Consider the following 136,248-nt stretch of genomic DNA (forward strand, 5'->3'; position numbering starts at 1 on the left):
ATAAAACTTGCGAAAAAATGTACATAACTTTTGGTCGTTGCCATCATGTGGCATGCACAAACACCCACCAAAAAAAGGGAGTGAGGCACTCAAGGAAGTCAGCATAAACTTGCAAGAATAACCCTTTTGCGGAGACCAATGAGTTGGTAAAGTCAGCAGGGGCGACAAAGAAGTGGAGATTCGTCAGCGCCAGTAGATGAAATATTCAAATCAAGCTCATCGGGAGGCGGCAATGACTGCCACGCCCACTCGTCACATGGGAACTGAAAAGTTGTTGAATTTAATAGTCATTTTACTCAGCTATTGGTAATGCCAGCGCGAAACTTTATATTTTTTTTTGGCTTATCGATAGATAATACGGAATAAACGTGGCAATTTTCTTTTTTGGAAATCGATAGAAATTTACAAGACTAATAAAATTATGAAAAAGTATCGAAAAATGGTTCAAATGTGAGTGTGAGTGTTGCGCTGCGTCTTTGTCTCTAGAATCTGTATGCTGAATCTTAACCTTCCAGCTCTTATAGTTCCTGAGACATGGCTAGATCGACTCGACAATTGATCCTGATCAAGAATGTATATACTTTATATGGTCGTTAAAGGCTTCCTCCTGCCTGTTATATACTTTTCATCGAATCTAGTATACCCTTTTCGTCTACGAGTAACGGGTATAATACAAACTAGAGTTACACGTGATGAAGACTATTAATTTTGCAGAGTGTGCAATTAGTGTGTGGTAATATTCTTTAATCTAAATCGAACTGGACTATTTTCAGTGTTATTTCTGCTACTTTGGGTTTGGCTTTTATTTCAGAAATTGTTTATGAATTGGAAAATTAAAGTCTTCACAGTTTCCCAGCCCTTTTTCCACCCCGCGTCCCTTTTTAACGGTGTTGTGAGGGGGGAGCCCGAAGTTTATTTGCACACAGAAAGTTCAATTCAAATTGCATGCTCCGCCGCACACACATAGAACATAAGCGAGGACTCGCCACACCCCCAATTCTTCGGCCACAAATTCTCAATTTCCTTGGCAACTTCATTGCCAGCATTGACTTTTCTTCTGTCTCCAAACAACCAGTAGAGTTGCTTCTTATTGAAATGGATACGTTCTCGTATTTTGGAACGTCGATAAAGAACTTTTAATTTTGGATGCAAACAGAAATACTGTTCCTTTCACGGAAATACCTATATGAAGGACATCAGGACTCACGATACCCAGACCCTTTGCTTTGTAGTCCCATTTATATTCACTTCTATGTACATATATACATCGGTGAGATGAGTAGGGGTGGACATGATATCAATTACATAAAAGCATTTGGACAATGTTTCCCTTAAAGTCTTTCAAGGTTTTTTTTTAACAAGTCAAAAAAGTTCCGCAACATTACCACTTGAACTTACTCCAGGATGTGCTATAAATACTTATAATATTATTTATTTATAATAAATATTTATATACATATATGTGTGTTTTCACCGAGACCTTTGGACGGTATAAAATGACCGCAATCACATTTCAATTCTTGCGCTCGCTAGAAATCTGTCTGTCCGTTTGGATTTGGATTAGAAAGATTTGGAGCTGGAAAGCTCACAGTTGGACACGCCCACACTAGAGCCCACCATTCGCAGGCACCGGAAAAAATGTAAAAATTCAAAAAGTTTAGCTTGTTTGTCATTGTTATTTGGAACTTTAAAATCGAAACCTTTACAATAACCGTGTAGATGAACAGTTAACTAATTCCCGATCCGTATTGACCAAAAACTGACAAACAACACGAAGCGGCAAACGACCAATTCGCAGTTAACAAGCGAAGCAAATGAGTTTTGATTCATTTAGCGTAGAATGAAACCCAAAACGGGACGGAAAAGCGAGGGAAAACGGCGGGAAAGCTAGGGAAGAGCGGGCAACGTTGTCGAGCCATTCAGCTGTCATTTCATTATTTATACTGCTGATTAAATTTCCGCTTATACTCATTAAGTTCCATTGTCAAACCACTTCCGCTGAGGAGTAATGGAGAAGGGAAGGGACCAAGGACCAGGGACCAAGAACTAGACGAGACATCGACGTAGAAACACAACCACATGGATGGTGCAAAGGGGGCGGCGGGATAACAAACTAATTAAGTCGACGGCAAACTGCAAAGGTGGCCCAACTTGGTTGCCACTCCTTTGACAGCAAGAAGAGGCGCCCCAAAGCGGGATAGATTCTCTTGCTCTGGAGAACTTCAAACTTGACTTGCACGGTTTCCCGGGCACACCAGCTCGAGGTGCGAAAACTTCAGCGAAGACCCACTTCAGAATTGCAATCGGAGCCGGAGCACAATTAACAAGATAACGCGGCCAGAAAAGGTGCAAGGCATAAGGCATAGGGTAAATCGGCAGACAAAGCTGTATTGCCAACCACTTGCCACCTGCAAAAAGACAATCTAACTTTCGCCATGATTGCGTTTCGGATAATAATGGTTAGTCATTAAAACCGAAATCACGCTTCACAAATTAATTAAACAAGATGGCATCAAGTGCAGTTCGACTTTGCGACAAAGAATTAGAAAACTTTAGGGATTTACGAAAACTAAGTTCTCTTACCTTTGGATCCTAAAAACTGCCTTATTACGATGCACAGACGAAGATTTCCCAAAGATTATTGTACGTATTCATTGCAAGAAAACATAAATTTCCACACGGTATTGAACATTAGAAACTACTGACCATAAAAATTAAAATATACATTTCCATCTAAAGATTAAAAAAAAGAACCCGTTTCAAAGAAAAATGTTTTCCAATTTTGAGATTCTGTTTCTCCGTATCCTCGCTTCTAAAAATAACGTTTCATTCTTTACACAGTGTATATAATTATTTTTTATCGTATAATCTCATGAAATCGATATCGTTTTTTTTGTGTATTCCAAAAATAGAGACCCTCATGAAAGTTTACTAAAGAAAATGCTAAAAGAATGTAGTTGATACGCCATTTTCTGATGTATACAACTATTTCGAACTATGTATATCCTTGGTCCTTACACGCTTTTTTTACTAAATACTCATTGAAAGTTAAAGCCGCCATTTTTGAACAGATAATATTAATTAAGATTTCCTTGAACACTTGCCAAAGTCATTGCGAAGTCTTTCAACTTATGCACCAAATGTTTACAAGCAAATTGTTATTTTCATTGATCTTTAAATGTTTGTAGAACCACTTTTCCCTGCCATTTCAAGTTTTGGACGACAATTATCAAGCCGAAAATAATGGAGCATTCCTTGAACATTTGTCTATGGACTGAAGGATCTTATCAGAGTTATCGCATCGCAATGACAACTCCAACTTCCTCGCACACACACACACACACACACTCGTACAATGGCACCCAGCCATAGGTTAGTTGCCAACTAACGGTAAATGCGCGCCAAGTGTCATTATCCTTTTGGCTGGCCCTCTGTATCTCTGGATGTGTGAGTGTGTGTGTGTGTGTATGCGTGAGCTTGTGGCATATTAACGCTCGCAACCTGGCCTCACACACACACACACACAGCTATGCACAGTCGGGCACACACAAACACACACAAGGACGCATGCAAACACTCATGAAGTGCACGTGGCCATTGCCAAAAAGACACAGGCGCTCAACTATATATGTATGTGTGTGTGCGAGAACGTCTACGTGTGTTTGTAGTATATCACCCGCCTCCTTCAAGCCGCCCTTTTTTTTTGGGAAAGCCCTTGGGAGGCTAAGCCAAGTTTTAACCGCCAGCATCGTCATCGTCTTGCTCCTTTTTGGTCCTTTACGGGATAGCAAATGAACGTTGGCCTTCCTGGACACTCCATGCGCGTTTTGCGACTGCAAGTCTGCTTAGTAAAACTGGATGAGGAAACATACTGATAAAATGTGAAAAGTTCAAAATATTACTCATACGCCACGTGATAGTAACATTTTCCATGCTGTCAATTTCGGGAACATGTTTACTTTAAAAATCTACTAAAATCTTTTCTAAAAACTATATATATATGTATATATATTTATATATTTTCCATGCGTAAGCACTGTATTTTTGTGCTTCATACCAAGCTCGCTATTTGGAAAAAGAATCACTCATACGCACTGTTGACATAAATAAGACATTTTTACCATTTTCTACTATTGCATCTGCCATGCATCATAGTGCAATATTTTTGATTTTATTTATATGTTTTAAATAAATCCGAAAAGTTGTGGATTTGGCGTTGTCAGGTATTCCCCGACAGTTCCTCCATTTCCTTAGCCACCAATTCTTCGTATTCTTCCTCTTGTGCCCCTGGTGACATTAGCCAAAAAGGTGCAACGATGTCGTCGTCGTCGTCTCCTAATTTCTGTGTTTGTGCTGCTTCATTGCATTCCCAGGGAAGACCCCCGCCCCCCTTATAGCCCATCCCTATCAGCCACCCTTCCCCCCGCTCCATTCCCCTCCCTTGGCCACCCTCCTTTCGTCTGTCGTCGATTTATTTTTCATTTAGTTTTGTTTTGATTTGCCGCCTTATTCATTGCGACAGCATTGCAGTAGTCCTAGTATTGCAATCCCCCCTGCGCCGCTGCTGCTCTCCTTCTTTCTCTCTCTGTCTCTCTCTTTAGAATCGTGTCCTTTGACCCCCTCTTCTATCCCCCTAGTTTCCTGCCCTGGCGACCCCTCTGCAAACACCGCTCGCTGCGCTGCTTACGTAATTTCCAGGATAAGCTGCAAAGTTACAACATTTTCAACCTGCAGCAACAACAGAAGAGGAAGAAATAGCAGCAGTAGAAGAAGCAGAACAAGCACAGCCAAAAATGCAGCATAATTCACATGAAGTATAAAAGCAAAATGATTTGTAGGCAATCAGTTCTTCAGAATAACAGTACTTTTAATCCTCAGTTTCAGTATCTATTTTACAGGCTAATTAAAAGAACAATTAATCGGTCTAAGAAATAAAGCATCAGCAGTTTACGACTTTAAAAACATTTTCGATATAGTTTCTCCCAGTGCATGGCAGCAGCAACAGCAGCATAGTTGCAGCTGCAGCAGCACTTGCTGCAACAACCGGAAGCGAATGTGCAGCAACAGCATCCAGGGAAGTTGAGCTTTTCCCCGACTTAGAGAAAGAGAGAGCAAGAGAGAGAGCGGGAAAATGCAGATGAGAGCTACTTCTGTTTGCGGAAAGCTTTCTCTGCCGCTGGCGCTGCCTCGGCCGACGTCAACGGCTCTGCCCGCGGCGACAGCGACGCCTCTGTTAAGTTTGCAGATTTTAGTTTGCCGGTTTTGCGGCATGTTGCAAGCCGAGGTGTTTCCCCAAAATCAAACAGGATTTGCACGCAACCCACCACCCATTTCCCGGCCATTTTCCACCCATTAAAACGGTAAAAACGGTCGGCATTTGATTGAAAAAAGTACAAGATCGGAATAACAGATGAAAATCGTATTAAATCAACTTAAATGGGATTGGTGAGATTATTATTCATTTATATCTAAATTAGTTAGATAATAAATATACAAAATGGATAAAAAAAACAAAAAAAAAGTTTGTTTGCATTTCGTAATAGGTATATAGTATTGATTTTAAAGCACTACAATCTATATTGACAATTATGAAAATCAAATTTAAATTGAATGTATTGTAATTTTCCTTTTATATTTATATTTAATTTAAAATAATTGTTGCCAGAATTTCATTCTTTTAATTTTTCATATATATTTGTATACTTCCTTCTTAATTATCGTGTTTTTTTAATAACAAATAAAACATTGTGGAATACGCATTTGTTTTATGCAGGGCATACATGCATTTTAGTTCTTCAAATAAGCTCATAAAATTTTTAAACTCATAAAATCTCAGCAAATACTGCCGAATCACTCAATTCCATTTTTTAAAAGACTATCATAGAAATATGATGTTACGGGAGTCGTAGGCAAAAAGTGTAAATAGGTGGCGCTCGTGTTCAATTTGTTCAATTTGGAAAATGTCGCTATCTTAGCTGAGTAACGAGTATTTGAGTAAAGGGTATCGTATAGTTTGCCTATAAAAATGCATAAGAACAAATTGGAAAGTAATTCGAGTTCTTTCCTTTCTGAACATAATTATTCAAATACGGGAGGCTCTAACATGTTTTTACGCTCGGTTGTGGTGTGAGATTGGTTTTTACATTGTTTAGAAATTTGAAAACCTTAGTATCTAGATCCTATTTCCAGCACATTCGATATATTTTTGAGCCGTGACCTAGCTTAAATCCTTCCTTTCCCGGGGCATCGAAGCTTCCTCCGCCAGTACCCTCGAATTATCCCGCTGCCTTTGGCTTAATGGGGTTTTGATGTTTTCGGTCAAGTGTCAAGCATTTGTCGTCCCGGTTTGCCCGGCGGACAGGCGAATCAACGAATCCTGCTGCAGGTAAGACCCAACACTCCAAGCAGCCATCAATCCCAGCCATGTTTAAATTTGAGGAGGAAGCGTCGTCTTTAAGGGTTAAACAAAGTGTCTCGAGCGTGTGTGTGGCCATTGTTTGCCCTTCAATTGGGATCGGATTGTGCATGTATGCAAATTGTGTCTAGCAATTTGCTCGACTCAATAAATATGGCCATAGCCCCACTGGCAGCCTCAGCAGGACACCAACGCACTAAAAATTTACAAAGAATAAAATAAAAAAAAGAGAACACACGACCTGGTAAAGAATATTGAGCAACTCCAGCCCCAAAAACTATAAAAGTGATTTATTTGATGTCACAGAAAAGCAGTCATGCATAAATATTTAGCATAACCCTCAGACTCCGTACAAACTCCGGATAGCGGACAACACGGACAGCGGACAAAAACGGACACCGATGCCGTCTGCGACTCCGACGAGATATTTAAATCAGGCGAACAGACCAAGGAGTAGATATATGCTTTATAACTGTGTGCCAGCCGTAAGCAGGCGCAATCTGAATCCGAATGTGTATGGTATGTGGTATGTGGTGAGTGGTGTGTGGTGTGTGGTGTGTGTTGCGGCCCTTTTTTTATTGGCAGAGGACGGAGTCGGGAGACAAGGACATTATGGACAGACTCGGACACACGCCTACTTCAATATGCTGGCTCAATGCTCAAGGATGCGGCAGCCCAAGTCGACGGAGCACCAGCACCCCAAACAAGGCACATAAAAACCCATAAGCATCCTGCAGCCGGGAGTGGAGTGGCCAGAAGTGGAACGAAGTGGCCGTGACGCCGGCCGAAAACTCTTTCCCTTCATACACTCACAAAAGGAGCCTTCCAATTCGAACCAAAGGCTTGTCCTGCTTGTTAAGCATGTGATTTACTCTAAAGTAGTTGCAGCTGAGTTTCTAGTTTAAATTGCGGTTGCTTCAAGGGAAAACAAATCAGTTAAAAGTCAACTCAAATAAAGTTCTATTACAACCAAATGCGAGGTACAAGTGCTTAAAGCTGAAACCATAAGCTGGCTAAGGTAGCTTGGAATTCAAGACTTAATAATTTATGAAAAGACAGCATGAAAGATATCCATAGCCGAACAGATAGAAACACTCTAAAGGGCATTCCACAATTCCTACACTTTCATGAGCATTTTTTCTATTGGACGAAATCACATATGCGCAAATAAATAAAAATGAAAATTCAAGAAGAGCTGAAAAAAAGGAATTTCTTCTTTAACTGTTGATGCCGATAAGCATTAGCGTGGGGTATATGGGGGATATGGGGAATATGGGGTAGATGGTTTCTCAAGGTAAACTGGTGGGCAAAAGAAAACACTTTGCGGCATTTTTATAGTTGTTTGATATATTCATTGAAATTGGTTGCCATGTTTCCGTTCAGTTCGATGTGTATTGAAATATTTATGAATCAATAACAAAAACGTATTCCCCTCCACCGCAACATTCACAATAGCATCGCATCCACACCCACATCGGCCATAATCCAAGGATTGGCTGTGGGCTTGCCCCTTCCCCCGGATCCTGTGTGCTCGTGTGTGTGGCATCTGTCCAGGCCGAATAAGTGAGTGTTTGGTTAAGCAATTGTTTATGTGAAGTTGAAGTTGTCGCACTGGCTATAAAGACAGACGCCTTCGCATAGATCAAGCCCCGACATCTATCTGACAGACCAGGATATGGTTGGGGGGCTTCCCTGTTCGATTCACGGCATAATTGGCTGGGAGACGTTGCAAGTGTAAGTCCTTGAGCTAAGTCCTCTCCGCTCGGATTGTTGGCAGAGCTTAGAATGGGCTAATCTGTAAAGGAGCCAGTTTTTTCTATTTATTCTTCGTGATTCGGAGCCAGTAAAACGGTTACATTTGTAAATGTGGTACACGATTCAGAGATTTGGGTTAGGATCCACATATTGTGCTAATTAATTTACCTTTCTTATAGGATTCCATTTGCACACATTCTTATTAAGGCTTATTAAAACAAAGTAGGTAGTATTACTAATTAATAACATTAACATAACATTAATTAATTTTCAAGTTCACTTGCATCGGAAGACGCAGTTAGAAACTTGACGTCATATTTTTCCTGAATGCATTATCTTCTTTTAAAAACTTAACCGGCAACCTTTGGTATTTGAGGTCTTTTGTCAATGAAGAAAATGAGGCGTCAACGTTGCTTCCATCCCTTGCTTCGCTTCCCCGTGTTGCATGCAAGGAGTTTCTCTGCCACATTGCTCCACTTTGAATTAGGCCCAACAATTTCTCCTGCTTATTTTGTGGCAACCTCAGCCGCGCTTTCCCTTCCCTTCTTCTCCTCCCCGAATCGCTAGCTGCACAAATTTGAATCATTTACGAAATATGCAGCACAGAAGAAAACGGAAGTCAAAGAGTGAAATAATACAACGACAACAACAGCGATATCTTCATGAGAGTGTGCCAGTGGTTTGGGTTCTATAATATGCAGCACAAAACGACTAGAAGAAACGACTAAGAGACACCCTGTTCTATAACCTAGTGTTAAAAATGATTATTTAAAACAATCCAGGATAATATGGTGCTCTTGATTCTAAGACTGAATCTACATCTGGGAAGAAATGTAAACGATTAACTTAATGACGATCAACCGTTCTCAAGCATTCCTAGACTATTTGGACTTTGTTAGTAATATAGCTGCCGTGATGGTTAAATCTGTGCAGACCAATCAAAACGCATCTGCATCCCAAAAAGTTCAGTTCTGTGACTGGTAGTTCCCTAGATCAGTGGGACCTTTGGATGAAAAAGGGCATGGCTGAGGTATGCACATCGCACAGCGCACATCGTTAGTTGCTGGCTAGGGTCTCGACTATTCTGTATCTCTCTTTCTCTTTATCTCGCTCTCACTCTCTCTCTCTCTCTGTCGCTCTTCTGGTCTCCCGCCATCTCGATTGCTCCTTCTCCAGAGTCCTGGGCGATGGCTGCTCCTTGGCTTTCCCGACTGTGACTGTCATGTGCCACAAACCCACTAAACTAATGAAAAATGTGAAGCGACGGCACAAAAGGAAGCACAATTTCCCCACACTCACTCACACACACTCACACCTCAGGATATGCAAAAAAAAGGAAAAAAAAGGGGAAAGTAAAAGGGAAGAATGGGGCAACACAAAGAAATGTTAATTCCGTAATACTTTAAATGCGGCAGGCATCGAATGACATTTGCACTTTTGCTGCCACTGTGCCCGCACAGTGGGGCGAACTTTTGGATCCGTTCCCGGTTGTTGTGTTTGCCGTACGTGATGGCCAAGTGAAAGCGCTGGAATCTCGGCCCTAATATGTATTTGCCGCTTGCAGATGGTAAAAATAGATATGTATGTACAATATATATACAACAAAAGGTGCAAAAACGAGCACAAGAATTGCAGGGGCCACAAGGTGTGGGGCAGGTGGCAGAGTGGGCGGAAGACTGGGGTGCCATGCTGACCGCACTGGCCAAAACAACAAGCAACCAAACCGGGCAGAGCAGGACTCGCAAAAAAAGGACACCGAACACGAACAAACATCAGAAGCAGGCCTGGCATAGAGATGAACTCGTGTCACGCGGAGGACTGCAAAGTGGGAAGTAATCCGTATTTAATGTATTCATTATTATAAGGCATTCTGAATCTCAGTTAGTTATATATATATTTATATATTTAAAAATATCATGCTCCAAAATTTTGGCAATTTTTCCAACTTCCAAAATAAAGATTTGTATTTCGTCGATCTGAAAGATACAAATGATCACTTCTCGTATTCTTCAATTTTGCTTAATAATTCTTGAATAAGTGCAAAGATACTTTTTAAACCATGTTGTATTGTAGTGCATTCTCATTCAAATGACGTCTGCAATTCGAAGGGCTTTTTCACGTGGACATCGCTGAGCCCAAAACGGGGGTTCCCCGAAAGAGATGGGCATACATGGAGCGATAGAGATGGGAAAACCTCGGCCTGGGTCAGCTCGCACGTTCATTTGCGCGCTCGTTTGCTCTTTAACAAATGTGCGCTGCTTTTCATTACGTATGACAGCAAATAGTACAATGGAATATGGAATATGACATGCAGGCGATAAAGTTATGCCGGAGACACACCAAAAGAGCGAAAATGGGTGGGGTTTCGGCTGTGAAAGGTGAGGCTGAAAGGTGAGCAAATGGGTGTTAGTGTGCCACTTTGCCAGTAAGCTAACACACACACACACACACACGAATGTTCAAAGAGAAAGGACCAAGGAGAAAGGGGGCAACACGTCCTGGAGAAAGGTGGAGCAGCAGGCCACAAATGCTACTGCGGTAGTTGTGCTAATTTGTTTGTTTGTCGTTATCATTTTCCTTCGCCCGCCACCCACCACCCACCACCCATCGCCCACAGCCCATATCCTTTGTCCCAGACAGCCGCACAAAGGCACAAAAGCAAAACGACAACCAGAGGAAGAGGTCAGCGAAAACAGAGAAAGCCAGTGTCAGAGGAAGTCGAGCAGAAGGACACAGAGCCGGAGAAAGGTGAGCTAAAATGGTTAATAGCCGGGATTAAAGTCTGCCCCAATCCCCATTCCCCAATCCACCACCAACCACACATACATATTGGCCCAACTTGCTTATAATTCCCGACATCGGCTTTTGTTGAATCGGAACTCCACAAAGTTTTTGTTCTAATTTACACTTTTTATTAGGGATTGGTAGCTTTCGATTTTATTCATAAAGTTTCAAGTCAATCAATTGCATTCAAATTTATGCGGTATGAAAAAAAATCATAAGGCTTACAACTTAATTGTTTGGCTAGAAACCCGAGTAGATAAGCCACGAAGCGTTTAATTTTCAAAGGATCAGCATCCTTCCATTCCACCGCTGCATCTGGTTCTATAAGCCAATCCCCATAGATTGACATCCAGGACTTCATCGGCCATGTAAACTTATACAGACAGTTGCCCCCGCACTTTCACCAATGGCACGCACTTTTTCACCGATTTTTCCGCCCCCGAAAAGGCCAGAGCAGTGCAATGCCAAATATGCGGAAAAGCTGGGAAAAGTCTGTGCTTGCCAACTGGTCATAAGATCTGATGGAGTGAGACAGAACGGGCAAAGGAAAAGGAGAGGCGGGTGTCAAAGTCTGGGCATTGTGTTTCCCATTTTCCGGTTCCCGTTACTTCGTCTTTAGCTTTGGCTGCGTGTCAAACGGTAAATTTGTGCAGCGCTCTCTCCCTCCCTCTCCTTCCCTTGCCATTAACAGTACTCATCCGGTAAATGAAACGCTCTTGCAACAATTACATATCTTATATTTAAAAGGTGGTTAAAAGCCTAATAAATATTTTAATAAATATATAATAATATATTTAATACATCATATATAATACTATATATTATCAAAAATATATAATACTATATATGTTATATACTATAACAATATATTTAAGATTGTTATCTACTGCCAAGTCGATCTAGCCATGTCCGTCCACTTGTCTGTCCGTCTTCCTGTCCGTACAATTAATACTTTCTAACACCACAAGAACACACATGGCCTAAAGAAGTAAAAGAAGTTTATAACATAAAAGTTAAAATGGTACTTAGGTTTGTTTATAGGTATCCATCTACTTTCCCATTTGTTAAGCTTATAGTGTACCAGTTATAGTTAATGTAGCAGGCGCTAGGTGGAGCACGTGTGCACTATCGGAAGCATACGATATCTATGTATCATTTTCCCAGGCAGTGATTTCAAATAAGGGATACTGAAATTAATCGACTAAGGCGTTTCGTGTTTTTAAACTCGGTGCGGATTATTGGTGAATTCTTCAAATGTTCAATGCTGCTGTACACTTTAGCGAGGTATCCCTGTGCCGTGCATTTCGTGTTTTGTCGCGCATATTAATCAAAAAGCGGACACGCGTCGCTTTACGCACGTCTGCTGGCTGCGGATGCGGACGCGGATGCGGATGCGGAAGACAAGAGACTCTAGCAAGTAACCCGACACTCCCCACCATCGCCCCATCTTAAGTACTGTCCGCGTATTAGATTTAAGCGCGTTATAAATGAGCCAGGCCAATACACAAACACACATAATTTCTGGCTCCTCTTTTACTTTGGCTTTCGTCTGCTCATAAATCAAAATTGTTCGTTTTTGGCATTTTTAAAGGCCATAGAACTAACGTTGGTTGGAGTTGGTTTTTGGGCAGCCCGGCTTTTATCGGGGGGGGTTTTCGGTGACTTTCCGAAGGGGCTGGGCGGAGGAATGGGCAGCCCTTTGCTGCCTTTACTGTCCATGACGGATGATTGGATTTTATGTTGATTACGAAAATGTCTGCGACTGTATTTGTGTGTGCAAGTCGAATTTTTGGCTTGCCTTTCACAGATATCTCTTATTTCCCCCTGAAAAAATTAGGCAAAAGTATTGGGTAGTAAGGGTAGCTAAATGGGGCATTTAAGGCATATGAGAAATTTCACAAAAATCTACTTAATCGGGAATTACATATGTATGTGCACTAGGTAATCAAAATGTTAGGACTTTGTTATTTCATAAATCATAAAGGTGTCCAAAAGTATGCTATGAAAGAAGTACTTGCCTTGATACTCAAAAGTGTCATTCCTCTCCAGTAAGTTTTAGTAACTCCAGTATGAAATTTCAAAATTCTTCATAAGATCAAAACGTCTAATGATATTGAATTTGAAAACCGAATGCTTTCTCTTAAAATATTTAGAATTTTGTGTATTTTGTTAGCAAACTTCGATTTACTGAGTATCAAACAGTTGCGATCCCTATGCGTGATGGCTCTTTCTTAGTTTTACCTCCAACTCCGGACCCGGACCCGGACCCGGACTCCCTGCTCGTATTACCCATTTTAGTCCAGCCCGGACTGCGGCATTATGTTCGAGGGTTGGCTGGAGTCGGGGGCAGTGGGATATATCACATGGATATTTCGGTTATTATTGGCCATATTTTAATGCTCTCGCTGCTCCGTCTCTGTTTTGGGCCAACCGAGATTTGTCGTAGTCCATTTTTGATTTATTTATGTGTTTATTTGCCTTGTTTTTGGCTTTGCGTCTGTGATTACTCATGGCTCCATGGCTCCCTGTTCGCCCGTTGCCGGGGTGGTTCGGATTCGATTTGCATATTATTTTATTTGCATTTTACATAATAATTTAATTTTATTAGTTTTGCTGCATCATCGACATGCTGGTGCGGCTCAAGTTTGCCAACTCTAATGGCTCTAATGGCACCTTGGTGGCCTTTCTACCACATCGAATGTGTACGCTTTGAGGTCATCGGCCGACATTTCATCGCCGTTGAATTTTATTTTTATTTTGCTTTTTTCCCTCATTTTTAGTATTATTTTTATTTCCCGTTTTCGCTCCTTTTATTTTGCTCTATTGGGGACACTTAATGCGAGCAACGCCTACTCGCCATTCGCCGGCTGCACGGGTATACTCGTACTATAATTTCTAGTTGCATTTTTGGGCATTTATTTTCATGGTTTACTTGTAGCATATTTTGCCGGCCACCGACACATTCATTTAACTTTGCGGTGCAGGGTGTTAAGACAGGGGGGGCGGTTGGGGATTGGGGATTGGGGGCCGGCGGGTTGCTGCAGGGATTGGCCGACAATTGCCGCAGTCTTTGGAGAGTCTTCCCAGCGCGACGGGCAGTCGTAAATTAGTTGCGAATGGCAGCAGTAACACCATCAACAACAACACCACAACAATCACACCAACACCAACACCAACGCCAACAACTGCAGCTAAAAAGTTCCAGCGTGCAGAGGGAGAAAAGTTGAAAAAGTCGAGAAAGGAAAAGTTCGGGAAAAGTGTGAGGTGAAATTATTATTAAGTGCTCGCCACGAAATTTGCGGTAGCCTTAAATTGGTGCACCTGTTTGAGTTCAGGCGAGAGTGGTCTAATTTAAAATATCCACATGGAAGAATAGTTTCCAAGACCAATTATTCCCATTTTAGAGCTAGCTGCCCACCTACTTACAGCGACTCCCAAAGCAGTTTTAACCAATTAACTTACAGGCCGATTAGGCCAATAAAATATTCAGTGGAATACAGCAACAGCAGAAATTTCAAGCACACTATATCTATGTTATCATATGTATATATGTGCATATATACTACAGTTTGTCTAACTTAGATACATAATAATATCAAAACATCGAATCCATATGTAGATCCTATTGTGCTCCCAGTTACGATGTTTATACGGACGGACAAATATACGGACAGACGGAAAAGTCAAGACTAACTAACTCTTGATAAGCATTTAAAATCTTTATTGATTACATACTTTGTTAGGAATCTAATACACATTAAACATTAATATACTATAACAAAGCACAACAACAAACAAATGCGAACTAAAATGGTAGAGTAAACTTAAAAAAAAGTCAGGAATATATATAGCAAAGAAAAAGAAATGATGTAAAGTAGTTTTATAATCTTTTTTTGGGAATTAGAATCTAGAAAAATTACAGAAATATGAAGATACCTACATACATATATGGGTCACACAATTATTACTCCAACACATCGACATCGTAACGAACAGGGTGTCTAATAGTATGCAACGGTTAGATTGGAACTCGTTGGTAGTCACATAGTTTCCATTCAAAAGAGGACCTACAACGACAGGTACAGGCGTCAAAATTGCAATAAAATCATTTTGTTGCATTAAGCAAAAAAGCAGACCACAGCTACAACTCAAGTGGCTTAAACTGCCAAACAAAAGTCATCGCTGCAATCAATGCAATATTGTATGCACCTCCAAAGCCATTTTCCACACATTAAGCAGTGGGTGGGGAAAAACCAACGACTGCTGCCCAAAAAGAATATAAATACTCGCTACTCGTCAGTGCAGAATTCCGAGTGACTTGCAGGCAAGCCCGAAAATCTGGCTCAGAAGCCTTAACGTTCGATGCAATTTGGCCGGCTTTTGGTGGCGCTGCCATTACCAATTATTTGCGCTGTTATCGCGACCTTCTTCTGCTGACCCCAATTTGGCCAATAAGGTTTCCTTGTCTGCAAAAAATTAAAAAAGTAAATACAAAGGCGAAGGGAGCCGCAAGCCACGAGTTTCGAGCTTGTTGATTGCCTTCGCGTCTTGGCGATGGCAGCTGATTGAAGTGCAAGGTGAGGCGGATGGCGAATGGCGAATGGCGAATGTGGTGGGGCTGGGGAAGAGGACGCCTCTGGCAATTTCTCTCAGTGTCTGCGGGGAAAAGCGATGGCGGTGGGCAGGGGGAGCGCGGAGCGGGCAGGTTCTATGGGTCCTTGGGCAGGTTTCTCTTTCACTTTTAATGGCAACTGGCATAATGAGCTGCTATGTGTGCCATGTGCCACCAGGCCAAACTCGAACTTGCTGCATTTGTTTTGGCCACTTGGGAACTGCCTGAAAATGCCCCCTGTTGTCGGTCATACCCCCATCCCCCCCTTTTTACACCGCCTTTTGGCCAGCATTGACACAATAAAATATTTGTTGTCGTTGCATTTATAGACGCATTTGCTCTTTTGCATATTTTGAATGTTTCCATACTCTTAAAAAAGGCATGCCACTTGAATTCGAAACTAATTTCGTTAGAAGCCTTAAATAAAATAGTTGCATTATTGCGATCTACTCTGTTTACTGGGAGAACACTGGGAGTAAAACGCCAACGACATCAATGAAACTTTTTACCCTAAGATCCCAGTCCAAAGCAAAAGGTGCCAAAAAGCATGCTACAATGACTTTTGAGACAAATTGCAGTTAGATTTCACCTAAATATTCCAAATGTATAAAGAAGTACACCAATCATCAATCCAATTTCACCAACGATTGATTTTCCAATAAAACACCAACTTATAATTAAGAATAAAACTAATTTATTATTAGGCAATTGAAGAAACACTGTATCTTCTGATCCCTAACTTTCTATGACCCCTTTCCCTTAAGAGGTGTATTAGTATGTACAGGTATTATTATAAAAGTGTGAAGTATTGTAATTAAATTTCACCAACGAATAGCACTCCAATAATAAAGACTTTGAAGAAACAGATTATCTTCTACTCCCCAACTTCGTATGCCATCTTTTCGGTAAGAAGTACATTAAGATGTACAGATATTATTGTAAGAGTTTGAAGTATTGTAGTTAAATTTCACCAACGAATGGTACTCTCCACTATGCAAATGCAAGAGTATCTGCTATTTTTGAACTTCGTATCCCCCTTTTCCATACGCCTTTTGCCTTTTGTTGTTTGTTGTTGGCCATCCGCGACATGCGACAAAATAAAATGTAATTTCTCTTTCAGGCCCAGTTCTAGTTCCAGTTTGCAGTTTGCAGTTTGCAGTTCCCAACCCTGGCCAACATGCGACAATTCAATGCTGACAACAACGACGAAAAATGGCAAAAATAACAACGATGGTAGCAACAAAATATGCAAATCGTAGTTTCTAGTTGGGCGAGGTCAGTCGTGCGGTAGAGGGGCGTGGTGGGGGGTATTGGCCAAATTGGATTCAAGTGCAATCGCATACCCGCCCCATCGAACATAAATAATTTAAGAGTGTGAAAACAAATTTTTTATGCCAGGACCGTCCGGAATTTTGTTTAGATTGTATTTCGTTTGACCAAAAATAAGTGCAGCCGAAAAAAGAAACGTCTTTTTGTTATTGTTATAATCTCGTTGAAATGCGATATGGTGATTTTTAATTGTTATGCCTTTTTAAATGATTTTATTTTGATGTTAGTTTTGTATCTCATTGCCATTGATTTCGTTGGCCCATTTAATAGTTTTTACAATCCCTGCACTTTGTTAACTTTATTCATGCCGTTCATTTGTATTCAAATATGGGGCAGTGACATTTTAATTTCGGATTATTTTCATGCCAAAGGGTATCGCTGTTCGATTTTAAGTCACACATTCTCGAAGGTCATTACTAAATTGAATGTATCATCGGTAAACATTTATATAGTCCCACAAATAGTGTCATTGGAATAACAGCTCAATTCAGCACATATGAACGTTTAAGTTTAGATATATTTATAGGATTTTGTTTTTTCTTCAGTGCATTTGTACGATTTAGTTACATTACATGCAAGGGCATACTTTTAATGCTACAAACACCTGGCTCTGAACTTTTACTTTAACGATTTTCTGGTAGGAACTCGATTTGCTTTAGCGGATAGCCACACAATCCGCACACAATACACTTGGCCACCAAAGGCAACGGTTCGAATAGAAGGCACTGCCATGAGCACTGCCTTCCATCCAATCCGCCGACTTAGGCGGCCAAATGGCCATACTCGTCCTTCTTGTATTCCGAGAAGTTGGGCGAACAGTTGGGTGAGCTGAGGAAACTGGACCTGTTGGAGATCTTGGTGCGCAGCCGCTTGGTGGTCACCAGTTGGGACATCTTGCGCAGCGTGATGTAGTCCTTGTTGAGCATGCGGCACAGTTCGATGAAGGTGCACAGTTGGGGCGACTTGAGCTGGGCGGCCAGTTCGTAGGCGGAGTTGAGCACCTCCGTTTGGCGCTCGTACTTGTGGAGCACCGCGTGTGACTTGGCCATCAGCATGGTGCTGAGGAACTCCCAGATGAGGCTATTGCATACCCTGGCCTCCTCGATGGCCTTCTGGGCGTAGGACAGGCTCTGCACAAAGTGGTTCTGCTGCATATGCCGATCGGCCAGCTCGTGGAGCAAGTAGCTCCTTTCGATCGGCAGGCGGGCGAAGAGCAGTCGTTTCTCCAGGTACTCGATATGGTTTCTGTTGGCGAAATGAAATTGCCAATTAATCAGGTTTAAAATATTAGTTTATAAATTTATAAATATAAGCCAATGTTAAATTTCTTAAATTGTACATTGCGTTCAAGCACGTTTCCCACTGCTTTCAAACGTTTGTAGATTATAGATCGACTATTAGATACCCGCTAAATTTCCAAAATATGTATGCCATCAGATATAGATGGCGCTAGCTGATTGCTACTCATATATGGCATAAATTGGAGCATACTTCTAAACGCTATACTTCGAAATAACTGAAACTCACTGGTCTGCCAATCGATCCGTGCTCTGTTTGTCGGCGCCGGCATAGGAGTAGGTGGATCGATCCCCGAAGATGAGCTCCGTGTGCTCCAGGGGCTTGGCCACCGGAATGTTGAGCAGCTGGCACATGGCGCCCTTGTCGTAGGGCGTGACCCGCGTGGCCGGCAGGCGGTATCCCTCGCACAAACTGAGGGCCAGATTGTTGTACACCTCGTTCATGAACTCCGCCTTCCAGGGCATCAGTCGGTTCGTCTTGATGACCACGTAGCTGCCCATCACTTCCTCCACAAACTTGCGCAGGCGCTATAATTAATGTGGTTAGTTATTTTAAATTAGCTGGTATCGCATAGGTGGTGTAACCCACCAGCCGTAGCTCACCTTGATGTCATTCCGCCCCCTCAGCACCTTAATGGTCCGCAGGATGCTCAGCATGTTTCGCCTGGTTTGGTACTGGATCCGGAACAAGTTCGCATCCCGCATGCGAGCCTCTATCCGGGGATTCCGATGGTAGTACTCCTTGTACATGGGTCTCCTTGCCTGGAGCATCCGCGTGAAGGTCTTAAGGCGCTGGAACGCATACTCCAGATACTTGGTGCGGTCCGGCGAGGAGCCGAAATGATTGTCCAGGAGACAGTTGGGTTGCCGGCGAAGTGTTTTCAGAAAGAAGAAATCGGTCCAGCCGCGACCCAGATAGTTCTGATAAAAGATCTTGGTCTTGCGACGCCTGCGCTCTCTTTCCAGTGGGGAGAGCATCACCTCCTTGCGATCGATCGTGCTCTGGACGTCACACTCCTTTCGCTCCTTGAGGATTTTCCACAGCGGCCGCGTGTCGGCCCTCCGTAGCTCCTCCTGCTGATGGGCATAGAAGCCGGGCAGCTGCGAGGAGTGCTCCATGAAGAAGTTGGCCAAGCTGAAGCCCGTGCAATCCTTGAGATTCTCATCGACCAGCAGGAGGCGATTCTCGAAGCTCTTCAGAGCGGTGCCCGCGTGCCGACGGACATTGTCGTGCAGCAGGCTCTTGTTCTCCTCAAACCGATTCAAATCGTAGAGGGCATCTCCGAGCTCCATGGACACATTCGCGTCCCACGCCTGCCTTACCTCCATGGCCCTCAAACTATCCTCCAATGCCTCCTGCGTCAGGGCCACCGATCTCTTGAACTTGCTGCGCAGATAAAGAGCCTTGTGATCCGTGCTCTCATTCTCTGTGATGCATTTGTCGAAGTACTTCTGGGCAAAGGTGTTCTTCCGCATCCGGGCAAAGTACTGGCCCCAACTGCGGTAGATCCAACGCTGCTGCTCCGTCGGCCAGTCGAACGTTTCCCAAGACTTCAGATTTGCCACCAAAAGGCCCGCCGGCGCCGATTGACTCGAGTCCTTCATTCTGCACCAACGTCTCTGTGTCGCTCAAGTAAAAAAAATAAAAATAAATGCAGGAAACTCCCTAAAAAATAAATGCTACAAAAACGGAATCGAAACCAATTTGTCTCTTCTAAAACTGAAATGAAAATGAAGGAAAAATCCAGAGCACCTGCTAGGATCATAAAAATAACCTGATAAAACATATGTTCCAAATCAAGAATACATATACTTGAAATCCTTTTCCCTAGTAAGGACCAAATAAGCAGATTTAGGACGGTCTGATTGTTTAGTCGAATTAAAAACCATGTTTCGTCACAATGGCTGATATCAGATGTTTTTTTTTATGTTAAATGTGCGATCCTCACAAGCTTTTTACCTCGTTAAGAGGTGTTTTTGATTGATTCATTACTAGATAAGCTAAAATAGTTCTTATATCAAGAAAAATAAATCCCATACGCACGCTTAATTTTATCGACAGTTTATGTAATAAAATATATGTATGTTGGTAAACAAGAACGAGCGCAGGTGATGTTTTACAATGTTTTAAAATGTATAATATCTCCGTTGAAGACAGCCATTAACCATTAGAGCAATACAAAATCCAAATACAAAAGGTGCTGTGTACAAATATCAGTGCTCAAGGATCGCTGGGAAAGTCACTTCGGTTGGAAGGGATCCTTTTCGATGTACCTGTCCAGTCGCTTATCGCCATCGGACTCCACCTGAGATAGCTGCCCGAAGCCCTCCTCGTCGACAAAGCAGATCTCATGACCATCGGGGTCGGCGAGAATCACCACCGAAACGGTGGCCTTTCCGGGCGTATCCAGGGTAATCAGGGGTGTTAGAATGGCCCCGTCAGCTGCTTTAACCGCGTCTTGGAGAGGCGACTGCTGGGCCGCCGGAATGGCAAAGGCAATTCGTCCATAAGCCTTAGCTCTATTGATTGGCTCTGAGATCTGAGTGATCTCCAGTGAAGCCTTCTGTTCATCGTAAGTCAAACGCACGCTTGCTTCGCTCTCCTCGAGAACTTTCAGTTGGAGCAAATCGTGCCAGTATTTGCGCGAGTTCTGAAGATTGCTCACATTAAGCTCCACCGATTGGACGGGATCGGAGCTGGCAGAGGCCTGATCGATCACATAGAACTTGTAGCCATCGGGGGAAGTCAGCAGACTACCGGCTTTTCCAGCAACCTGAGTCACAGGATACGAGTGCTCAGCGGCGCGGGAAAGGATATCCTTGGAGTGTATGGTCACGCCCCCAAAATCATTGCCTGAATCGAAAAGAATAGGTATCGATTAACAGGATTTATATATTAACTGGGGAATTAATTCAAAGGGAGACATTGAGTATATTTCAATTATTGTAATGGTTTTTTAAATATATTGGTATTTATCATTCAGCTCACAGACTATCGTTTTTAGTTCATTTTGTGATAAACAGAAATCCTCATCGCGGTTTTAAATACAATGACTGTTAGATTTCGACCTACTTATAGATAACTATTTGCGTATTCATAAAGCACAAGATTAATAACCTACTATCTTTACGTACTTATGCCAAGTCACTTATCGAACAGCTATTATTAGTTTTTTTTTTTTTTTTTGGATATATTAATTTAAAACTGTCCTTCGCGGACAATCATTAAATTTGATGACTAAACTTAACGGTAGAGAATTAATTGATTACATAAATTGTTGCGAAACTATACAATAACTGTCGATATTGTATGTATGATGTATATATTAATGTATGTATATAATTTAATTTAATTTGCGTGTCTAATCCCAGAGAGGTCCAAAGGGTGTGATCGGTGCAGCCTCCTGGTGCGTTGACTGGTGTCCAGCAGGTCTTGTGCCAGGTTGTTTGGGTGGTCTTGAAGCCTCTGCATGTACTGCCTGCTGCTTTTCTTAATCTCATCCTTCACCCAGGGGAAGCTGAGGACCTCGTGTATAGTGGCATTATCGTGGAAAGGGTGAGCGTTTGTGACTGTGCGGAGCGTTTTGTTTTCGAATGTCTGGATTATGTTGATGTTACTTTTCGATGCAGTGCCCCACAGTTGAATGCCATACGTCCAGATTGGCCTTATGATCGCTTTGTAGATAAGGAGCTTAGTGGAAGTCGGTAGCTTAGATTGTCTGCCCATCAGCCAGTAGAATTCACGGACTCGGTTCTCCGCCTGTTTCCGCTTCTTTAGCAGGTGTGGTCTCCATGTAAGTCTCCTGTCCAGTGTAAAGCCAAGATAATTTGGATTGGCTACCTCTGGGATTGGGAACCCGTTGAAACTGACTGGTGGGCAAGTGCCGCGTCTAGTTGCGAAGGTGGTAGCGGTTGACTTGTCGCTGTTTACCGATATATTCCATCTCGTGTGCCACGTGTTCAGTAGATCTAGTTGCTCCTGCATAGTCTGGGAGGCCTCTGCTGGGGTATCTGCTGTTGTTAGGAACGCAGTATCATCGGCGTAAGTGGCTGCCATAATGTACTGGCTCGGTATCACCGGCAGGTCAGCCGTATACGCGTTGTAGAGGAGCGGACCGAGAACGCTTCCTTGGGGAACTCCTGCACGGGCTTCTTTGACGTCTGAGCGCGCTTCTCCACACCTGACGGCGAATCTTCTGCCCTCCAGGAACGATTTTAAGAACTTGAAATATGGCTGGGGCAGGCCGTTTTTGAGCTTTAGGAGGAGACCGGGGTGCCAAACACGATCAAAGGCTTGCTTAATGTCCAGCATTACTGCTAGGCAGTATTTCTTATTCTCAAAGGCGTCCAGGATATATTGCGCTACTCGGTGGCCTTGCTCTGGTGTCCCGTGGCGGCGCCTAAAGCCAAACTGGTGATCAGGGATCAGACCAGCCTCCTCAATCACCGGCAATACTCTGGTCAAAAATACTCTTTCGAGTATCTTGGAGAGTACTGGTAGTAGGCTGATCGGGCGGTAGGAGGCGGGATTGGCTTCGTGTTTACCAGGCTTCAGGATCATAACTACTTCGGCGCGTTTCCATGATGAAGGGAAGTGCCCCAATTGCAAGCACTTATTTATTATGGTCGTGATTAGTGACTTGCTAATAGGGGGGAGGAGCTTTAAAGCAATGGCATTGATGGCATCATCGCCTGGAGCCTTGTGGTTACCCATTGCCGCTATTAAATTGCTGATTTCCTCTTCCGTGGCCTGGGGTATCGACTCGGAGTCAAAGAGAGGTTCTGACAGGAGCCTGGCTGTTTCGGCTGCTTCATTTGGGGAACATCGATTGGCTGGTGTGAAGACTTCCTCCAAGTGCTCGGCGAATGCGTTGGCTCTTTCGGTCTCAGTTCTGCACCATGAGTTGTCTTGTCTTCTGATGGGCGGGATCCTCTTCAGTGGCCTCTTGATGCGCTTGGTAACATTCCACAGGTTGTGGTGGGGATCACCCGGCGCGAGATTACCAACAAAGCTGTCGAGGGCCTCCTTCCTTAGCCTGACCAGAGTTTCCTTCAGCTCCTTGGTGGCTCTGTTGAGAGCTGTTTTGTCTCTAGGGTTCCTGGAGAGGAACCAAACCCGTCGGAGACGCCTTTTCTCTGACTTGAGCTCATTAACCCGAGGATTCCAAAAGTGGACGTCTCTACTTCTGTCCCTCGTTTGGTTAGAGAACCTTGGAGCAGCATAAGTTGCTGCCTCCTGAATTTGCGAGGTGAGGTTCACAACGGCCGCATCTATAAGTTCAGGGGTATCCAATGGTGGATTAGTGACTGTCGAGTTGTTCAGCCAGTGGTGGTATTTGCTGATGTCGGACGTTTTGAAGATTAACTTTTTACCCGCGGATCTCAACATGGCTGAGGCGTAGACCGAAACGGCAATGGCACTATGGTCCGAGAGAAGGTCTTCCACCTCCCTGGTCTGGATTCTTGCCGGGTCCAGGCCGCCAGAGATCGCAAAGTCCAAGATGTCTGGAGTTTTTGCAGGGTCAGTGGGCCAGTATGTTGGCGTCCCAGTTCCGTGGCAATTGAGGTTGCGGGAGAGAACCTGCCTGCATAGCGCGCGTCCTTTTGGATTGCATACTCTGGAACCCCACCAAGTGTGCTTGGCGTTAAAGTCACCTCCTATGACGAATTTGGGGCCGAGGCTGTCCAAAAGCGAAGAGAAGCAATCGTCCGTGGCTCTAAATCTGGGTGGGCAGTAGGCAGCAGCTAAGGTAATGTCTCCGTGGGTGGTGCTTACCGATATTCGGGCGCATTGCACCCAATCCTCTTGAATTGGTGGTTGGGTGTCGAATTTGATGCTGCTGCGAATAAGGATGGCGGCGCCGCCGCGTGCTGAACCATTAGGGTGGATGGCTGACACGAGGTCATACCCCCTTAAGGTGAAGTAGGACCTGTCTGAAAAATGGGTTTCGGATATGAGAAGAATATCTGCTTGGTTGGTCTTGCAATAAAGCTCGACCTCTGGCCTGTTGTTGATCAGGCCGTTTGCGTTCCAGATGGTTATGTCTAGTGCTGATTGCATAGGGACTTACAGACGGTTGCCATCATCTGATTCATTTGACTCATTACCTTCTCCATCATCTGATTCGTTTGACTCATCGCCTTCTCCATCATTTTTTCAAACATGGCTTCCATTCTGCCCATTATTGTTTCCATCAGGTTGTCAAAATTGGCCTGAGTATGAGGGATGGCATGTGTCTCATCAGTTGCCTGTTTGACAGCGTTGGCAAAACTAACGTTAGGAGTAACCTTGCTGCTGCTCACAGTGTAATGGGCGCGTGGGGCTGAAGCCAGCTTTGGAGCGAGCATGCTTTTGGCCTTCTTATATGCGGGACAACCTTTATATGAGGCTGCATGCGGTCCTTCGCAGTGCAAGCAATGGGCCGGCTTATTATTATTTTTACACTCAACGGTTGGGTGGCTGTCTCCGCACTTGACACACCTGTGTTCTAGGTGGCAGTACCGTTGGGTATGTCCAAATGCCTGACAGCGATAGCATTGCGGCACGTCATTAAACTTTATCGGTGGCTCGATTGTCACCACTGATCTGCAAAGTCGCGTAACTTTATAGGCCTCCTTGTTGTTCTTGGCCGGCTCGAGATTGGCGAAAAATATGTTAAGTGGCTTTTTGGTACTTCTTTGGGTGGGGTTGTAGAGGTCTCTGACCTTGTGTCCGTGACGGTTTAGCCCATCCCGAATTTCCTCTGGGTCCGTTGAGTAGTGAAGACCTTTGATGACTACTCTATAGGCACGTTCGTCTCGGGGCTGGAAGGTTTGAAACCTTTTATTGGACTTGGCCAAGAAGTCCTTCAGGGCGGAGAAGCTTTCCTTGTCCGGGGTCATCACGCGAACGTTGTTGTTGCTTGCCATTTTCAGTGTGAACTCCACATCATTGCCAAGTACTCCAGCAATGCTATTAGTGAAAGCCTTGATATTGGTCACATCCGGTATGAAGATTGGTGGTGGCTTGAAAGTCCTGAGAGTAGTCTTGGGTTTGCCCGGGGTTTTGGTGGCAGCAGGTCCAGGTTCTCCGTCTTGGATGCCTTGTTCGTCGTCGTCATTGCCGTCCTCTTCGTTCGAGAGAATGGCAAATCTGTTTGCCAGCCTTCGACGATAGGCTGCGCTGATGTTGGGCGTGGGTTTGCTCACAGGTTTGCGCTTGCCAGGCTCCGAATGCGAGGTGCTGGAGTCGCTGCTTGGGCTGGATTCCCTTACTCTGCGGGCCTTCTTGCAGGGGGTTGATTTCCCTGGCTTGTGGGCGCAGGGGGTGGCCTGCCAATCCATGATGAGGGGGGATGGATCGTGGGGGGGGGAGGGGGGGGGACGGTGTCTGGGTACAGCTGGTCGGTGTACCAACCACTGCACGTGGGTGCTGCTGTGTTAAATTGCTAAAATGCGGGCTCTATGTGAACAACACAGATAACTCGCGGCCCGCAGGCACGTCTGCACTCGTTGAGTGTTCGATCGCGACGATATGCTATGGTGAACACAAAATTAACTTCGTAAAAAAAAAAAAAAAAAAAAAAAAAAAAAAAAAAAAAAAAAAAAAAAAAAAAGTAAAGTACGACAGTAGACGCAAATACGGATCAAAGATGATCACTACACGTGAAACACTTAATTATAAAGTTGTCGAAGATAGAATAACCCATTTGTACTTTAAGATAAGCCATCCCAATTTTACTTGTGTGTTAGATTGAATATTTTGGGATATAACGCGGTCATCATTTTTAGGGTTGTAAACTTTTTCAAATTTCAGAAATAAATATGCGAAATAGTCCACTATATCTGATGTTTCAAACCTTTTCAACTTCCAATTCTTATTAAAAACGCTAAAATGCCTGATAAAATAAATAAGTATTTTAGGATGATATTACTTAGCCCGTGTAAGGGTTAAGACGTTACCGCTAGTTCGCTTGCACTCAGAACTTTTAACCCTCATGTGAGCCTAACATTTTCATCCGGTATGTGTCTCACCCAGTTCGTAGCTGCTCACTCCATAGTTATACGTGAGTTCGATGACGAAATGCGAACTTTCGGGTCCATAACCCACCATCGTTTTGCTCCACCGGTTGTCGTAGGGCCTGTGAAGGATTAACGATTACCGGTTAGTCCTGTCGCAACACTCCGACACACAAGCGCGTAGTGGTCTCCCTCGCACTCACCCGTTGCAAGCTGCGTCGCATCCCTCCTTGAACTCCTCATGCCGCAGCACCTGTTGCCGTGCGAACGAGCGGGATGGCGATAGAAGGGCGCAACAATGATGAGAGAAAAAAGAAATTTTAACACAGTCATTATATGACATTATCGGGCATCTGGGCTTTTTAATTAGCAGCCGCGCGTCGTTGACACGTTGTTCAGATAAAACTACAGCCAGACACAACAACCTGCGATAAGGAAGTCTGCCGATTTCTGGCGATATCCCCCACCACTCCCAGCTCACCGTCATTCCCAAGATTTGGCGAAAGAAGAAGGCGTTTTTCGCCCGATCTCCGATTTTGAACACATAGTGCAGGGCGCGTCCCGAAATGGCCGACATCTTTGCGTTTATCAGCTGGCGTTTATTTAGCAAGTGTTTTCCGATCGAATTTCGGGCTTGTTTATGTACATTCCGTTGCAGTGTGACCGTGCGCAGAGCGCCAAATATTCCCAGCGACGGGAGCTTTTGCAAGTATCGATATTTTATAGTTTAGATAACTTATAATAATAAATTTAAAATTATTAAATGCGCTTTTTTGCTGATTAACATCTACGAGGAAAAACTAATGACCTTCAATAAACAAATGTCGGAGTTCACCTTTTGTAGCAAAAAAGATTGATGAAATGACTGAATACACCTAAAAAAAAGTATATCCGAAATTTATTCACAAAAGTCGATTGAAAAACCATTATTGTAAACAATTTTATTATAAAAACGTATAAAATATGAAGCAAGCGAGCATATTAAACTATTTTGGTGGTTAGATGGGAAGGTATACGAGGGTGGTAAACAATATGCCACTCAAGAGGAATCGATCAGCGGAATAAAACTCGGTTGATCTACGATTACTTTGGATTACCTTCATAAAAATATAAGATTCACTACCCAGACGAATGTGTAAAGTCCTTAATTTGATTAAAAAATATTCTAATATATTTAAGTCAATCATCCCATTTTTTTCGAAATAAATCGAACAAACTTAAATTATCGTATCCCGATGACCCAATTGTGATTTACCCATTTATGGAATGTTTTTCTTTTTTATTTATATAAAAATGTATAAACAACAAACTGCATCCCATATAAACCTTTCATTTATAGAATTATTCAACGTTTGAATGAAAAATAAAAATGTTCAAAACTCTAGCTTGAGCAGTTTTCAAAATATCTCAAATCAAAGATTTCTGCTCAAGTGGCGCCAACTTGATGATGCGCAGTGTATATAGATATATAGATGGTTATAGTTGATCATTAGGCTTCCGAAGGGCTAAGTTTGTAGTCATGGAAATGCTCCGAGTCTTGCGATTCTGCGTCCTGCTCTATTTTGTGCTGCCATTCCGGATCGAGTGCATCCTCCTGCTCTAGCTTGCACTGGCTTCCCTCCAGCGGATCCGGTTCCGGATCGTGGGACTCTTGACCTTGTTGACACTCATTTGGCCACTGGTTCGCCTGCGTGGTCGCCTCATTTCGGTGGCTTTCCCTGGAGAGATCTCTCTGCCGTAGCTTCTTCCTCTTGCGAAGCTGCTCCTGTTGAGCTTCCCGAGCGTCCTGATGCTGATCGCGGCCGTGCTCCTGCTCCTGCTCCTGACTCTCCCGACTCTGCTCCCTCCGCTTTCTGTGCGTCTTTCTCGCGCGGTGCCTTCGTAGGTGCAACTCAAGGGTTTGTCGCGAGACGCAGGGCTTCTGGCAGTGAATACAGGCAAAGGGCCATTCCTCGGCTGCCTCTCCCGAGCCCGTGGATTCCGTGTGCAGTCGCTCGTGCCGCACCTGCGAGGCATGCGTGCCAAACTTTTTCTCGCAATGACCGCACTGGAACCGCCGCTGGCCCTCGTGGACCACCCGAACATGCCGGCTAATGGCGCTCTTGTGGCGAAAGAGTTGCGGACACTGCTCGCACTTGAAGCGCTCCCAGGTGGGATTGTGGGTGCGCAGGTGGGTCAGTAGCTCCGTTCGGGTCACCTTGGCCACTCCGCAGTGCTCGCACACGTGCTCCTTGCGCTGGGCATGACGCTTTAAATGCTCGCCCAAGGCATTCTTCGTGCTGTACTGCCGGTTGCACAGCTCGCAGATGAGGTCGCGCAGCTCCTGCTGCAGTTGCTCCAGCTGTGGATGGGCGTTGCGCATGTGGGAGCGCAGCTGCTCGTAGCGAGTGAAGCACTTGTCGCAGCTGCGGCACAAGAAGGGTTTCGAGTAGCCCTGATGGACGCTGCGGATGTGGGCCTCCAAGTACGGTAGCTTGTACACCTGCTTGCCGCACTGATCGCAAGCCAGGCCAGCGCGTCGTTTGCTGCCAGAGCCTTGGCTAAGCTGTTGCTGGCTGTTCTCGTACTCATCTGGATACTCCTCGTTCTCCCGGTCGTCAAGAATCTCCTTCTGATCCTCCTGCTTCTCCGACAGATCTACCTGCTGCCCATCCGCCCGCTTTTCATGCTTTTCATGCTCTTCCTGCAGTTCCTGCTGATCTTCCTCTTGGTTTTCCCCGAGTCCTTCGTACGGTGGCTCCTCCTTCACCTATGATAGAACTAAGAAAGTATTAATCCAGGTTTAACAAGCCGAAAAGGACATATATATCCACCCTGTCGATCGCGATGTCCACTGGCTGCCATTCGATAAGCTTCTGGCTGGATTCCCTTGCCACCTGACGCAGCTCCTCAAAGTAGACCACCGCGTTGTGGCACAGGTTGCAGATCTCAGTGGGAAATCCCTGCGGCTGCTGCAGAATGTCGATGTCCAGCAACTTCTGCAGAATCGCGATGATTCGCGGATCGGGACACTGGGTGTCGCGGTCGCGCAGATGGCGCAGGCAAATCCTGCACAGGCGCGCGAGGTCCGTAAATGTGGTGAACATCGCCACGAATCGTGCGCGTCAAATGCAACGATCTTCGTGGAAAACCAATTCTGTTCTTCGCCTCCCAAATTTTCCTGCTGCGATGCATACGCACTGCCAGTATGACCAGAGGGGCGAACCCTGCGGCGCTGCCGTTGATCGCTCACTCTTATCGATATCGTTACCAATCCAGCTGATAAAGCTAATAACCTTTAAAAAATGCTTTAAGCTTGTATATCGAAAATATTAGTATTATTAATATTATAATAATATTATTACAAATCGCAATGCATATTTAATCTTAGATATAATTTTGTTCCAATATGAAGAATACATCTAGTAAGATGTTTTCGGTATTACCAGGAAAATAATATATGAAAAACAAATAATTGTTTGTTGAGTGACTCCGGATTGATTAAAATGATCGAGGTAAGTTAAAGAAATATAAGTTTTAAATTTTAGCGCCAAGATTAGCGATAGCTGTTAACGGCTGTTACAAGCAAATGCGGCGGTCGAAACCTCACGGAATAGCCATGAATTGTTCTGGAGTCAAGGGAGCTTGCCCTGGAAGACTCCTATGACTCCACCCCTCGATAATGACTCCAACTGCAACAAATTTACTTAATAATATCTTACAAATATTTCAAATTCCAATTTCGATGTGGTTATTGGCGCATCGTGCTGTAGCCCTGGGTATCGTAATCGATAGTTGCGAAATAGCAGGCTGTGATAGTGTTTGACAAAGTCGACGACGTTTCACCCCTAACAAAAAGTTGTGATCTGAGCGAAGTCGGTTGATTTCATTTGGTTTTTTTTTTAAATTATTCGTCTCGCCGTGATCGGATCGGATTCCCCAATAATCTCTGAGCGTACCGCCTATCATTCAAGTGAAATGTCGTTGAATCCGCAGTACGAGGAAATCGGCAAGGGATTTGTGCAGCAGTACTATGCTATATTTGATGACCCGGCGAACCGGGCGAACGTGGTTAATTTCTATAGCGTAAGTGTTGTTGCTTCCCGCTTCTGCTCGTCGCCTTTCATCTCTCCTTTATCCGCGTCTCCGCCGTCGCCTGCACATTTGTCTCTTGCCATCCCCATCGCACGCACAGGTGACGCGCGGCGCGCCCTTGAAAAATTCCGCCTCCTTTCAGCAGAAAATGAATAGGGAAACTGTTGCAATGCGAAAAAGAGCGCGAAAAAGCAGCTGGAGATTTACGGTCGGCGTATCGTGGTATCGTGGGAATAGGATGAATGTTGATAGGGACGGGGGCAGCGTTCGATTCTCGAAGTTTCGGGTGACACATTACGCCCATGCTCGCATAAATAAATACACACATACGAAATATATGGCCAACATACAACAGCGGTCAGCACGATAGGGCCCAATATATAATATAAAATCGTGAAAAAGTAGGGCATCATTGTGTTTCATTAGTTCCAATCTATTCAGTTTTTCTGTCACATAAAAGATCAAAAAAAAAAAGATTAAAAATTTCTATAAAGATAAAATATTGAAAATAAGACAATAAATAAATAAGACAATAAATATTAACAGTTTTATAACTAATTTAGTTTTTAATAATGTTAAATATCATTACCGAATAATACTAAACATCATCATAACACATATCATTATATTAATGCTCTTGCTTCGATTAAATATCTCAATACAAATTTTCTACTTCCAGGCTACTGACTCATTCATGACCTTCGAAGGCCACCAAATACAGGGAGCACCCAAGATTTTGGAAAAAGTTCAGGTAAGTTCTGATTATATACAGTCAATGGCATATGTTTAATAATAATTTTGCTTACTTCCTGCAGAGTCTGAGCTTTCAGAAGATTACCAGAGTGATAACCACAGTGGACTCGCAGCCCACTTTCGATGGCGGAGTTCTGATCAACGTCCTTGGACGACTGCAGGTAAAACCAGAATTCTCAACAAGAAAACTGTCCTAAACTCGCTGTGGGGGGGAAATTCAATGACTGCCTGCGGCGGCGGTTAGAATATTAGCACTGCCGTCCAATCGCTTTTCTTTTCAAGTTTCGTATTTTGTTTTCGGTCTTTTCAACACGTTAATGCTTGAAAATCATTTTTGCAACATATAGAACGTTTTGTTTTGACTTTCACATAAGAAAATTATTTATTTTGCACTGTTTCCCATTTATTTGTTATCATGTATGAGCTTAATTAAGCCTGCCACTTCTTTATTTCATTAAGTGTTCTTCATTCTATATTCTATACGTATGCATACTTACTAGTAGAGTTAAAGGGTATACTATATTCGTTGAAAAGTAGATCTGATCTGGCCCTGTCCATATGAACGTCGAGATCTCAGGATCTATAAAAGCTAGAAGGTTGATATTAAGCAGACAGATTCTAGAGACATAGACGCAGCGCAAGTTTGTTGATCCATGTTGCCACGCCCACTCTAACGTTCAATAATCTCACTTCCAGTCGGAAAAGTCGACCACAGCATTCTCTCTTGTTTTAACTATAATGTCCATTGAATTATTAATGCAATTATAGTAGGTAGATAAATGAAATGAATTTTAAAAGGAGTAACTGCGTCAATGTATTTTACGATACCTTTATTGTTCAAAGTAGATATATTTTGAGAACTACAAGCAAATTTCAATCGCCCATCGCTTAAGATATTAACTCATTCATCATTCTTCCGCAAAATCGTTAGGGCAGTGCTATTTGCCGACCGCCGCTGCATCTATTATTCCATGTAAGCCACCTGAAACTGAATCGAATATCTCAACTCTGGTTATTACAAATCGAAATACAAATGCCAAAACCAATGCAGACCGACGAGGATCAGCCGCACGCCTACATTCAGACCTTCGTACTGAAGCCGGTGGGCGGCAGTTTCTTTGTGCAGCACGATATATTCCGACTCTCGCTGCACGATGTGTAGCACCAGCGAGCCCGATCTGCCACGCCCAGTCCACAACAGACTCCAGCGCCCGGCTATATGTGTGTCAATCGAGATCGAGATCAGCAGCCAAACGATCAGCCAGCAGACTCGAGACGAGAGCCAGTTAAAAAACGAAAGAAAGCAATATCTAAGCGATAGGATAGTTCTGCTGCTTGTCGACCTTATGCCGCCCAGCCATGCCCACTCCGCCCACACATACAAAAATATTTATCCTTGGCGTCTCGTCCGTCGTCGTCCAATTTCTTCTAATTATCCTCACAGTACGTGAATGCCCAACGAAAATTAACCAAATCAAAATGTTGCGCATTTCATTTCGTGCATGGTTTTCGTTGATTTTGAGTTGGATTTGCTCTTTCTTTCGGTTGGGGAACTGGAACCTCCTAATATTGCAATTTTAATGTAACACAAACAATTTCTGTAAGCTCTACATACACGATTTAACTATTAACAAAACGGTTTTATTAATATTTTCAGATGCTTTAAAATTCATTGATATTGCTCTAATTAGAATTCTGTTTTTCATTTGTTACAAAACACAATACCATCTAACTAGCCTCAACTTGCATATTGTTTGGTTCATTAGCTCGAAGAAGAGAACTGTAAATATTCAAAATTGTTAATAGCACCCTAATATGCCTTAAGAAACTTTCAAATGTTATTCGATTTTTAATGGAATTGAGAAAAAGTTTGAGAAGTTGTATCGCTGAGAAGCGTGAATAATATTTTGCTAGCACATTTAGTATCAAGTTTATTCTGCTCATGATAATGTTTTGGAGGTCTGTTCCATTTATCGAGCGACCCCTGTACAGTGAACCCTTTCAAACTGTGTGTACTCCTTTTGATGTCTAACTCAAAACGTTGAAATTGGTTTTTCGCACGCTTGTTATTGACCTTAAATCTCACTGTTTGCCTGGCACTTGCTAACGTATTTATGATTCCATTCTTTTGCAGTGCGATGACGATCCACCACATGCCTTCTCGCAGGTCTTTTTCCTGAAGGCCAACGCAGGCACCTTCTTCGTGGCCCACGACATCTTCCGTCTCAACATCCACAACTCTGCCTAGGAGCAACCCACACCCCCACGCACGCACACCACTCAGCACCACACATAATCGAAATCCAAAGATGCCCAGCGCCTAATGATAACAACAAGCTCGGCAGTGGAACTCAGAAACAAGTATAACAAAGCCAGCCAGCGTTCTCACGATTATCAGCAAACACAAAAGTTACAAAAAGAAACGAAAAAAAAACAATAAAAACATAAGAAATTAAACGCTAACTACTATTACGATGTCAACAAAATGGGCCGCCAGCTCAGCTTCATTTGTGTCCCATTGTGGCCGGTACTCTCGCTTTACGATCCACGGACCACGAACACCTGGATCTCGCGATCTAATTTAGCTAGGGCTATCGAATTTGGTAGGTGCCGTGCTACGAAGAGCTCGTGTTTCGAGTTCCCCTGAAACGAGCAGGAGCAGCTGGCCGGCCTCACCGCCTACCTACATAAGTTTACAGTGATTTTCTAGACCGTTTATATTTCCAATTGAATTATTTGTACTTTAATTATGAGGATTATTTTAGATAGCCGTATATTGCAAATGTATTGTGTCGAGTGTCCCGCTCTGTAAACAATTACCAGATTACCGGGACTACCGCACAGTCGCAAGTGTCGACTCTTGCTTTCTTGTATGACTAATTGAGCGATGGCGAATTACTTTTTATTGAGAAAAAAAAAACACTTAAATATAAAGATAAACGTTAACAGTTTGGTTGTTTGTATGATTGGCGGCATGGCCAGTTGAACCGGAAAGAAATGTATACCCTTACAAGCTATTAAATGCATACGAAAGAAGCTCCAGCGGATCTGGCCAGTGGCTGCCGTCGGAAACTGAACGATTCACTTGTCGCGGAATGTGAACACCGCATCGAATCCGAATAGCACCCCATTGACGATGGACAGCGAGGCCTTGATGAGCGCGAGATCCCGAGTCCGGGTGCGGAAGGAGAACTCCCAGGCCTCGATGATGAACACGCCGCTGGCCACGAACAGGGTGCAGCCCAGGACGCTGAAGAATATGTCGATGCGCTTGTGTATGGGCGCCCGCATCAGAACACCTGCAATTTCAAGGTATCTTAAGTAGGTTTGCGTGCACAAGTGCCTTTTTGGTTAACTTCTCTTGGTATTTTAAAAGGAGTGAGACTCTTAGGGATTGGCATGCTAAGCCGTACCTGCAAAGACCCCGATGACCACTATGATGTAGCCCGTGAAGGTGCCAGTGGCCAGGAACGAAGTCATTATATCGCGATCGTTGAAGCTGTAGAAGTGGAGCACCAGACACGCTACCGCAAAGCCCTGGAAAAATGAGGGGATTTTCATTTGTGATGCTTCTTGGTGTTTTTATAATTTCCGAGTCTGTCTGCTATTTCGCGTCTTTGCTTGTAATTCCCAAGTCGTTTTTTAGGAACAAACCATTGTTTAGTAAGCATGTGCTTCCTTTAGCTATCACGTGGAATCACTTGAAAAAAAATCCTTTACCAGTTCGAGAAACTTGACCACATTGAGGCGGCCTTTCCGCTCGCCATGAGACATTTTGTGAAACTGCTGCCGCTGACAGTCCTCGAAAATGTGGTCCAGCTTGAAAGTGTGCGTGTCGCAACTCAAGAAAGTCCCAAATTCTTCCGATTGGCCTCTTTGGAGCGTGCTCGCGACGGCAGAGCGCTGGACAAACTGATTCTGATTCGGAAATGGATGACGGATGGCAGGCAAATGCGGCTGCAGTTTGCAGTTGGGCGCAGTCGGGCCCAGCCAGCGAAATTAATTAATTACACTTAGGAAATAGGCTTTTCATTCTTGTTCCCATCCCTGTGTACCCGCCCACGTCCGCCCGACCTCTCGGTTCCACCGCTGAAGTGGACACCGTCTGCGTTCTCCGCTGCCAGCTGCACTCGAGCCCCATCCCTTCCAGCTTGATTGAGTGGAGCATAATGACTGTATCTGCATGCATGCTCTGTGCCGGTGGGTGGCCAATGGCCAGTGGCCAGTGGGCAGTGGGCAGCCGCCCAATGGACTCGGACTCATTGTGCTCGCATGGCCATTACCCCAAATTTGCTGCCTAACCTTCGGGGCCCAAGATCGGAGCTAATTCGCGGAATCGGGGCCAACGGGTCGCCAATTTTCCGATGGCAACCAAGTGGATAATGGAAAACATATATTTTGAGGAAAAGTTCTCCGGGGAAGTCACTTCCTCAAATCATGATTAATATTGTGGACTTTATGGGAAGTTCAGAGTGGAATATTAGGTTGTAAGGTTGATGGAATTGTAATACATAAAATATATTTTTCTAAAAATATTAGAAGTTGGTTCCTGTTACTGAACTTTTTAAGTGCAATTAAAAGCTTAGAGCAACATAAAAAACAAGCCGAATTTTATATACCCTTCAATTAAAAAGGCTTAGATTAAGTGTAGTGGTAGCTAAGTCGTCCGGGTTTAATAAAATTTATTAAGTAACGTTGCAGATCATTAAAGCTATATTTTCCCCGTATTTTTAACGATCGTTAAGCTGTAAAAATAATCGGCTATTCCATTCCGATCGCTCCTAGTTTAGCTAAATAATATAGTTTATCAAATTAGATTAGTAATTACAATTCCGAACCGGCCTTATCTACTACCTGCAATAGGTTTAATAGTTTAAATAAATACGATTACGTGGAAATAAACAGACACGGTAAGATTGAGTTGGATGTTAATTCTGACCAACAATATATATCTGAGTAATATATACTTTGTTTCCTTTGACTAAATTTGGTACCAATTTGAAAACAAGATAAGTTGTTATTAAACAGCTGAGGAAATATATTTATAACCTGTTATGATTTTTAAATTAGTTCTCTGTAGAGTATTTATGCCACATATTGAACCTGTTTAGTGCCCTGTTAATTTCAAAACCTAGCCATTAAAATATATGTTTTTAGAATAATTTCTTACTAGTAGCAACCAGAAGTACATACATATACGATTATTTGTTATCACAATCCCAGCTTATCAGTTGGAAAGCAATTTGTGATATGATTCAACGCATACAGGTGCGCTTCGAAACTATATTTAGACCTTCTTATCGCTACAATGTTTTGATTAATCCGTATTTCTGTTTCAATTTTGAAAATGCATTTTTCGAGAATTTACTACCAGAACGAAATCTAATTGAGCTTTGGCAAGCTTTTTGTCTCAGCAATTTTACGGTAATTAGCGGCAATTCCCATGCTATTGTAGTTCTATTAAAAGTTAATCGCCAGCACTTTACAGTGACAGCAAAACTAGTTATACGTAGTTGCGAACTATGATCGAAAAAGATACACCACCGAGCTACGGAGTTACAAATTTTTCAGAGCTCCGAAAATAATGCTTTTTGTTGGAAAAAAACGCGGATGGTGTAAGAAAATACGATAAATATTATTCAGCATGTTGATAGATTCAAAATAAATAGAAGAAAACATTTTCCGAACTAGCTAGTCTATATAATCAAGCACAAAACCCGAAAACAAATTCGGAATTTTTTAGAACAAGATTCACTCAAATCGATATACCCAATCTACAAGGTATCAACTGCTTCTGTTTTGAAACGCAACCCGATTATAACCGATGTCAGTATGCAAGTGCACCTGCAGCTATCGAAATGCTTAACCCCGAACTCATATCGCTGGAGAACCAGGTGTTCCGATGCTACCTGGGATGGTCGGCTATATTGATTCTGAAGATCTTCGCCGCTGGTATTTACACGGGTCTCATGCGCTTCTTTACTGCCGTAAGTATCCTGCATCTACATGGTATCTACATGAAAATGGGTTGATATTGGCGTTTCTACATTCACACTCGCGGTCAGTTCAAGGTGACTTTTATATGTATACTTGATTTTAGAGATTGGAAAGTTGGATCGCATGTGTGAAGGCGAAACATATTTATATAATAATTTTATTTGTTATTATATTGTTAGCTTAACCTATTCTCGTTTATTAACGCACAATTTAGGGTATGTTGTTTTTGCTGCTTTACCATTGTGGCCTCTGCTGTATTCTTCGGGCATTTTTTGCTTGAAAAACACTCGCTTCTCTTTATAAGCAAGCACTCTCTTCTCTTCGCCGCAAAATGCGCCAGTTCGCCTCCGCCCCAAAATTCGCCTATTCGCTTACGCCGCAGAGAGAGAGCTTTTATTTGCCGGTATAAAAAAAGGCGCACGCGAGTATCGCTCATTTAATATTTCAGCGACGGCCGAGCAAGTTGTTGAATTCAGACCAGGCATTTTAAGCAATATAAAGATAATAAAGTTATAGTTAAATCACATACAATGGCCAGCCCCGTGGAACTGCTCAGCCTCTCCAATCCCGTCTTCAAGAGTTTCACCTTTTGGGTCGGAGTTTTGGTGATCAAAATGCTGCTGATGAGCCTTCTGACAGCCATCCAGCGGTTCAAGACGAAGGTGGGTGAGGGGTAAGGGCGGGGCGGGGTGCGGGTCGCACAGTGGGGTCAAAGTCTCTGCGCCAGTGAAAGTTTAAATGGATCTAACGAAATAGATTAGTGAATTTATTAAGGTTGAAAGTTATTAGAATTCAACTAGCAACGGTGATAATTAATAATGTAACTTAATCTATTAGTATACAAAATATGTGGAAATAACGAGTGAAATTTTAAGAGAAATTAACTAATTAAAAATGCAAACTTTATATTAAAAACATTTAACAATTGCAAAAATTAAAAAAATTAAAATAAAAAATAATGTGACGAATTACAAATAAGTATTACTATTATAATAACATTTTTAGTTTACCATGTTTTATTGTTAATATTGGCTTATCACGCGGATTCTAGAAACTGATATGCCACAACTTTAAAATAATATTAATAATAATAATATTCAAATAATATATTTATAAATACATTAACATTAGCTTACGCGAAGTATTAGCTGCTATTATTGCTTGGTGATACGTTATTAATTATTTTCATTTAAATAATGGTAATTCAGATAATATAAAATGCTTTATACCTTTTGACAATTTAGGATGACACAGATAATAAGATAAGGTGTGGATCGAATTGAACACGTAGCTATAAAGACTTGGACTTTGGGAGGGTTGTACAAAATGATACGAAATTCAAATGCACATCCCTAAGTTCTTGTATTAAGATTCTCTAATCGGTATCTTCATTTTCAGACCTTCGCCAACCCCGAGGACCTGATGTCCCCCAAGCTGAAGGTCAAGTTCGACGATCCGAACGTGGAGCGTGTGCGCCGTGCCCACCGCAACGACCTGGAGAACATCCTGCCCTTCTTCGCCATCGGTCTGCTCTACGTCCTGACTGATCCGGCCGCCTTCCTGGCCATCAACCTGTTCCGCGCCGTGGGCATCGCCCGCATCGTCCACACACTGGTCTACGCCGTGGTCGTGGTGCCCCAGCCTTCCCGAGCCCTCGCCTTCTTCGTGGCCCTGGGCGCCACCATCTACATGGCCCTGCAGGTCATCGCCTCGGCCGCCTTCTGAGCACATAGGTCTAGTCCTTCTTGTTTGTTTTTAAAGCATTTTGAAATAATTTCATAAATATAGAGTTACGCCTACCTCGGCTTTGGTGCTGTTGGATCACAATCTAAGTGTTTTCTTCTTGGGGAAATTCAATATGCCAAAAATTCACTTGAACTTCTTTTCAATTTTAGAGAAATGTATCTCTACATCTCAATCTCTATATCTCAATACATCCATATGTATTATGATATAATACATATGCATATACAGATGGCAGTTATCAATTTACCATACCATAACTGAAATAAGTTGTCTTCTGAATACTAAGTACCTCGTTTTGTGAATAGATCACTTTGTCGACATACATATGTATGTAGGTGAGAGCTTAAAAAAATAAAAGTGCTGTATAATGCTTGCTATAGGATTATATAGTGTAGCATACGTTATAACACTACAAAATGTTTAACATGCAGCTTTTCCAATACATGTATATGTAGCTGTAAAAGCACAGTTGGAGATAACTTACAGCTTTAAAGTTTTTGATGAATTGGTTCTTAATTATAGTTTGGTATTTTAAAAGCGTAGGAAACTGATTCGGACTTCAGCATTACGTTTAAAATTAAAACAAACCAATTTTAAGTGGAAACGTATCTGGTACTACTGCTGAATCTTATTAGTTAGATTACGCATTTATTTTCAGTGCAGGAAATAGCAGATCAAGCCATGCTGTGTATGAAGGAGAGCGAAACCGGTTATCACTATTTGTTTCAATCTCACCTTAACAATGGGATAATTACTCTAAAAAAATCGTAATAATTTTGGACCACAATGTATATTATTTATCAAAAATAAAAAACAAATCCACAATTCCAATGAGATCCAATGAAAAATCAAATAAAATACAAGGCAAATTAAATATATTCTTATCTAAGTAACAGTTAAATATGGATAATGCATACAAGCTTTTCTGATTATTTATTTTGTATCCGAACATTATATTAGATCTTTCCAGACTGACTAGAAAAAACGGGGAAATTGTTTGTACCGCTAGAGGAAAAAAACAGTCATGTTAAATCAAAAATTTTTATATTAATATATTACATTTTTATTTAAATGAAAATAACTCTAAAACAATGGCATTTCAAGTATTTTTTTTAAGTATGAAAAAATATATGATATGAATATTTGTCACACTGTTGTTTTATGTTGTGTTGAGCATACGCACCACTGTGCGCTGCCGCCGTCTCTGCCGGCGTCGCAGTCGACCGTTAGCCGCAAGTTCAGTGCGTTGGTTAGATTCCGATTCCGTTCAATTGCCTTCGTTGGCAGCATCGTAGCGGTCGCTTTTCGCAGTTCGCGCTAGTTAGTCGCTCCTGGGTCACTAATCACCAGCACTGGTAAGTAAAACTTAAGCTGACAACTGTGCAAAGTGCATTCGTCCTGATCCTTTTCCTTCGAAGTTCCTTGTGCTGCCTCTTTCTCGCACATTTCCAACCGGCGAATTATAAATTTGTAGAAGTACAAAGAATACGAGAGAGAAACATGTGCTTGCTATTTTGTATGTTGTTTTTTCTTCTCACATATTCGCCGTTCGTTTTTGTTTTTGTTTTTCTATTTTGAAGCCGCGTGCTTGTGAAACAAATGTACATATATGTATATGGAAAAATGTGTGTGTGTGCATGTCAGCGGCGGGGGAGATAAACAAGAAAGAGCAGTAAAAAGGAAAACCGGGAAAGTTGAGAGTTTACACAGAAAAAAAGAAACAAATTAATATTAAAATCAAGTAATTTTGAAATGCGATATTTTGATTCGAAATTCACATAAATAATATTTTAGTCGTCTGATAATGTTTCTTAATTTTAATGCTCACCCTTGCATTCAAATTGTTTGATTTATATTTTATATGCTATATTTATATTATTAAAGTTTAATACATAAAGTATCTCAATACCACTTTATACAGCTTACATTTAAATTAAAAACATGACGTATAATTTAATGAATAGATTCAACGAGTCGTGTAATAAATAGTATGTAGCTCTTAAAATTACTTTTAAATGCAATTCATTAATTATAAATATTAGGAAGTTTATATAAACACTTAGGTAGCATTTTAGAAAGACTTTGCGCTCCATTCAATTATTAAGTTAATTTAATACATGCTGATACTACTGATTCCGACCTACCCTATCATTAGTCCTGGGTTCACAAGATACCCTCACAACGTTGGTACCGTTTTTTTTTTCATATAATAAATGTTCCCTTATTTGAGTTTACGTTGTAGGTAATAGATAGGTTTCGAGTGGCGTGTCCGTATACAGCGCAAGCAATCAGTGCCACCTGGAAAGCTTATCTATAAAATGGAAACCCACTTGAACGACAGTAGCCCTTATTTATTTACCAAGTTAAAGGGCTTCGAACTGGGAACTGAACGTCTAAGATAGACTGAAGGATCAATGAACGGGAAATCCGTAGAACACATTCCACAAAGAATCGAATAGAATCCATAGAATCGAACGACCTCGCGTATTTTGAAATTTTGTTGGGATAAGGAAAGCCTTGAGCTTGAGCTAAGAGTTTTAGTTTTGTATCCTTTAAATAATTACAGCTAGAAAAAATGCCGTATCAATGAACGTGAAATCCGTAGAACACATTCCACAAAGAATCGAATAGAATCCATAGAATCGAACGACCTCGCGTATTTTGAAATTTCGTTGGGATAAGGAAAGCCTTGAGCTTGAGCTAAGAGTCTTAGTTTTGTATCCTTTAAATAATTACAGCTAGAAAAATGCCGTATCAATGAACGGGAAATCCGTAGAACACATTCCACAAAGAATCGAATAGAATCCATAAAATGGAACGACCTCGCGTATTTTGAAATTTCGTTGGGATAAGGAAAGCCTTGAGCTTGAGCTAAGAGTCTTAGTTTTGTATCCTTTTAAAAATTACATCTAGAAAAATGCCGTATCAATGAACGGGTAATCCGTAGAACACATTCCACAAAGAATCGAATAGAATCCATAGAATCGAACAGCCTCGCGTATTTTGAAATTTCGTTGTGATAAGGAAAGCCTTGAGCTTGAGCTAAGAGTCTTAGTTTTGTATCCTTTTAATAATTACAGCTAGAAAAACTCGTATGCAAATGTGAAGTTTCTCAGGAGAATTCGAATTCGGGATCTGGCAAATTGAAACAAACAAGCTGCACTTCCTGTTTCCAACTGATTTGCATATCCTTAAGTTTTGGCACGTCATCGCTTTTGGGCCCGACCTTTTCGCTTTCGATTGAATAGTAATCTCACGCAATTTCGCAACCTCGTCGCAATGAGACAACAGAAAATATATTTTGATTGAGATTTTTCCCCCATTTATTTGCACACCGGAATCTGGGGTGATAAGGTACGGGTCATCGGGGGTCCACCGGCACCATCTGGCGTTTGTACGATCGCGAATCAAGCGAATCTATTCAAATTCAGGAGCAGATAAGCTTTTTCAAGTCATACTATTATCACTAAACACAATTCGAATTTTAATTAATAAATCGTATTTTAGTTGGTATCTAGTGTGATATTATAAGATACTTTCTTGGTACGCGCCTACAAAAGAATTCCCATATTCCGGGACATACAAGGATCCCTTATCCCTTCATCTGTAGATGAAAAAGAAGGTTACACTTTTATATTGCTTCTAGAAATATATTAAAACAAGCAAGTAATTTATTTACTTTACACTTATTGTACTAACCTTTCCTGTAGATAATTAAGCTAGCAGGCGAAATCGTTTCAACTGATTGCTATATTTTGAGAATCATGTTCCATCCGCTATAGAGATTCCCAAACACATTTTAATAACAATTTCTTCCTCCTTTCAGAGATGCCACAACCGAAGCCATACGAGAGGCCCGCGGACTTCATCGATCCCGGCAAGCCGTCCAAGTGCAAATGGCATCTGGGAACAGCCGAGAAGTCGCCCCACATCCATCGGGGCATCGCCCACCGCCAGCAGATTACGCCCAACATCCTCGAGGTGATCGGATGCACTCCACTGGTCAAGTTGAACAACATTCCCGCCAGCGAGGGCATCGAATGCGAGATGTGTAAGTTTATAGCCTGAAAATCCACCGAAGAATTCCACTGACTCAGTCATAAAATCTCATTTCCTAACCCACAATTTGGTCTCCGAGTAACAAAACGAACAGATAGAATCTAAGATCATTTAATTGCCTCTTTCCTCTCTACAGATGCCAAGTGCGAGTTCCTTAATCCGGGAGGATCCGTGAAGGACCGCATTGGCTACCGCATGGTGCAGGACGCCGAGGAGCAGGGCCTGCTCAAGCCAGGCTACACCATCATCGAACCAACGTCTGGAAACACGGGCATTGGACTGGCAATGGCCTGTGCCGTTAAGGGATACAAGTGCATTATCGTGATGCCGGAGAAGATGTCCAACGAGAAGGTGTCCGCGCTGCGAACCCTCGGCGCCAAAATCATACGTACTCCCACGGAGGCAGCCTACGATTCGCCGGAGGGACTGATCTACGTTGCGCAGCAGCTGCAGCGGGAAACGCCCAACTCGATTGTCCTGGATCAGTATCGCAACGCTGGCAATCCGCTGGCTCACTACGATGGCACTGCCGCCGAGATCCTGTGGCAGCTGGACAACAAGGTCGATATGATAGTGGTATCCGCGGGAACGGCGGGAACTATCAGTGGTATTGGGCGTAAGATCAAGGAGCAGGCTCCCAGTTGCCAGATAGTCGGCGTGGATCCCTATGGCTCGATCCTGGCCCGCCCTGCTGAGCTCAACAAGACCGATGTGCAATTCTACGAGGTGGAGGGCATTGGCTATGACTTCCCGCCCACCGTGTTCGATGACACCGTCGTGGATGTGTGGACGAAAATCGGCGACTCGGACTGTTTCCCCATGAGCAGACGCCTGAACGCGGAGGAGGGTCTGCTGTGCGGCGGCTCCAGTGGCGGAGCGATGCACGCTGCCCTCCAGCATGCCCGCAAACTGAAGAAGGGCCAGCGGTGCGTGGTCATTCTGCCCGATGGCATACGCAACTACATGACCAAGTTCGTGTCGGACAACTGGATGGAGGCGCGCAACTTCAAGGAGCCGGTAAACGAGCACGGTCACTGGTGGTGGAGCCTGGCCATCGCCGAGTTGAAGCTACCCGCTCCCCCGGCCATTCTCAAGTCGGATGCAACGGTTGGTGAGGCTATTGCCCTGATGAAGAAACACCGCGTGGACCAGCTGCCCGTCGTGGATAAGGATGATGGGTACGATCACCGCAATCCCTTCCTTTCGCTCCACCGTTATAACCTCTTGTTTTTTCCCCACTTAGTTCTGTCTTGGGCGTCGTGGGTCAGGAGACGCTGATCACCCAGATCGTGAGCATGAACCGCCAGCAGTCCGATCTCGCAATCAAGGCGCTCAACAAGCGAGTAATCCGACTGAACGAATCCGAGATTGTGGGCAAGTTGGCCCGCGTCCTCGAAGTGGACCCCAGCGTGCTCATCCTGGGCAAGAACCCGGCCGGCAAGGTGGAGCTCAAAGCTCTGGCCACCAAGCTGGACGTGACCACTTTCATTGCCGCCGGCAAGCAGAAGCCCAAGGCCAATGGCACCACCAACGGCGGCAGCCACTAAACTGGAGCGTTCCCAACTCCTGATCTGTGTCCTAGAAATCCAACCACCTACAGACTATGTTACGCATTTTTAACTTATACCCGCATGCATTTTGATTATTTCAAATAAAGTTTTATCCTAAAGTATCAAAGTATATATCAAAAATGGTATAATATTAATTTATCCAATTTGCGCCATTCTCTCCTGGAATATTATACTGTGTAAGATATTTACTCTTTTAGAAGCTGTTTATATTCCACGTTTATAAAGAAAAAATCTTCAGTGGATATATTGTTTGGTTATCCTCAGGAGAAATCTTATGAAAGAATTTTCTATTAGTTTATAAATACAAGTATACAGTTGCACATGTGCTGTGGTAAGTATTAGCAACTTTAATAGGCAGAAATTTAACATAAAAATGCCAGGAACAGTTTGAAATTAACTAATATTCCAAATCACTAGCTCTCGAGATGATTCTTTTAAGCCAATGGCAACGCAATAAGTTTCTTTTAATTTCCATAATTAATAATCAATAATACAATTACTTGTATCAGATTTATTTTAAACGTTTTGTACGAGTAGATACCATGAGAAGAATTCGTTACTACGTGAACTGTGCTCCCCACTTGCAACAGTGAAACTTCAATGATTACGATAGTTTTCCACATATATATATTTCGTTCGATTCGCTTACATGCTCTTTTCTTGCTTAAGAAGCCACACGCATCTGGTACCCATTTGTAAAAATATGTAAAAAAAAAATACTTGGTTTTTGTGGTTTAGTGCCAGTGTAGAACTAAATGCATGACGGGTAAAGCAGGAAAACGCAGCAATTGGTGCTCCTAGAGCGAGAGAGATTGCCAAATATTCGAGATAGAGGGAGACGGGCAGAGTTAACTAATGTACAGAACACAGAATAGAGCGGAATGACTGCGACTTCCTTCTCAGACGCCGCGATTCGGCAGATCCTTGACCTTGTAGATGCGCACCAGCCAGTGCTCCGTGGTGTACGCCTCCTCCAGGACATCCAGTTCGAAGTCCTTGTTGCCGATCTCGGCCGCCCGAACTCGATCGTAGCCCTGGGCTTTGCCACCTTCCGTGTACATTTGCCCGAAGCGATAGTAGCACATCTTGTACATCAAACAGTTGAGCAGAGTGGGCGAGCCCTCCTTGTCCACTCGGAACTCCCCGTTGGCCGCGTAGTAGTCCTTTTCGCGGATGTGCGCACCACGGTCCGTGCTGCCGCCAATGCGCACCATCCACAGGAACTTGTTGATATCGTCCGATGAGTAGCCAGTGAGTCCTCCGAAAATCACGAGAACGTAGTCCACATCCAGTTCCCTCATTATCTCGTAGGCTTTCTCCTCCGAAGAGGCCATCGCCTGGCCAACGCGCGATATATGTGTGTTGTTCCAAGTGTTGTTATCCACCAATATCGTCCGATTGGCCATGGCCGTTATCTGGTAGCCGTAGTCCCACCAGGACATTATGCGAGCGTCCTGAAAAGTACATTACGAAACGGTCAGTACGAGCGCTATACAAAAGTTGGCAAACTAAAAGGGATATTGTGTTTTGTCAGCTTGGTTGTTTTAGTACTCATTATGTTTCATACTCTTCCTATCAAGAATTTACAATGTAGTCATCATGAAGATGCGAAATCTCGTGTTGCCGACTTAGCCAGATGAAAATTGGATCGTAAGAGCCATTAAATTATTGCATTACGCCAATCTTTTGACTATGATCTATGGCTAACTCGGCAGAGCACTCGACAAATGGGCAATCAAAACTGCATATTCACCTCCGGAGTGTTCATCTGCAGCCAGTAGTAGGCCTCGCGGAAGTCATCGAAAATGATGCGGCCGCCATCGTGCGACCTGGCACTCAACACAATGCTGGGCGAGGAGTAGGCCTCCGAGGTGACCCAGGTGCAGTGCAGCGTGTACACTATGAGCATCAGTGTGATGACACCCACGAATCCAATGGCCACCTCGCTCTTCACGCCACCCGTCTGCTGTTCCAGCTTCTTGTGCTGTCGCTTGCTTTCCACTCCCTGCTTCGACGAGCTTCCGGCATCAACGCTCTTGATATACTTGGCCAGCAGATGCGAAATGGCAATTCCGGATAGCACACACATCACGGGCGCCAGGACCAGCATCAGACGCACCATCACTCCGGCGAAATAAATACTGGTGACGCCATACAAAATAATAAAGATGTTCGAGTCCGTCAGCTTGGAAAAGCAGAAATAAAGGCCAGCGGGAAAGAGGAACACCAGGATCTGCAAGAGAAATTTAAAAGAAAGCCAATGAATTAACTATATATTGGATGGTTAAGTGAAAAGGGGTCACGTTTATGTCATGTTTATTTAACTGCCTCAGCGATCAAAGTGCAAGGTAATCACTCAATACATTAAGGCGCATATCATTCGCATCGTGGTTAAGTTCTCATCTTCGGCAGAAAATTTGTAATTGGATAGGGTTGAAATAAACCGGATTTTGTTGTAGTAAGGAGTTATTAAACAAAAATAGATACGATAAGCGCACTGCTAAGTTGAGAGTTTCCTACGAAGCTAGTGGTTTACCTACCTGCAGGTCAAAATAGAAAGACGACCAGGATGTAGGCTGGTGCTCCGATACGGAGGCGATGATTGGAATGTGATTCTTGGCATAGGATGGATCCAGTAGCGAGTAAAACCTGCCGGTCCAGGGGGAGACTTTCCCGGTAAGCGTGAGCAGGGTGCCCACGACGAACACCACAGTCAAAACACTGGAAACCAACGTCTTGAAGAGCAGGTCGAAGTGATCCTTGGGAATGCGCGAGCGCAAGTAGTCGACGAAAGCGTGAATCTGGCACAGGCCAAAGGTTCCCAGTGCCTGCAAGAGAAAAATACGATTAACACTCCTTTCTTTTCCACATAGCGAGTAATTCAAATTAGAGTTCTTTTGGTGACCAATTCAGCTAGGTTTTTGGTACTCATTATGTGTCATACTCTTCCTATCAAGAATTTAAAATGTATTCATCACAACAGATCACACTCATCGCTATACTGCACAGCATTACACAAAGTAGTTACACTCACCAGCATGTGCTCGGAGCTCTGGATGGGTTGGAATCCCACAAACGAGATCTGCATCGACAGAATGGTGCCCACGCAGTATAGCGTGCTGTATGCTATGTAGATCCTGTGCGAGAAACGTCCGGTGATCATCAGCGCCAGCACGTGCAGCGGGATTAGGTTAATCAGGAAGACATAGCCACCCCACGAGGAGACCATATAGAAGTAGGCCAATGCCGACATAGCCGACCAAAAGATCGTGCCCGTCTTCACCGCCTTGATCCACAAATAGTAGGTGAAGAGCATGCAGAAAATGGCGATGCCTTCATTGTCGTACGATCCCGCCACGGATCGAGAGATGTACCCTGGAACAATGGATATCAAAGCGGCGGCCACCAGGCCAGCTCCAGTGCTCTAAAAAGGGGGAAATGATCATAAGAACCACGTGCGAATTTGAACATCGAAAAAATATCGCGGTGGGACGGTGGCTTACGTGTATCTCCTTCGTGAGGGCGTAGGTCACCAGCGTGGTCAGCGAGGAGAAGAAGGGCGCCAGGAAGACGCACACGTTCCGTATGTCGATGGTCACGTTGAGCAGCCACATCAGGCGGTACAGGGCCGCCGAGGTGAGCATCAGCCCGGGATAGATGGTGCCGCCGATGATGCGGCCCAGTGGATACCAGGCGCGGTCATCGAACCAGTTGTGGAACTTGTAGAAGCCCTGCTCCGCCAGGAACCGCGTGGTGCGGTAGTTGAAGTACGGATCGAACTCATGGATTACGCTCTCGAATCGCAGCACAGAGAACAAGCGTGTGGCGAATGCTGTCCAGAAATGCAAGAGGAAAAGGAAGTTCAGTCGGCGGTGGTAAGAAGAAGCAACCAGCTAGTGATGGCACATGCCAGCGTGTATCAAGCTATCGATATTCTAGCAGGGCTGGCAAGGCGATATTCTACAACATGGCAATCGGAAGATGTTTATAGCTATGCATTTGTTTAAATGCATATCACGGAATTTATAAACTAGGAAATAACTAATAATAGTGCTGAATCGCATAAGTAAGCCATTATATACTCTGGGTAATTTTACCAGATAGTGCCAGCGGCACATCAAGCTATCGATAGCAGCAGATGCGAATGTTTGACCTTTTCACAACGCCCACTCGGTTAATGCCGAATAAGCGCTGTTTACTCACATAAAACCGCTGCCAGAATGAGAATGGCCAGCTTGACCAGGTGCTCCTGCTTGTCCCAGGTGAGCAGTCCCCTGGCGACGCCGCCCACGTCCAGCGTCATTTTTCTCGCTCTTCCGCCTGCCGGCTTTTTTTCGGCGCTGCTTAATTCGATGCAAGAGTCCCAAAGTCACCGGTGCGCGTTGTTGGCTGAATTCCGGATGTCCAGGATTACTTGTTTTAGCCCACCAAAGCACTATTACTTAGTTTTTTTGCACAAAACAATGGCTGAAACTTGAATGCGACGGAATCGCAAACTTGCAATTCGTGGCAAAGAGCGGAGAGTGCTATCGACTATCGCGTGCTATCGCCGGGCTATCGGTAATAGGGGTGACAACTCTGGCCGCTGGGCGCGTTTTTATTGTTTCCTTTTTAAGCACTTCTTTTGGCTGCTCATTGCGGTTTCTTCGGCAGTTAATTCTCGATTTATGATTAGTTACTATTAGTGAGTCACCAAAAGCACGGCTGGTATTCGAATCGGCAATTCATAACCGGCTGTTGCAGCGCTTATATCCCAGCTGTTTTCGGCTCTCCGTGGGAGCGAGCACGAGTAGGGAGCAGAGAGCGAAAAACCCATTTCAACCACCGCACTGTGGGGTACGATTATTATTTATTAGAAAGTTGTCAAAATTTGTCTAAATACGTTTAGACCGCAGATGGAAACTAAGCCAAAGCAAACGTAAGCACAAAATAATAATGAAAAGTTTAACAATTTTATATAAATCAAGGAAATGTGACTAATTGCTTTCAAAACCATTAACTTAAATGCTATTGCACTGCTTTAAGCTTAGAGAATAAAAACAATTTTTAAAAGTTGTCAGCTAGTACGCAATTGCGACCACTGTGCACCGCAAAATTCGTTTTCATTGCGGGAGAGCGAATGAGAGAGAGGGCGAGAGAGAGCGAGCGACAGCCGTTTAAATTGCCATATATTTCCCATATAAAAGCACCGCTGCTTCGTGTTTTCATTGCCTTTTAAAAAAATCTCGAACAAAATATGACAAGAAAACATCGGATGAATCGCCGGGCAGGAAAATCACGGTTTCCACTGAAAAACTACTGATAGTTATCAGATATCCGAAATATATGTATATTCAATCGAAACGAGAACCAATCCCCGAAAAAAACGCGAATCGGAGTAAATACAAGTTGACTTCTGCTGGTAAATAGAAGAAAAACTTGTACCTAAAACAATGAAAAACTCACGTGTCAAATATTTAACAAATTGCTCTCGCTAATACATGGGCAAGCCCATTCCCATTTGCGTGTGTGAGATTTACTAGTTCAAATCGTTGATTTTTTTTAGTGGCAGCTTTGTTATGTGCAATATATACATAGATATTTACATATGTATTGTGTGTGTGTGTGTGTGTGTATTTATTTGCAGCGTTGTTGTTGCTGTTTTTTTTTTTTAATTGAAGCCGCGCCAAAAGTAATTAAATAATAACGATGGCAAGCGCTTGTTTGTGTGTAAAGTGCAGCAAGAATGGTGAAAAATCGAACATCAACACGCTTTTAAAAATGCATGTGTTATGTATGTGTATATATCGGGACGTCACTGTGTGCGTGCGGGTGTGGGCAGCGACGCCGGCAGAGGCAGCGATTGCAGTTGCCAGCACGCATCCAAGAAGAAGAAGAAGAAGAAGAAGGGAATCGAATTCATGAGGGGAAGGGGGCCGGGCAGGGGGTAGGAAGAAAAGGAAAACAAAAGCAACAAACTCCAACTTCTGCATCTGCTTCTTCGTTCTCTCCTCCTTCGGCCCACCACTCACTCACACCCCACCCACTCTCTCAATGTGTGTATGTGGGTGTTTGCATTTGCATGGCATTTCTGGCATGCAACTTCTTTGCGTGTGTGTGTGTGCGTATATTTATGGAAGTTTTGTGCCTATAGGCGAGAGCAAGAGAGAGAGAGAAGATCGAGGCACTACTATTTATTATTATCCAAGCTCCCAAAAATCGAACATTTTGCAACAAATGGAGTTGGACTCGTGTTTTATTGGTAAAAAAAATCAATGAAGTGACATTCTCATTTCCGATTGTAATCCAATAAGATCCAATTGGGATGAATTGCTTCCGTAACTTCCAACTTGACGATCTTATGGGTTCCAAACTACACGAAGAAGGGGCAAATGGGGATGAAATTCGTTTTTAAAATTCCTATTTAAAAATATATTGGATCCAAAAATACTTTATCAGTGGAGAATAGCTCTGAAATGAGTTTCATTGGAAATTCGAATTCCACTTCTAAGATCTAAAGCGATAAACAAGACATTGCTAAGCAATCCAAATTCTCATAATTCAAATGAGAGCCCAAAAATAACGAACGAAATGTTCGAAAAATAATTATGCATTTCAAAAATATCTGGTGGGTATTTTTGCAATAAACTGAGAATTAAATTCCTTGGTAAAAAAACAAACTTTGGTAAAGTCTAAACAAACCGTAAAGTTAAAACCCTATCTCATCCAAACGGTTGGATAACTGAAAGCCATTTGATATCGCAACTACGGCAGCATTCAGATAAGATAAATGAACTATGGAAATGTTTCCTTATCAGTGGTTCGGCTCTGGATGAAAGTCTTACTCCAGCAGTTGATGATAACTGATATTCACAATTGAAAATTTCCTATCACTAAGGGCTATGACGTAGCTGAAAATGTTAGTGGACCGACCATTAGTAAGGTAATCCATCAATATTCCATGTATTCCATGATGTCGACCATTTCCTAACCCATTTAAATGGCCATTGAGTGATTAAGTGTTTTTGTTTATTTTTTCTTCGATTTCTGCTTTCGCCTCAAAATAATCTACAAAATTTTTGCCGTTTCGGGCCATAAAAACGATGTAAAATTTAATACGGCATATAGGGCGAGACAATGTTGCCTGTTGTCTGGTTATTGTTATTATTATTTTTGTTTGCACGTGGGAAACGGAAATTGGCGAGGGAAAAAAACGGAGGACAGCAAAAAGTTGCCGCCGTTTCACTTTCGGCTCACCACCACCGGTCTCCACTTGCCCCACCAAAGTGGTTAAAATTTACAAATAACAAAGGGAAACACAGTTGGGGAATCTTAAGAAATGCGGCCAGCGTTGTGTTTTACACAATTAATTCCACGTAATTAAGCCTTTACGAAGCTTATGACTTTACTGTCTGCTCTTCCCTTTTCGCCCTCTCTCTCTCACTCCCTCACACCTTCTCTGTCTTATTGTTTTTCGTTTTATTTTCCCGTTCCATTTCCAATTGTTGCCATACAAGTTCCGCTTCCAATTGGATTACGACCACAATTTGTCTGCGGGCCAAACACCAATTAGAATCGGGCGAGATATGGAATTGTGCGGGCGCCTATAGCTATAGCTCTACCGATATCTGAATGCCCTTTATTTTTAAAGCACAAACTTCAAGAATTTTGATGCATTTATGTATTTAAACATTTAGTGCTTAGTTAAAAATACATAAGTGAGGAAATGTTGAGTTTAGTAAATATATATTTCCTCCTATGATAGTTTTTTCCTTGCTCAAGAAGGGTAATTTCCATTTCGCTTAATGCTCCATCTATAAAACCCGCGACTTTCTCCATAATTATAATCATCTGCAGGGAAATTCGAACAAAAAATCGCTTACATGTAATAGCCAAATGCCATTTCTCATTAGATGCCCCCCACGACGATTTCACGATGATTGCCACTGAGCAAACATCAATTGCTGGACAAAGCCAATCGATGACTTCGTCACGAAAAAAAGGAGGGGATATGGGGTTGGGGGAGTCAAGAGGGACTCCATATCGGCCATTAAACCCACACTTTTCCAATATTGTCATTGGCCACTGGCATGTCATTCAACCCACCCTATTTCACTGTATTTTCACCCGGCGACTTTTCCTTTCTGCTCGCAATTATCAGCCGCAAACTATTGGGATTTTCGCAAGAAAAGTCTTTTCTATCGTTCTTCTAAATTAAAAAAAAACTTTGAAAATTAACTGCATTATATGAACCTAATTTAAGTCTTTAAAATTCCTCAATGTTTTAGTTTAGTTTTGAGCTCTTAGTTAACATAGTAAGTGTAACTTTTATGCAGGTCATTTCATAGTTTTTATTTATATTTTTATTTATTATTTTTAAATTTAGTTTCATGTTTTCTTTTACTTGTACTACATATTTGTTTGTATTTTTTCTAGTTTTTGGATCTTGCTTCGTTCGCATTGTACCCATTTCACTTTTGGTTATGGACTTAAATTTAAGCGAAGTCGCGCTTAGTTGTATTTGCATTTGTTGTTTTGAATTTTTGGTTTTGTTTTTCGTGTTGTGTGTGTTTTTTTTTTTCAAGGCAGCAAAGCGATGACTTCATCTTCTCTGCCCACATTTTTGTTGTTGCCACACAATGTGTGTGCGTGCGTTGGTGTAAATATACCCTTTACAGAGAGTATTTAGAGTTTTTGAGTTTGGACGCGCTCGGGAGAAAGCATTAAACCAATAAACCAAACCAAGATCGAAGATCCAAGATAAGAAAACCAAACCAAACCAATATAAGATCTGGAATATTTGGACTTAGATTGCAGATTCAAGTAACACCTAACACAAACGGTTACGACCGTTTGAAAAATGTTTTTCCTAATTTTCTGGCCAAATTCTACCTATATATATTTCAAACACCTATCTATACTTCAACTACTAGCTAAACTAAAGATTTTTCGAACGACGTCAGAAAAAAAGAGTAATACGTATATCCTCCGCTAGGTGGCGCTCGTCGGTATTCAAGAACGGACTACTCTTTATTTGCTACCCTGTAAGATATTCGGAATAGAGTATAGGCCAACTTTTTTGAAGGTTTCTTTGACCGGGGCCAAGAACAAGCACTCTGTTCTCTATTCTGGATGGTAAATGTTCGTTCCGTTTCTAGGGTATTTGCATTTCGGTAACACTCAGCTGAATTACATTGCTTTGTTGTGTTGCTGCACACCCCCGAAGAGTTGATGATAATGACGAGGAAGTGTTGGCCTTGTTTGTTTTTGTGACTGATGTGTGTCACTTGCCACTATCATCATTATCGTTATTAGGCGCACGCCAAAGACATTGTGGCAGTGCAGTCAATATGCAAAGTGTTGAGTAACCTTCAACACAGTCCACATCACTGGCGCATTATGATCATCATCGTGGACGTCAGGCTGCCTGTCATCGGTTGGTTGACCACTGTCAATAATCACACTGAGAGAAAATCCTGTAGCGTAGATGTGTTCTGGTAAATTAGAATTTGAATATCGTATCGCCATCGTGATCGGGTCAGGATTATCGTAATGCAACATTATTTATGTGGCATTGTCGAAAAGTGTGGAAATGTTATCTCTGTGCATTTCTTTTTCTTCCAGTGCATGGGCGACCACGAACTTTGCGACATCAAATTGATTATTTCGATGCCCTTCTTTGTCGCTCTTTTATCCACAATTTCTCCCTTTTCTTTTCACGCTATCTTTCCTGCTCGTTGGCTTTGTTTTATTATTCATGTCCAGGCCGGAAATGTTTCGTTTTCGAGTCGCACTCACCAGACCAACCCCAATACCATAAACTATATGGGTACCACGGACCGGACCACAGGCCGTATATGGTAGACCATGCCCTCGCCCACTTTTGGCCACTTTCCCAGTGTTTTTAGTTTTTGTGTTCGGCTGGCGTTCTCTTTTGGGGTCAGCAAACAAAACTCGCACCCGTTGTTTGCTTTGTTCTATATGTGTATATACTCTCTGGAGTGTTTTTGGCCAAGTTTTGTTGGCCTGGTCGAGTCGGAAACAGGTTGTGCGGATCTCTGTCGGCCGAACAAAAAAAATAAAAAATAACATTGCAGATAGTCTCTGCTTCCGTGAATTTCAGTGGATTTGGCTATGATTTATACCCGATTACCGTGATTTTTTGTAGATTTTCGCATGATATACAGTATTACGGGTTTCTGAGAATTCATACGCAATTTTGGGTGCGTCTTGATCTGAAGTTACGAGAAGAAGTCACGAGAAGAAGTCACTGAATTATGTACTGGATACTGACCACATATGTATGTACGATTAGTCAGCCGAGATTCATAATCATATTAAATGTTTATAAATGTTATAAACAACTCCGATGAATACTCACCGCCTTTGTTGCATTGTTACTAATCAGTTGTATTAAATTCCACTGGAGGTCTGTAATGAATTTTATAAATATCAATCTCAGTAGTCAATAACAAGTTACTTATTGAGGGAATAAATAATAAACTCTTGAACTATAATTCGTTTGAATTGCATTTCTATTTGTTCGTGAACAAGTTTTTCGTTAAAATTCAGTGCGATCCCCAAGAAAATGTGCATATTTTTAATAGGTAGTCAGTTATCTGATATCCTTTCCCTAGTTTACTCAAATAGTTCAAGGAGTGGCTACACTCCGAGAACTGGGGCATTCACCAGCAGCTGAAAAAGTTCACAACTGGGCTTTACTGTGTTGCAATATCCATTAATAGTTAATTAATAAATTGCCCAAGCTAATTACTCTCGCATTTATTCAGCAACTTAACAACACTTAACATTTCGTTGCCTAATTCGTTGCCTTTTGAAACTTTTTTGACAACGTTTTTTGAATTTCTTTCAGCAGCTGCCTAAGCGATGCAAAATGTGACAGGCGGCAGCAGCAGTAGCAGCAACTGCCTCATCAAAGGTTACGCCGCAATAGCCCCAGCTAAATATTAAACTAAAAAACAGAAACAAGAGTTTAAGGCCATGAACTAAAGTAATAAACGGCTGAGCTGTAAAATGCAAAGTAATTCAAATTTAAACTAGCTGGGACATGAACCGCAAGCAACTGTACATTCGAGACACCAACCGCGAAGCACAAACATTTTGAAAAGGGCAGCAGCAATAACAAAACCACCACAAAGGTTGATGAGGGAAACCGCACGTGAACTACAAACAAAATAAACAAATTAGGAGAAGGATAGAAAGGCGGAAGATAGACAAGTGCTAGCGCAAACAGCAAAAGGCAGAATTTTGGCATTGGCTTAGCGGGGACAAGAACCAACCAGTACACCAACCAATTAGGCGTTTAGCAATTGAAGAAGACGTGCTGCAACCAATAGCTCAACGATCAGGCTGAGGAGAGTGACAGACTGAAACGAAGGCAGTTCGCCTGGATTAACGGAATGCCCAGCACGGCGGGCAGTGCGGCGGGCGTTGGGATGGGCGCCCTGATCAACAGTGCCGGCAGCAGCGCCAGTAGCGTCATGGGCATCGGCATGGGCAGAGCAGCTGCTACGGGAGCAGGAGCACCAGGCAGTTCGGGATCTGGAGCAGAGGCCTCCGCCGGCACTTTAATCGCCCAGAGCACGGCGGGAACGAGCGCCGCCAGCAGCGGAACCATGCCCTGGGACAACAATGGAACCCTGCGATCGATCAATCCCGGCGACTGGTCCATCGAACAGAGCCTCGGGCCACATCACCTGTACTTTCAGCTCGGCTGGGCCTTTCTCTTCCTAGCCTTTTTGGCTCCCCACGGTCCCTACGGCGCCCTGTGGATGCGGGCCATGCTGCTCATTGGCTGCCTGATGATGGGCATGCATGGCTACTTGGTGGCCTTTGCAAAGGACGTCATCCTGTGGTCGGGCATGGGACTTTTTGTCAACTTCATCTATCTCGTCGTGGTGCTGTGCCGGCTGAGGCCTGTGCGATTCGAGCAGGAAATCGAAGCGGTAAGTGATATTACATATGTATGTATGTGTACCAAACCTTCAATCACGTTTACAATCATAACTTAGAACAATAATAATAATAAAATAAAAGGAAACTTAGGGACTTGCTGAAGAATGACCTCAATAAACGTCTTTAAATAAATCCATATTTTAAATTTAAATTTAAATTAATTTTTCCAAAGCCGAGAAGTAGGCAACCAGTGTTAAAGAACTAAGAAAAAGAATCATTTACATTTTACACATTGATTGGATATTTTTATTGATTTATTTTTTTTGTGTTTTTGTTTCTTTTTGTGCTTTTTTGGTTTTTGATTTTGTTTCTTTTGTTGTTGTTTTTTGTTTGTTTTAATATAAATTACATTCACTTAACATCCGCACTTAAAACAGAGAAAAACATAGTTTTCGGTGGATTAATAAATAACAGAAGAAAATTAATGAATGAGAAAAAAAATAGTATAATTAATTATCAATAGGCTATTAATTAATAACTTCTTGTAAATTATTGGCTATCAACTATAGGCTAAATGTGCTGTGGTTTGCGGGCGGGTGTTTTGTTTTGGGAGTTTTGGGCTGAGTTTATCACAGGAAATCAGATTGGAAAGGTCGCCGCAAAGAAGGCGTCCTTGGGAGAAATTAAATATTTTCGTGCATGGGCGTATGGGTGTGTGCGGGTGCGGGGGTGTATGGGTGTATGGGGCGGAGGAAGGGCATTTGGGGCCGGATGGAGGAGGACCAGTTCGAAAACTCAAGTGTTCAATAAGCCATATAGATTTTGAGACATTTATCGAACATGGAAATACAGTAGTAGTAATGTGTGTATGCGTGGTTATGTGGTGGAAACCTAAATCTATAAATTCTTCACTTCGGGCTTGCCTTAACTAAGGCGTATTTTCGATGCCAGAAAATACAGCTGCAGGCAGGTGGTCAGCATGACCGTCATATTGCCAATGGCGATGGTCATGTGGATGCGCCGGAATCCCTTGTGGATGCGCTGATAGTGCGGGCAGTCGACGAGGTCGCCCTGGACGAGGCTGCCCACCTCCTGGCCACTGCCGATTGCATCCTCGATCCTGTACTTCTCGTGCATCAGCTGGAGCATCGGTGGCACCAGGTACAGGCGCACCACCACCTCGATTCCCGCCGCCAGGGCCAGCGATCCCATCTGGATGCCCGCCGATGTCGTCCATCCGCTGAGGAAATACTTGGCATACACCACCAGCATCGTCAGACTGAGCATGGCGTTCAGGGCGAAGTAGCGCGGGAAGAGGATCTGCTGGCACTGCCCGAAAACGTGGCGGGGCAGAGAGAAATACAGCGAGAGTCCTGCAAGGATGTGCAAAAAATTAGATTCGCTCGTAAACGGTTTTCACTGCCCAACGATTCTACAAAATGTAATTACGATTTTTGGCGGACTGGCGCACAAATGAAGCGAGTGTTGATTGGCTTAAAGAAATGTATTATTACAGTTGATCTTGGCAATGGAACCAGTGATCAGTGACCATTATATGCTGAAACCATGACGAACTGATGGCTAGTTATGGCTAGACCATCTTCACAGTACTGTTCGCTGAGATGGGTCAATGAATTTCCTGAATGGCAATGCATTATGTGCTTCATCTGGGAAACAATGAATGTTTGGGATGCTCATGTGTGATCCCTGAAGATCAGAACAGTCCTGCGCTTTGGGGACACTTACCCGAGACAAATGTCATCCAGATCTGAGACCCAAAGTGGGTGGCAAAGGCGCCCAGGAAGACCAAGGCCGCCATAACTCCGCCCGTTGCTGTTCTCGTCGATGCTGCTGTTGCAGACGCAGCTGCGTTCTCCGCTGCTGCTTCTGTTGCTACTGTTGTCGTTGGGTCGATGAGGTCGCGTCCCACAGTCATCAGCACAAAGGCCAAGATGCAAACAGCTATCAAGTGTGCTGGCTGTGTCGTACGCGTCAGAATTCTGCAATGGGAGAGCGAGCAATGTGTTCGTCAAATAGTACTAATTTAAATTTAGAAGTTAGCATTACTTTAATGAAGTTTCAATGTTGGAAAAGTAGACTAACTTTCTAGCAGAACATCGGCATTTGATCGAAATGTATCGAATTGATCGTGCAGTATCGATTATTATCGATCACGGCTCAAAACTGGGCTTCTGTAAACTTATTAATATATGTACATATGTACATATGTGTGTTTCTGTCTCAAGGCCATGTTATCTGTTTTTTTTTTTATTGAAGTGCTTTCGTGACGCTTTCGGTTCAATTCTTGTTGTGAACTTATAACTTATAAATGCAATAGCTACGCAATTGACGTTGGTCCAAACTCCGCGGGAAAATGGGCTATGGGCTACCCACGTGGCCCTCATGTCTGATTAGATTTGATTTGCGGCGAACTTTTGCACCGATTGCGATCGTGCGAATTCGCCGTCTCCCTTTCCCACACGTTATGGCTATCTCTTTCTCTTCGTGTCTACGCATTTGTTGCGTCTCCGTCTGCCCACCCCTTTCTAGTCTGGCATTTTGCATATCCGTCTGTTACGTTTTTATGTCTTTTTTGCACACTTTTTCGCCGTTCGTTTTTGTTTTTGTCGCGCGGCGAATAGAGCCCAAGTGGCGTACGTGCGCAAACGCATGCAACCGAATATTGTATATTATCGCCGCCCCCCACTATTCCCCTCTCTCTGTTGCTCTCGAGGGGACCAGAACTAAAAGCCAGAAATTGGCAATCTCTACGCGGTATTCATAGCGAAAAAGCGTGGCTAATGCAGCTTTGCACTTGCACTTGGGGCGAATTCAGTGGAATCAGCTGGCGACCAGCTGATAAAACGATAAAACGCGGCGAACGCAGCTGATTTATGGACAGGGGCTGAAGAGAAGACAGCAAGTGCATGCAGTTGCAGTCAACATATTAGGCCAGCCACAAATGTACAATGCAAATATTGATTTAATTCATTTGTTCAAACTTGCCCCACTAAATAACTCAATAGACAGCAATAGACAGCACAGCAAAATCAACATCTTCCTTGCACGCTACAGTTTTTCCCCGGACTGTACGCACGCGAAAGCTCTTCCCGATGACGTACGACCCGGATCGCACTTTGCACTCCAGCAGGTGGTTGCTACGAGAGCGGGTGATTCAGGGCGTCTTAGGGAACTCTATTGACTTGTCGTCATAGCGCCCCACTGACCGCCAGATAACGACCGTTTCTAGACACACCCCCGCGCCACCCGAGTTCGACTTATCGCTTGACATTGAGTCAGCATTACGGTCAAGGCGAATATCACTAGATCGTATTTTTAGATTCACGCACTTGTCGTTAGTAATGCGGCCTAGAGGCCCAAATCCCCGTGAATCAGCAACAGAAATTGGGGCTTACGTTAACTGAGGTTAGGAAAGGGGTTCTTCTGGAGGTTCCCGTCACCTACACACATACACATATTGTACTATGCAATTTAAATTGTTCCACTTCTTGGGGTTCCACTGTGGCGATCGATATCGTGCAGGTCACGAGTTTGGCGTCTGCTGCCAGGCATTATCAATGGGGTGCTAACAATCTGTTTAATGGACTTCGTTGTATGTCGCTATGTGGCCAAAGCTGCTCAAATCAGTTTAGTAGCTGTGACATTTTGGTTACACATATTGTTAAACTTAGTCATACTTATGTTAAGAAGCCACTTTGGTGTGTTAATAGACCAACGACAGACGTTTCTTGTGTCTGCTGTTTGCATAACGGTTGTACGCACTAGACAACAGCGGACGGTGGAAAAATCCGACGCCTATATTTGCATTTATAAATGTCAATATAGGGGCGTGATCAGCATGATCCGCAGCCGTGACAATGAACTGATAAGAGCTGATAGTGCAGCCAGCATTGAGGATTTCCTTCGTCAGCTGATGAATTTATTATTGGTGCATATTTAGTAACAGGGGGCGTGCAATATGCCGACCAATGACCGCTACAAAACAATGATTATGATATTTACAGACTAATTTTACTTCGGGAAACTCAATCTTCTCCCGTAATTATTTACTTCAATTTTCTATTTTTAGAAGTATGCAAATACTTTGTGATTAAAAGTACAAAATATTCGCCGTCAACGGAGTAAAACTACCAATAGTTAATTGGATTCGCAACTGAGTGGTTAACAGAACTAATGGAATAATAGAAACTGCACTAAGAGTCAAAAACCTTAAGTTAAATATTTTTAAGTGACTTAAGTGGCAGTATGCGAATATATTAGAAAGTTTCAACGGAACTCTATCTCCTAAATTTTTAGCAGGTAATTATTGAAATGAGACAACTAAGGAGTCCAGTTGAAAGATGATGGATGTGCTTTAGGGGGGATAATGGAGGGAGACTCACGTGTACAGGCGACTGGCCTGCAGCTTGGCCACCAGGCAGGTGATTCGCTCGGACACCTGCCTAGTCATCTGGGTGCCGATGGCCAGGGCGTCGTCCATCGACGGCTCCATGGAGCTCAGCTTGCGCTGCTGTTGAGCCTTCAGGGCGGCGGCGGGCGTGCTGGTGGTCGAGGACTCCTCCTCCTGCAACTCCATCTCCTTGAGCATCTGCTGCTGCTGCTCCTGCTGCAGCTTGCGAAAACGTGGGCAGAATCGCAGGAGGTCGCTTCTGGGTGTGGGGGCCGGTGAGATGACCTTTGGACTGGTTGTCACATCCGCCGACGGCGAGGATTTCAAAACGGTTTCGGTAACGCCGCTATCCTCGCTATCGCTGCCGGTGACCGACGAGGAGGAGGAGGAGGAGTCGTCACTGGCGCTGCTGCTTAGCTCGAGTTCCTCGAGGAACTGCTGTTCCCTCTGCAGATCTCTCCGCTGCTGCTCCTTCTTCTCGCGCTTCTTCAGCGTGTACTTGACACTCTTCACCGCCTTCGATGGCATCCCACAGGCCATGTAGCGCTCGATCTGCTGCTCGTTGTTTTTCTCCACGATCCCTGAATTGTGGCACATCTTTGCATTGGTTTCTGCGGCTCCTCTTTGAATTGGTAATCCTCTTTAGATGCTCTGTATTCTTTTTGGCACTCTTCTTTGTCTCGCTTCGCACAGCAAAAAAATGTATTGGGGTTACTTAACTTTCCGTTTGGCTATATATATTTTGGATATTGGATTTGGGATTTTTCTACACCGCGCTTTCGGATCGGCTTGTGAATTTTGACTGCGATTTTAACGTGGGGTTGGGTTAATTTCTGGGGTGGGTTATTTTTTTTTGGATTCCGGGGGGACCAAGTGCGACACGCGGCGCGTTGAGGTGTGCGATTTTGAATGGGAAGTCGCCGCTGCCATTAGCTTTTATATATACCGCCGACAACGCCAGTTCTTGCGCCGACGGCGCTGCCCGCTCTGCTTCCGCTCTCTTCGGACGCGGCGAACGCTCCGCTCTCTTCGGGATCTACATTTTGCACTCCGATCGAATCGGCGGAGCTGATGCAACAGTGGGTCCAATGGCGGTGCCCAGATCACCATGATCGCGTGCTTTCTTATCCGCAAAGTGCATTTGTCTGTATAACCGTGAAAGCCAAACGCTTGAATAGATGGCTAAATTCTTATATCGTCTAGAATCTGCAATCTACACAATCATCTCGAAACCATATATTTGAATACTACCAATACTGGCATGCATATTTCCAACGCTTGGAAATGAAAATCAGACAATTGAGCAGATCTATGATCCATAGATCTGTGTCACTGCAATCCATATAGTTATCTTAATATAATATGTATGATGTTTTAGCTATCGTATACAAATTAAGCCATATATTCAGACAATCAATCGTAAGTCGTATGATTTAAAATGGAACCGAACAGATAAGATTAGTCAATTGGTCTACGATTATTGGCATTGCTATATATCAATATATATATAATATATATATCATTGCTTTCAATCAATTTGAAATATTTTGGTTTTTTTTTTTAACATTGGTGTTAACCCACTTAAGCCGGACTGCTGAGCCCACTGTGCGATGCATTTAAACTGGATTATCCCAAAAGAGCGGCCGATGGGAGGCTGGGCTTCAGCTGGGGATCTCTTAAATCCAGCGAGGTTCTTAAGAGAGCCGCCGCCTTATCACCAGCGAGTCTCAATTAATGGTGGCTGTCACGCTGCGATCGTTTGGCATTATATGCCGCCTTATAAGCACCTGACAAATGGATGCCACATGTGAATAGTTAGTGGCCCAACCTTCAGACGTTTATTTTTTCGCCAGAAACTTTCCAACAATGTTGCGCCGAAAAAGTGTGGAGTCCACAGCGGGATGCAAATGCCGTGAATTCCTGCGACGTCACCAGCGCTCGAGCAATCCCCGCCTAATGCACACATATGCACACATCCATATACACTTTGGATCCACCGATTCTGGTTTATCACCAGTGAGTCGTCGGTTTAAATTCGGCGAAGTGCTTTCGATCACTTGCGTCGTGGGATTCGTTCTTATTTCGATTTCGGAGAAACTCCCCAACGGATATTCAATATTCTGTTACCCATACGGGGGAAAAACTTTTCCGGACCCCGGATCTTGTGGGTATTAGACACATTTGCCACTGACGAAAGACATCTGCAAGAAATCACAGGTGAATCATATGGAAAAAAAAACGTTCAGATTACTCGATGAATTTAAGTATTAATTATACTAAACGGTAGTTGAGCAAGTAACTAACTAGCTAGCCATACATGCAAACAAAATGCATTTACAATTTGATAGTAGATCGTAGCCGCAACCCAATTCGAAATGCTAATGATAACGAATATCTGGTTGGGTGAATCACCCAGTGATTCAGTGGGGCTCGGCGAGGATCGCCTCCTAGCCAGATCAGATTAAAGTCCCCCACTGAAAGTGACCACTTCTTGCGATGTGTGGCAAATCTTTCGCCCAAATAATGCGCAGAGAAATGAAAGCCCACGCAAAACGTGCTGGCAAAAATAGAATAAACGAACTGTTTACTCGATTAAAGGTCACTTGATTAAGCTGGGCGCGTAAAGACTAATCATGGCCAATCAGCGGACCGGACCCTGGCAGTATCCCCGATCCACCCCAGCACCCTGCGATAAATCCGCAGAGCCGCGATTCTTGAGAGCCACGATGAGTGGGCAAGAAATCACGGCCAGTGCACGATGTCCGGCCAAATTGGGTGACCAAAAGCGGATTTAATGGCAGTATTTGTATGCACCGTAAGGAGGCGATCGGCCAAAAACGATCGGAGGAGGGATCTACGTCCGGCCAGACAAATCGAAGCGGATCGAAATGGTTGGTGGGAGTGCGACTGGGATTTGAACCGCAATTAGATAATGAGCAGTTTGTGGGCAGCCATCGAACGGCGATCGACGCGATCGGCCATGCCAGGAATCGAATATAGAAAGTACTCTCCATGTACATCTTATCGATTCGAGGAGATCCCCTTGTCATGTGCCGCACGTTCCGCGAGTTGGCGGCTCCAAAGAAAAATTGAAAATAATATTATTAATGAATGAATCGAATCTTCAAGTCGAAAATCTGCAAATGGCAGTCAATCGATCAATCAGTCAGTCGAACAAATCAAGCAATCCAAAACGAGAGGGTAGCAATTTACCAAGAATGTTGGAACAGATGATCGTTTAATGGGTCCAAATATTCCGTAACCCTTTTTCTATTCATTCAAGTTGAAGCTAAACCATAAATTAGCCAGTCTGTACTTTAGCAAAGCAATGAAAATTTTGATATAATAAGGTGTTCCCTTAAAGCTAACATATAATTTAAATTCCTTGCAGTGGTAACCCCAAAGAGATACATCATTGTGATAATTTATATATTTTACTTCCACTAAATCAATCACCAAATAATTTGTGATATGTGGACTGGTTAATGATATAACGATTAAGAGAACTATTCATAGAATTTGGACATTAACTAGCTTATAAATTATTTTAGACCACGTGGCACGGAATGCCATAAACAATACGAAATTACATTAAAAAAATTACATTACATCACAACAGTAAATTTATTATACATCAATGCTTCTCATGGTGAATAGCAATGTGATGTAAATACAATTGGTAGCGATGAAGACGAGGATGAAGATTAACTATTATATTGTCTATAAGAGTCTTATAATAACCATTTGTATTTCGATAATCATGAAGGTTTAAGATATCGTCAATCGCCATTCTGCTGTGCTTTACCATCATTTCATCATTATTCATCATTTTTCGTTGAAAATTTGTTGGTATCTTCTTTTCACTCGATTAGTGTTTATAATTTTGCCGGTTTGCTGGTGTTTGTCATCGGACGGCAGGGGTACGTGGGCCAAGTCTGGTTCGTTATTCCCAGCTGGCGTTGTGGCAAATTCCACTCCGTTTTACAACCAATGCGGACGTGCCGGCCGGCTTTCGCGTCATATGGGCCAGCAAACGCGGACGGATGAAAGGTGGCCGAAAAAGAGCGGGTCGGGGGATCCATTGGACGGCTAGGGGACACTCGGTGATGTTTTTCTTTCTGCACCTGACGCACACCGAGCGTTTATGCCGAAGAGAGGAACTTGGAGAGCCGTCGAACGACATCTGCGTCAGCATCAGCTGTCCCATGTGGCATTGATCCGACAGAAGAGGGCGATGTGGTCAACACACCCACACCACCCTCTTCCGCCCCCCCGGTACCGCCTCCTTTTCCACACCCACCCACGCGCCTTCACTCAATCATTGTCCGAAGTGCGGCGTAATCCCTTAGTGGAATAAACAAAAACAGCGACCCACGTGAGCGGCCTAAGCAGATCCAGATATAAGGGGTACTGGGTGCCGGCACGCCCATCACCCACCGCCTTCCTTCCAGGAGTCACATGAGTCACCTAAATCACCCGGGAAATGAGACGCAGATCACTGACAGCTCAATTAGCACTGAAAATGGCGGGGAAATTAAATCAATTTGGGGGCAAAGTGAAGCAAGGAAATAAATGGGTACTGTTATGTTTGATTAAGAGATTCTTACTCTAATACGGATAACAATATGTTTGTATGTATGTTATATGTTCTTAAAATTTCGCACACATATTTGTTTTTCAAGATGTTTGAATGTAATTACTACATTTTTGTGCACTTAATAGTTTTTATGGACTTACCTGGAACATTTCAAAAGTAAACAAACGTTTGAAAAATATAATTAAGTGTGCATCATACCCTAAATAGGTTATCAACATTTCAGTCGCAGCTGAAAATGCCCAATTTTGGTATTTCACCATTTGCACGGCGATTTTAACGGTTGACGGCCGTGATAAGCGACCAGAGAGGGGCGGAAAACTTCCAGAGAGTGGGAGAGAAAACTCCGCTGCAGTTTAGTCGGTGTTATCAGCAGCAGTTGCTTGTTGACGGCAATCGATTCAGATTCTGATTCTGATTCCAATACTGTTTACCAGCTCCATTGTTCACACAACGCCGTCGTGTGCAGCGATCGACATTTGTTTGCGTTTTTTTTTTGTTTCAACTGCCCACTGTTGCCGACTGCCCGTTACTTCTGCGACTCTCTTAAAGTCGAAGAGGTAGCGAAGGAAGAGAGCCTCTCTTTGGGGGGCTTATCATCAGGTTCAATGGCTCTCGTATGCGAATGAATGCTTTCCCACCGATCTTCATCGCTCTCTCTCTATGATCTATATGCGCATTTGGGCAGGTCAGTTCGGAGGGAATAAGAAGCGGAAAGAGACATAAAACAGAGCCATAAAACCGACGATCGATCGAGTGGGGAAATAATTAAACCCGATCAGCGATAATTAAACCGCATAAGTGTCCCCATAATGGATCGATCGATCGATCGTCATCCGCGGCATGCCCCATGAGAATTCTTCGCAATTAAGAGGCTGCGATCGAAGAATGTTCTTCGCGGTGATCTTTGGCTCGGTGGGCAGATTAAGACAATCAGTTGGCGGTAGAATTCCAGAAGAATTCCTCCAGTTGTTAGGCGTAATGAAATTATTAATAAACTGCTTATGCAGATTCCGCCATTAGAAAAGAATAATATAATATTTATGTTTAATTTGCGATTTGCTATTGCCCTAATTACTTAATTAATGCATTTATAAACTAAGTTAATTGTTATGAACAGTCTTTAGATAACACATTGATTTTTAAGAATATAGCACGCACGGTTGAGTTGAGTTGAGCCCATTCCGGTAAACGAAAACGTTGGATTGATCCTTTTGTTAAGTGATCAATTGATCAATTCATCTTTTACCGGATAAACTTATTCAGGGCTTCAGGCCCAGTGAATCCTTTTTGGCCATTAGTCAATTGAATCTGCCTCGGGAGGCAACTGTTCCGATCTCATTCAGAGATTGGCCAAAGTAGAGCATTATCTCTGGCCGACGATCGTTCGCAAATTGCTCTGTTTCGGTTTTAATACTTATGTGTACTTTTTTTTTGGAATTCTTCGCTTTCATTGATTTCAATTTGCAAATTGCGAGCGGTACAGCGGAATGGTGCTTTGTTTCCCACAGCAAAGGAATAACGACCCCATCCCCGTTCCCATATTCCCATTCGACGGCAGTCCATCATGTATATGTGGCTGTCCAGCCGGCAGTTCATCATCATCTAGAGGCCGCTTATCTGCGGCATCTGTGCACAGAGAGAAATTCTTGGGAATTGGACGCACGCTTGTGCAATAAATGGTCTAAAAGATATGTAGTTACTTTGATGTTTAGAGTTTACAACCTACTCATAAAGGATAAAACCTATATCTTTAAAGATGGTCAACCGAATTGAATTATTATGATTCAATTCAGCTTGCCTGCTGGTCAGCTGATCCATTGAGCTGATTTGATTGGCATTTTAGTTGATGGGCTCAGTTTTTCTTAGTGTATCCGTATCTGTGCCTGCTACTCTTCGTTCTCAGCGCCTGTGTGGATTTGGATTTCATTTGTAATGCTTTTTGTGGCTCTCTGAGCTGCGCTTGGTGCTTGGTGGTGGTGCTCAGTGGTTCAGTGGCTCGGTGGTTTGGTGATTCGGTGGCTCTGTGGCTCTGTGGAGACTGGCCTACGTGACTCGGGAATCCGCGGCAATGTCCGACGACCGACTGGCGACCGGCGACTGTTGCAAATCGAAACGATTCGCTGGATCCGCTGGATTCGCCAGCAAAACCTGCCCCGGATCACAATTTGTCCGACGCCCGGGCAAGCCTCTTGATTATGTTATTTATTTATTTAGCCATGCTCGTTAATGTTTAATGTTATTGCCGCGCGTCGCCTCGGTATGAAAAAATTAAGCGACGAAATCCCATCGAAATAAAACCGCATTCGCATTCGGGCCACTTTGAAAGTCCTTTCAGTGAAGTCGACTTCGTTGCACCCTGACCAAAAACTTATTGTTAAGTTATTATTTGTTGTTAATCAACTGGTAAAAGAATTGAAAAATTATAATAAAATAAAATACCTACATCCATTTGAAAAGTATAGAATGTCTTCATATTTATGCAGTATTATTGCTAAAGCTTTTGCAACTCAAAAAATGTCTAAGATATGTTTTATCCAAGAACCTATATACCTTTCAGATAGGGTTGCGGAAAATTGAAAACTGCTGGCATTTCATGTTGCGAGCTGCAATACGACCACCTCCGATGTTGCAGTTGTGAGTGCTGGGAGCCCACCTGTGGAGCAGAGCGGGATCGGGGGCTAGAGCCGGCCAAGCTGGCACGTCTAACGGCTGCGTCAGCAAAACGCACGATATTTTGCATGGAAACAAGTTAAAGTTGTCGTGGCGTGTGGCTGTTGCTACCACGAGTCTTACATTTTGGCCATGTGATCGCTGGCTTGGCTCTTCGATCTCGAGAGGGTTGGGAACGGGGTGGCGTGGGGTGGGGTGGGGTGCGGTGGATCCCCAAAAACTGGTCGCAGCACTATCTAGCTGACAAAAAGCTCATCCACGCCCACGCTACATAAGTACACGGAAAGAAAACAGTCGCAAATGAAGTAGATGTTCTTTTTTTTTTGAGAAACCTACATACATATATGTTTTTCCTGACTTTGGGTTTTTGAACTAAACGAAAGGACAAGTTCCTTTGAAGTCCTTAGCAGCGGTCGTTTCTCGCAGTGTAGCCTCATTTAAATGAGAACAGAGAACATGGTGGGAAAAGGGGGCGTGCTCTTGTCGTACTTGACGCAATGCAAAGCAGTTAACACTCTCGATTTGCGATAATATTTGCCTATTTCAGTTGCTTGTTTGTTTGACTTTCAGTGCTGAGTGTAACAACATCTACTTGGCAACAGCGATTGTTGTCCTACTGATCTCCATGTGAGTCTTTTGGCCAAGAAAATAGGAAGTTTCCGTTACTTTGGTGCATCTTTTATTTGCCCACCCACTTTACTTTATTGGGCACACGTACATATATGTAAATTATGGACACGTTAACTGGGTAATATGTATTATGTGGCCATCAGTTTAGAACCCATCGATGCATGAGTAGAATACGTGGAAAGTTTTCAGAGAAACCTTGAGTTTATTTTATCATGAATGAAGTACAAATATAAACATGCTTTCTAAGTAAAAAATACATTGTTTTTATCAAGTAAAAGCTATTAATCATTTTTCAGTAAATATTTATTGAACTGCGCAAGTTATGCTTAATGAACGTATTTTTAATGGGCGTCATTGAATGAATATCAAGATAAGACTCATCAGCAAGCAAATTTGTAAAAAATAGTTACCAGGAGCGAACAACGCTAAGTAAAATTACTTTAAAGTTAAGATATACATTATACAGTATACATATATATTATTATGTTATTATTATTATATATATTATATGTATACAGTAAATACATTATTAAACGTAAATAATATGCAAATAAACACATCTAATTGATCTGTAGCTGTCGCCATAACCATTAACTTTATCGACTCCATTTGCAGGTGTACCTGGCACTTTTCCAGCCGCTGCACGTGACGCGCCACCAGTTCAAGAAGGTGCTCAACTGCATGAAGGTGATACGTGCCCTGAAGTACCAGGAGGTCTACGCCCAGGAGAAGGTCACCAAGGTCGACAGCCTGTCGCTGGTGCTGAGCGGCAAGTGAGTGCCTAAAGGAGTGACTTCCGCCTTTGGCTAATATGGCTAATACCGATGCTCTTTTATCCACAGACTGGTGGTGTCGCAGCATCAGCGCGCCCTGCACATTGTGTTTCCCCATCAGTTCCTAGACTCGCCGGAATGGTTTGGCGTCTCGACCGATGACTACTTTCAGGTGGGTGTGCTTGGTCAGCAGCTCTACTGACTCATTAACCAATCTGCGTACTTTTGTTCCACCACGACAGGTCTCCATCATGGCCATGGAGGAGTCGCGCGTGCTGATCTGGCATCGCGACAAGCTCAAACTGTCAATTATGGCCGAGCCCTTCTTGCAGACCGTCTTCGATCACATTCTGGGCCGGGATGTGGTCAAGAAGCTGATGCAGGTCACCCAGGTTAGTGCCGTCATATGTGTTCTTTCATCAAGAACTTCAATTTGATAGTCCATTATCACAAGGTGTTATTTATAAACAAGTCTTTGGTAATCGCTATGCCCTTTCGATTCTAGGTGAGCGAGTCGATAGCCAGCAATGGCTTCCTGCCCTCTGGTGGATATGCTGAGGATGCGGAGGACAAGCCCATGTTGATACTCAAGAAGAGTGTGGATGTGGGACACGGACTGACGGCCCTGATCAACCGGCAGCTACAGGGTGAGTGCAGACCCCTTGACCCTTGACCCGATCGGCTCCCTTAGCCATCTAAACACTTCTAACCTAGACCTGTACAGCGGCGGTTAACAAAATAGTAGCAATGCATTAAACCATCTAGATTTCTGTCAATTGTTCAACCATTTTTCAAATGGCTTGACAGGCGTAAATTAATATTACTTCAGATTCCAAAAAATTGTATTTGTAGCGTTCTAACATTAACTTACTTAACAAAAACGATCTTCAAAAGCAAACATCCAAATTTGTATAACCTTTTTAACTGATTATTATGTACGTTGGTAGTCTTTAAAGTCATAATCACCAATTTAATGATTGAACCATTTCATTGCCTTGTTCTGTAAATATTAAATATAAATAGTAAATATAAATATAAACACAGAAATGTGCTATTCAAATAGTGTTGTTAGGATTTTTAATCTGTACTCCCAGTATTATTTTAGTGACCGCTGCTGTGGTTAGCTCTTCCCCACGCTTTCATTAACATTCTTGATGTTTGGGGCTCTTGATTTCTCCACTTCGACTTTGTGTGTCTCCCTCCCCCTTGTCGCTATCACTCTCTCTCTCTCTATCTATCTCTGTTTGCACGCTTTCTGCATGGCGAAACAACATAACTTTACTTAAATGAAGCCCGTATCTTATAGTTTAACTTATGATTTTCCATTTTCGTTTGTATTATATTTCCTGCGTATATTTTGTGCATTTTTGATTTTTTTGTTTCGTTTTCTTTTACCTGTTCTACGCCAAAACTCTAATTTTAGACGAGCATGTTCCTTTACTCGGTCGCACGTACAAACAACAAGAACAACTACTACTACTGCAAGAACAACTAGAACAACAACGCGTACAAGAAGCAACAACCAGCGCCAACAACATCGAGCAAAGTGCAATCTGAATTTATGCAACCGCCCGCTGCTGCTCAACTTGCCACGAACAGAAATCAGAGCACCCATCCGTCCCTTCACCTTTGACCTGCACAAGAACTACCAGAAAAACAACCCCACCCACACATGCAAACAGCCATCAGTCATCAGTCAGTCATCAATCATGCGCAGCCACACCAACAGCAACATCACGATCATCAGAAAAGCGAAAAGAGCTGTCGAAGAAATCTGGAAGCTATCCATCTAAATCCGCATCCTAAGTTCCATATATAATAATCTCATCTTTAGCATAGCAACTAGCACTAGCTAAACAAGCATCTAACACATCTAATCGTTCTAATAGCCAACTTTGTACTACCCCACAACTGCAAACAATTAGCCAGAGACTTGAGTTTTGTGTAAAGTAATTGATTTGGGAAACATAAACTTTTCGTCCCAGCGGAAATGTACTAAAACACCGTGTTTAGAAGGCTTTAGGAACTTGGAGAAGTTACTAAAGAAGTTTACAGACGTAAAAATTATTCGCCATTTCCCCTGATACCCCTTTTTAGGAGGGTTATTCAAACACATAAGTAGTCTTTTATCAAACGGAGGAAAAAGCTTATATATATTTGTAAAGTAAGGACTAAAATCTAGAAAACCGGCAGAACTGCCTAAAATGCTTTGTAGTCTCACCTGACAACTCTATTTAGCAGCGTAGAGAAAAACACAACATAGTAGACCGTCATTAAAAACAAAAAAACAAGAAAGATCTTGGCGCGCTAAAACTATTTAATTAAACCCGTACCAATATACTTGTACCCCATAAAGATAAGAAACCAATTATTTCACAAAGGAAACACAAAAACAAGTAGGAAACATACTTACATGGCAACACTGTTGAATTCAATATGCTCCCCGAATCCTTCGCAAAAACTATCGTTAACTGCAGTCAAACCAGTTGTAAAAATTGTAATTTATTTTGACTGATCATGGTTGTATGTTGAGTTGTAGTCAGACAAGACACTTGATTGCACATGAATTAGTTTCAGTTTGAGTGGGGTTTTCAATTGAACACGATCAGAAAGCCAACCAAGGTTTAAATTTGAAATTAATTGATCGTGGTTTTGAGTTTGAATTGAAATTAGTAATATTTGATATATCACGCAGTATACAAACATTTTATATTAGTTGAAGTTGTTGAGTACCACTAAGTAAGTAGTAGAAGATCGTATAAACGACTTTACACACGTGTAATAAAGGAAACCTTTGTAGACGCAGACTATTTTCCAAGAACCTATTATAAGTTTTCACAAGCATAATGACTAGCATACAAACTGGTTCGATTGCAGCTCTTCAGCTTCAATTACCGATTCCAGATCTCAAGATCGATCAGTCTAGTGACAGGTGACATAGGTAATAAATGAACTTTTCCGCTGGGCCAGGAGTTTTCAACGCTTTATTTGATTAAATTCTGATTTCTTACCGCTTGGCATTTACTGGAAATTTACTGTGCTGGCACATCCATCAAGTCTCTAAATCTTCCATTAACACATTATTATTTTTTGTATTTCTATATGCATACGTATTTTTCGTTGATTCGTTGATTGATTTGCATACAAATTGAGCTTGAAGAAAGCGTGAAAACTAATTAGAATTAATATCGAATAATATTTGATAACGTTAAGCAATACATAGCCTAAGTTGTTGTACATACGCTATATATATTTGCTGTACATAATCCCGAGTGCCCTCAAATCCGAGAAGCCCCTAATCAAATACTCTACTCCCCCAAGAAAGTGTAATAAACGTAGTGGAATCAATGTGAATGTAAACAAGCCAAAAACCGAAAGCTAATAAAAAACACATAATCAAGATGAAGTACTGCAGATTAATCCAATAGTCGATCCACTGGCGAGTTTCGTTTTAAGGGGCATAGGCACGCGCTCAGCCATCATTGACATCATTAAAGGCATTTATATGTTTTTTATTTTAATTCGCATTATTTGGCCTGCCGCCACGAGGAAAACAAAACAATATTTGTTATTTAATTAAACAATTTGGCTGTTGTCGCGATCGCCGCGTGCTGATTGCGATCGATTTAGCTTGTATAGGCTATGGAATTGTGCAGGGCATTCATCGTGCATTCATCGATGATCCGATCGGCTTTGCGAGCAATCATTAAATACGGAAAACCAAAATTGCAGCATGCATGTCCATAAACTCACACACAAAGTGCAGCCGACGACAGTACGCACATGCCACGCCCCTCCGCCCGGCCACGCCCCTGCCCGAGCACTTCCGCCCATTTGCAATACCTGTTTACTGGCGTTTTGAATTGCAGCTCATGGGAATATGTAACTGAGTACGGATACCCTAGTTTTTTCTTCTTACTACTGGGTAAACGTTTCGATCCAAATATGATATTGGAGTTTGTAACTCCCATACTTTTTTCAGAGGAAATATACTTTTGTAGGGCTCTAGAGTTTTGTTTATCATCACCAGCGGCGATTGACTCGCGAAAGTAAGGAGGGAATCTAAAAATACTTGCAATTTGATTAGAGCGTCTAAAAATGGCATTCGATTCCAATTAGATGGCAGGCGCTACATCTGTTTTAGAAATATATTGTAGTATATATTCACTAGATCAATATTTAATCACGTGATGGATGGATGTATCACAATCAAAGTTGTTTCTGTGTTACATTTATTCATGTGATCGATTTTCTCACCCCTATAAGCTAACCACGTTTTTCTACTGATTTTCCACGATCAACAACAAGTTTATATCTGTTTGATTTGTGATGAAATTTATGTATTTGATTTTCTATTTTTTCGGTGACTATAATTTTGTTGTATGTCTAACGTAAACGTTCCAAACCAAAACTCCATCATAAACGTTAATCAACTACAACAAAACTACAACAACAACACCACCAATCAAATCCAACAACCACCATGAAACAGCCCTGCCTAGGATATCGAAGTATTACGATTGCGGTAAGTCTAACGTCCTACAGGGAAATGGATCTTAAGTTTCGGTCACCGAAACCACAAATGCCCTTGCAGACCGATGGCTAATGCTTTTGTAGTCCGAATATTGCCTGATCATTGAACAAAAATTCCTAAATAGCGAATCAGCTTTCTACTATGGAGTTCTCCATGAACTATAAGTCACCACTTGATGTATCTTAAAGCTGGCAAAGTCAATTGAAGTTTTTCAAAAACTGCACTATAGCTTTCTTCTAGACATCAACGTTACCTTTTTGTAAAGATTTATGAGTCTGCCATTTCCCAATTAAAGACAAAACCCCATAGACAATTTAGAACTGAGAGATATTTTTTGATAATAGTCCGATTGAACTTTCAACTACATACGGAAAGAAAACCCCATCCCATCTGCAAGGGTCTAAGATGTAGACCCTAATATCTAGAAACAACAACAGCAGCCCACTGTGTATGTATGCTAGCCTGTGTGTGTCCCCGTCTCTTTCTCTGTGTACACAACTATCTCTCTCAGTTGGTGTTCAAATTTATGTAGTGTGACCGTTCGTGTGCCTGCTTTTAGATTGTGCATGCAAAAGTTTTTAAATTGTTATTTCCATTGCCTTGGGTAAGCAAAACGTATTTGTAAAGTGTTTCCCAAATTTGGGAAATTTAGTCTCCGCCTCTTCATCCTTTTATCATCCAAAGACTTCAAAAAAATATATAAACATCGTCTTCTCTTTCTTCCCTCTTTTTTCACTTGCACCTTTTAGCTGGGGATCCGAATTCTTGGCGCCTTGGAAGGATCGATGAAACGGATCACGAAACGGCCGTTTGAGAGGGATCCAGATGAAATGTTTAGACTTGTGTTTTTGAGTATTATTAGGTGTATATTTTAGGCAATACTGAGGAACGAAAGCTGAGGAAATCCGACAGAAGGGCTCCACGGAACCTGAGTGCCATGAGTTGGTATACAGAATTATTTATACATACATATATATACTATATGAAGGAAATAACAATTTGGCTATGGGTATTCTTCTATTATAGACTCGGGCATTACTTAAGATTATCCTGTCCTTAAATTCGGTTTGTGACAGTTAAAAAACGAGAACGTCACACGATAATATTAAAGCCAAAATTGTTCTTAAGTATATTATTCGGCATACAGAAAGTGTACTAATTTTATATTTTTAAATGAGTAGCCAAATCATAAAATCGTTTCTGAATTGGATTTATTAAGGTCACTCGAGCACTCGAGAAGAATACGCCTAAGAAAGTGAATGGAAATATACATATTTATATGTATACAAGAATTATACATTAATTAAAACTAGAATAGTTGCAAATTGTATTACGCTAAAACTACGGATTAGACGAATGACAAACCAAAACGAGAATTAGAAGGAAAACAACTGAATGAGATGTTTAAATATTAAATGGAGAAAGATGTATTTTTTTATTACCCTACATTTAAGAGATTACAACCGAAAGAATTCGGAGAAAGCCCAAAAGCATTAAGTGTGAAATATGCAGAATATAAATAGACGATATGTACATGACTATACATATATGAATGGGAAGTTAACGAAAATATGTTTGTGGCTCCCCGCTAGATGCAAAGTTAGAGAACATTCCATCGTTGATTAAACCTTTCAAGACCTATAGCAATCACTACAACTTTACATACAGTTCCCGCCTAAATTGTCACCTCAATCATCCACTTCCTGTGAAAGGATTCGCAACCGAAATGCTGGTTAGTCGAATGAAGTGTTCAGTTAGTTTACCCATAGACCTTTGATAGTCCTTGTTGCTTTTGTATCTATGTGCCTGAATTCATGCATGTGCATCAATCAAAAAAGTTAAATATTATGAAAGCCCAAAGGTTACTTTTGTTAAACCATGAACATTAGCTAGGTATAACAATAACGCAACCAACCAGCATAAGTACGAACGCCTACGAAAACCATAGTATATCCAAAATATTATACACTGGACCTATCCGAGAAACAAAAACGAAGAAACCAACTTAAAAAACTGTAACCCCCGCTCATGGAGGTTTCAATCTTATATTCTCGACTTATTTAAGCCGTTTATTTTATAAATAGAGCAGGAATTTGGTTTCACACCCACAGTATTTCCCCCTAAATTAAAGCGCATTGTATTGTATCGATCCCAACGTTTGTCTCATGTTAGTTAATGATTAGAAACAACAGATCCCCAGATCGACATAGATCATACACAAAACTACAACCAAACCAAACCGAACTAAACCAAACCAAAACAAATAGTTCAATGTATTTCGTACCTTTGAGCATAATTAAAAATAAAGTAAAATGGAAATGGTATAAAAACAAACTTAACATAGTACTGTTATTGACATTGTGCAAATATGCGTTGATTCTTTGACGGATTTATTTCTGAAAATAAGGTGAGTTAATGGAAGATTCTATTTATATTTCCCAAAAATTCAAAATCAATCAATATTCAATAATACTCATACAAAATTACAATTGTTAATAGTTGGATGTAACGGCTTACTGGAGACTAAACGAAAATTTCATATACAAATAGAAGAAATTTTAAAATTTTTTTTATATCCCTATTCGAATCGATTTTGAATGTAATGAGCTAATTAAGTAATCGCCGCTAGGTGGAGCTTGCGTGTCTTCATCTCCCCCACACGTCCTTTTGCTAAGTAAGGGGTATCCAATAGTTAAATCACTTGACCCTAGGGTTCTCTATTCGGTTCTCTATCCTGTCGCCAAGGAAGGGGTATCTAATAGTCAAAACACTCGACCATAGGGTTCTTTATTCGTGTGAAAATGAGTATCTAATAGTCAAAAGACTTAACCATAGCGTTTTCTCTTGTAAAATTATTCATGTGTGGGTAACTTTTAAATCTCGCTATTAGACCTCCAAATCGAAAAAAAAGTTAGCCAAATAATGCTCTTCGTCCTGAAGTTGTCGACCATTAGGGCAACCAAGGTTTTCTCGACAACAAACAGACAGTGTGTGGTTGAGGATTCAGGGATATTTAGTTTCAGACTTGGGTGAAAACAAATGGGAGAGATGAGGGGACTGCAATTAATGCATGCAAGTGGCCACAGATCCGGATCCAACTTCTGACCACCAGCAAGGACAATGTCCAGCTTTTCTATTCGCTTGCCGCGGGCCAGGCCAAAACTCTTGCAAAGTTGGCCAAACGACATTTTTAATATTTGATGCGGTTTTCTCTTCTGTCTGTGATGCCAACGGGTTGTTTAAGTTGTACACTCAAAAAAAAAAAAAAAATTTAATACAAATATCCAGTATTCTTACTAGAAATTGATAGCGTTCTGCGACCACCATTCAATATTTTCTTCTACGTTTGTACTCGCTTGTTGGTTTTATTAAACATATATATCTGTTTTTGGAAATCACCTATGTATCGAATATTATTTTCAGTGACTTTCAGGGCTCATCACTTTATTTATACATGTATTCAAATTGTAAGGTCCACCTTTTGACCCCTACTAAATTGGTCTAGCTTTGCCAACCTCCGGAATGCGAGCTTGTGTGCGGGGAGAAGTTATTTTCCCATGGACTTTTCGTCTCACACTTAAATTACGTATGTCGCTCAGTCAAGCAGTTGTCAAGCAGTGGGTCAAGCAGTCAATTGCAGAGCGCGCTGAAAACTGTTGCATATTTAAAGGAGCCAGATCATCGTCAAATCATCGTTTACTGATGAACTTCCAAAATGAATTCCCATATTAGGATTATTGGGTTTACCTAATAGGCTATAAGTTATAGGTTTACTTTAAGTACCAAAATAATGTTTTACATTTTTCAAAATTTTTAAATATTTTTTAATTATTTTATTTGTACCTTGTACCCAACGGTTTTAAACTTATGATAGAATAATTATCAGGTATAGCTGCTGGGGCTTTCAGCCGGAGTTCTTTAATATCTACTTACGTATAAGGTTACAACAATTACAATTATTTACAAGTATTTACAATATATGTATATACATTGATTCACATTTGTTGGGGATTACAGAGATGTGCTATTTGTCTTTGGTAAGAGTGTTTACAGCAGATGGATTATGTTGGCTTTTTTCAGAAATTAAATTAGATGTTGGAGATATTCAAGTGTGGGGGTTTTTAAGTTTTGAATTCGAGTTGCTGGATCTATGTGATTGGAGGGCGATGCAATCGTTTAGGATGTGGGCTGTTGATTGGCTGGAAGAATCGGTGCTCTTGGGTCAGTCTAGTGTGTCCAAGACGCAGTCTTATAATTTTTGAGAGATCTCTTCTTTGTATATCACAGGTTTTGCAGTGCTTGGTATAATCGGTTATGATTTCGTTTGTTGGTGTTATCGATTGGTACCAGGGAGATGCACTTCTTATGTAATTGGTTTTGTAGTTGATAATGATTGCCTTTAAGTATTTGTTTATTTGTTTTTTTACTTCTTTGGCTTCGGTGGCTGTGTATTCGTTGCCTTTGATGTCGATGTGACAGGTGACCTATCGAATTTTTTTTCTGCTGAGAATACTGAGGAGAAGCTTGGAAGCACTGCTTGTCTCAGTGTGTCTTCTGTAGTTATTGCAAGGCCCACTATTTCCTTGTTTTGAGAACTGTGTAGAGTAGTGTGTAGCTGTGGTTCTTAAGTTGTTTCTTGATTTGTAAAATTTGTTTATTGTAGGAATCCTTGTTTGTTTTTGCTTTTTTAGATGCATTCTTACAGAACTTTGCGGTATGGCCAATTCGAGAGCAGGAGTTGCAGCCCATTGGGAGTGGAATATATGGTACTTGGTCTCTTCGGTATCCTATAAGCAAGAAATCCGCAAGGGTACAAAGATCATGCTAGGGTCATTTGAACCACCGATCACTTCCGACTCCAAGAAAGTTGCACAGCCGCACTGGTGGCCGATTTAACTTCACTAGAATTATATAACATTCCTATGCTCCTTCCTAGCCCGTCATGCCCCGCTTAGGCGGTGCTCCTCGGGACCGGAACTCGATTACTGCTTGCTGGGTTCAATCTGTCGATTTTCTAATTTCACAGAAAGCAAACCATAACCGAAATTCTCTTTCCAATAATATTTAGCTATTTTAGAATGACTGTATTTACTGAACAATAAGGGTGTCCCCCAGATCTAACCTCTTGTACTTCAGTACCTTGCTACCTTCGCTGGCACTTGCTTCCGTGACCTGGGCAACCTAAGGGTTACGCACTGTACTCAGACACAGGTAGCTTTTCACTTCTCACTTGAATTTGCTTAGGCTCCGGCTTTAGCACGGAAACCGATAGAGCGATTTAGGTTCAGGCTTAGAAACAGCTAAAATTTCCTAATCGGGAGAAGAGCTTTCAGATCTTCCCTGGCGCAGCTATGAGCTATCATCTGGTATATTTGCATAGAATGAACATGATTCTCAAATTTTATGCACGCACATTAAAGCTCGGTTAAAAATAGCGAAAAAACTGCTGCTTTTGGGAAACAATACGTATACGTTATTTCGCACGCCCCAGAGCTTGGCTTAAAGCTTTCAAGATCTGTAGCATGCTTCTGGGCCAAAATTTATTTCCGGGCTCTTCAGTCGACACTACAAGAACTGAGCATTTATTTTATTACTCGGTATTTATTTATGATTCTTATTTATGATTTTCGTTTTTAGAGTTGTGCTTATATTTGAACATCTTTCTCCTTCTGTAATGTTGACGTGACTTGCTACCCTGCAGTTAGCGCACTTAGATGCATTCTTGCAGAACTTTGCAGTATGGCCAATTCGAGAGTAGGAGTTGCAGCCCATTGGGAGTGGAATATATATAGGCGTATTTGGACTCTTTCGTATCCTGTATATAAGAAATCTGGAAGTTTGTGAGTTTCAAAATGATTTTTATCAGTTTATGTGCCAAGATTAAATTTGTTGATTTTTTCAACTCCTACTTTTTGTGATCTGAGATTTTTTAATATATATTTTTCGTCGATTCGTATAAATAACCTCTTTTACACAGTAAAGGCATAGGTGTTCTGTTATTTTGATTGGTATATTAATATTAGGGATGTTCGAAGGCAAGCTTTGTTTTTTTTTTTTGCTTGTATTATGTTATTTGTTTGGATGAGCAGCTTTCCATCTTTTGTTTTTTTGGACAGTGAAGTCGATTGGTTTTTTGATTATAAAAGGTGTGATGTTTGCTAGCGATTCTTCATCTGTTCTAGTCGCTACTAGAAACACAACGTGTGGAGGTTGAGGGTCAGCAAAGGCTTCTTAAGCATTTTTATCTTCCGTTTGATTTGGTTTCGGAATGGAATTTGGATGCTGCGCTACGTAAACGAACACGACCGCCACCCCAAAAACAGTTAAAGGAGGGTTATATAAGCCAGCCGAGCGCTGATGAAGGTAAACTGAACTGAACGGCTTATAATCATGTATATATTATTTTAAGTAACAATATTAACTAATAATATTGAATAACTTTACAATTTTAAATAAGACTCCTTTCCTGTAATCTTGACCACATTTTGGGATGCATGATAGCGGAGGAGTACGGAAAGCCAAGCTATCTAGGATTCTAGCCCCTTTATAAGTCCATTTACAATTAATACACGAAATGGCAATCTCCCATTTGCGACATAACCGATTACCAACCAGTTAAGTGCGGCCATTGCATTGGCAAGTTATCCTTCCATACATCCTGCGTTCCGGAATGGTCATCATCATCATTCGGATACCAATTATATCAATTGAAATGATTGATTGCGATCATTCTATACCGCTACGAGTTGCAGCGGCTAGTTCAGGGAGTTTGTTTGTTTAAACCACCAAATTTATGTTTAGTGTGTCTGACCAAGGAGGAGACAGGATTTCAGACTAAATCAGCTTTATCGTCTGCTGCGCTGCGTTACTCCTTCGTTGTCCCGCGATAGTGGACCCCGTGCTGGCTCGAATGGGACTAAGGATGTTACGGTGACGGAGCCGCAAGGTGTATCGTCCGTTATGTCAAGCCAAAGCTTTTCCCATAACCACCTAATTCAATCCACCATAGTTTTCACGTCTTTATTTCTTTGATCTCAACTCTGGTGACAAAAATCTTGTGGCGTTCGCCACTCTGCATATCCTTATTTCTTCGGGCAGTGCTGAGTATGTGAATAAGTCAACCTTAAAAGGGTAGCCTATGCTTGGTTATATTTCTTTTTGTGGCTCTTGATTATTATACCCGTTACTCCTAAAGTAAAAGGATATATCAGAGTCATTGAAAAGTATGGAACAGGGAAAAGGACAATATAAATAATATATATTCTTGATCAGGATCAATAGCCGACACGATCTGGCCCCGTCCATCTGTCCGTTCGTCTGTCCGTATAAGCGGCTCGATCTCAGAAACTATAAAAGCTTAGTATCTGATAGTCGGGGAACTCGACTATAGCATTCCCTCTTGTTTCTTATATCGAATTCGCTCATAAAATTAGACTAGTTATAGGACAACGTTTACAACAAAAAAGATTTTTAAACCAAAAAAAAAAAAGAAATATTTTTAACACACTTTTACAAATGTTCCACATTTTTAATAGGTACATACTGCGTTAAAATATTTTTTATTATTCAAACTAAATTATAATACTTTCCCACTGGTGCACAAATGCATATTTGTCTATAAAAATTGATTTCTGATTTCTGTTTCAAGCGGCTCTGCCTTTATCGTCAAAAATAACGTCGTTGATCGTTACAACGTTTCTAACTCGTTACAAATCCACTCGTTTATTTTCATTTGTTACCTCTCTAAAATATAAATCTGTGATAAATATTTTCGTATAAAGATTTGTTTAGTCCTAAAAATACCATTGCTGTCGCGGTTGCATAGTGATCAAGCCAAAGTTGTACATGGCCAATGTGAACCAATTGCAGCGCTATTGAGAGCAGGTCTGCAAAATACCCTAACGCTATTTGGAAAATTCTTCAACGAACCATTTTTCAGCGAAACTCGCAGACTTACGTGCGGATTTTCTTTTGGGCCAGTGCAAAAATCAAAGGTGACACGCCGCAACTGGAGCACTAGGAGCCCACCAACAACGAAACACCGCCGGCCAAACGAGGGTATTACTCATCCGGAAACGAAACCATCGACTTGCAGCTCACACAAGGGCAAGCAAAAGTGCACACGCACACATCTTTCCGTTCCTTACACACGCACACGCACACGCACACATCAGCATAAGAAAACCCACACACAGACGTCACGATGATTGCGCCGCGACGTCTGCGAAAAGAATTGTGCGATTTGCAGGGCAACGCACTGAAGGCCTTCCGGGACATTAAGCCGGAGGATGACAACCTGATGCGCTGGACGGGATTGATTGTGCCGGACAAGGCGCCGTACAACAAGGGCGCCTTCCGCATCGAGATCAACTTCCCGGCGGAGTACCCCTTCAAGCCGCCAAAGATTAACTTCAAGACACGCATCTACCATCCGAACATCGATGAGAAGGGTCAGGTGTGCTTGGCCATTATCAGTTCGGAGAACTGGAAACCGGTCACACGCACCGTCCAGGTCGTCCAGTCACTGCTGGAATTAATCAACGAGCCTGAGCCGGAGCATCCGCTGCGGGTGGACTTGGCCAAGGAGTTTCTTAAGGACCGCGAAGAATTCGTGAAAAACGCCGAGGACTATACCGAGAAGCACAGCGAAAAACGTCCGACCGACTAGAGGATAGACGGAGGTAGAGCTGGAGGAGGTGCGCCAATCCACAACCCATGTGTACCCTTACCCCTTCATTTTCATTTTTGATCCCTGAAAAACTATCCCCAGAAAACATTCAAGCATACATTTCCCCGGCAGAGTACCCCGTTTTGTAAAAGAAGCACTTTAAATCGACCCAAGTGAGAAATACATGTTCGTTATGTTGCAAAAAAAAAATTAAATAAAAAAAATAATAATCATTTAATATTTTGCATTGTTAGTAGAATTTTATTTGCTTCTGGCAGTAAAAGAAACTAATATGTATTAGAATTTAATCAACAAGTTTAACTATATTTAAACTAACATAAAGCTCTCTGTTTGTGGCTCTATAAGAACCTCCGCAGAAACTAATTTGGTCAGTTGAAAATAAATATAAGTAAATTGTTGATGTGAGAGTATTTTGATTCAATTAAGGTGCTTTTTTCAAAATTGGTTTAACTAGTCAGATATATTAGTGCTCAACTACACTGCTCGAAAATTTCGCTTTCAAGTCGCTCGGTGATTGTGAAAGACTTGCAACCTGATGGTTTCCTTTTGTCCTTGCTTTCACAACGTAAGTTTTCTTTAACCATTTCTTCTGCAGCTATGGAGTTCATTATTTCAGCATATTTTCGTATCTGTTGCCTTGTTCCTTCACCACAGGATCAACCACATGGGGGATCGGGGACATGGGGATGTGGGGACCATGTGGAAGTAGCTACGTAACTAGTTCGAGCATGGTCAATCACCATTACTCCTGTACTGCAGGTATTCATTCAGTAACTAAGCGGACTTCAAAGCGTCCTGAAAAGTCCTGCATGCGCGTATGTGTGTGCTAGTGTGTGTGTGTCTTTGGAACACAAACAGGTGGACTTAATCCCTTTTTAACAGGTCCTTGCTTTATTTTTAGCTCGTCGCCTGGTCACGTGTTTCGGGGTGTGCAAGCATACAGTTCAGTTCAGTACATAAATAATAACTCAATATCCCAGCGACAAACATAAAACAAAATCAATGAATCTTAACTGAGTCATTGCCGGATATAATACAAATGAGAAATTTAAATGAGCCAATAAAAATGAGAACGCATTTCCATCACAGTCAGACTGTACTGTACATGCAACGCGTACGTTGTGGCCTTATTTAATGGAAAACACGACAGAATGTCCTGAAGTCGGGAAAATATTGACTCATTCTTCCACCTGTTATTATTTGCAATGAAATTGCATTTTTTCATATTCCCGCCCAAAGGCAAATCAAATAAAGCGCTTCCCTTGTGGCGACCGCAGAGTCCTTTTTATTGGATTGTGCGCCGGCAATTAAATGCTCAATTTTGTAGACTTAATTTATGAACCAGGATTTAAGTGCGGATGTGGCTGACGGATTGGTGCTGGGGAAGGATGAAGGATGAAGGATGTGGGTGTAGTATGTGCAAAATAAATTGCAGGCTCTTTGCTCATTTCGTTTGTTGGCCACATCCTCCTTCCGCTCCACTTGCGCCTAAAGTTGCGGCTCTGTTGCCACCGGAGTTGCCGCGGATTTAGGTTAGTCGTTCACCTTAAATCAGTTAATGTTAATCAGGGTGTTGCTAGTCCTTTCAGGTGCGGGGTTGGTTCGGTGCTCGGTGGACGGGGTCGGAGAACCTGTCACTCAGTCAATTGCTTCCGTTTCCGTTTGACGCTTCCCATCCGGCGCAGGATGAGCAAGTGGTCTGGTTATGGCTGCTCCTCGGCTGGCTGTCGGCATTGTTGTCGCTTCGATGGTTCTGCGACCATATTTCCACTGAGCGAAACTTGGCTATTCTTTTGTTTTTAATGCAGGTTTCAACTTACAGGTGTTTGTATACCCTTATACAGATAAGAGATAACTCAATTAGCTTAAAGCGAAATTTTTTATGTACTGATATTCAGGCTCTTTGTTAAACTCTAAGCGCTCGATCCCATTACTTGCATTTACACACTTTAATTGAATGGTGAACTAGAATAATTACACTCAGAGAAAAGACCACTATCAACGATCTCGATTTGAGAATTTCGATCTGAAAACCTAGCCAAGATCGATTCATGCTCAGCATACTCAGATCGAGATCGAACCATTCTCAGATTGACAACGACTTTGCGCTCAGTGTACAGCCACATCCCATATGCACTCGTATATGTGTGATTGGGTCAGTCGGCGAGGCAGCGAAGCGTTGCGCCCGACCCCTGGCAGCCAGCAACCCTTCGCCGAGCGATTGGTCAATAACCTTAATTGCTCATCAATTTTCACAGCAACATCACCAGCAACCAGCCACCAGCCACCAGCAACCGGCGACAACAGCAACTTGGCAAAGGCGCTAATCAGTCAGCAGAACAGCAACAAATCTGTCCCTGCGGTCGATGTGTGTCACTGTGCTGGATATCCGACTCGTTGGGTCCTGTGCATCTAATCAATATTTGGGAAATGGTATTGCCACTGCTGGCAGCACTAATCCCGCGCCAAATTGAAGCTGACACAGCGTCGGGAAAATGTCCGAGAAGCGGACAACTTTCGAGCATCCAGCAGCAGAAGCCGTCCTGTTGCGAAAGTGAATGCTGTGGTGGCCAAAGTTTCGCAATGGCCAATGGCCTTGCCAGATGCTCGTGCTGTTGGCCAAATAGGATTTGAAGGACTACTTTGGCAAACAAGTCCATGGTCGCATGACAAAAGGCGACCGCAGCAAGCGGTGGTAAGAAACCGAGCCTTGCTTGCAACTTGCAACACGAGGCTGTCACAGTAGCAACAACAGAACAGCTGCGATCCAAGCCGCGTTGCAACCAAAAACATTAAAAATATTTTTACATTTTTTCCATTTTTTTTTGGTAAGTTTGAAAACACTTGTTTTATCCAGTTTTATAATTTTTGATTTTCTTTTTTTAAGGGAAAGGATTTAAAAAATACAGAAGGATTCAGTCCCAACATTCGCATTATAAACTAATTCGTTCAGTGTAATAGAAGTGTGTACTAATTTTACTTGTCACTAAGTTACTCAATTTATTTATGTAACCCAGTTCATTGAAGGACATCTCAATAAAAACAGATCCTTCTCGAGCGTTTTTCCTTTTTTCTAGATATGGAAAAAATTAAGAAAAGTGCAGAAAAAATTAAGCAAGACAGCGGAAGACAATATGTGCGCATACAAATGAATTAAATTAGCCACCCCGCACACATTGGCACTCTCGAAAATCCACACACACACTCACATACTCCCGAGCATTTGCATAACTCCAAGCAGGACTAGCAACGTGGACGCGTCTGTGTCTGTGTGCATTGGCAAACATTTGACAGTTGCAACAGCAACAAAATAACAACAAATTAATACAACAAAATAAATAAACGAGAAAAAAAGACAAAGCAAACTGCCAAAAGGCACAACACAAACAAAAATGCGAACATTTTGTTAGTTCTCTCTTGTTCCAAAAAAAAAAAAAAAAAAAAAATATGGGTAAATAAAAGAAAGCGAGAGAGGAGAAAAGTGTTGCCAGCATTTGCAGCGCATTTGGATGAAAACTTTTGCGAAAGTTGCAAACTCTGCTCTATGTATTTAAATGCTGAAATAGAGAGGGTCGAGGGCTCAATTCGATGGCAAATTAAAGGCGCGTCCAGCAACTTGTTGGCATCAAAATAGCTATAGCACATCCTTGTTTGCTGCCAGAATGAGATTTAATTAAGATTTTAATTAATTTGTTTGCTTGCCAAACAAAATGGTGAGCAAATACTTGAGGCTATTTACGCACGGCCAATACTATTATATTTAATTAAAGGTTTTCCGCTCAGCTTTGTGTTTTCGCTGTTTTTTGCGTGTGTTCTCTGCATTGCCAGTTGAATTCTCCTCTATTTAGGCGCTCCTGCCTCTTAAATCTATTCACATCATACACCTCCTGCCAGTTGGCTTAATTGCCTTTGTCCTTGGCTTTTGCGCTTTTTGATCAGGATAAGCACTCCGGCAATAATCGTCGGCTTTTGTTTTCCATTTGCCGGATTACATGCTGCTCCCACATGCATACTCTTCACGACAGTCGAATCCAATTTTGATGAAATACCCTTTCCATATCCTTGCATCCTTGCGCTGAGGACTGCTGAAGAAAGAGCAGCAAAGGAAGTGCACAGAAGAAGATTCTACAATTTGGATTGCTGTTAATGAAGCTGATAAACTACGTTTTTTGAAAACATACGATGGCACTTGCAATTGGTAATTTTTTTATATGTTTATTAACCAGCAATTCACGAATATTACTAATCGTGCAACTGTGCGAGCTCAGACAAAAGTGACTCTTTTTTTTTCCAGTGTGGATTTGGCAGCTTAATCTTCGGGTTTTGTTCTGCACCACTCCTGGGCCTGCACTCAGCAATTCCACACTTTCACAAGGTGCACTTAACAAGGTGCTTTAGAGCAAAAACGAGTGTGGACGTGGGCTGGATATTTGGTGGGTTGGGGTGGTGTGGGCGTACCATTGTTGGCCCTACCCTTTTAATGGGGCACAATCATGGCACGAACTTACCTCAATCGCATGTGGGAATTCAATTAAATAAACGAGAGTTGCAGCCAAAGGAGCCGGGACTGCAATAAATGCTTAGATTTGCAGGCGAGTGCAACAACAACTCGGCAAACTATATCCCATATCCCATATCCACACACACACATACACTGGCACGCACACAGACAGATAGTAGGGATCCCCAAGCGACCGGAAGTCACTTTTAGCTTACAACGGAAGTTGCAAACGTCTGCTGGTTGTTGTTATTACTACTCCTGGTTGCCGTTGGACTGCACAGCGAACAATGACCTATGTACAATCAAATGCAAAATATAATATACTAAATTGAAGTTAAAATTTTAAATTGAATTTTGAGAACTCGGAAACTTCAAAACCTGAAGAATTTGTATTCAAAATGCACGTTTAAGTAACGAAACGATCGCCTGCGACTCCGACTATAACGCCTACGAACGGGAAATACGCTTTTGAATTTGTATCAGTTATATAAAACCTAATTGATTTGTATTAATTTAATTTATAATCTTAAGCATTGTCATAGAAATCAAAGCTTTGTTTCAGTGCACGCATGTTGGCCACATAATGTGTGTAATTTTCGTATTCAGAATAATTGATAGGAACTCTACAGGCCGCAGCTGAAACGCCTGATACCTGGAATTTTCTAGCTGTGCAAATGTAAAAGTTAATTTTCCATTGGTCATAGCCGCTATATTTAGGTCTGCCAAGGAAGCGGCGAATCATAGGATTGGTGATGGGCATCAGGCGTGGATTGCTGTTGGATGGAGACCATCAAAAGCGTAGATAAAATATGGCTCCTGTGTTTTATAATCGCCAGTGAGCAGCAGCAGCAGCAGCAGAAGCGGCAGAGGCAGCGAAATCATCATCCGGAGCAGCCGAAGTTACTCGTTTCGGTTCGTTTTACATGGCCGAGTCGAGTCCTTTGGCCAGGACCACAGCTTCCCTTAGTCGAGTGAAAGTTCTCCAGCGCAACGGACGTGCCCAGCCAGAAATTCAAAAACAAACCCACTTTTGGCGCGCTTTCAAAGTGTTGGATTTATTTTAGTTTTGTTTTGTTTTTTTTTTTTTTTGGTTTTCGTTCTGGCTCAGTGCAGCTAGTGGAATATAAAATGAGGGATTATCCTTCGGTGCCCAATGTGTTTCGCGTGGCCTCCACGCACAGCATCAACAGCGAGAATCCGTACAACAACATTCGACCAGCGAATGTAATCTGCAACACCACCGAAAGGCCGCCGCTGGCCATACACCAGCTGACCACCAGTGCATCCATCGAGCACAGCCACCCATCGCAGCAGCCGCAGCACCAGCAGCAACAGTTGCTGCACCACCCGCAGCAGCAGCACCACCAGCAACACTCGCCCTATGCAACATTGCCGCGGGGCCAGCGACTCGCGCCGCAGCAGCATCAGCAAGCTGGCCTAATCAACACGATCTCTGGCAGCATTCCGGCCACGGGATTTAGTTCCCTGGCCGGCAGCTTTAGTGATCTTCAGTTGAACAACATCGGTAATCACAGCAGGAGCAACCACAACAGCATCAGCAACAACCGACGACTGCAGCAGCAGCAACAGCAACAGCAACAGCAACAGCGGCAGCAGCAGCAGCAGCAGCCGCAGCAGCAGCGACTGGTGCCTCTTTTGAGTCGCCTCCAGCCAGCCATAGAGGTGCAGCAGACGCAGCAACATCAACAGACGCAGCAGCAACATGTCCAGCGGAAGCAGCAGCAAGAGCGCCTGGCCAGCGGCGGTGCTGGTGCTCCCGATCCGCAGGGAGGCATCAGCAACATGACCACCGTCAACGGGGGTTACCTGTGGCTCATCACACCTGTTGCAGCCAGGTTAGTATGTGATCATATATCAATCGTGAATACATTAGCTTGAGGAAACAAACATGAATTAAAAAAGCTATTGACTGTTCTAGTCATTTGAGTTCTGAATATGCTTTAATTTAAAATTATTGTTACTGGTACTCGCCTATTTAAAATTGCAAATTAAGTTCCGCAAAACTTCTTATCTCTTTTTTAATACTAAATTATAATAGTACTAGGCAAACACAAAATAATCCGCTTATAAAGGTTATTGATTATAATTTGCTTGCCTTAAACCTGAGTTTTTGAGAAGCGTGCTCGCTTAAAAGTGTCCTTGATGATTGTCCTGTGGTTGGCAACTTTAAAATTTCTCCACGATTTCACTATGCCCCAAATGAACAAAGTGTAAACCAAGTTATATTTGTACTCATTGCTTTATGTTTAAGGCTGGTTTCAGTTAAAATACTTGACTACTACCTACACAGGTGCTCCTTTTTTATTAAGCGCCGACTTTGAATACTACTTTAAGCTTCAAGGTAGCAAGGGAAATACTCAAAATTCCTTCAGACAAGGAACTAAATAGACGAATCCCTTAAACTGATGGCGAAACAGCCTGCTGAATGCCAGCAGCTTGAATTCCTACAGAGGACGCACACACAATTTCCGCCCGTTCTATACATTTTTAAAGAAACTGAGGAAACGGGTTTCACGTGCTTCGCAGCTGGCAAATGGCAGCTCGTCCTTGTCACAGGAGCAACCAGGACATCCAGGCCTCCATGCGGCTCCTTCATCCTTGTTGCTTGACAAATAATTGTGTTAGCGACACAAATCACTGCAAAGTGGGTTTAATTTGTTCGCAAACTATTTCGCACGAAAGTACACAAAACAAAAATCTAGATTTTTACCATTATGGCATTCTTTATTTCATATAAAGTAAATTAATAGAAATTTAATGGTAAATCAATGGTAAATTAATAGTTCGCTGTATGCGAACCGATTCATTCCGGCTTTGCGGTTTGGCCAAGTTGCAATTAATTTGGCTTAGATATTTTAAACTTGTGCAAGTTGCGCTCACAGGCATTCACGGAGTGCATGCGCATAAAGCCTGATGTACGGAAGACCTGGCCACACTTGCTGCAGTTGTATGGCCAATTGTGGTGACCAGTCTCGCGTTGGTGCTTGTACATGGCCCGACTAAAAAGATAGAAGATTAAGCGATATTAATAAAACGTATTCTGGAACCTAAACAATTTCACTAATTTGAATTTATGTTTAATTAAAAAAAAAGCAGTTCGTGGAGGGTTGACTCATAGCGCATTTCTATCGCAAACATTAAATATTTACATAAATTTCTTCGATCCAAGAAAACTGAACAATTTTACAAGTTATATTGAGGATGTCTTTCGAGAAGCTTTCATTCTTTTAGTTATGCCCGTGTCCATTGGCTTAGAGCGCCTTATTTAAACTAAAAGAAGATTCTGATAAAAGAGGAAGACCTTCCAAACTCACACTCAGTTAATTAAAAAGTCTCAACCAACTATCATGAACACTGTAGATCGAAATTCAAGGAATATAGTAGACTTTCAATATCTACTTGAAAACAATAAACAAGTTTTTGTAAAAGAGTTAGCGTTTATGCCAGAACGGTCATACCTAATTATGGAATCCGAATTATGGAATATACAGTAATGGTGACACATATGTTTAAAGTTAAATAAGAAAAAAATTGCAAACCATTGAGGTCATCAATTACTACTATCAATTACTATGATATTCCTTAAAAAGATTTTTGGTAATAATCCCGAGCTGCTCCAAGAAAAATCATAAAAAGCATAGTCTATTTGAAAACAAATGTATAAAAAAATACGGAAAAAATATACTTTTTATAATTTATATAAAATAAATCAGGGAATATATATTAAAAATGCTTCGACAATTTATACATCCTTCCACAATGTTAATTTGGGGACCATCGGGATCAGGAAAAACAACATTTTTTGAAAATCGTATCACTAAGAAGAATGATATTTTTGATTTATTTGATCGATTTATTTGGTGTTATGGGGAGGAGAGTGGTTAGCCTATTTTAACTAATATTGAATACTTTATAGAAGGGTTCTAAAACCATCGGAAATTAAATTAATGGGCCTATTCTCTTGATATTGGACGATTTGATGATGGGAGCCTTTAACAAAATTATATGTGAACCCTTTTCTAAATGTTCCCACCACCGAAATTTATCTGTTATTGTGGTTACTCAAAATATATTTCACAAGTCATCGCATACCAGAGATATTTCACTTTACACTAAATATATACAGCTGCGGTTAAAATAATAGCACTACTACAGGTTGAAAGTTGATTTCCTAAAAAAAGGTATTGAATGTTTATTTTTTTTAAAGTCTGATTGCATGAATAATAAGTACCATATGTTATCTCTCTAAGCAAGAAATTTTGACCCTCAATGTAACGGTTCTTTTTGTTTTTGGGCACTTTCTGCAAAAGGGCGTTAAATGAGGCGGTAACAAAAATAGCACTGACCACGTTTTTGCTGAATAAAATTAATAGGAGTGATTGCTTTTGGTTTTTTTCGACAAATTTTGAAAAAAGGAGTTGCATTAAAGGTTTTAATTGAATTTTTTTCGAAAGAACACCAAAAATTCTCTAGTTATGGGTCGGGGAAAGCATTTCACCGTCGAAATAAGGAATTTGATTTAAAACATGATCTCTGAAGGTAAAACCTACGCTAAAATGGGACGGTTTGTTGGTTTTTCAAACAATATGATCCGCAATGCATTGCTGTTTGTCGAAAATAACGAAACACGTGGAAGAAAGCTCTCAATGTCCAACGAGGAGATCAAGCGCTTGGTTCGGCAAAGCAAGAAGGAGCCTTTTAAGCCGGCGACGGAACTGAAGAAGGAGCTCCAGATAGCTGCAAGCGTGGAAACAGTTCGCAAACACTTAAGACAAAACAACCTTAATGTGTGCAGTCCCAGAAAAATCCCGCTTTTGACTGTGAAGCATGTGGCAAAGCGAATCGGATATGCCAAGATACGCAATGACTGAGAAGTGGCGCCACATTTTGTGGTCAGATTTTTTTTTGTTTTTTGGTGGAAAAGGCTCTCGGTCTTATGTAAGGCGTCCACCACGAACTGAAAATAATCCTCGCTTCACCTTTAAGACGGTAAAGCACGGGGGATCCAACATCATGGTATGGGCGTGCTTTTCATACTATGGAGTAGATCCGATTCATATGATTCAAGGCATCATGGATCAGCACATTTACACAGATATCCCGGAAAATGTTATGGCGCCATATGCCGAGGATGAAATGCCGTTTTTTTGGACATTTCAACAGGATAACGACCCAAAACACACGAGGAAGTAGGCTCGAAAGTGGTTTGAGCAGAAATCGATCCAAGGAATGAAATGGCCTGCTCAGTCACCCGACTTGAATCCAATCGAAAAACTTTGTGCGGACGTGAAAAAAAGGTTTCTGAAGCCAAACCCAACAATATCGAGGAACTTTGGATTCATGGGGGATCGAGGATCAAGGATTCATGGAGCAAAATTCCTCAAAAACGGTACCAGGACTTGGTGGACTCCATGCCAAGAGGATGCGCAGCTGTTATTGCCTACAATGGTCAAGCAACCAAATATTAAGATTCTTTAAACATAGTTCTTAAGATATAATCCATTTGTTGAACTCTTATTTTATTTTTTTAGTTAGTTTTAGCAAAATACGAGAAACAGTGCTATTTTTGTTACCGCCTAAATTTGGAGTTTTTTTTTTCTTTTACCAATTATTTTTAAAATATCCATTAGATCTGTTACCAATTTTATTATTTCGATTGAAAATCATTGTAGTATTTAAGATTAGTGGAAAATATGATGAAAAAATGTCAGAAAATAGAGAAACGCTGGGGCAAACACGAAATGTGCTTTTGGTGCTATTATTGTTACCGTAACTGCATTTAAAAATCCTCGCGACAAACTTTGATTTCAATGTCTTTCAAGACAAATTTATCTGGAAAACCCCATGGAGTTATTTAGAATATTTGAAGAAGTAACAGAGCAACTCAGGGAATAAACGATCTGTTGAGATTTAGATCAGACATTTTTAATTCAGGATATACAGGATATATTCAGACGAAAATGGGTTACATATATTGTATGTTCTCAAAAGGGCCAACAACAAACTACGGAAGGAATTAAAAGCAATTTTGATAATGAGCTGATAAAAACAATAGTAGAAATAGTTTTAAATACATAACGGGGATATCATAGTCACTAAATCATAAAGTCGAAATGCTTTAAAAAAGTAAAAAATGCATTGCGATACGTTTCATGTCCAAAACGCACATTAAACTCTAAGAGAAAGACAACACATTTTTAAAAAGTGTGGGCGTGGTTTTGTGCGGTTTGTTGTGGGCATTAGAGTGGACGTGGCAACATGGGTCAATAAACTTGCGCTACGTCTTTGTCTCTTGAATCTGTATGCTGAATCTCAACTTTCTAGTTTTTATAGTTCCTAAAGTCTCGATGGCCACACGGACTTGGCTAGATTGACTCGGCTATTGATCCTGATCAAGAATATATATACTTTATATAGTCGGAAACGCTTCCTTCTGCCTGTTACATCCTATTCAACCTATTCTTGAATACCCTTTTACTCTACGATTAACGGGTATAATGATAAAAGCGACATTGAAGGAAATGCTGTTGGAGCAGTAGACACTATCTTACATCCAATATTTAGAACTTAATCAGTATATTTAAATAACATATTAGTATCGCAAAGTGATAATAATTTTAGAGCATATCTGCAAGTAATTTTAAAACTAAACTGTGGGAGTGACGCATCGGAAAGCCACTTGGCCTCGCAAGGATATTTTCCAAATTTCGGAAGATTAAGATCAGGAAAATACGTTTGTACGAGCTCTAATGAAACACTGCAAAAAACTCTGAAAAATATATTTCAAAAAAGTAACAAGGTAATCAAACGAAACTGCTTCTCAATAATGTTGACTTAAGAAATAATTTTAATATTAAAAAAACTGAATTTTATTTAATGAAAAACGATACCGAATCAAATTTAAAAATATTAGAAGCACAACTTTTCATGAACCATGTCAACCCGAGCATTTTATTGGCTCATCATCATGTTTTACAAACAAGAAAATTCACTTTACCATACAGTAATGTAGAATTAAAATCGTTTACAATTTACCCAGGAAACAATACGATATCAATAGACAATGTGGACAATTACCAAATTTTCTAGCTTTTTGTATGATTAAAAACCAATCAAACTCAGACAACAGAGGACTAGATTCATTTAATTTGGAGCATTTTAAAATGCGACGCTTTAATCTAATGGTAAATGGAGTTCAAGTTCCTTCGCAAAAATTTGAATTTGACTACTCGAACTCTGAAAACGTTCAAAGCTCAAGAGGCTGTAAAATGATATACAGATCAAGTGGAATAACAAACATTATGATCGGGGTCCTCCAATTACCAAGAAAATGTTTTATATTAGCCTTTGATTTAACTGCCGATCAATCAAACACCACCATATGTTCAAATTTGATGTCGCAAGACATTATAAGAATCGAAGGAAGATTTTCAGAACCTCATAGGGAAGCCGGTTCTTGTCTGATATATTGTGAATATCATAGAAATATTTAAAATGAATACTTTTGTACATAACATATAAAGACAAAATAAATTTTTAAAGGCCCCTAAGACCAGCCTCCAAAAACTATTTTAATTTATCCAGCTTTAATTATTGCAAACACCGACACTTCAGATCAACGTGGAACTCATTGGATTGCATTCTATTTCAAAAGTCGAAAATCAGCAGAATAATTGGATTCGTATGGACAAATTCCCCAAAAAAGGAATTCGTGACCTTTTTAACATCTAATAATAAAAAAATCTAATAAATATTGCTATAATAAGCAAAAACCACAAGGATTTTTTTCAAATACGTGTGGTTATTATTGCATAATGTATGGCCTTTTTAAATGTAAAAAGAAAACGCTAAATAATTTTAAAAAAAATTGTAAGAGAAATTGCTTTTCATATAATGATAAATTAATACTTTAATGTAAGTCTAATTTTAAAAAATATAATGCAAGATATTTAGGAAAATCCATTTAGTTTATTAATTGAGTCGGTGCCAATATATAATATTTGAAGATGATATTGAAAGCCTCCTCTCTTAGAATCGGAAGCCTATGAAACTGACGCGTATCTGGTCCTTCCAAAGTGTCATCATCACTCCAGGGACAAAGCTTGTATCAGTTCCTTATCCTCTGAATCCTCCAGAGTGCTTTTCAAATATCACGTGCTCCTCAAATATCAGCCCTTGATAAAGGAAAAACGCTCTGCTCAAGAGACGCTAATTCTGTTCCAATGTTTTTGTTGGGTGTAGATGACATATATGGTTCAAATACTCTCCTTAAGAATCGAAAAACCGAATCCTATAAGTTGGTAGCCAGGGTCTAAGGTTAATGGAACATTTATTCCATTTACTGAGTCGACAAACTCTACAGTAAGATCCATTGTATGCAGTGATAGGTATTTTAAGAACTGATCCTGACCAATTAAAGAGGATGCAATTCAATATAAACGAGGATTAGAGAATTCGAAATCTACAAGGGGTGTCTGCTCTTAGAATCCACCTGATTCGTTCTCGAATTAAGGAGTCTTCACAGACTGCCGACTGCACAGATTGCAATGGTGAAGTCAGAAAAGGAGGGCGAGATATGGTTTTGGATGCAGGGAAATAGCCGCTTGACTTTCTCGCTAATATGTTCATAGAGTCATAAATATTTGGGGTATATTTCGGGTCTACTAACGTAATGAAAATGGAGACAGGACAGACTTACGTGCATACCCTTGAAATCCCATCCACATCCTTGCGATCATCCTTAAAACTTCTTGTGCGCGAAGGTGTTCAATTGTAATTTTTTAATTCAGAATCGTGAAAAGTATACCATTGGAAAGGGCTTGAATTATGCTTTCCAATGACGCCAAAAGGTGGCAAGTTAAATTTAGTTCATAAACTGAGGAAATGCGTTTCACGCGCTTCGCAGCGCAGCTGGTCCTTGTCACAGGAGCAACCAGGACATCCAGACCTCCATGCGGCTCCTTCATCCTTGTAGCTTGACAAATAATTGTGTTAGCGACACAAATCACTGCAAAGTGGGTTTAATTTGTTCGCAAACTATTTCCCACGAAAGTACACAAAACAAAAATCTAGATTTTTACCATTATGGCATTCTTTATTTCATATAAAGTAAATTAATAGAAATTTAATGGTAAATCAATGGTAAATTAATAGTTCGCTGTATGCGAACCGATTCATTCCGGCTTTGCGGTTTGGCCAAGTTGCAATTAATTTGGCTTAGATATTTTAAACTTGTGCAAGTTGCGCTCACAGGCATTCACGGAGTGCATGCGCATAAAGCCTGATGTACGGAAGACCTGGCCACACTTGCTGCAGTTGTATGGCCAATTGTGGTGACCAGTCTCGCGTTGGTGCTTGTACATGGCCCGACTAAAAAGATAGAAGATTAAGCGATATTAATAAAACGTATTCTGGAAGCCAAATATACTGTCCATCCGTCTGTCAGACCGTCCGTATGAAGGTCTCGATCTCAGAAACTATAAAGGCTAGAATGTTAAGATTAGGCGCAAATTTGTTTCCAAATGTTGCCACGCCCACAAACCGGCCAAAACTGCCACGCCCACACTTCTGAAAAAGGTTTGATACTTTTTTTATATTATTAGTTTTGTAAATTTCTTCAAAAATTTCCAAAAAAAACTCTTTGCCACGCCCACACTTTTAAAAAATATTATGATATTTTTCCATATTATTATTAGTCTTGTAAACGCTCAAATATTTGCCTGCTGCTGGTTGCCACGCCCACTCCACACCCACAAACCGCCCGAAACTGTCACGCCTACACTATTGAAAATTGTTTTAATTTGGCTTCGTTTTATTGTTCGTTTTGCCAATTTCTATCGGTATACCAAAAACACTTTGGCCACGCCCCACCTTACACCTAAACATCCAAAACATTCACGCCCACACTTTTGAACAATTTTTAAATATTTTCTCATTTTATTCCCCAATATCTATCGATATTCCAATATCCCAATTAAGAAATTTGCCGTTTGCATTTCCACTAGATGAGTAACGGGTATCTGATAGTCGGGGAACTATACTTCTCTCTTGTTTATAATTTTTTGGTGCGGCAAGGTCCAAAATGAGGAAAAAAAAATATAAATTTTTTCAAATATTCAAAATATGGAAAACGTACCTTAAAAATATTATTAAAACGGAACGTGAAAAGCATTGCACAGAAAAGAGATATTATTAAAAAAAATAATTTCTGAAGCAAAATCATGCAGAAATATTGGTCGAATTCTTCATGTCTCAGGGAACACGGTTTAAAAGCCTGAAGTCCAAGTAAAGTCCCTCTTTTAAATGGGAGACACATTGCCAAGAGCATTAAGTCCGCCAGGAACATTTAAATTGGCCATGCGAAAAATGGAGGAACATTTTATGGTCAGATGAGAACTCCGCTCTGGCAATGGATCTCGATCGTGTGTAAGATTTCCCACGAACACCGAATATAAGCCAAATTACACAGTAAAAAATTAATACGGACGATCCAGTTTAATGGTATGCGCTTGTTTCTCGTACTATGGAATTGAGCCAATACATAGGATAAAAACCATCATGAAATCTTGGGGTCGGATATTAAAAAGGCAGTTGCAGCTTCTAAGCCAATTAACAACGTATACCTTTGGGCTCTAATTAAGGAGTCCTAAAACCAAAATATCCCTAATACGGACTCCAAACACTACCATACGTATATTAAATTTATTAAATTAATACACTACTCCATACTCTACCATACGTATATCAAATTTATTAAATTAATTAGGCAAAAGGCATTTCAGTTTCTATTAAACCCTAAAATGTAGGTAGGGGACTTATTCAAACCTTGATTGAGCAAGTGGTGATCTCTAATTTTAATTTTTCACAACAGAATTTGGTTTTCTATCTCAATAATAATCTTAGCTGTTATTATCATTAAATTATCAGCGAAAAGGATGAGCCGCTTACAAATAAAATATACTATAAATTATTATTCAATTAGTGTAGGGATTACTCATTCATTTCCTTATGATCTATGAGCATTCCTACCTGTAGGAACGATGGGTTGGCAGCTACGTAAGTAGTCTTAGTCTTAAGTAGCCTTGAAAATGTATCCATGTGTAGGCGGTTTAGGAAAATACAGAAAAATATTAAAATTGAAAATTGAAAAACTTACCGCGAATCAAAGTTTTGCTCGCAGTTATCCGACGGGCACGGAAAGACGCTAAATGGTGGGTGACCGCCCACGATCACCGGGTTAACACCGATAGTGGGCGTGTTGTCTGATGGTGGTAAATCAAGCGGCTGCATCTGGCTCGAAGACGAGACGGAGTTCATGATATGATTGTAGTATTGGTTTGATAATGCATTGAATTGTTCGGTCCAGGTAACATCCATGTTACGGTAAGGGTTAGGAAAAGAGCTCAAAATCGGAATAAAGTTCCTATTTGTGGCAAAACCCTCATTGGTTTTGTCCAGCCAATTTGGCTGCCACCCCACATCATTTTGCGCGTCCTCTTCCACTTTAATCTTAACCGGGAAGTTGGACTCCTCCGCCTTGGTCTCCACCTTGGTCTCCACCTTGGTCGCCACCTTGGTCGCCACCTTGGTCGCCACCTTGGTCTCCACCTTGGTCTCCACCTTGGTCGCCACCTTGGTCGCCACCTTGGTCGCCACCTTGGTCGCCGCCTTGGTCGCCACCTTGGTCGTCAACTTGGTCGCCAACTTGTCCGTCACCTTGACTGCCACCTTGTCCGGCATCTTGTTCGCCTTCTTGGCTATCGGCTGCTCCTCTTCTTCTTCTTCTTTGATGGAGTTTGGAGTTTGGGAAATGCCACCGACTTGACGGGCGAATTCAGATGCCATTCTGGCCGCAGTGGCGGCAGATGGAGGACGACCACGTCGTGACCCGCCATTATGGCTTAGCACATGGGTAGCCGTTTCCACGTTGTATTTGGGCAGCACAGGTTTTTTGTTGCGCATCTCGATTTCGCGGCGCACCACTATGGGCAGTCGATCACTGGATAGCCAGGAGTCGTTCTCCAGCTGCCTTCGCGACTGATTGGCCAGTTGGCGATACGAAACGGGGCGACGATTAACGGGGTTGTTCGGATGCTTCACTTCGGTGGGCTCCGCTGGACGCTGGCACTCCGGCAGACTCGGATGGATCACCCTAGCAGCTAGAGACACATGCAGGGTATATCAAGGAACTGTTTTGCTGAGCGAACTATTTTGTATGTAGTACATACAAAGTTTTTGCAAAACTTACCTTCGTAGCGCTCGTAAAATTCGCGGCGCTTATTGTTGTAACGATCCGAAAACATGCTTCGCATAATTAAATTGGATTGAATATGTTAAATAATTACCCAATAAAAAACCAGAAGTGAAATACGACTTGCGCGCAGCGAACAAAGTAAACAATGAATTTTTAAAACACCAAAGTCACTTTCCTTTGACACGTGCTGCAAGAAAAGAAGAAGTCCGCCATCTTTGTTCGATAGATTTAAGCTATCTAGTTTGGTTCCACTAATCACCGATAGATAGAGTTGCCTCCGTTAAAAGGTGGCAATTATAATTTAGTTAATAATTTTGAAATAAGCCTCTTTGGAATATAATTTCATACCAAACGTTAGCAACCCAAGATCATCTTAAATCGCATTTTTACTTTAAAAAGGCCCAAAGTTTTGGTATAATATTAACTGTAACTGTTTGTTACGAATAACAATAGGAAAAGGAATAAGGAATCAGCTGTTATAAAACAGCTGTTCGTGCGTTTGTTTTTGTTTTCAAACTAATAAAAGACGTACTAGGCTATATTTTTGTGGCGGTGACACGCCTACAACTATTGGTATTATAATAGAGATAATAGGATAAACTCAAACTAAATACATATCTCTCTCCATTGTGGAGTTATTAATTTTGGCCACAAAATGTTATCATTCAGCCCATGGTGGAGTAGAAATTTCAAAACAAATTTAATGCAGTTATATGTAGGCGGTTGTAGAATCCTTATTATTATATACGTTTTTCCACTTAAAAAAAAAACGGTTAAAATAGTATGGCCTTAATTCGATTACATAATAGTGCTTGCACCTTTTTTGTTGCATACATCGATTGGCATTTTTTAAAAACAACATTGAGTACTAAACAACACATAAAATCCATCTCTGCACTTGTGACTACGCGCGGTGCCAAACTGCGCAAATATTGGCGTTCAAGTGCACTCATGAATGTATTCACGAATACCTGGGTGACAAGCTGAAGATCCCTCTAAAAAATTCCCACCACCCTTTGAATTTTTTTTCGCATTTTCACTGCTTTTTTTTCGCACATTTTTCAGCGCCAACAATTTTATGTGCGCTCCTCGTTTTTGGGTGCCAACATTTATTTGCATATCATTGCGTGTGTGGGTGCGAGTGCGCGTGTGTGGGTGCGAGTGCGCGTGTGTGGGTGTGTGAGTGTGGGTGGGTGAGTGTGGGTGGCTGGAAGGCTTCGTGCCCATGCAGTTTGTTTGTTCTTGTGGATTTTCGGCCTCGTTTTTGGCAGTCGTCCCCCGACCACAAAACAGGTTGAATATTTTTTAATCAGCAGCAGCCTCACACAATTTTTGGAGTGCGGAGATCCAGGAATGGGCATTTCCCTTGATTGCACTCTGACCACCCAACTCGCCGCCCACTTCGATTTTGATTTAGAGAATGCAACTTTCTCTACTCTGCAATTGCACACAAACAAAATTGTGCAATATATATGATATGTAAATGTAAAAATATAAGTAAATATATTAATGATATATATATTTATAAATGTTCCTAAGTTTAAAACAATCTCATTTATTTAAATATTAAATATTTTTACGAGTATCTAACTGCCAGTATCGGATTTTGGCCAGTGTCTGATTTCCACTCTGCTCGTTTTTTGCAGCATTTCGGTGGCCATTGTCATCGCCGCTCTGGCCGGACCCCAGTGGCTCTTCACGGAGGAGAAGCTGCCCAATGCCAACTACAATGGGACGGCCAACTTCAAAGCCCTGGACGATGGCGCCTACATCACCAAGTACACCAAGTCCAGTCTCTGGATATTATGCACCACTCTGCCAGGTGAGTTGATGTCCGTCCAGCATCACAGCACCACATTCCTTGGCAGCTTTTGCACCACCAGCAAATGGAGACAAATATGACATGCATGGTGTTGGGCTGCTGCAGTTTTCCGGCTTGGGTTGTGGGTGGGGTCTTTGTGTTTCTCTTTTCTTTTTTTTTTGCCAGCTGCCAACCGAACGAGGAACAATGACCTTTGGGCTTATTCGGCTTTAAAAACTGCGGGCAGTGGCAGCGGCAGACTGAGGGCTTCGGATTTGACCAAATTAAACTGCAGTCAGCCGGGTGGGGCGGTCAGCCAATCAATCAGCCAGTCACTTAATTAAGGCTCACAACTGACAGCTGTCCTTTTTATTGTATTTTTATGTGAAGATTAATCTGATCAGAGGAACTTCTGTGATGTGTTTGGCTGCAACTGGCTGTGCAATTGGAAAATAATAATTGCCTTTATGAGTTAAATCGATGCTTGAAAATATATGCAATTAATCACTACACTTAGGCTTGCCACAATCATAATTCAAAATGCACAGCCCAAATCAATTTACATCATATACATATATCCTTGCTGTGAAGCCATCGAATAATATTCGTTGCAAAAGTATAGCACCTGTTATGTTGCCATACTTGAACAATTAATTTATGCACGAGTATGTCAAATTGGTAGAACGAGAACTGAATAATAATAACAGGAAATAGGCTCATTTTTTGAATTTTTCTGATTTTCTTATGCGTCAACAAACAAAAGGCAATCGAATGTAGGCCCACACGAGCACGAGAAGATGCTCCCCTTTTTAGTGGCCCCTCTTTGAGGGGAGGATCCCGCCGAGCGACAGGATCAGCTCGACCAGGTGGGTGCGCATGGCTGCGATTTGGTCCACGGCGATGAGCAGCGAACTGGTGGCGTATCCGCATCTGGCTACATAGTCCGCAACGTGGTCGGTCATGCACATCAGGTGGATTCCGGATGCAGGGTCGCGGCCGGAGCCTTCCTTGCCAGCCGCTTGGCGCTCCTGCTGGAGGCAGCGACCGGTGACCAGGGCGAACTTCCAGGCTTCGAGGGGCGCCCGTAGAGTTTCCGACACCGAGGCGGCCAACGGCGAATGACAGTTGTCCAACGAATCGTAGTGGTAGAACTTGCTGTCCGGCCGCGAAATCAGCAGTAGGGACCAGTGTCCGTGGGGTCTGCGGAGTTACAGTTAATGTTAAAGATCTTGGAACTATAAAAGCTAGAAAATTGAGAAAGCATGCAAAATGAAATTACCGACCTGGGATGGGTGGAAAGCGGCACCAAGATGAACTGTTTCTCGTTGAGACGGCGGTCGCGCACCATGGCCCACAAATGGCGCATGTCCATGTGGCGCAGTCGTGCGGCCAGGCCCGGATTCAGGAAGTGCAGATCCGACTCGGAGCGGTAACGGCGGTGCTGAAGGTAGGCGTAGTAGAAGGCCACCAGCCGCTCGTTGACGCCCTCGTGGGCGGACTGGAGCAGCTGGACATCCGAGTGGCGCAGCGAGATGTCCATGAAGCGGAGCGCAACCAGGCTCTGCTGGCCCACCTGATGCGGTCCATCCCCGCTGCCCCGCTCCAGTGACAACGAGGTGCTTGTATTGGAGTCCCTGTTCTTGTTTTTGTTCTTGCTCTTGCCGTTGCCCTTGGCCTTGAACTTACCCTTTTCTTTGAACTTGCCCCTTTCCTTTTCCTTTTCCTTTTCCTTTTCCTTGACCTTGCCCTTCGCATTGGGCTTGGTCTTCACTCTTCGGGAATTCTTATCCTGGAGGGGCTCCACCTGGTTTGTTGTTTTAAGCAGCTTTCTGGGCGCCAGCATCCTGACTTCAATAATCCTGGGCAGTGGTGTATTTTCCTGGGTGGCTGGTGTATCTGTTTGTATCTACATTTGGGTTTGGAATGGTTTACCAGCGCGTGCTAGGCGTTACAAAAAGTAAATAGCTCGAGTTCGAAATCAAAAAGATTTTAGGTAAAAAAATGTGGCTGTTTGATAAGTCGATTATCACAATCGGTTACAAACGATAAACGGACTTTTAGTGGTACCCATTCGTTATAAAAAATTATAAGTATTTTAGAGCTAACAGAGCCAATTTTCCCGACAACAGAATTGAACTATTTTTCGGTCTGGAATGTAAATACATACTTCCGCAAAAACTAACTATATGAAGTTGAGCTTCCTTTCAGTTAATATTAAGGCAAACAATTAAAGACACTAGAATATTCTAGACACTAGACACTAGAATATTCTCGATCCTTGCAGTCTTTATTTTTATCGATAAGTGTGTTGCGAAAGCCCATTAAAAAGCACATCTCTAGAAGGTTTTATACTAATATTGTATACTTATTGTTTGTTTTTAGGCCTGGATGCTGATTCGTATAACTGCGTTAAGATTGACTACTTTTCCAATGAGGGTTATCAGCCGGATCCGCACGACTCAACCGCGGCAATACCCTGTAAGTGCCAAAGCATCATAAGTTGTCTAAGAACTGTGTGTATGTACATGGTATGTGTATGTACCAAGTACATATATCTAGCTAGATATGTCCGTTCGTCAGTATGGGGAGTTGGGACCTAACGTGTTTAGCTAACTAAGGGCTATCTAATAGCGTGGCACTCGACCATATGGTTCCATGTTAGAGCTAAGACAATTACTACATGGTTTGTTTTTGGGATATCTAATTTCTGCACACATTGTCATGTTCCATACGATTTTTAATTTTGTTTGTACAGTGTAAGGGAATGGTTTATGATTTCACAGCTTATTTATGCCGGAAGTTCTTTGGTCTGCAACTGCAATTATGGGCTGTTCGCTTAATGAGTCCATCTTTACTGGCGCGTTTAAATATGCAACTAAGCCTTAATGGGCCTAACTGGCATGGCATTTGGCATTTAACCAGGTGAATGCCTTCCCCATACCTCCAGCCAACTTACTCCGGGAATGACTGGGCTAAACTGAAATTGATTTATTGTTGTTAGTTGGCCTAGAAACGCACATGCACATAATACAACTTTAGTTGGATGAATTTTAATTAAAGGCCTTTGGCCTCCATCGACAAACTTTTGTCCCTGTGATTTGTGGTCTTTTCAAGAACAGGAAGTAGTGTGTAATTGAAGTCAGGCGATGACAATAGCTGAACATTTTCGAAATCCATTATAAGACTTTCGCCCACATTCCATGGCAGGCGATATCAACTAGCCCAAAAACACATTAAACTGCTAACCGCCCTGCCGAAAATACCAATATCCACACCCGGTTGAAATTCCATTAATTTTCACACAATTGGCCATCGATTTCAAATATTCCCATTAATTTTGTTTTGTGCGAGCGGTCAAAACTAATTTGAAACTGGCCTCAGGGGACAATTTCGAAAATAAAACTATTAAACAGTCGGCTGAAAATGGATGTCGCTGTGCGTGCGGCTTTTTCGCAGGTCCTGTCGTTGTCTCTGCGTGTTTTTGCTTAGCCGCAGGATATTTTCTCACTCGTTGACAGGTCAAAGTGAAAACAAAAAGAAAGCAAAGCCTAAAAGTCAGAAACATGGGCCAGACTAGTGTTTTCTTTAATAGAGGGATCAAAAAAACATGGGCACGCTTTTTAAAAAAGCACTGTTGCGAATAAAAAAAAATACACTGAATGGGATTTTTAATGTATGTAAATGTATTCAAAATAGGTTATTTAAAATAAATTCTAACGTAATAAAATTTTTACTTGCAGATACGGTCACCAAGTCGTGTCCTATTTTCCTGGCTGCTGGTGTATTTCTAGTGATCAGCTTCATAGTTTTTCTGATCCCCACTTGCTCGCATCAAAACAATCTGTATTATTTCAGCGCGGGAATTCTTTTCATTGTTAGTGGTGAGTTTCAAAAATTTGAAAGGGTCTAAGGATAATAATGACACCGAAGTTGCGTAATCACCCTGTAGGTCTAGTGATGCTGATAGGATTGATTGCCTATATATCAATACTGAAGGCGGAAATCGGGTCGAAGTTGAGACCCCGGTCCACCCTTCAACCAGCCCTCATCAAGGTCTCCTATGGCCAGAGCTTCTTCCTCTTCGTCTTTGGATTCATTGTCACGGAATTCGTTGGAGTCTTGAATATATTCCTCTTCATCAATTTGCAGGAGGTTAGCTACTACAGTGTGAGTAACTGAGCTAGGCCTAAGGAATTCATAACGCTTGCCATTATTGCCATTATTATTTTACTTAATTTTAAATTATGATTTTTGTTCTTAAAAACAATTGAAAAATGTTCATTTTCGATGGCATTACTTTTAAGTTGCATCTGTGACAATCATCGCCTTTCTGTTGGTGGTGCACCCGGGAATCCCCTTAGGAATAGCCCACCTCGGGATTCGTTTTTCTCGCGCTTGACTGCAGAAACCTTTCAGCTTAAATGCAAGCGTCGCCGGATGAGTCCTTCGGGATTAGCTGCATCTTCTGCTGCGCTCTCTGTGTGCTTCACATACTTTATTTCCATATGTACATTTCCCTCCAGCGCTTGCCCTGTTTTAGTGTGGCGAACATCCACGCCAAGTTCAAGGAGGGCCAGCATCCGTTGAGTGATTCCTACAAGCGGTACAAGCAGCCCGGCACCACCACAGCCAGCCAAGAAGGACTTAGTAGCGCGGGTCAGGGTCACCAGGGACAGAGTCACCACACGACGCACCAACCGCAGCCGACGGCGCAGCCACCACATGGAATCCTGAGGAGCGGCAATTCCCGACTCCATCAGGTCCACGATGCGGGACGAGGACACCCTGGAATGCCCGGACAGATTGGCCATCCCGGACAGACGCAAACTCTACCCGGAGCATGTCGCAAGCATCCGAATGCCGGATCGAACTTAAATCTCTATCTGCATAATGACCTGGAGAGGCGGTAAGCAATTAGGTGTTTAGCAAATATTGATTTGAACAAATCCTGTTAAGCTATTATGATAATAAGAGAGAATTCGATAGTCGGGAGCCTCGACTACCAGATACCTGTTAGATAGACAATAATGTCGCTGCAAACGTTCTGTTTTATTGTATAATAAATATATGTATATTAATTAATGCTATTCATAAACTATTTAACCTTTTCGTTTTAGTTTTTACTTCGAAAAGCCAGCTGTGTCCAAGTGTAATCTGCACTCGCGCAGCTTCGCCAAGTCGCTGAATGAGCTTTGCACGGATACGTCCGTGTCCTCCACCCATGTTCCTGCGCCCCTTCTCCCTTCCGCTGCCGACCCATTGCCCGCCCCCGCCCTATTCGCCGACTTGCCTCAGGAATTTCCACTCACCCGATCCGTATCTACCGCCACGGAAATATATCCAGCTTCATCTTCGGCTCCAGCTCCGCCCTCCGCCCAAATGAAACGAAAGCAGCAACGGAACATGGCCACTAATACGAACACGAAGATCTCAAACAATCCCCCATCCTCCCACTCGCAGATGGAAGATCAGTCGCGGCTTTGTGGCCTGAAGCGGGGCCTCCGGAAGACCAAGGACGAGCTTTTCCAGGAGTTCTGTCGACGGGCTGGTATGCGCAGCAAGCCGAAGAACATATACTACATCAGTGGCGGGGATGAGGCGGAGGAGGAGGAGCAGGAGGACCAGGCCAAGCGGGAGGAAGTTCCGGACGATCCGCATCGCAATGACGACGATGACGCGGATGGCGATGACCACGGCTTCAGGCAGTTCAACCGCATGGAGGAGGATCATCTCTATGTGGTGGGAGGTGAGGTTTTATTCTGAGGCAGTGTTTGAATGATAGATTGTTTTCATTCGATTATCATTTATGATTATTAAAACTTCTGTTTAATAGAAAAGTATACGTTTTTTCCAGACCATGCCCAATTGGTGGTGCCGCGTCGCACGTCCATGTGCGTGGACTCCATGGGACAGCCGCTGCGCAGACTGAACTCGAATCTGTCCCTGCACACGGATCTCAGTTTCCCCGGAACGGGTGGCTATCCGGGCATGCGGATGTCCTTGCCACACCCGGCTGATCTCGGCCAGAGTCGCACCTTGCCGCGCTGCTTCCTGCGACAGTCGTCCGATTCGCTGGCCTCCCAGGGCTATCCATTGGGCTCCAGTCAGCAGCGGTTCTCCCAGCTGATGCTGAATCAGCAGCAGAATCGCTTCGTGTCCTCCACGTTGACACTGCCCCAGGTGGTGGCGCCCAAGAGTCAAGTGCAGTGGCCCACGGCGATTCCCTCCTCGCCGTCGAACTACTCGAATGGCTATCAACAGCATCCGCAGCCCATTTACCCAGCTCCAACATCCGGAAGTGGAGCACCTGGGCCAGCGGCTTCGGTCTCCGGACCAGCGAAATTCCAGCGCGGCTACGCCTTCGATGATCAACAGCGTAGGTCCAGTTTCGTGAGCGATGCCTTCGACCTGGACGAGATCGAGCGGGAGCGACGGCGATCCCATGCCAGTCTGTTTGGAATGGGTCAGGTGAGGGATCCCTACGATCTCATCAATGGCACCGCCGTCTAGGATACCCGTACCCACATACTCGTAATCAATAATGCCAAAGAAACGAAGAGCTAGCATTTTTTTTCGGAAGTAAGGTGACAAAAGAATAAATATATGTCTATTGCAAAAATAAACTATTTAAAGATTATATACAATATATAGATGGTCCCAGCAGGTCTTAAAAAATTGATAAACTAAGCGCACAATCAGGCCCACAAAATCTATCAAAAGTATACACAAGTGAAAAGAGTAGTAAAATTCGAAATAGGTCTTTAAAAATTAATAAATGCGCACAATTTTGGCCAAAAAACAATGAGTTTTATTAATTGTATTAATAATATTTTGTTCTTAGCAACAAACCGCAACCTTGAAATTGTGGTTAAGGATCGCCCTCTTGCACGTCTTAGGATGGATTAAATCTATTGACACCTATTTTGATGACTCAGTTTAATATCGATGAATGTCGGATATTGTTAAAAAAAAGTACATTAATTCTAATGTTACACTTTAATGTTTATTAAGAGATATACAACCACAAACACAAATCTATTCCGATTTACGGAGATACGGCGGACTCTATAAAGGGAGTTTTGGAACCTAATTAGATAATTTATCAGTTTAAACATATTAATTAGTTCTTTCCTTGATTGTTTCACAGGTTTATGCGTTTCCAGAACGCCTGGCTGTACGAAACCTCCGTGCTAGATTCCGCATTCCGCCGCTGGGCTCCATCCGCCACGGCGCTCATGACCAAATCCTCGAAAGCTTCGCCCGACGATCTTCGGGGCAAAGTGCTTTGCGAAGAACTGGAAGTGGAGACATCCAAATGATGAACGGCTGGTTCATTTTCGTTGATTGTGTGAAGAGTGGGCGCCGTGTGGGGGCGTTTCGGGAGCTCCAAATGTGCACACAACCCCGGTTCCGATGCTGCGGTGGGTGCACTCACAGGTCTTCCTGTTTTTGCGGGCACTGCAGGTTTCACTGCCTCTGCGCCGCCAAAGAGCATCTGCATCCTGGCCATGGATTGCTGGAACTTTGTGCTGGGCGATCTGCCGGCCCCCAAGGAGGGCAGCTCCATGCTGGAACTGCTGCTGCTGCTATCCAGAAGTGGGTTTGGTGTTCTCAGGCCGAGGGCATCTTTGGCCCGTTTTAGGAGCACGTTCATCTCACCATTGCAGCTGCTCCGCGTTACTGCGGGCTTAACATTGGTCAGAAGGCGATCCTGTTTCGGAGATGCTTCAGGAATCTGCAATGGCAGATCTGCTAGCCAATTCTTAACGGTTTGCTTCTCCTTCTGCTCCTCCTTTCTGACTGGCATTATCCTGCCCAACACCTTGTTCCTGGCTTCGGTGATGGCATTCGTAAAGGGATAGCTGTCGTCTTCGTGGCCCTCGTCCAGTTCCGATAGCCACAGCGGCGACGACCCCTTGGAGTCCAAGATGGGACCGGGTAAAAGTCGCTGGTTGCGCAGCTCCTCCAGTTGAGCCACACTAGCTGCGTCCTCCTTGCGGACGCGTCGATGCCAATCCCGGAAACCGTCCATAGTGCGATGCATCTGCTCTCGTTCCCGCTGGCAGCTGGTGCGGATTCTCCGGGCCCTTGTGGCATCCTCTGATGACTTGTGGGCGGATGTCTTCGGCTTGGTCTTCTCCAGGTAGCTGAGGAAACTTTGTTCCAATAGGTCGCTCTCCTGTTCCAACTGCAGCATTCGGCTTCTAATGAAAGTTACACAATTTAAGGAATACTATCCGTAGGTATACGCAATTCACAAACTTACTTGGCACTTAGTAGAGCCTCCTCAAAGCTCGGCCCTTCTGAAAGTTGTCTATTTAACGGTTTGAGAGGCGTCGCTTTTGGAGGCAGTGGATTTATCGTGTTGGTGGCCACCGAGTGCATTGGCGGTTTCGGAGGAATAGAAGGTTGAGGAGGTCCTGCTGGAGGTACCGTTTCATCGGACGGCGCCAGTGATGCACGTGGTGAATGGTCCCGAGGAGCAGGATCATGTAAAGGAACAGGAAACTGTTGTCTTGGAGTAGCAGGAGCTCTGGAAACAACCCACATATATGACTAAACACGGGGTAAAAGATTTGCAAATTTAAAAACTCACTGCGTTCTATTTTCCGTTGAATGCAGATTCCCAGATACGGGGCCTCCTTGGAATGTGAAAGCATTGGTTTCGCCGTCTACGGGATGACCACCGCCAGTTTCTGCAGGAGCGCTACTCCGAAAAACTGGTTGTCTCGACGTTTTCGTAGGATCACTGTAGACCCTTGCAACTGGGACCAGAGGAACAGGGTGTTCAGAAGCCCCAAGCAAGTGGGCAGGAAGGCGAGTCACAGGCACAAAGGTGCCTGCAACTGGAACTCCACCTGGCGGAGCCAATGCCAACAATTGATAGGGGTATCCCAGGTCAGGATACGTGTGCTGTTCCACATGGGGCTTAACAACATCCTTGCCAGTGATTTCACCGAGAAGCGCTTCATCAGCGGCAGGCTGAGCCAGAGGCGGAGTGCAAATCTCACTGGAGATGAGCGTGGTAGACATCGCCGTGTTCCAGTTGCCAGAAGCGGAGCCAACACCAGTTTCATCCGCCCACATGGGCATGATGCGAGCCGCCTGCTCCGCCGCAAGCTCCGTCTGCTGGATCTTCTCCGCCAGCTGCTGATGGTGTGTCTCGTAGTGCTCCAGGAGCCGGAAGATCTGCTTCACGAGGTCGCGCGCCTCCGCCGACGATTGCGAGTCCCGCTCCACACGCTTGCACAGGGTCTGGAATTCGAATACATATTTAGTACTACGCTTGCAGAATAAATATAATGGCTGCAGCTTATTGTTGTTTTAATCCTCGAGAGACTTACCCGCCAGGAGTTCTGCCGTCTGTTTAGACGAAGCATCTCGGCCTGGTGTCGCAACTTCACCTGGAGAAGTTCGTCTAGCCGCTCCTTTTGCAGCTCCAGTGCCTTGTTCAGGGAGAGCTCCACCCGTTCGAGGAACACTTGGCCACTGAAGCTGTGCAGCATCTCGTGGATCCACTGTTCGTAGGACTTTTGTAAGATTGGCGGCTCGCAACTAGCCTGATTCCCAGCGTCCTTTAGGTGAACTTGCTCCGTTTGAGTTATGACATTTTCCGTGTGAGCTGACTTCATCGATGTTTGGGTGGCTCTACTTGCAGTGGGTATCGTGCTCTCCGTTTGCACGGAGTTTTCCCGCTTCTCGGGCAGTGATATTTCCTTTTGCCACTTCTTCTGCTCCAACTGCTCCAGTTTTCGGCCCTCCTGCAGGCCCATGAAGTGGCCGTGGGCAAAGCCCTCGCGGTAGCCCAATTTGAAGCCCTTGTGCATGCCCACAGAGTGCTCCTGCTCCATGGAGAGATTGAGAACGTTGCTAAGTAGTTGGACACAGCCACACACATCCCCCATCAGGGTCTCCATTCGCTCCATGGAGACGTACATCCGGCCCTGCGGCTGACGGCTCTTTTTCTGAACCTTTTCGAGGGACTGGCGGATCACGGCCAGGCTGGCCAGTTGTTCACTGTGGAGACGGGGCAGCTGAGGAATGGCAACATTCAGGGCTGGCACTAGAATGGGTCCCAGGTTGGAGTGAACCACATCTTTCTGGTTCCTGCTACTGGTTACCTCCTGCTCCTCTTCCTTGTCCCCGGTGGCAATTTTGATGACCGGTTCGCCCGGTTTAAATGCTTGGCCAGCTTTCAAGAGTCGCTCCCTTTCGCGCAGCTCTTTTATTAGGAGATCCTCGAATTTTTCCGAGGATATCACCTCAACGGGCGGAGCACACGACTTGGCCAAATCGCGGAGGTTCTTTATCAACTGATTAAGCTGCTGCTCCACGGAGTGCAGAGATTGCGAGACGCGACCGCCCACAAAGACACTTCGGCCATCTGCGCCCAGAATCAGCTCGTGCTCCTCCGCCTGGTACAGACCAGTGGTGTCCACCTCGGGACGAGCTTCTACGCAGGCAGACGGCTCCGTTTGACAGCCAGTGTCTTGCAGAGAGACAGGGACCGGATGTTCCACCTCCTGCTCGGGCACGGCCCTCCTGATCTCCACCAGCGTTCGCATTAGAGCCATCAGCAAGCACTGCGTTTGTCCAGCCAGATCCTCCTCGTAGTGCGCCTCCGTCAGCTTTCCAAATTCCGGATCCGCCAACGCCTCTTTTTCTCCCAAGATGGCGGCCACGACCCTCTGCAGTTCCTCCGTCTGGAATCGGAATTCCGGCCGACTCCGGAAGTCCGGCAGCTTGCTGCGATGCGGGGTCTCGCTGCAGAAGACCGACAGTGTGAAGTGGCAGTTCTGGGAGTGCAGAAACTCCGCCACCAGAGTGTGCAGCACCATCGACAGTGGGGAGAGGAGCAGAGCATGGGAGTGAGCCATCTGCGCACCAGCAGCCTTGCTTAAAAGCTGGCCTGGAAAGGGTCCATTTATGGTTAGATGGATTCGTAAGTTAAACTAAAATATCTTTCATTAGTTTGATTAGCAAACCCACCGAGTGCCGTGCTATTGAAGCAGTGAATGAGCTCCACTCGCAGGTGAGAGTGCATCTCCCGGGCAATCCCCTCCTGGTCCAGCCACTGCCGGAACTTCACCTCGAACTCGTGCTCCGACATCGCGGCCAGTTCCTCGAGCTGTTGCCTCAGCCGCTCCGCCCTGGCATCGGAGTCATCCTGCTCCTCAATCTGATCCTGAGGAATAGGTACGTGCTTTCTGATAGGCCTTCCTGTGCGGGATCCGTGTGCTCCAACCTCCGGCGGCAATGATGATCCCCGCGTGACTGAAAAACAAATGCTATTATCAGTGAAAATGAATCGATTCGCTATTAAGTTCGAAAAGGTTTATTGTACTGAATATTTTAATTTTTAAGATTATCTTTGAAACAAATTTGTGTATATAGTTTGTTCTGTTATGGATACCGAGTAAACTATATGGATAAATTAGTTGCAAGTTTTTATTTGGCTTTATTGTCTATGTGTCCTTCTAAATGCAACATAATAGCAAATTTTGGTATTTTCTAGTCTAAAGTAATAATATTAAAAATTATTATAATAATAGTTTTAATAATCTTAATAATAATATAAAAAATAATAATAATAATAATAATAAACAATAATAATACTACTAATAATAATAATAGTAATAATAATAATAATAGTAATAATAATAAAAATAAAAATTTAAATAATAATTATAATAATAATAAAAATAATAATAATTTAAATAATAATTATAATAATAATAAAAATATTAATATTATTATAATAGTAATAGTCCCACCTCTAGTTATATTTGATGGTCCGCCCGGTCCTGGTCTGCCCATTCCGCCTGCTTGGAGTCGCTCCCTGGACTGCGGTATTCTCCGCCTGGCGGAATCGCCTTCGGTGCTAAGCCTACGATTATGCTGGCGCACCCGCTGTGCCGCCGCTGACGCCGCCGCCGCCGCTGTGGCCCGCTCCTGCTTAAGCTGCTCCTCCCGCTCCCGCTTTGCGGCCTCGTGCTTCCGCTCCCGCTCGCAGGGCATGCCGATGCCGCCCACATCCCGCTGCTTCGCCCGGAACGATACCGTGGTCGTGCTCGCCGGCACCTGGCGGACCTTCATGCCGTCCTGGAGGAACTGGAGGTTCGGATGGGATCGAGAATCGCAGGATAGCACCTCTGACCGCCGCTTGCATGCGCCGCGTTTGAGTAACTGAACTTTCCAGGTAAAACGAGCACGAGCGCGAGACACTCACCACCAACGGCGAAATGTGACAGGTGGGACGGAGCCTGCCCTGCCACCTGGAAACTGAATGAAGTGGGGGAGGAGGTCAGCTCGATCGACGGGGGTTGGTCCTCCAAAGGCGTCAGCTGTATTGCCCCTATGTGAGGCGTGCTCTAAAAACTAAGTGCATTATATGACAACTGAGTTCTAAGAAATGGTATTCTAAGCAAAAGCTTATTTCTCATAAGTAATTGCTCACTGATACTTACAACGGCGGTAGTATTTACTGTCGAGACAATATTAAAACAGCAATATTTCTTGTGGAACCGAGTGTATTTTTCACAATAATAATAATTCGAATTTTAATTCAAAACAGCGCCGCTAAAAAGTTGGCAGTTGACTATCGATAGATAATTGTCGGCAAAACAGCTGATTGCTAAGTACATCAGCCGCACTGACGGTGAAACTGAAGTATGAGTTTCTTGCGTTAAAAGGTATACAAATAATAAAATCATCGAGAACAGCTGCTGTTTGGGAATGCATTTTTATAAAAAACAAAAATTGAAGACTTTGACTATTAACGGGCAGAAAGTCCATGTCAGTCAGCTTTTGCGAGTGTTTAGCTGTGGCTGACAGATGGCCGTCTGCTGCGAGATCCGATAGATATCGAGTGGCAGTTGTCAAACGGCAATAAAGACGTATTTGCGGATATTTCACCAGGCAGAGCTCATCGCATTTGTACGCAGCACAGTTCACATCAAATAAGTTAATTTCCGTAATTAGTGCTTATTTGGCACTCGCCCAAAATCATATTCTACTCAACTGCTCCCCACCCCACGATTATCTTTGTTGTCGCGCGCGGAAACACATGTGCCAGGAAGAAGAAGAACCACATCACTTGTAAATTGTAAATATTAAGAGCATGCCCGCTTCCTTTGTGTCGTGTGTGTAACTTACCCACGCCATTTTCATCCACACATTTTGCAAGGTCATTGTTGGACATGTCGCACCACGACAACCTATTCATCCAGATACGCGCTCTCCTCCAGTCCGATGGCGTGAAGCTATGGGAGGAGCCCTACTACTCCGAAGATCTCGGTAGCATCGAGGGAGCACTGGAAGTACGTACTATATGTCCACCACCCCACACCTAGATGCCCTATTCCTTCTACATGTAACATGCTTTTCAACGAATCTAGTAAGAAGTTAGTTTCGGCCAGCCGAAACTTATATACCCCTTCAGCTAACATCATATTATTGTAGAACGTTTGCAATTTTTATATAATTTAACACTTATTTCAGTTTGATTTTTAAGTGCGCTTAAGAAGTATCATACGATATTATTGTCCGATTAAAAAATACTTAAGAAACAAGAGGACATTCCCAAACGAAGCTATTAAAATCCTATTATACTATAATAATTCTGGATACGAAGATATTAGTTAGTTTCCTTATATAGGTTTTCGATCCGTTTCGTTTTGACTTTTATACCGCCTAGAATACCGTGTGAAAATGTAATTGCTTTCTTGAATTATTATTAATTTTTCAATAAATAGAGGTTTGAGGGATTTTAAAACTAAATTAAGAGCAATAGTAGTCAAATGAATGGCACATTACCAGCATTCATACTCATTCATTATTATAATATATAATATTTGATTCTATAATAAGACGTGTATCCATTTCATTCAAGAACCTGGCGCTCAAGTACTCCGGCACGTTGAGCATCCATATAGATCGCTGCAAGTTCATTTTGACCGAGCTGCAGGAAAATGCGCTACGTACGCTGGCCGCCCGACGTGAGTTCAGCTCCACAGGAATTGCCACGCTCAAGATTCGCCGCATTGACCAGCACAGCGGTGCCACAATGGTGGAGGTGAAGTGCAGCTTGGACATCATGGGCTCCGAACTTCTGGCAAACATAGCCAAGAAACTGGAAGTGCCGAATGCTGCGCACGTCAAGTGCATCGCTTCCGGCAAAGTGGTGTCCGCCAATGCCACTTTGGCCGACCAGAAGCTGAATAACAATCAGCAGTTGATTGTCATTGTGGGCGATGGGGATAATACTGGCGAAGCCCTATACGAAAGGATCAATCGCATCAGGGCCGATGTGCAGGCGGTGGTGTCCTCGAAGAATAACCTAATAGAGGTGAGTAAATCGGGATCAATCGAGTGATGGGCCCTTGACCAAGGGAAGTTGCTTGTGGAGGTATTTTGGTTACGTCTAAACCGACGAGGAACTAATACTTTTTTTAAATCACGACAATTGCTTGTATTTTCTTGTAATGCCTAGATGGAGGATCAGAATGGCAGTCAAGTGTATTTGCCGCCTTCCGAGCATAAAGCCCTGCTTATGGGTATGGGATTCTGTGAGAAGGCCCGTGCGGCAATGAATCGCGAGCATTTTGAGGAGGCTCTGCTCCTTCTTTTGGAGGCCGACGAGCATTTTGCTACCTGTAACTCAAAATTTCTAGAGTCCGTGGATAACTATGCTATGCTGAACCTCGACATAGTGTGGTGCTATTTTTGCCTGAAGAACGTTACCCAGCTCCCGGATGCTGAGCGTCGCTTGGCCCAATGCAGTCGCAATTTTGGCATCAGCTATGGCGACAATTTCGAGAGGCTGTACTCCTTGAAGGGCAAAAACTGTCCCGAGAGAGCTTTGATTATGCGGCTTAGGTTGCTCCAGGGCGTGATCTTCTTCCACCAGAATCTTCGCAATCAGGCATTTGAGTGCTTCGAAGCGGCCAAAGCTCTGCTAAGCGAACTAAAGATCAACAGCGACCAACTGGCTCTCCTGGTCGATATGGGTTTTGATCCTTCCGAGGCTCGTATGGCCCTGCGCTCCTGCAAGGGCGGCACCGCCGTCGAGCAGGCTGTGCAGTTTATTCACGAGCGTCGCCAGCAGCTCAAGAATGCACGCAAGAAATACAAAGGGTCCGAGCGTGCTATGGAGCGCCGCTTGAAGCGCTCCAATTCCAAAGATTGCACCTGGGTGAATCCCCGCAGTGTCTGCAGCCTTAATGACATGGGATTCGAAAGCGGACTGGCCACTCTCGCCTTGCAGCGCGCTAATAATGATATCCTAAAAGCGGTAAGTGTGGCCAAGAATATATTCAATAGTTAAGTTGAAATGAACTGAATTGATCAGTCTGTTTTAACTATAAGCTAATGGATAACATGTGTTTGTAAAAAATTATAGAAATATTTTCTTCTTAGGTGGAACTGCTGCAGACAGAATCGGACGAACTTGATGGAGCTTTGCCCCGGCTTCCGGTCACCATAGACAAGACCAAACTGGCTCAGCTTCTCCAACTGGGATTCCACGAGAACGACTCGCGCGTGGCCCTAGAGAATGCATCAAATAACATCGAAGAGGCCATCGACAGTCTGATGTGCGCCATAGATAGCGAGGAGGAGCTGACTACGATTTTAAAGCACGTTGAACGTATGGCCAAAACTGGTGGGCAAAACCGTGACGGCCCCTCTACTTCGACCGCCTCCGGGCAGACCGAAGCTGCTCTGCCAGCGCCCCTTATCGAAGCTGTTATCAATCATGCTCGCGACGAGATTGAAACTTACAAGGCTTACGAGCGCTTTAACTCCGACCTCAACATGAGCGACATGGAATACCTGGACTTGCCCCTGATCAAGGAGGAGAAGATCCTGACTGAGTATTTCAATATGCTGCAGCAGTAGCTTGCATTCAACTTGCCTTTTTTTTATATCTATACAAAAAATATAGAAAACCCAAACCGGTTGTCAAGATAACTGTAATCATGACTTGTCTATATTGCAAATCGTAGTCTTATAATGGCACTTAAGTGGCATTCAGCTCCCCATACCCCCCTCCCTCGCGGCTGCTGTTTGTCCAACTAGGCAAATAGTAAAATGTAGAGATTTATAAGTACATGCCTGTCCCCTGTCCCTTCTATTGACAACTGCAAAATGTGATTGCGCCGAGCCAGCGGGAGAATCCACCTTTTGGAGCCACCTGAAACTTGTTAGCGCCTCTGGTCATTGCTTATTTGTATTTTTATCATTATTTTTGTCGCTTGACTCTCGACCCCGGCTCGAACGGCGGCGCTTGATTGGCTTCAGTCGTGACCTTGTCGAGGCCAAAGGGCGCCGCCCACTAAGCTCATCCCGTCGACGAATCGAGCGGAACTTCCACGATTTGCTGTAAAAGCGATCTGCTTAGCGAAGAATTTATTTATTTATACAAGTCGCACCAAGTCTATAGACTAAATATTATAAGTCAATTAATTGGTTTTCTATATGTACATTGTACATATGTGTAAAATAGTAATTTTCTATTTATACACGGTACTCGCAGAGCGAATAGTATGTAAAATATTGTCTTGTATATCCTGCGGCAAATGTGTTTTAAACGTGGTTTACATTTTTGTTGGGCGAATTGAAAAATTAGGCGACTGAATTTTTCTCCGTAAAGGTATCTGCTGTCATGAAAAGAAGTGTGGAAAAATGGAAAATGAATTTGGTAGTTATCATACTCGATAAATTTATACTTGTGCTTATTTCATAGAGCTAAGCTAAGACACGTGATATATACATACATATACGATTAAAAAAAAACGAAATTTTATACTTGAATAAATTATATAAAAGCAAGAATCCAAATCGAAATAGAATGGTTAAATAGCCTATAGACAGTTCACGATTCCCGATTGGAAATCAGTCATTATTCACCGATTGGAAAGAGCCAGCACCACTTGGAATCCCCATTTCCCCCAGCAACCCTTCTCCAACTGAAGGCGGTCGCATGCGTGCCTCAAGTGGGAGTGGACGTCGGGTGTTACGGTAGCACGTGGAAGCCAGTAGCTGACTCAAGCCACTTCGCATCCACGTATACTTATTCCGGAGCAGTCTATAATAATGGCTTGGGCTTAATGGAAATCGGCAGTGAATGAACCCCATCACTGAACCCGGAATGATTTCAAGGAGACTGTAAATTGCACCTATTTTAATTTGCGAACGGTTTTTAAAAACGAGGCCGAAATATAATTAATAAGATGCTAAAACTCAAGTATACTCTTGAGCGAATGTCCTATTTGTTGCCTTTGGCTTGTGACATTTACAAAGAAACGATTTTATTTCTTATGAAACAATTAATCAATTTTTATTATATATAATTCCACCTTCTAAATTGATGCGATTTTGGCCTATGAAATGATTAAGCAATGAGTGAACTCAACCACTGAACCCGAAATGATTTAAGCTTATAAAAAATTTTAACTCCAAAACAATGCCCATTTGCAGTATTTAAATGTTTCATAAAATCGTTTCTAATCTTGTAATTGTATCTAGAGAATTACACTATGGATTAGTGACGTGTGCTCTTTTGTCTCGAGCTTGTTTTTAAATTATAATTACTTTAGCTTAACTTTTTGCCACTTTTGTTTCCAGTTTCCATATTGTCATCGCTAGTTGGCCGTTTTTGTGCCTCGCATCGCCTTATTCCGATAAACAATTTCATAATTCGTATATATAGTTTTAATTTCAGCATTTTTAACGTTTAGTCTTTTTGCGATTTTTGCCATAATGACTTTGGGCATTACGCGCAACTAACTGATACGCAGCCAAGCGAATCTTTTGGACATTTGAACATTTGAGCGTGGTCTGGGCCCGTGGACATGGACATGGAGAACCGACTCAGAATGAGAATGGTTCTGGTTGGCATAATTCCGGGGGAGGAGCGGGGACACGGGCTTCTGGACGGCGACATGGACGTGGCCCAAGCGAATTTGAATTCGAAAGCACTTGGCAGTTGTATGCACTCTCTTCCTGGAATTTCCTCTTGTCACCCGGTGTCCAGTTTCCAATGGAGGAATCGCTGCGATTTGCATTCTGTGATTAGACCGGTTCAGACGCACTGACTCTTTCGGATTTGCTTCATTGTGTGTCGCAAATTGATTGAATTTCCTCTTTTGAGAAATTCTAAGTGCAATTCACTCACAATATTTCTATTTGAACTACTCCTGTATTTTGTACAAGCTAGGTTAACACCTCTGATTATCAAATTTAATTACATTAACATACCAAACACTTAAACATAATACACATTAATTTATTAAAATTACTTTATGGTGAATTGCAAAACGAACATTTATTCGATTTCACTTCAAAATCAATTTATATTTATTTGACAAGTCGGAAACAGACTATCCATATGCATATTTAAAATAGATTTGAAGGTTAGGTTTATATGCCAAGCATTCATCCTAATATATATATTGACCTTAAGAGAATCTGTAACTTCATCCGGGAATCGTTAGATTTGTCAACTCATTCTCGTGCTTATATCATTCTTGGGTTCCGATCCATTAGCGCAGTCCAGGTACAAAGTGCGAGCGTTATAGCCCTCTTTACACGGCCGACTGGCTCTCAAAAGTGGCACTAATTCGTGGATTCAGTGTTTCGGGAAGGGTTTCCTACATAGTTTTGGCATTTCATTGGATATAAGTACAGTTGTGCGATGGGCCAGAGCTGCAATTAGTACATCCCGAAAAGACGGGCTAATTAATACCAGCTTTGCTTTCTGCTGCGTGTCACGCACACTCAACTGGGAAACAAAAGAACAGTTAGAAGCATGGGCGTATTCAATGTTTCTTTGAGGGGGTCACATAAACAATAGTAATGCACTTATAAGTTTTTTTTTTTTTATTTAATGAAATTATTTTATTTTATTTACTAGCGTACCATTATCCTTCTTGCACAACTTGATTTAATCGGTATAATTGAACTATTCTTATTATCTATGTTGTTATTTACAAAGATCACATGATTAAGAGTATTAAAGAAATGGAATGTTTGGAAAATTTGAATTAAGTAGGATTTATGTCAAGTCTCCACCAGTAAAATGCTTAAAAGTTATGTCACTTTTATAACTAACGTCAGGAAAGTGTGTACTTCAAATTCCATTGTTGTTCAAACATTACGCGAACTCTTAGGGCCTATAAATCGAAGGATGTTGGGTGTAAATAGGTCAAAAGATATGTATGTGGAACACAAAGTTAATCAACAACTTGCTACGAATGCAAACATCCCATTTAAGGAGTATTCCCCATTTGGACTTATTTCAATCTTAAGAAGTATTATTTGAATTCAAACATCACGTTCAGCAAATACTTTTTGTTTTATTTTCTATTTATTAAGTGAAGAATCCGTACATCATAATGTTGTATCTTAAAATCACAGGGTGGAGAAATATTCTTAAGAATTACCAAACACTATCAGAATATATTAAATTAAGTTTTCACTTAATTTCACCATTTAACTTAAGAATGGTGGCTATATTAAAATTCTATTCCTTTGATCCCTTGTGTGCGCCCATGCTCCGAGCGCGCAACATGTTGCTGGTGCGATGGCCGGGAGCAACATGTTGCCGCCCACACGCAACAACAACGAAGTTGGAAGTTGGCGATCGACGTCGACGATCGCTTTTTTTCTTCGACGTCGGCAGCGGCGGCAAACTGGCAGCGGAATTAAATAATTTTCCGTAAGCGCGTTTAGTCAAGCTCAGTTCAATTGCGGCCAGCTTTGTTGGCGGACGTTTCAGGCGGCACTCTATACACTGTTACCAAAGGCCAAGTAGTAACGAAAACTGAAGCAAACTACCGAAACATTCTTATTTTTTACTGTGCGAACTGTGCGAGCGAGAGGCAATACCCAAAGACAACACTCAAAGTGAAGAGTAAAACTCCAAAACAAAATATACACATATAAAACGCCGTGTGCAGTAAACAGTTGCAGTGACCGAAAAACCTTAAAAACAAAAAAAAAAAATAATAACAAAGAAACACCAACGAAGAAGTACCAGCAGCAGCAACAACTCGATTAGCGCGGTTAGTAGTTTTTAGTTTTCTCAGCTGTTTTTACCAGCTTCCTAAATAAGTAAGTAGTTTTATTAATTCGGGTACTTGCTAAATCAAAGCAGCAACAGCTGTTTTCAATCGCGGTCACTTTCAATTTCGGTGCACTGAAAACAATGGCCCACCACTATTTCAAACATTGCAAAGGAAAAAACGATAGTTGAATCCTTTTGTATCTTTCATTTTTAATTATGTTGCGAAATCTGTACAAATGAAGCATATACAACTTTTTGTATGTATGAACAATAGCTTTTTGGGTGAACAAGTTTGAGAAGGACCAAGACGTTTTCCTCAGTGTTGGTTCGAGTTGCTGGTCGGTATCTGACGTTTCTGGTTTTTGAGGTTTCTCTGCACGTTTTTCGGCGTTGTTGTTTTGAGTGCGTCTCAAAAAGGGCTGGACAAAACAAGAAGTGCGGAGCAAAACAAAAGCGCTGGACAAATTGTCCATTCGAATAACCGTATTTAACACAACCACAAAAGTTGTAGATTTGTGTAGTTAAAGCCAAATGGGCAGCACAAAAGGAAGTGGCGAGAGCAACAACAGCAACAAGCGATGAAAGCGAAAACGCATAGGAAAAAGCAAACAAAAGGAAGAGTAAATACCCTAAATTTTAATAAGTTGTTTGGAAATCCCTACGCAAATATGTTCAGCACTTGCAGTAAAAATTCAAAACATTTCAATTGAAAATATTTATTAAAGTTGTGAAACACAAATAAATTACTCGTCGTGTGGCCTGAAAACAGTTGCAATTCATTTTGATAGTTTAGGAATTAGATTTGTTCCACCTTTCCTATTGAAAAACGCCCAAATTTGAGATCTATTAAAAACTCTACCATTTTAACTTAAGGCGGTGGTGCGCTTTGCTAATCCATGAGATCTGTAATGTGCATAGCCAAGTAATTATCACGTGTGAGTGTTGTACGGACATTTTCCCTGGAGGGTATCCGTCATGGTTTTTTCCGGCCATCGCATCTAAAGTTTAAAAGTTACAAAATCTCGACGTGAGAGATTTTTAACATTTCGCCATGTGAACCACGGAGTGGTGGGGGGTGGGGGGCGAAGAACCAACTGCAGGTGTGTAAGCATCTCAGATGCACTTGAATATATGTACATGCACATGTACATATATTGGTAGTATCTCTGAAAATGTGAAGAAAGATATTTTTAAAGCAGCTGTGGGTATTTTATTAAGTTACCTTTTGTTCTACATAGTATACAATCTTATTCTTATTGATTTAAGACTATTTATGTAGTCTTATATTATTTCTGGGTTGTGGGGTAAACAGTTAATTGTCTGAAAGCATTCTTTCTGAGCAGAAATGCATTATTTATTTGTGATAAATTTAATTGACTGGTCGTTCAAAGCATTCCTCTTGCTACCCGTTACTCGTAGAGTAAATGGGTATATAGGGTTGGTTGAAAAGTATGTAACAGGCAGAAGGAAGCGTTTCCGCACTTACACGGTATATATGTATGTACATATATTCCCGATCTGTCCGTCGATCCCAGGATCTATTGAAGCTAGATTGTTGAGATTGAACATGACGATTCCAGTCGCATAGACGCGCCGCAAGTTTGTTTCTAACTGTTGCCACGCCCACTCTAACGCTCAAAACTGCAACGACCACACTTTTAAACAATTTGTACATTTATTTTTATTTCTATTAATTTTTTCCCCCAATTTCTACCGATATTTCAGAAAATATTCAATTCTTTCCTTTACCAGCTGAGTAAGGGGTATCTGATAGTGGGGGAATTCGACTATAGCATTCTCTCTTGTTTTAGCTGGATATGCGGAAAAGAGGAACAGATTTAAAATGCCATTCAAATTAGGGGTACTTTCGAGCAGGATAGTAGGAGTAGTGAGTTTGGCCCATAGCCTAGTTGGCATTCTGGATTCGTCTTCCGTTTCCTGAGCGTCTCGCGATTATCGACGGCATTACCATAAAATCTTTTAGCATTCCGCCACCAGGGGCACTGAGCGTTATTATCAGACTGGTTATTTATCAAGACTTAATTGCATTGCAAGTTTTTGCACATGTAAGCAGCGACCTTGCTGGCTGCTGATCGGGCTAAAAGTAAAAATCAAAAAGCAACAACTTATAAATAAATAAATAAAAAGTGAGCAGCGTTTCCTATGGCCAGCCGAATGGGTTTTATAAATAAAATACGAGTATGCGGCAGAATCTACATCTGATTGGGCATATAATTATAGCCAAGTCTGCTCAGGTTCTTGCCGACTCATGCTGATCGGTTGGCCGGTCGCTCGATTTGATGTGATTCAAGTTGAAGTTGGCTCACAAATCGAAAATCAATATTCAAAAGTATAAACAGGAAAACGCGTGCGTTTTTCAACGCTTCAGTGCCGGCGATCGCGTTTTTGTAAGTCGGAGAGCAACTAATGCGGTTTCTAATGCAAAGTTAAGTTATTAAATCGGAAATACGGTTAACTTATATTTTGTAACAGTAAGTCATTCTTATTCCCAAGCGGAAGTTAAAAGTACATCCAGTCTTACACTGCACGCTTAATTATAATTTAACAATATATAGAATCTCTTAGAATCAATGCACCATAGTCAAAAGTTGAAATTCAAGACCCATTGTGGTTATATGCCATCGATTAGTCAATTGATTCCTGAAAAAGAGTACCAATTAATATTGAATCAATGTACTAATGAGCTGGAATGCAGTTAAAGAGCACAGAAAAGGGTAAATCAAACCAAATGGGCATAAATATTGTACAATGAACGCAAGAAAAAGAGAAAAGAAATAAAAAACGGTGAGTGCATTTATGAGATGGATTGCAGTCAAAGTACCGAGATATGAAATGTTGCATAAACTGCACTATAAACCCGGCAAAACGCGTGCGATTTTAAACGCTTGGACACACGCGATTTAATCAGCTGTCGCGGAACATAAAGGGCGTTTGCGGAGGGGGGTAGCTACTGAAAGATTCCATGTACAATTTAAGTGGGATAATCATCCAAGCAAAATGCATTACACAAACCCATTTAAAGGGTGGAGGGGATCACGCCGGCGACCAGTCCACAAACCAGTTTCGCCTTATTTATATTTACTTTGATACCTACCACTGTTTTCGTTTCGTTAGCGCGACTTGCTAGTTTTTGCGATTAGTGAAGACTCATGGTCAAGGTCGCGCTGAAATCCGAGTTAGCCAATAGATCGATGATAAATTGCGGCTAGAATCCACTCAAGTTGGCAGTCGTCTGGCGAAGTTTTATGTTTATGCTGATTCTGCCGCTCGGGCACTGAAAGAAAATGTATTCACTTTTATGCATATTTAATTTATTTTTAAATGTATATTTTTGATGATGTACCATTCCTATAAAGTGGCACACAGCATTTAGGATCACTGAATCTAAATGTTAAGCTTCAACACTTTCCTGTATTTTTCTAGTGCGGATTGATTACCAGAGGTTTTCAGGGAGACGGCGCAGGTGGGTCAAGTTCTCATCTGAATTAGTGCGTCTGTCAGTCGAGGACAGCTGAGATGTACTTATATGCAAATGGAATGGAAGTTCACACATCTAAAAAGTTGTGGAGTTACTTGTTAAAAAGAATAGCTAGTAGATATATGTAGGTATCTTTGAGCTAACAATACTACTAACTATTGTAACCGAAATGCACCTTCTCTTAAAGGTCAATGGAGCATTTCGAGTTCTGGACGGCTGATAATACAAACCTGTTGATACGCTCTTTCTTGCCTCGAATACAGCGGTTTGCTATATTGTTATAAAACACTTAAGTCTAGTCGTTCTGGAGATTCTAAATACATTGGCTTAGAACGAACTTTCGATTAAACAGCACTTAAGTGCTGTCTGGGGTAATTCCAGGAATTCATTTGCATATTGAGCAACCAAACGTGATCTAAACGAGTTTTGGTATAAAAGGGGAGGCGGCGGGGGGATGGGATCTCGAAACAGCCACGAAATCCCGTTTCGCAACTGCATCAGATTCGCAGATTCGCAGATTCGCTTATTTTCGCTGTATTTTAATTAGCCCAAAAGTATTAGTATTAGTTTCGCTTTGCAGGTACCTACTTGTAAAAAAGTACGCGAAAACATCTGGCTATTATGGCCAAAGGGGGCATAATGCCCATTGCCTTCTCCTGGCCACTGGGGGGACTACGTGCCGGGAGTGTCTAATTGCCGGTGGAATCGCAGGCATTAACACATTTGCATACGGCCAATATCTTCCTTGAACTGGATTGGAGTGGCAGGCCTGTGGGAGGCTTTACCTGTTAATTAAAGCCACTGCACTAGCCGCTACTCATTTTTTGCTATTCGCAGACTACCTTGTAATTATCAGCTTAAATTCCCTGACGCCGTGACGAGCGAGCGGGAATGGAGCTGATAAGCCGCTCGCAAATAACCATTTACACCATCTACGACTATGTACATAGTATATTTGGCCCAGTTTTCTGCCGGCGGGAAACTGGAACGATCGGTTCACGCAACATTAGCCGGGGATCAATCAAGCATTAGATAATCCCCGCTGATGATGACATTGGGTCCACTGCAACATTATGCTATAGGCCATTGACTAATCGGCAAATGCAACTGAAAGTGGATTTGGAACTGGGACTAAATCTGGTATTTTACTCGATCTGGTTCCATAAGCTTTGCCAAACGAGTTGCCAGTGGGGCTGGCATTTATTTTGGCGTGGTTAGAAACAAATTTAACTGTTGCACATATTATGAAACTGCCCATCGTGTTTGTCGCCCCATTTGAAGTAAGCACATTTTTTTAAAATTTATATTTTGTAATTATATCTCTAAGATTTCCAAAGGGAAATATATATTCTAGAACACAGTTGATGGTTGAAATATTTTGCAATTTTTGGTGGATATTTGCAGCTTATTAATCTGGAAACTCCACCTTAACCAATAATAAACAATGTCTATCAGATATCAAAATAAAATGAGGTTAATAGATCCTGATATCGAGTGATTCATACGGGGAGACGGACAGTCGGTCGTGGCCAGATCGACTCGGCTTGATCCTGATCAGAAATATATACTTTATACTTTATACGGTCGGAACCGGAACCGGAACCTGTTACATACTTCATTAACGACTCCAGTATACCCTTTTACTCTGCGAGTAACGGGTATAAAAATGATTCGGGACGATTGCGTAAGCAAGATTATTCAGCAGATTGCTTCTGTTTTTGTTTATCAATATTCGCAAACATCAATTGGAACGTCTTATATGTTATCACTCTCTGATGAAGTGGTTCTTGTAGTTTGCAAATACATTTTAATTTTAATTTTAATTTATTTGTGCTTTATCCCTTATATATATATGTACATTTCATTAAAGCTAATGGTATAATTAGGTATTTACAGTGTTTAGCTAAGGCTTTCATCTGAAATATTTATTAATTATGTCTAGTTGACCTGTTTTTAGTTTTTTGTATAACAATATTTATTATTTATTAAGGAAAACAAGGGAGAAGAAAAACCTTAATTGACTTACAACTAACTTAAAAAACTAAGACTTGAAACAAAAGATTGTTAATATTGTATTTTTTGTTGAACTTTTTGTACACCTACTTTTATATGTAGGTACTTAGTGTTTGTGTAATAAGGTAAGTTCATTATTAATTTTAACAGCTTGTTTTGGCATATTTGAAGTTTTTTGATATGAGTTTGAGCACATCTACCCCAAACAGGTGACCCATACATTAATATTGGATTAAAAATTGTTTTAAAAATTATGATCTTATTGGATATTGATAATTTAGATTTACGATTTATTAGAGGGTACAGTGTGCAAATAATTTTATTAACTTTCATAATTGTGTTGTTGATGTGGTATTTAAATGTTAGTTTTTTATCAAAAATTATACCCAAATATCGAATGTTGTCAACCCATTGTATTGGAGAGTCTAGTATTCGCAACTGTCTATCAGGAAGATAACGAGGTTTCCTTCTTTTTGTAAAAAATATAGCATTCGTTTTATTAGGGTTAATTTTAATTTTCCATTTTTTGTAATATATGTCTAATTCATTTAAGTAACTCTGCATGGATTGATTTATCTCGCTGTACGAGAAACCAGCACTGTAGACAGCGGCGTCGTCAGCAAACAGTGAAAGTACACAGTTTGTAGCTTGTGGAATATCGTGTGTAAAAATATTAAACAATGTAGGTCCTAAGACAGAACCCTGTGGCACACCTGCATTTAAAATTCGTCTAGCAGATTGACTACTGTCCAAATTAACGCTAAAGTATCGATGTGTCAAAAAATTTTGAACTATTTTAATGAGGTATATGGGAGTTCCAATCATCTTTAGTTTGTGCAACAGTCCGTCATGCCATACAGTATCAAATGCAGCCTCAATATCAAGTGTAACCAGCCCTACAGATTGTTTGGATTGGATACTTTCTTTAATATAATTTCTTAGTTTTAAGGTCGGCAGTATGGTATTTAGACCATTTCTAAAACCATACTGTACCGTTGGTAGTGTGTTGTGTATGTCCAAAAATTTCACCAATCTCAATTTAATTAATTTTTCCAGAATCTTGGACAATCCGCTTAATAGGCTTATTGGTCGGTAGCTTTCAGGGTTATCAGGAGGTTTTCCTGGTTTGAGAATTGGAACTATTTTTGCTATCTTCCAATCCCGTGGGAAATAGCCTGCCTGAAGACAGTGATTGGCAATGTTAACAATATGATTAATGGCGCTTGTAGGAAGGTTTTTCAAGGATATATTAGGTATTCCATCAATTCCAGGAGATTTTCTAGTATGGAGAGCTTTTACAATTGAAAAAACCTCTGGATAAGTGACTCTACAAATTTCTGCGATGTTGTTTGGGGTTTCAGCTATAGATTGTAAAGATATTTTGACTTGGTCAATTGTATTTTGGTTTGAATATGAATGTGTCAGATTATGCTTCAGTTGAAAGACATCAGCAAGAATATTCGCTTTTTCTTTTCCAGAAGCGTATATTTCATCAGCTTTACTTAGACACGGAACAATTTGTTTTCTTTTTTTTAATTGCTTTGGTTATATTCCAAAAGGGTTTGCTGCATTTATCCAGCTTTTGAAGTTTATTGTTCCATTTTGCATTATTATAAATGAAAAGCTCTTTTCGTATGATGTAATTTAAATGATCACATCTTGATTTTAATAATGGATGACGTGACCTAAACCATTGTCTTTGGATAATATTTCTTGTTTTAAATAATTCAGTTATATGTACAGGGAGTGTAAGCTTGGAGTGATGTATAGGTTTATGAGGGACTGCTTTAAGAAAGGCATAATTGATTACTCTAGTGAAAGAGCCGATTAAATTATCAATATCCAAAGTCGATATCTGTGAGCAGTTGACAACCACCTCTTCAACCATCAGCCTTTCATTTATAATTCTCTTAAAAAGCGCCCAATTTGCCCTTCCCAAAATCGGATATGTTTTTACATTGCGCATAAAATTTGTAGAGTATTTAATAACCACTGGTAGGTGATCAGAGGAAAGCTCTTGCATTACTGCTGGATTAGCCAGCTGGTTAGGGATATTAGTGAGGCATAGGTCCAATGTTGATGCTTTTGCTTTATGGTTATGCGGAATATATGTGGGTTGCGTAGGGTACAAAATACTGAATTTTCCCAGATCTGAAAGTTCATTGAGAATTTTGCCCCAACCATTGGCTCGGGTACACTTCCATGCTCTGTGGCGCGAGTTGAAGTCCCCGCAAATTAGAAAATTTCCATTTATTTGTGAGATCTTAAGGAGATCAGATCTATACAAACTTTTTAAATGATTATGGTCCCAAGATAAGTCACATGAACTAGGAATACATTTTGAAGTATTTCCAGCAAAGTAAATAGAGTAAATTTTTAGACTGGAATTAGAGTCAGTGTTGATTTGTATACCTACATTTTCAATAACATGACTTTTAATGCAGGGTATTTGTTCATGTATCAATGTGTTACTAACTGCAATGGCAACGCCGCCTCCCCTACTTTCCTTCCTGTCATTTCTGTATATAGTGTATTCGGGTATATTAAAACGGTCACTATGAGTCAGCCACGTTTCATTTATAAGTGCTATGTGAATGTGATTATTTTCTAAGAACTTGATTAGTTCTATACGTTTGTTTCTAACGGCACGAGCATTCCATGCCATAATATTCAAATTATCAATAAAATTATTTGTTTGTGTAAACATACTTAATCGCTAACTGAGAAATTGCTTGAAATTGCTCTCCCTTATTGGAGCATTCATTAAGTCTTGTTATTAATTCAGACAAAAGAGAATTTATCTCTTCACATGAAAAGAGATTAGTTTCATTTGTGATATTTGCTTTGGGATTAGGCAAAGTATGAATATTGGTGAGTGCATTACTATAGCTACCAAAGTTGAGTTGTTGCACTCTCTTAGTTTGAGTAGGCAATGAGATCTGGGGTTGATTTCCAAAGAGAGCAGATGGAGCGATGTGTTGCTTAGAATTCCTCATTCCATGAGCTTCCAAGTTATTTCTTCCAATGCGTTGTGATGAGCGTTTGGAAAGTAAATTGAGATAAGAAATTCGGCATGGGCATGTCAGTTCTGTCGATGGATGGTCGCCTTTACAGTTAGCGCATTTTTTGTTGTTTACGTCCATACATACGGCAGTCTGGTGTGATCCAGCACAATGGGCACATGATGTTTTAACTGAACAATTATTTGATCCATGTCCAAATAGTTGGCAATTGTAGCATTGAGTAATTTTATTCTGCAATTTCACTTTATACTCCCAGCGTACTTTAGTGTGGTTGACATACATAAAGTTTTTGCGCAGTTCCTTTACTGTGATACTTTTGTTTACGAAATAAACAATGTACAGTAATAATTCATGATCAGACTTAGTTTTCTTTTCCACAATTTTGACTTCGGTGCATTGTAATCCTAGGTTTTGTAGCATGGATTTGACAGTCAAATACATTTTATAAGCTAGCAATTACAATGCATTATGTAAGTAATGGCTTTATTAGGAACCAACTCGAAAGCCATAGCAAGTTTAAGCACTGGCTAGTGAGCGTATTAAGTACTGAAGTACCCTGAGCCAGATTTTAGTTTCTGTTTATATTTCTAGGCAACTTAATATTCTTTTGTCTCGCCTCTCGAGATTTTCCCACTTTGATTTAAGTCCCAGCCAAAAGTCATAAGTCAGAGTGTTCACAACACTGAGCTAGCTCTATGCATACATATGTACATACATACATATGTACATACATACATATGTATATACATACATATGTACATACATACATATGTATTCAAAATGTACATATTAAATCGGGACGGAGTTGATTGGCATCTTGGCAAGATCAGCGGGTGGCGTTCATCAAAAGTCTCGGCCCGAGCTTTGCATACGAAACAGGCGAAAAGAATAAACACTCTTTTATTGCTCGGCTGTACGTCTATTTGATTTGTAACTGGTTTTGCGAAGTTCGACATTGTCCGGGTCATAAATCTGGCCGTCAATTGCCTGCCAGGTAATGGTTGCGGCTCATCTTTCATCCGCACTCGGCTCAAATGGACAGCTGGTCGCCATAACGCCATTACGATCTCGGGCACCTTCACCTCGAATACGTCGAGCTCCTGTTTGGGCCATAACTCTTTGGCCGATCTTTCAGTTTTACGAGGACCTAAACCTTGTGCGAGGCCACATGGTAAACTCTAAAATACAAAATTAAGAATTAATATTCTTGCATTAATGCTGTATTTACATTGTATCATTTAATTTATAGAATAACACTGTGATGTATGGGTTTCTTGCAACCGGAACCCAATTTTATATTGTTATACCCTTTACTCGTAGAGTAAAAGGGTATATTAGATTCGTTGAAAAGTATGTAACAGGCAGAAGGAATCGCTTCCGACTATATAAAGTATATATATTCTTGATCAGGATCAATAGACGACTCGATCTAGCCATGTCCGTATGAACGTCGAGATCTCAGGAACTATAAAAGCTAGAATGTTGAGATTCAGCATTCAGATTCTAGTGACAAAGACGCAGTTTTTTGACACATGTTGCCACGCCCACTCTAACGGCCTAAAAACGGGGAAAAATTGCCACGCAAACATTTTTTGCAGCTATTATTTTTTATAATTTTATTAGTCTTGTTAATTTCCATCGATTTGCGAAAAATTTTTTTGCCACGCCCACTCTTACGCCGCCCAACCAGTCACGCTCACACTTTGAAACAATTTTTGAATTTTTTTTTTAAACAAAGGAATTTAGTTAATTTAACTTGATCTTGAAACTGAGTGACTGCTTAAAGGCATAGCTGTTTTGCCTGGTTGGCCGGTGACTCAGAGTACTCCGCTGAATAATTTAATTCAAATAATAAAGGCACGTTTTAAAATAATTGTCAGAAAATGACGTTAACTGCCACAATGGCACTATGCGGCTTAGCTCTTCGATTGCCACCGGGAAGCACTTTTGCCGGCAAGGCGAACAACTGAATAGCCTGAATTAGCAAGGCGGCTAACGGCACAAAGGCGGCTAACAAAGCAACAGGGGCTAATTATGCTGGGGAAGCGATATCCGTAGATATGAGATACCATCTGTCCCCACAATTTACACCCAACTCTCTTCCGTTGCTAAATATGGGCAAAATATGACGAGAGCCGGTTCCATTGGATATGTCGATAATTATTGGGTAGTATATTGTCTACAACTGCAGCAGTGGAAAATGACTTCTAAATACTTTATGGGGGAATAATTATAATTTGTCGCTAAGATCTTATGAACTTTAAGTAATCTGACATTTTTTAGAACGCCATAGTCGAGTGCCTCCACTATCCCGATACCAACAGGGGTAATCCGAGTCCATGTCTGTAAGCTTGCTTGCTTACTTTTAAAAATAAACGGTTAACAGTGTTTTTAACTATCCTTTTGATGGTTACAACAGATTTAAAAGAAACTTATTTAGTTTCGACCATACTTTGTAGCAGTAATTACGCTATTATGTACATGAAGTAGAAATAGCTAGTAAGTTTTGACCAACTCCGTTAGTTAATTTTTACCTAAATTAGTTACAATGGTGCTTATGTATTCCGCAAAATTACTAGAAAAGTACTCTCACATAACAAATTTTTATTTTTTTATTTTCAAAATAATTTATTTCCAAGTCGGTGGATTTTTCCAATTTGTTAAAGGAACGGAGGTTATAGCTTAACAACTTTAATTTGATATATTTAACAAACTAACTTAAATTATAACTAAGATGTATTAATTCTTAACATAAATTATTTTGTATCATCAATATAGAATTTTATTTCAACTGAATATTTACCTTAAGTAGCAATAAGATTCGCATAAAATTAAAATTAGCTGAATCAAAAAAATTATGATTATAATTATAACAGCCATTGTGTGTATATTTATCAAACGAAATGTTTTATTTGTCACCTTGACTTTTCGATTGAAGATATTTTTATTATTTATTTGTTGGCCCAGATATAAAGAACTATGCTAAAAAGTGTCAGTCATTTCGATTTTCCCTTTGCAGACGACAAAAATGCCCGAGTGATCAAGCCAACACAGAGATCGCCAGTGGGACAAGTGACAGGAAACGGAGAAGTCAGCCGTAATGAGGGTGCACCTGAATGGTCGCGAGGTCCGGGAGCTGTTGCGAAAGGATTTGCTGGTGCGATGGCGACAGAAAGGGCTGAGTCTGATCCTGCTGGCCTGGCCAGTGATGGTCTTTATGCTGCTCTACCTGATCCGTCTGAAGTACGGATCGGAGGAGCTGGAGGCCTGCCAGTATCCCACCCGCCTGCTGCCCACCAAGAACCAAGTGGTTCCCGCTGCCTTCTCCTACATATGCAGTATTGAGAACCGCTGCCAGCCGGCGCATCCCTACGAGGAGTATTCCCATTGGAAGGAGGCGCCGTATGCTAGTCTCTTTTCCCAAATTACGCTTTTACAGACTCCTCAATTTCAGACTGCACTCCGTGATCGATGTGGTCAACGCGTTCGTAACCGACGAACGGCTCCACAAGGCCGTCGTGGAGCTGGCCGAGAAGGCCAACTTTGTGTCGGCCATAACTACATTGATCACCAGTGATCGGCTCGACATCATACGAAGTAAGTGGTAGTACCCTAAAATTACAATAATTGCATTCAGATATTTTTGCATAGGGTTACTGTGTAAACAAAATTTCTAATGTTCCCAACTTCGCAGGGTTAAGTTATTGGGTATAGGATTTGTGGTTTTTATACCCGCTACTCGTAGAGAAAAGGGGTATACTAGATTCATTGAAGAGTATGTAACAGGCAGAAGGAAGCGTTTCCGACTATATAAAGTACATATATTCTTCCGACTATATAAAGTACATATATTCCTGATCAGAATCAATAGCCGAGTCTATCTAGCCATCTTCGTATGAACGTCGAAATCTCAGGAACTATAAAAGCTACAATGTTGAGATTCTGCATACAGATTCTAGAGACAAAGACCCAGCGCAAGTTTGTTGGTCCATGTTTCCACGCCCACTCTAACGCTCATAACGCTCGACAAAACTGCCACGCCCTCACTTTTGAACCATTTTTCGAAATTTTGTCATAATTTTATTATTTTGGTCATTGCAAAAACTTTTTGACACACCCACTCTAACGCTCTAAAGCCGCCGAACCGGACACGCCCACATTTTGGAACAATTTTTAATTTGTTTCTCATTTTATTCACCAATATCTATCGATATCCCAGAAAAATGATTATATTTCGCGTTCGCATTCACAGTAGCTGAGTAACGGGTATCTGATAGTCGGGGAACTCGACTATAGCATTCTCTTTTGTTCGGTATAAATATGTTTGAATATTCATTGATTTGCAACTTTTTTACTTCTTTTTTTGTACAGGTAACATAAGTGAAATAATTTCCCTGGTGCCCGAAATCGAACGACGAATGAACTACAGCTTCGACATCAAACATTTGTTTTCGAGTATGTTTAAATGTAAACTGCTGTTATCCAAATAATCCCAACTGATTTCTCTGGTAGATCGCGAGACCTTCGTGAAGTTGGGCGTTCTTTTGTGTGGTCATCCGTTTCCCAATACCGATACTATACCGCTGGTCAATGAAATCCTGGAATCCGAGGACTTTAGCCAAGCCAACGATGCAGAGCTCGATGCAATGCCCAGTGAGTTGAACCCTCTATAGAAGAGGTCCCCTTATAAATTCCCAAGCACTGCAAATTTCCAATCTTGCTCTGCCTCCAGCCCGCCGTCGTCGTCGATCCCAAGATCTTCCCACGGACTGGAGGCCAAGTGAGCATGATCAAATTTTTTTTAATATTGGAAAAGCTCCCTAATTACATTACAAATTATATTCTTAACTCCCATCTTTGCTTCTATTGCTTAAATGAAAGGGGCTTATCTTTTAAACGCGGCCGTACATTCTGTTTGTAAGGGTGTACAATAACTTATTCCAAAAGTTTTCCCAAGTTGCCAACTGCTTTTGTATTTATATCCATTCTAACCACCAGCTAAATACTGCAAGCGCCTCTACCGGGATGTGACTTCTACGAACCAAGGCAAACTCACCTGGAACACCATCAAGCCGATTATCCAGGGACGGATCTTGTATACCCCTGCCAACGCTGTGACCGAAAGCGTGGTGAAGTTTGTAGGTTTTTTCTTTGCAATTTACCTTAATAAGAAACGCGAGAATGTAATACTTATATTATTACAGAGTAATGCCACCTTTGAGGAACTGGATAGGCTGAAGCAACTTAGTCGTGCAGCAGCTACTATTCTCACCAAGCTGCACACAAACGCTACTTTCCAGGAGGCCTTCGATAATCTGCTCAAGTTGGCCAAGTCGCCACTGGTCAAGAGTTTGGTCGGCGATGACTTCGATATTGGGGAAATTGAAAGGGTCTTCCAATACATTCGCACCAACCAACTGATATATGATATTCTTACCACCGTGGCAGATTTAATGGATTGCGTTTCGGCCGATCGTTTTGAGGCTGTAGAAAGTGTGGACGAACTGCACAAGAGAGCCTACGAACTAAATCAGAACAAGTTGTTTTTGGCCGCCCTCAATTTGGAGGACGTAAGTCTAAAGCAAGCGTCCTACCGCCTGCATATGGATACGGATAACACACAGCCGACTTTTGAGAACCGGAACAGATTCTGGTTCCCCGGACCCGCCGACAGCATGGTTATTGATCTCAAGTATCATCGTGGCTTCGTTCAGCTCAAACAGATGGTCGACCTGGGAATTATCAAGAGCAAGCGAGAAGAGGCGGGCTTTGCGCCGGAGGAGGATGGGCCTGAAAGTGGGCGTTCCTTAAGTGGTCTTTTTAGCATCAAGCAAGTGGAGAGCGATGCGTCCGATGAGGATGATGATGACTTTGATCTCAGTCTGGAGGAAAGCGGTGACGAGCAGGCCACTCCAAAGGTATTAGCGTCTGCGAATGATCAGGAGGAAACAACCATTTCTCCTTCATCCTTGGATGGGATAACCACCGAAGAAGTTATGGGCACTACAGAACAGACAGTCGTAAGTGGTGACCCAGATCTCCTTCTGCTCAAGGATGAAGATGTGCTGAAGCGCTCAAAACGGCAGGGTCTGTTCGATTTGCTTGGAGGCTTCGGTGGATCTGGGGATGCCAAAAAAAAGAACAAATTCGAAGTGGACAACATGCAGTTCTACACCAAGCAATTTCCTTATCCGTCCTTCCTTAACGATGTGTAAGAGTTAATCGTTATCAATTGAATTAGTCCTTTTAATATATTATTTTTAATTTTTGTAGCTTTAAGCGTGGCTTGTACTTGGCCCAAGGTGTACAGGTGGCTTATCTACTCGGTCTGGTTGTATTCGTGGCTCTTTGTGTAAGGGAACGCATCTGGATGCGAGAGAGCCGTAATAGCATGGTGAGAATATGAATATAAATAATTATTTTCACCTAAAACAATATGGAACATGAGCTATTTTAAACATTTAAATTTCTTACAAACCTAT

At 42.1% G+C, this 136,248-nt stretch overlaps 17 protein-coding genes, 3 long non-coding RNA genes and 2 other non-coding genes across 38 annotated transcripts in view; 10 read left to right on the forward strand and 12 right to left on the reverse strand.

Annotated features, from left to right (window-relative positions):
* Positions 1-16,237: 16,237 nt before the first annotated feature.
* LOC6727351 lies at positions 16,238-20,099 on the reverse strand. The gene is made up of 3 exons (XM_016175694.3): positions 18,797-20,099; positions 18,423-18,721; positions 16,238-18,140 (listed from the first exon to the last, which is right to left on the reverse strand). Exons 1-3 carry the CDS (start codon positions 19,796-19,798, stop codon positions 17,657-17,659), a joined length of 1,785 nt encoding a protein of 594 aa, XP_016040222.1. The 5' UTR covers positions 19,799-20,099; the 3' UTR covers positions 16,238-17,656.
* Positions 20,100-20,239: 140 nt separating this feature from the next.
* On the reverse strand, positions 20,240-26,872 carry LOC6726558 (glyoxalase domain-containing protein 4). The gene is made up of 4 exons (XM_016172293.3): positions 26,673-26,872; positions 26,395-26,444; positions 26,207-26,313; positions 20,240-21,047 (listed from the first exon to the last, which is right to left on the reverse strand). The coding sequence occupies exons 1-4, from the start codon at positions 26,766-26,768 to the stop codon at positions 20,434-20,436; spliced, it is 867 nt and encodes a 288-aa protein (XP_016040223.1). The 5' UTR covers positions 26,769-26,872; the 3' UTR covers positions 20,240-20,433.
* Positions 21,562-22,618, forward strand: LOC123327358. The gene is made up of 2 exons (XR_006542075.1): positions 21,562-21,749; positions 21,824-22,618. It is a non-coding gene; the product is annotated as an uncharacterized LOC123327358 (long non-coding RNA).
* A 577-nt stretch (positions 26,873-27,449) lies between the features above and the next one.
* LOC6726559 (zinc finger protein 829) lies at positions 27,450-29,436 on the reverse strand. The gene is made up of 2 exons (XM_002107477.3): positions 29,005-29,436; positions 27,450-28,940 (listed from the first exon to the last, which is right to left on the reverse strand). The coding sequence occupies exons 1-2, from the start codon at positions 29,275-29,277 to the stop codon at positions 27,681-27,683; spliced, it is 1,533 nt and encodes a 510-aa protein (XP_002107513.1). The 5' UTR covers positions 29,278-29,436; the 3' UTR covers positions 27,450-27,680.
* Positions 29,437-29,965: 529 nt separating this feature from the next.
* LOC6726560 (probable nuclear transport factor 2) lies at positions 29,966-33,481 on the forward strand. Of its 2 annotated transcripts, XR_001599860.3 has the most exons (5): positions 29,966-30,256; positions 30,945-31,016; positions 31,081-31,179; positions 32,070-32,461; positions 33,153-33,481. XR_001599860.3 is itself a non-coding variant. In XM_016174227.3 (4 exons), exons 1-4 carry the CDS (start codon positions 30,149-30,151, stop codon positions 33,264-33,266), a joined length of 393 nt encoding a protein of 130 aa, XP_016040224.1. In that variant the 5' UTR covers positions 29,968-30,148; the 3' UTR covers positions 33,267-33,481. The 2 variants fall into 2 exon arrangements, 1 of the variants encoding a protein (XP_016040224.1); XM_016174227.3 differs by lacking the exon at positions 32,070-32,461 and having other exon boundaries at positions 29,968-30,256.
* A 417-nt stretch (positions 33,482-33,898) lies between these two features.
* LOC6726561 lies at positions 33,899-35,063 on the reverse strand. The gene is made up of 3 exons (XM_002107479.4): positions 34,739-35,063; positions 34,432-34,555; positions 33,899-34,317 (listed from the first exon to the last, which is right to left on the reverse strand). The coding sequence occupies exons 1-3, from the start codon at positions 34,790-34,792 to the stop codon at positions 34,100-34,102; spliced, it is 396 nt and encodes a 131-aa protein (XP_002107515.1). The 5' UTR covers positions 34,793-35,063; the 3' UTR covers positions 33,899-34,099.
* A 1,784-nt stretch (positions 35,064-36,847) lies between these two features.
* On the forward strand, positions 36,848-38,842 carry LOC6726562 (microsomal glutathione S-transferase 1). Of its 2 annotated transcripts, none has more exons than XM_016174228.2 (2): positions 36,848-37,005; positions 38,414-38,842. In XM_016174228.2, exons 1-2 carry the CDS (start codon positions 36,877-36,879, stop codon positions 38,738-38,740), a joined length of 456 nt encoding a protein of 151 aa, XP_016040226.1. In that variant the 5' UTR covers positions 36,848-36,876; the 3' UTR covers positions 38,741-38,842. The 2 variants fall into 2 exon arrangements, with proteins under 2 accessions (XP_016040226.1, XP_002107516.2); XM_002107480.4 differs by lacking the exon at positions 36,848-37,005 and adding an exon at positions 37,445-37,677.
* Positions 38,843-39,974: 1,132 nt separating this feature from the next.
* LOC6726557 (cystathionine beta-synthase) lies at positions 39,975-44,502 on the forward strand. The gene is made up of 4 exons (XM_016174224.2): positions 39,975-40,116; positions 42,588-42,812; positions 42,957-43,998; positions 44,064-44,502. The coding sequence occupies exons 2-4, from the start codon at positions 42,590-42,592 to the stop codon at positions 44,365-44,367; spliced, it is 1,569 nt and encodes a 522-aa protein (XP_016040227.1). The 5' UTR covers positions 39,975-40,116; positions 42,588-42,589; the 3' UTR covers positions 44,368-44,502.
* A 493-nt stretch (positions 44,503-44,995) lies between these two features.
* LOC6739891 (dolichyl-diphosphooligosaccharide--protein glycosyltransferase subunit STT3A) lies at positions 44,996-48,919 on the reverse strand. Its single transcript, XM_016180904.3, has 6 exons — positions 48,595-48,919; positions 47,895-48,223; positions 47,426-47,815; positions 46,932-47,219; positions 46,145-46,624; positions 44,996-45,845 (listed from the first exon to the last, which is right to left on the reverse strand). The coding sequence occupies exons 1-6, from the start codon at positions 48,692-48,694 to the stop codon at positions 45,291-45,293; spliced, it is 2,142 nt and encodes a 713-aa protein (XP_016040228.1). The 5' UTR covers positions 48,695-48,919; the 3' UTR covers positions 44,996-45,290.
* On the reverse strand, positions 45,915-45,999 carry LOC120285401. Its single transcript, XR_005544699.1, has one exon. It is a non-coding gene; the product is annotated as a small nucleolar RNA Me28S-U3344 (small nucleolar RNA).
* On the reverse strand, positions 47,295-47,376 carry LOC120285414. The gene has a single exon (XR_005544712.1). It is a non-coding gene; the product is annotated as a small nucleolar RNA Me28S-U3344 (small nucleolar RNA).
* A 125-nt stretch (positions 48,920-49,044) lies between the features above and the next one.
* Positions 49,045-76,235, forward strand: LOC6726568 (blood vessel epicardial substance). 6 transcript variants are annotated; one of them, XM_016174233.3, is made up of 8 exons: positions 49,528-49,792; positions 55,244-56,336; positions 69,210-69,367; positions 69,437-69,539; positions 69,610-69,759; positions 69,873-70,014; positions 73,860-73,892; positions 74,651-76,235. In XM_016174233.3, exons 2-8 carry the CDS (start codon positions 55,791-55,793, stop codon positions 74,713-74,715), a joined length of 1,197 nt encoding a protein of 398 aa, XP_016040233.1. In that variant the 5' UTR covers positions 49,528-49,792; positions 55,244-55,790; the 3' UTR covers positions 74,716-76,235. The 6 variants fall into 6 exon arrangements, with proteins under 6 accessions (XP_016040231.1, XP_016040229.1, XP_016040233.1 ...); XM_016174231.3 differs by lacking the exons at positions 49,528-49,792; positions 73,860-73,892; positions 74,651-76,235 and adding exons at positions 49,045-49,309; positions 70,791-72,773; XM_016174229.3 differs by lacking the exons at positions 49,528-49,792; positions 73,860-73,892; positions 74,651-76,235 and adding exons at positions 49,288-49,309; positions 70,791-72,773 and having other exon boundaries at positions 55,247-56,336.
* Positions 56,768-61,644, reverse strand: LOC6726567. Its single transcript, XM_016172288.3, has 3 exons — positions 60,690-61,644; positions 58,033-58,286; positions 56,768-57,659 (listed from the first exon to the last, which is right to left on the reverse strand). The coding sequence occupies exons 1-3, from the start codon at positions 61,292-61,294 to the stop codon at positions 57,211-57,213; spliced, it is 1,308 nt and encodes a 435-aa protein (XP_016040234.2). The 5' UTR covers positions 61,295-61,644; the 3' UTR covers positions 56,768-57,210.
* A 5,345-nt stretch (positions 76,236-81,580) lies between the features above and the next one.
* Positions 81,581-82,803, forward strand: LOC6726569 (ubiquitin-conjugating enzyme E2-18 kDa). 2 transcript variants are annotated; one of them, XM_016174235.3, is made up of 2 exons: positions 81,581-81,785; positions 81,841-82,803. In XM_016174235.3, the coding sequence occupies exon 2, from the start codon at positions 82,105-82,107 to the stop codon at positions 82,567-82,569; it is 465 nt and encodes a 154-aa protein (XP_016040236.1). In that variant the 5' UTR covers positions 81,581-81,785; positions 81,841-82,104; the 3' UTR covers positions 82,570-82,803. The 2 variants fall into 2 exon arrangements, with proteins under 2 accessions (XP_016040236.1, XP_016040235.1); XM_016174234.3 differs by having other exon boundaries at positions 81,582-81,785; positions 81,853-82,803.
* Positions 82,804-84,885: 2,082 nt separating this feature from the next.
* On the forward strand, positions 84,886-85,647 carry LOC120285333. Its single transcript, XR_005544626.1, has 2 exons — positions 84,886-85,418; positions 85,478-85,647. It is a non-coding gene; the product is annotated as an uncharacterized LOC120285333 (long non-coding RNA).
* A 2,395-nt stretch (positions 85,648-88,042) lies between these two features.
* LOC6740263 lies at positions 88,043-107,965 on the forward strand. Of its 4 annotated transcripts, XR_005544678.2 has the most exons (9): positions 88,044-88,947; positions 101,012-101,187; positions 103,549-103,644; positions 104,907-105,047; positions 105,116-105,333; positions 105,690-106,072; positions 106,284-106,912; positions 107,021-107,750; positions 107,818-107,965. XR_005544678.2 is itself a non-coding variant. In XM_039297873.2 (8 exons), exons 1-8 carry the CDS (start codon positions 88,220-88,222, stop codon positions 107,674-107,676), a joined length of 3,012 nt encoding a protein of 1,003 aa, XP_039153807.1. In that variant the 5' UTR covers positions 88,043-88,219; the 3' UTR covers positions 107,677-107,965. The 4 variants fall into 4 exon arrangements, 3 of the variants coding, with proteins under 3 accessions (XP_039153807.1, XP_039153806.1, XP_002107528.1); XM_039297873.2 differs by having other exon boundaries at positions 88,043-88,947; positions 105,116-105,318; positions 107,021-107,965; XM_039297872.2 differs by having other exon boundaries at positions 107,021-107,965.
* On the reverse strand, positions 96,182-99,578 carry LOC6740264. The gene is made up of 3 exons (XM_016180763.3): positions 99,360-99,578; positions 98,268-99,270; positions 96,182-96,481 (listed from the first exon to the last, which is right to left on the reverse strand). The coding sequence occupies exons 1-3, from the start codon at positions 99,421-99,423 to the stop codon at positions 96,319-96,321; spliced, it is 1,230 nt and encodes a 409-aa protein (XP_016040239.1). The 5' UTR covers positions 99,424-99,578; the 3' UTR covers positions 96,182-96,318.
* LOC6740265 (sentrin-specific protease 8) lies at positions 101,873-103,199 on the reverse strand. Its single transcript, XM_002077109.4, has 2 exons — positions 102,450-103,199; positions 101,873-102,366 (listed from the first exon to the last, which is right to left on the reverse strand). Exons 1-2 carry the CDS (start codon positions 103,007-103,009, stop codon positions 101,976-101,978), a joined length of 951 nt encoding a protein of 316 aa, XP_002077145.1. The 5' UTR covers positions 103,010-103,199; the 3' UTR covers positions 101,873-101,975.
* A 168-nt stretch (positions 107,966-108,133) lies between the features above and the next one.
* LOC6726575 lies at positions 108,134-113,538 on the reverse strand. The gene is made up of 6 exons (XM_016172287.3): positions 112,941-113,538; positions 112,156-112,440; positions 110,511-112,075; positions 109,763-110,421; positions 109,433-109,699; positions 108,134-109,370 (listed from the first exon to the last, which is right to left on the reverse strand). The coding sequence occupies exons 1-6, from the start codon at positions 113,260-113,262 to the stop codon at positions 108,308-108,310; spliced, it is 4,161 nt and encodes a 1,386-aa protein (XP_016040240.1). The 5' UTR covers positions 113,263-113,538; the 3' UTR covers positions 108,134-108,307.
* A 469-nt stretch (positions 113,539-114,007) lies between these two features.
* On the forward strand, positions 114,008-117,141 carry LOC6726572 (NEDD8 ultimate buster 1). 3 transcript variants are annotated; one of them, XM_039297875.2, is made up of 5 exons: positions 114,008-114,271; positions 114,331-114,485; positions 115,058-115,513; positions 115,658-116,458; positions 116,584-117,141. In XM_039297875.2, exons 2-5 carry the CDS (start codon positions 114,366-114,368, stop codon positions 117,061-117,063), a joined length of 1,857 nt encoding a protein of 618 aa, XP_039153809.1. In that variant the 5' UTR covers positions 114,008-114,271; positions 114,331-114,365; the 3' UTR covers positions 117,064-117,141. The 3 variants fall into 3 exon arrangements, with proteins under 3 accessions (XP_039153809.1, XP_039153810.1, XP_016040241.1); XM_039297876.2 differs by having other exon boundaries at positions 114,337-114,485; XM_016174236.3 differs by having other exon boundaries at positions 114,353-114,485.
* Positions 117,142-118,503: 1,362 nt separating this feature from the next.
* Positions 118,504-120,510, reverse strand: LOC27207354. Of its 2 annotated transcripts, none has more exons than XR_005544679.2 (3): positions 120,085-120,510; positions 119,425-119,947; positions 118,504-119,363 (listed from the first exon to the last, which is right to left on the reverse strand). It is a non-coding gene; the product is annotated as an uncharacterized LOC27207354 (long non-coding RNA). The 2 variants fall into 2 exon arrangements; XR_001600387.3 differs by having other exon boundaries at positions 118,505-119,363; positions 119,425-119,871; positions 120,085-120,258.
* A 327-nt stretch (positions 120,511-120,837) lies between these two features.
* LOC6726576 (ATP-binding cassette sub-family A member 13) overlaps positions 120,838-136,248 on the forward strand; it is a 20,952-nt gene continuing 5,541 nt past the window's right edge. The window contains exons 1-9 of one of the 3 annotated variants that reach the window (XM_039297870.2): positions 120,838-121,229; positions 132,786-133,168; positions 133,221-133,363; positions 134,138-134,221; positions 134,279-134,419; positions 134,499-134,546; positions 134,765-134,904; positions 134,971-135,977; positions 136,040-136,160. In XM_039297870.2, coding sequence (XP_039153804.1) covers positions 132,867-133,168; positions 133,221-133,363; positions 134,138-134,221; positions 134,279-134,419; positions 134,499-134,546; positions 134,765-134,904; positions 134,971-135,977; positions 136,040-136,160 — 1,986 coding nt within the window. In that variant the 5' untranslated portion in view covers positions 120,838-121,229; positions 132,786-132,866. Of the gene's footprint in view, positions 121,230-132,701; positions 133,169-133,220; positions 133,364-134,137; positions 134,222-134,278; positions 134,420-134,498; positions 134,547-134,764; positions 134,905-134,970; positions 135,978-136,039; positions 136,161-136,248 lie in introns of those variants that run through there. The other 2 variants (XM_039297871.2, XM_044923666.1) reach the window with 2 other exon arrangements.

Source organism: Drosophila simulans, chromosome X (assembly GCF_016746395.2).
Source record: "Drosophila simulans strain w501 chromosome X, Prin_Dsim_3.1, whole genome shotgun sequence".
Classification (NCBI taxonomy): domain Eukaryota; kingdom Metazoa; phylum Arthropoda; class Insecta; order Diptera; family Drosophilidae; genus Drosophila; species Drosophila simulans.

What these genes read in the sequence shown, in the direction of transcription:
- LOC6727351 (XM_016175694.3), bottom strand. Translation starts at nt 19,798, where the DNA reads ATGAAGGACTCGAGTCAATCGGCGCCGGCGGGCCTTTTGGTGGCAAAT. An exon ending in GGGGGCGGAATGACATCAAG is followed by an intron (nt 18,722 to 18,796) that starts GTGAGCTACGGC and finishes CATTAATTATAG; the next exon opens with CGCCTGCGCAAGTTTGTGGA. An exon ending in ACGGATCGATTGGCAGACCA is followed by an intron (nt 18,141 to 18,422) that starts GTGAGTTTCAGT and finishes TTTCGCCAACAG; the next exon opens with AAACCATATCGAGTACCTGG.
- LOC6726558 (XM_016172293.3), bottom strand. Translation starts at nt 26,768, where the DNA reads ATGTCGGCCATTTCGGGACGCGCCCTGCACTATGTGTTCAAAATCGGA. An exon ending in TGCGACGCAGCTTGCAACGG is followed by an intron (nt 26,314 to 26,394) that starts GTGAGTGCGAGG and finishes AATCCTTCACAG; the next exon opens with GCCCTACGACAACCGGTGGA. An exon ending in AGTGAGCAGCTACGAACTGG is followed by an intron (nt 21,048 to 26,206) that starts GTGAGACACATA and finishes TTTTCGATTCAG; the next exon opens with GCAATGATTTTGGGGGCGTG.
- LOC6726559 (XM_002107477.3), bottom strand. Translation starts at nt 29,277, where the DNA reads ATGTTCACCACATTTACGGACCTCGCGCGCCTGTGCAGGATTTGCCTG. An exon ending in TGGACATCGCGATCGACAGG is followed by an intron (nt 28,941 to 29,004) that starts GTGGATATATAT and finishes GTTCTATCATAG; the next exon opens with GTGAAGGAGGAGCCACCGTA.
- LOC6726560 (XM_016174227.3), top strand. Translation starts at nt 30,149, where the DNA reads ATGTCGTTGAATCCGCAGTACGAGGAAATCGGCAAGGGATTTGTGCAG. An exon ending in ACGTGGTTAATTTCTATAGC is followed by an intron (nt 30,257 to 30,944) that starts GTAAGTGTTGTT and finishes TTCTACTTCCAG; the next exon opens with GCTACTGACTCATTCATGAC. An exon ending in AGATTTTGGAAAAAGTTCAG is followed by an intron (nt 31,017 to 31,080) that starts GTAAGTTCTGAT and finishes TACTTCCTGCAG; the next exon opens with AGTCTGAGCTTTCAGAAGAT.
- LOC6726561 (XM_002107479.4), bottom strand. Translation starts at nt 34,792, where the DNA reads ATGTCTCATGGCGAGCGGAAAGGCCGCCTCAATGTGGTCAAGTTTCTC. An exon ending in TGGTCAAGTTTCTCGAACTG is followed by an intron (nt 34,556 to 34,738) that starts GTAAAGGATTTT and finishes TCATTTTTCCAG; the next exon opens with GGCTTTGCGGTAGCGTGTCT. An exon ending in GGTCATCGGGGTCTTTGCAG is followed by an intron (nt 34,318 to 34,431) that starts GTACGGCTTAGC and finishes TTGAAATTGCAG; the next exon opens with GTGTTCTGATGCGGGCGCCC.
- LOC6726562 (XM_002107480.4), top strand. Translation starts at nt 37,546, where the DNA reads ATGGCCAGCCCCGTGGAACTGCTCAGCCTCTCCAATCCCGTCTTCAAG. An exon ending in TCCAGCGGTTCAAGACGAAG is followed by an intron (nt 37,678 to 38,413) that starts GTGGGTGAGGGG and finishes CTTCATTTTCAG; the next exon opens with ACCTTCGCCAACCCCGAGGA.
- LOC6726557 (XM_016174224.2), top strand. Translation starts at nt 42,590, where the DNA reads ATGCCACAACCGAAGCCATACGAGAGGCCCGCGGACTTCATCGATCCC. An exon ending in GGGCATCGAATGCGAGATGT is followed by an intron (nt 42,813 to 42,956) that starts GTAAGTTTATAG and finishes TCCTCTCTACAG; the next exon opens with ATGCCAAGTGCGAGTTCCTT. An exon ending in GTCGTGGATAAGGATGATGG is followed by an intron (nt 43,999 to 44,063) that starts GTACGATCACCG and finishes TTCCCCACTTAG; the next exon opens with TTCTGTCTTGGGCGTCGTGG.
- LOC6739891 (XM_016180904.3), bottom strand. Translation starts at nt 48,694, where the DNA reads ATGACGCTGGACGTGGGCGGCGTCGCCAGGGGACTGCTCACCTGGGAC. An exon ending in CTTTCTATTTTGACCTGCAG is followed by an intron (nt 46,625 to 46,931) that starts GTAGGTAAACCA and finishes TTTCTCTTGCAG; the next exon opens with ATCCTGGTGTTCCTCTTTCC. An exon ending in TGCAGATGAACACTCCGGAG is followed by an intron (nt 45,846 to 46,144) that starts GTGAATATGCAG and finishes TGTACTTTTCAG; the next exon opens with GACGCTCGCATAATGTCCTG.
- LOC6726568 (XM_016174231.3), top strand. Translation starts at nt 55,791, where the DNA reads ATGCCCAGCACGGCGGGCAGTGCGGCGGGCGTTGGGATGGGCGCCCTG. An exon ending in TCGCTGGTGCTGAGCGGCAA is followed by an intron (nt 69,368 to 69,436) that starts GTGAGTGCCTAA and finishes TTTTATCCACAG; the next exon opens with ACTGGTGGTGTCGCAGCATC. An exon ending in GATCAACCGGCAGCTACAGG is followed by an intron (nt 70,015 to 70,790) that starts GTGAGTGCAGAC and finishes CTCTAATTTTAG; the next exon opens with ACGAGCATGTTCCTTTACTC.
- LOC6726567 (XM_016172288.3), bottom strand. Translation starts at nt 61,294, where the DNA reads ATGTGCCACAATTCAGGGATCGTGGAGAAAAACAACGAGCAGCAGATC. An exon ending in CAGGCCAGTCGCCTGTACAC is followed by an intron (nt 58,287 to 60,689) that starts GTGAGTCTCCCT and finishes CTCCCATTGCAG; the next exon opens with AATTCTGACGCGTACGACAC. An exon ending in CTGGATGACATTTGTCTCGG is followed by an intron (nt 57,660 to 58,032) that starts GTAAGTGTCCCC and finishes ACATCCTTGCAG; the next exon opens with GACTCTCGCTGTATTTCTCT.
- LOC6726569 (XM_016174235.3), top strand. Translation starts at nt 82,105, where the DNA reads ATGATTGCGCCGCGACGTCTGCGAAAAGAATTGTGCGATTTGCAGGGC.
- LOC6740263 (XM_039297872.2), top strand. Translation starts at nt 88,220, where the DNA reads ATGAGGGATTATCCTTCGGTGCCCAATGTGTTTCGCGTGGCCTCCACG. An exon ending in ATCACACCTGTTGCAGCCAG is followed by an intron (nt 88,948 to 101,011) that starts GTTAGTATGTGA and finishes CGTTTTTTGCAG; the next exon opens with CATTTCGGTGGCCATTGTCA. An exon ending in ATTATGCACCACTCTGCCAG is followed by an intron (nt 101,188 to 103,548) that starts GTGAGTTGATGT and finishes GTTTGTTTTTAG; the next exon opens with GCCTGGATGCTGATTCGTAT.
- LOC6740264 (XM_016180763.3), bottom strand. Translation starts at nt 99,423, where the DNA reads ATGCGAAGCATGTTTTCGGATCGTTACAACAATAAGCGCCGCGAATTT. An exon ending in ATTTTACGAGCGCTACGAAG is followed by an intron (nt 99,271 to 99,359) that starts GTAAGTTTTGCA and finishes ATGTGTCTCTAG; the next exon opens with CTGCTAGGGTGATCCATCCG. An exon ending in GAGCAAAACTTTGATTCGCG is followed by an intron (nt 96,482 to 98,267) that starts GTAAGTTTTTCA and finishes CTATCTTTTTAG; the next exon opens with TCGGGCCATGTACAAGCACC.
- LOC6740265 (XM_002077109.4), bottom strand. Translation starts at nt 103,009, where the DNA reads ATGCTGGCGCCCAGAAAGCTGCTTAAAACAACAAACCAGGTGGAGCCC. An exon ending in CCGCTTTCCACCCATCCCAG is followed by an intron (nt 102,367 to 102,449) that starts GTCGGTAATTTC and finishes GTAACTCCGCAG; the next exon opens with ACCCCACGGACACTGGTCCC.
- LOC6726575 (XM_016172287.3), bottom strand. Translation starts at nt 113,262, where the DNA reads ATGAAGGTCCGCCAGGTGCCGGCGAGCACGACCACGGTATCGTTCCGG. An exon ending in GACGGCAGAACTCCTGGCGG is followed by an intron (nt 110,422 to 110,510) that starts GTAAGTCTCTCG and finishes TTCGAATTCCAG; the next exon opens with ACCCTGTGCAAGCGTGTGGA. An exon ending in TCAACGGAAAATAGAACGCA is followed by an intron (nt 109,700 to 109,762) that starts GTGAGTTTTTAA and finishes GGTTGTTTCCAG; the next exon opens with AGCTCCTGCTACTCCAAGAC.
- LOC6726572 (XM_039297875.2), top strand. Translation starts at nt 114,366, where the DNA reads ATGTCGCACCACGACAACCTATTCATCCAGATACGCGCTCTCCTCCAG. An exon ending in CGAAGAATAACCTAATAGAG is followed by an intron (nt 115,514 to 115,657) that starts GTGAGTAAATCG and finishes TGTAATGCCTAG; the next exon opens with ATGGAGGATCAGAATGGCAG. An exon ending in ATAATGATATCCTAAAAGCG is followed by an intron (nt 116,459 to 116,583) that starts GTAAGTGTGGCC and finishes TTTTCTTCTTAG; the next exon opens with GTGGAACTGCTGCAGACAGA.